At 42.6% G+C, this 144,179-nt stretch overlaps 1 protein-coding gene across 1 annotated transcript; it reads right to left on the reverse strand.

Moving 5' to 3' along the window:
• Positions 1-3,126: 3,126 nt before the first annotated feature.
• On the reverse strand, positions 3,127-109,106 carry LOC142099418 (extracellular serine/threonine protein kinase FAM20C-like). Its single transcript, XM_075182838.1, has 10 exons — positions 108,525-109,106; positions 77,127-77,299; positions 66,775-66,853; positions 52,574-52,666; positions 51,035-51,150; positions 47,627-47,807; positions 31,029-31,138; positions 23,370-23,451; positions 20,158-20,217; positions 3,127-3,565 (listed from the first exon to the last, which is right to left on the reverse strand). The coding sequence occupies exons 1-10, from the start codon at positions 108,953-108,955 to the stop codon at positions 3,319-3,321; spliced, it is 1,572 nt and encodes a 523-aa protein (XP_075038939.1). The 5' UTR covers positions 108,956-109,106; the 3' UTR covers positions 3,127-3,318.
• Positions 109,107-144,179: the final 35,073 nt, after the last annotated feature.

Genomic DNA, 144,179 nt, shown 5'->3' on the forward strand with positions numbered 1-144,179 from the left:
GACATTATCATTAATGAAGAGATCATTCATACATGATCTGACTGCCAAAATTCTTTCATGTATGGGTTCCTTAATTCAGCTCCCATAGATTAACTGTGAAAACAGTGCAATCCATGTGATGAAATAAATCTCTTTGATAGTTTATTGTTTCTGTGTTAATTTCTCTTTCCATGCTTACATTTACCCCCCAAGTCCACCTTTTATTTTTGTATCCCTCCCCACTATATTTCCCCATTTTCTCTTTTTTTTTTATCTAATACATAAATAATGGCCTTAACACACAACATGAAATTTATATTTTTTTATGGACAATCATTTTAAACTGCATGCTCTTTAAGCAATCCTCAGAGCTATGTGTGCTACAATTGAAGGTTAAGTTGCCCTTGTAGTTTGGAATTGGCTGCCTGCGATGAGAGGTGTGTTTTCCTCTATGTCACGGGCACTAGGAGTCTTGCCCAGGATTTCACCAGTTGACTTATGCTTACCAGAGAGGCGGAGTTTGCACAGCGGTCCTCTGGCAGCAGGGTGAATAGTGGAACGTATATAACAGCAGATGGAGAAAGGATGCCAATGGAATTGAGGATAGTCAGTGACTTGCAGCTATACTGGTAAATGAGTCAGCGACTTGCAACTATATTGGTAGATGAGTCAGCGACTTGCATCTATAGTGGAAAGGCAGTTTTGAACCACGGAGACCAGGGTGGACGTGAGCAGGTGAAGGAAGGTAACAGGAGAGTCAGTGGTCTGCGGATAGCAAGTTGTACCACTGCTGTGAAGGGAAGACTTGTCCAGGTGCAGGTAGGTAGCGGGGAAGTCAGTGGTCTGCGTACAGCAAGTTGTACCACTACTGTGGTGAGAAGACTTGTCCAGGTGCAGGTAGGTAGCAGGAAATTCAGTGGTCTGCGTATAGCAAGTTGTACCACTGCTGTGACGAGAAGACTTGTCCAGGTGCAGGTAGGTAGCAGGGAAGTCAGTGGTCTGCGTATAGCAAGTTGTACCACTGCTAGTAAGTGAGGAGTTGTTCAGGTGCGGATGAGTGGAGGCATGAAAAGAGTCAATAATTGAATGAAGACAATGAGAGCACAGAGGAACTTGTTCCAAACAGATATGCAGCGTTTACAGCTAATAGTCTATAACGGTATGTATACTGCTGCTGAGTAGAGAGGCTTGCACAAAGCGGATATGCGGGATAATAACTGATAGTCAATCACAAGTATGCATATCACTGCTGAGTAAAGAAGCTTGTTCCAAACAGATATGCAGCGTAACAACAAATAGTCTATAGCGGGTATAGATACCGCTGCTGAGTAGAGAAGCTTGTCCTGGGCGGATATGCAAAGTAACAGTTGAAAGTCAATAACAAGTAAGCATACCGCTAATGAGTAGAGAAGCTTGTCCACGAGGATATGCAGGTACAGCAGGAGCGCTGAACGGCTGTAGCGGGTATGGGAACCGCAGGTGAGCAGAGCAGGTAATCCAGCAGACAGCTGAGGACACGAGCAGGATACAGGAATCTGTAGTGGGTATGGGAACCACCGATGAGTAGAGCAGGTAATCAGCAGGAAGCTGAGGACACTAGCAGAACACAGGAGACACCTTCAGAGACTCACAGGGAATGAGACTCAAGATCAGGCAACGATGTAATGAGCACAGGTGCCTTAAATAGGGAGTGGTGCCTGATCCACCAATTAGGTTAAAAGCAAAGGTCATAAGTTCTTGGATGCTGCGCATGCGCAGTCCATCAAGATGGCGGACGGCCCCGGCTCAGGACAGACGCCGGCAGGAAGGATAGGGACCCACGCACCAGCGCAGAGGCACTCACGGTCCGGTGAGTGACACTCTAGTTATGTGGATGATGTTCCTCTGGGAGCCAATGTCTTTTGGATATTAGTCATGCCTCATGAATTTTACAGTAGTCATGAAATTCCTAAGTGCTATATAGTAGCTCACAGCAAATTAATAGGCTATTCTTTAAAGGGGGTGTGGACATACTTTCAAATATATCTGCCCACACATGTAATCCCCATCCCAGAGAAACCTCCTATTATCTGCAGCTATAGTTTTTGTTTTAAAAAAATCTACTTAATACCATATTGTTTTTGCTGCTAGACCCAGTGAGTTCAACTGTCATTGCTATTACCATATCTATTCTTGTTTGGTGAACTCCACTGCCTCCTTTGTGGCAGGAGCTGACATTGAACATGGGGAACACATGTCCTTACTCTGTTTCAAGCAGCAAGCTGAGGTTCCTTTAATATAAATAATGAATGATAGCTACCATTGATGTGGCTGACAGTTTTTGGATTTTTACAATGTTTTAGGTCTCCAATTCTCCTTGTCTATCCATATTCAAACTGTACCACACCACTGGTAACTGCACAGACATGCCAGTCACCCATGGTTGTTTAATTATTGTTGGCTGATAATATTGTGGCCTTACAATAGCCACACACACACTTTCCCCACCAATATCTACAATTGTTATAAAAGTGTCCCACACACCTCTTAGATTGTATGCTCATTTGAGCAAGACCATTTTTACTTTCTGATTCATGTCATTGTATGTAATTTGTTAGTGTCAAGACCCCTTCCATGTACAGCATTTTGTAATATATTTCAGCTCTTAAAAAATAAAAAATAATAATAATAATCTATTGCTCTTCAACAGACGTCTTACAGAGCTATGGACAGATTGAGTGCTTTAGCTCCATGAGCCATGGTGCAAAACGGCTTCTGTAAGTTTGAATTTAATTTGCTATATATGGTAGCGCTGCAATTTTATTAAAATATGTGGTTGTTGTTCTTGTGATGCCTGTCGTTGACTCATGTGAATTTTGCAGCACAAAACTCAGATATTTAACAGAGGATTATATATTTAGCAAACAAAATATACTGCATTACCCCTGAATACACACACACACACACACACACACACACACACACAAATATATGTGTAAAGTTACTTTGAGTTGCACTTTATTTTTGCAATAACTGTAATCTAAGCTGCTAGTTTATTAGTGCACATGTACCGTGCAACTTTAATTGATTAATGGTTAAACTATGTACAATTGTATTGATAACTCTTGCATTATTAGAAAATATTGCATTTTATTGAATTTGCTTTACAAGCATTGCAGTAAGTTATTGCATGGTTTTATAATACACAGTGGGTAAAAATGGCAATCTCTCATTCTTAAATTGAAGTTTGTGTATTAGAAAATATGTGCATTATATTCTGAAAGCAATCCTTCTTGAATGGATGAGTGGTGTTATTTCATGCTTCACATATATGTCATCAAAATTAGAGTATTTTGAATCCTATAATTTTCTTTTCTTGTATAGCTTGGTCAGGTCTTCATAGACCACTCGGTGCTGGCCCTCTTTTCTGAAACATTCCTTTACAGCACTGATGATGAGGCCCAGCCTGCGGTCAAGGGCAATAAGATGTGGCTCTGATAGGATGGGAGTGAGAGGGTCCATGGACAGAGACTCGCGCATGACATCGCTCAGGCGATATGGATCAGTAGCAAGGATTTCAAGCCTTTGCAGTGTAGACTTCTTAATTCTACACAGAAGAAAAAGAATTTTATGAAAATGATACTACTGTTAGAGAAAGCTATTTTTTTAATTAAAGCTCTTAGGGGCGTATTCAATTGTTCCAAAATCCCGCCGCGTAAAAGCTATTACCGTTATTACGGTAGTAGTTAGCTGGATTTCAGCTCTTGAGCTGCGAACTGAAATCAAGCGAGAAAATTACTGTAGTAACAGTTTTTCTGCACACTATTACCGTAATAACGGTAATAGTGCGCAGACCGCGGGATTTTCAGCGTTTCCCCCGACAATTGAATACACCCCTTAGTTTCATTTACTTTTGTACTACTTGAAGATTTTTATTTACTTACCTCAATAGAGGTCATTTACAAAAGAGCAAACAATTTTGCCCTGGGTGTGTCTTTTCTGAAATGTGCCTGACTATAAGCATGGAAATGGCAGCATCTGCAGAGTGTCCAAAATGAAGCACTGATAAGAGGAGTCAGGTGATTTGGCATGTTATTGTTAGCATATTACTGTACACCATTACTGCTGGAACTAATATTAGCATATTACTGGACATACAACTATTGGCATATTACTGGGTATTCCTACTATTTGTTTATTACTGGGCTTTACACGTGTTACTGGACATCATTACTACTGTTATATTACTGGGTATTATTATCTGCATAATACTGGACATTACTACAGCTGGCATATAGTCAGGCATTAATTCAAGTATATAACAGGACATTACTACCATTACTAAGCATTACTGTTGACATATTACTTAACGTCATTACTGCTGGCATATTGCCAGGAATTCATTTTTGTATATTATTGGATTATTGGGTATTACTGTTGGACTATTACATGGCATTACTACAGTTACTTACTGCTGGCATATTAATGAGAGAATTAATGTTAGCATATCATTTGGTATTAATTCTGGCATACTACTTGCTACTACTGTAGGCATACTCCTGGGCATTAAGAATAAGAAACATCTTTTGAGCTTCACATTAACATTTTTTTCTGGTGTATACATGGATCCCCTTTTTTACTTGTTTTATTTGGTAACTTGATTTGCAAGTACTTAAGCAAGTAAAACATTTATTTCAGCCTCAGTAATGTTAGGTCATTGTTAAACTTGTGATTGCACATCTATTTTAAGAAGTATTGATTATATTTCAGGCTAAGAACAACAGTTAATCCTTAATGTAGCACTCTTTGATTTCTGCATGTAAGTGAAAATCAAGGAGAATGCATCTCATGCAGGTGTGAAAATATGATCTTTTTATTGCATTTCATGAATGTATTCTTTAATGTCTTATACCATCCCCAGAAGAGGACCTAGACATTTAGAGCCTCATTAAGAGTTGGATGTAAGTCCATTTGGTCAAAGTAAAAAGGCTTTGTGCACAAATTTTGTTGAACTGCACATGCACAAAATTTTCATTTGTGTTTAGAGTTTAATGTATCTTGGACTTGGTATTCACATTCTAATAGAGTATAGCAAGGGCGTGCACATGCTATTTAAGCATGCCCCATAAAGAAGCATTATATTTAGAGTTAAACATATATTTTGATATGTTAGTTTTCAAATGTTAATTTTTCATTTAAGTATGGCAACTGATAATGATGACTGCCATAAACATAAATAAAAAAAAAACAAAAACAAAAAAATCAAGCTATACAGTTTAGGCTAGTTTCCATGTAAACAAGGGGAAAAATAATGTCCTTGAAAGCAGTCCAGAGAGCAAGCGGCCATCCTGCTGGCACAGGGACACATGTCCCCCCCCCAACCTGCCCTTCATGGCAACCTGTGAGTATGTGTATGGGGCAGGGAGCAAAGACTAACTGATGCCACATGCCATTTACTGTCTGTGTCATTTGTCTTCTGACGATTGGAGGATTACACTGCTGTATCCATTTACACCAGATGATCACCAACTCTATGGCTGTAGCAAGGGTAGGGCTATTACAGATACACTTGTTAATATGAAAACTGTTGTGCTGCTATTTTATAGCTCTGCCCAATCACTTGCTTTGGTTCCTTTTTGCAGGGCTGTGGAATTTATATACAAATACAGCAGGACATTTTATATAATATTTACTATATACTATGTATGTAGAAAATATAGTTTGTATATAAATAAAACATGACTATTTTGGTTAAAGGTAAATGTGTACTCCTCACTGTTAATGACCTGTGCTTGTTTTTGCAATAGAATAAGAGGTGATGGACTGAGGGATGTTTAGTACCGGTGACTGGCTCAAGCATAGGCATGGTCACTTGCTGTTTTAATGTTTAAATGCTGTTTTAATGTTTACTGTTTTTGCTCCAGGGGATGATATTTCACAGCAACATGCATAGAGAAATGATTGAAAATAGCATGTACTTCAAAAGATGTGAATTTAGGTGATGGGACATTTGATAGAACTGTGAATGTGCACTGTGTGGAGAGAAGTAGTCCAACCCCACCTCCCTGTCTGCCTTCAGGTCTGAGGGTGTGGGTGAAATGGAGGCCACCATGTGCAAGGGCTGCTGGTGAGACAGTGTCTGATTGTGTAAGCCAGGTTTCAGTAATTGCCCGAAGATTCAGATTGTTTTGAGAGGAACGGGTCATGTATGGAGGTAAGTTTGGTACAGATAGTGCGTGTGTGCCAAAGAGCACATTTAAAGCACTTTGGAAGAGACGCGAGACAGGTGATATGTTTGAGGTTTGCCAGATTTTGGTAGTGTTCTGATATACAATATTGTGCAAAAGTTTTAGGCAGGTGTGGAAAAAATGCTGCAAAGTAAGAATGCTTTATAAAACAGAAGTGTTAATAGTTTATTTTTATCAATTAACAAAATGCAAAGTGAATGAACAGAAGAGGAATCTAAATCAAATCAATATTTGGTGTGACCACCCTTTGCCTTCAAAACATCATCAATTCTTCTAAGTACACTTGCACAAGTCAGGGATTTTGTAGGGTTATAGTCAGGTGTATGATTAACCAGTCATACTAAACAGATGATAATGATCATTATTTTCATATGTAGTGTGACATAATCAGGGGAATAGGTAGCATCACCTGGGGTAGATGGCTTTGAACAGCAGCAATAAATCACGTAAATGCAGTATTTCTGGTACAATTGACCTCAGCAAGTTTTATAGAGCATGTGCAAATAAATATAACTTAACAAAAGCCTTGCCTCCCCGGCATTAACTAAACATTACTTAAAGGCCCTCTCTCAAGTCTGAGGCCTCGTGTCCCAGACTCAACTCCAAACATTAGGATATTTGCTCACCATAAGCAGGTTCTCACAGAAGGCATTCAACCTCCTTCCCCAACTCTGTGTGTCAGAATACTCAGAGCTGCAGCCTTTTACAAGCAGCACACAGATGCAACTCCTAATTACTCTGCTCTGAAATCTGCACTGGGAAGCTTTTCCCATACACCTTATCAACCTCTCTGGTGTTTTAAGATACAAATGTCAGAAATCTAGGACTTATATACCCGCCATCCACTTCTTTCCCAGTGTATCTTTCACATATCCTTCCCCCTTGTTTCGACCTACAGGTTGGAACACTTGTAGCCCCTAAACAATAAACTCGGGACAATGCATCTGCATTGGCCAGTTGGCTTCCTTGCCTATGCTCTACAGAGAATTTAAAATTTTGGAGAGCCAAAAACCACCTGGTTATTCTTCCATTGGTTTCTTTATTCTCAGACATCCATTTCAACGGAGAATGATCATCCTGAATTTCCGGCCCAAAAGATAGTATCTTAACATCTTTAACACCCATTCAATTGCTAGGGTTTCCTTTTCAATAGTGGCATAGTTTATTTCATGCGCATTCAACTTCCTGCTTAAGTAAATAATAGGATGTTCCTCACCATTTTTACTTTGGGACAATACTGCGCCTATCCCCACACTTGATGCATCTGTCTGTACCACAAATTATTGTTTAAAATCAGGTGTCATTAAAACTGGTTGAGTGCATAATGCCATCTTTAATGCCTAAAAAGCATTTTCTGCTTGCGGACTCCACTTAATTATCATTGACTTCCTACACTTAGTCAGATCAGTCAGTGGGACAGCAATGGTGGCAAATTTGGGAATAAACCTTCAATAATCCCAGTAATTCCCAAGAAAGCCATAACTTGTTTCTTGTTCAAAGGTCTTGGCCAGTTTTGTATTGTCTCAATTTTATTAATATGAGACTTTATCAGACCTCTGCCTATGGTGTATCCCAGATATTTCACCTCCTCCATTCCCAAACAACACTCTTTTGGGTTGACTGGTAAACCCACCTCCTGTATGGAGTCCAATATTGCTTGTACTCGGGGCAGGTGGGACTACCAAATTGAGTTATGGATGACTACATCATCAAGGTACGATGCAGAATAATGTCTATGGGGTTTTAATATCTTATCCATCATCCGTTGAAATGTAGCAGGTGCCCCATGTAACCCAAATGGTAACCTCTTATACTGGAAGAGACCCTTCGGGGTAAAAAAAGCTGTCTTCTCTTTGGCTCTATCTGTCAACGGTAACTGCCAGTGACCTTTGCTTAGGTCTAGAGTGGTTAAATACCGTGCTTTACCCAACTTTTCAATAAGCTCATCCACCCGAGGCATCGGGTATGGATCTAACTTAGACACCCTATTTTGTTTTCATTACAGAAGTGTAGACTTCCATCAGGCTTCGGAATGAGCACAATGGGGCTTGACCATTCACTATGTGACTCTTCAATTACATCTGATTCTAACATATTTTTAACTTCTTAAACACTAACTTCCGTTGAGCCTCCAGTATCCTATAGGGTTTTATATTAACCTTAACCCCTGGTTCAGTGACTATGTCATGTTTAATGATTGTTGTTTTACCAGGTACATCCACAAATAAGTCTCTGTTTCTTATGAGAAACTCTTTTGCTTCATGCTGTTGGGCAGTTGAGAGGGATTTAGTCACTGTTACTTCTGGAACTAGGGGTATGGCGGTTGCTGGGAAACCTACGGTAGCTGACAAAGCTACTCTGTCTTTCCAGGGTTTTATAAGGTTCACATGGTAAATCTGTTCTGGCTTTTTTTCACCAGCTGAAACACCTTGTAATTAACTTCCCCTACTTTCTCCATTATTTCAAAGGGTCCTTGCAATTTAGCCAGAAAATTACTTTCTACGGTAGGCACTAAAACAAGCACTCTGTCTCGGGAGCAAAAGTGCGTACTTGGGCATTATGGTTATACACCCTTTGTTGTGCCAGTTGGGTTTGTTCTAGGTGCTCTCTTACTATCGGCACTACTGCAGATATTCTTTCTTGTATCTGGAAAATCTGTTCAATCACAGTTTTATAGGGACTAGGTTGCCCCTCCTATGTTTCCTTGGCGATATCCAATAACCCCCAAGGCTGTCTCCCATATAACAAATCAAAAGGTGAGCACCCCGTGGAGGACTGGGGTAACTCTCTAATGGTCATTAACAAGTAGGGTAGCAAACAGTCCTAAGTTTTCCCATCTTTATCTACCACCTTCTTTAACATATGTTTTAAAGTTTTGTTAAACCTCTCTACTAAACCATCAGTCTGCAAATTATACACAGACGTCCTTAATTGAGTGACCTTAAACAGGCCGCACAGCTCTTTCATAATTCTAGACATAAAATGAGTACCCTGGTAAGTGAGGATTTCCTCAGGTATCCCAACTCTGCTAAAGACTTGTACGAGTTCTCTAGCAATAGCCTTTGTCGATGTATTGTGTAGCGGGATTGCTTCCGGGTACCTGGTAGCATAATCTTATATCACCAAAATATATTGATGCCCCCAGGCAGACTTGAATAAAGGACCCATTAAATCCATGGCTATCCTTTTGAATGGTACCTCAATAATGGGTAGTGGGACAAGTGGACTTTTAAAGTGTGGCCTACGAACATGTTATTGACACTCAGGACATGATGCGCAGTAGTCAGACACATCTTTATGGACCCCTGGCCAGAAAAACCACTGCACTATTCTTTCTGAAATTTATTCTATCCTTAAATGCTCTGCAGTTATGGGTGACCATGAGCCTATAATCATTCTAGCATCATTCTCCTATAAGGCTTAGGCACTATTAGCTGTTCCACTATGTCCGCAGCCTTTTCGGACATTTGAAACAAGAACCCCAGATTCATTACCATGTGAGGATATGACAACCTACTATCGAGCTCTAGGGGTTTTTCATCAACCACCTTTACATTTTTTCTAGCTTTTAACAGAGTGGGGTTGTCAAGGTCGTCTCTATTACCTGATTCGATTCGGGACCCTTGGGTCTAACTGAAGCAGGACTGAAACAGAACCTAGAGGCCTTGATGATCTCTCTGCTCATCTAGAGTCCTCAGAGTAGCACATGCAGTATTGGAGTCTTAGGGCTGGAGTCTGTACCTGAGCACAGAACTGGAATCCAGCGTAATAACTGACTGGAACTGTTCGTGGGAACTCAATCCCGGCTCCTGTAGCCAGGCACACAGTACTGGAGCCCACTAATAAGAACTCAGGGCCTGATTCATTAAGGATCTTAAATGAAGAAGTATCTTATTTCAGTCTCCTGGACAAAACCATGTTACAATGCAAGGGGTGCAAACTAGCACATAAATACTTGATAGCTTATTTATACACTGAAATTTAAAGTTGATATTTGTGTGCTACATGAAAAAACAGTCAGTATTTGACTTATGTGCAAAACAGAAATCTAGTTTGCACCCCTTGCATTGTAATATGGTTTTGTCCAGGAGACTGAAATAAGATACCTCTTCATTTAAGATCCTTAATGAATCAGGCCCTCAGTTAGGAAACACACGGAAACTCAGAACAGATTGAACTGGAACTGGAGACAGGGACTAGGAACTCAGAACCGTGACACGGAATGATGAACTCAGGACTGCGTAGCAGCCACAGACCTGGACCCACAGACAGATACACGGAACTGGAAATATGCCCTAGAGGCTTAGAACCAGCCGTAGCAACAGTACAGGTGATACCAGTAAAGCCACTGGTACTGCAGAATAGATACTGAATGGTGCAAAGTTCTTACTGAGGTGAGCACTCTTGCTGAATGCAGAATATTGCAGGAAGATGAGCAGCTTGGAAGTGCAAAATACTTGCAGGATGATGAACTCCGGGTGTCAGGATGAGAGCATAAATCTGATATGATTTAATAGAATATTAAATGTCGGGGCCCAAATAAAATATTGCATTGATACATAAATGAACTCATATAAATGTTTGACCAAATGTTTTTAAAAAGGAAACAATTAGCCCAGTAGGAGGTAATTAGGTTGGGTAAACCCTTTTGTGAGGCGACCTGCTTAAGATATGCAGATCACAGACATTCATTGTTTTTGATCATGTATTACACTTCCTAATTGAGTTCCTTTCAACAGGTAGTGTAAACACAAAGAACCACTTAATGGAAATGAGAGAGCCAGATACCTAAGGGAGAATCTTGGAACAAAGGCCACATTTGAAAGCCTATACACCTATATAGAAATATGGGCTACAAAGGAAAATGTCTTCATAGTTCATATTTTGGGAAATCAGGGTGCCATTCCACACCAAGGAGCAGAAATCACACCAGGGTTGTGAATGACAGGTACTGGCGGTATTCGGGAACAGCTATAATCACATATCTTTGGAAAAGGTATGTCACATTGTCATAATTACATTATGTTTTGTATTTAAATTGCGTGAGATTATGACCGGTTTGTCGAAGGGGGAGTTATGTCTCTGGGATATATCTGAGAGAAGTTACCAAATGTCTAATCTTTAGGTATCATTTTTAACAAAGCTTAGGTGACACCCAGGGGACATTCCCTCCCCCCACATTAACATCCACACTGCCCCTGTGAATGCCATCCCATTTCATTTGCTTAAACACCTGTGTAGTGAAAGGACAAGTTGTCAGACTTTTTGGGAAATCAGTTCACATTGATAAGCTGTCCATCTTCCAAGTCAATTTCCCTTGGCCAGAAAAGGCAATTCATGTAAGTGCTACTCTGAATGTAACCCCTTTTATTTTAAACTGCTTTGCTTGTGTGTGTCAATCTATTGTTTACTCATCATTTTTCTTTATATCTGAATGCTCTGTACTTTTGTATAGTAAATCTATAATTTAATATGTGGTGTCCTTGATACCCTAACAAATCCATTAGCATGTTAAGAAGAATATAGCTCGACCAAGTTAACCCTTTGAATGCCAGTGTGTGATTTGTTGATACATTTGATTAACAAGCTGTGTGTTCTTGTATTTACATTTGTGTAACAGTCTGGAGGTGTGAAGAGTTAACCCTTTGCTTGCTGGTGAGGGTCTTGCTAGTCTGTGAGTGCTAGAAGCCTTGTGTGCCAGTGTGGGACAGTTTGTTGGGGTCATATTGCTCGTATTCAATAGTTGGTGGAAAACCTGAAGTGTCTGGGGGTTTGAGAGAGCCGTGTTTAGGGGCGATTTAGTAAGTCTGCAGTCAGCTGCCGTAACTTTGGGGTGTTCACTGTATGAGGTTACTCAGGTTATAACCTGTGATAGGTAGAGAGAGACTGCAGGCTGAAATCGTGTGTAACCTCATACAGTGAACACCCGAAAGTCACGGCAGCTGGAAGCGTGTTCGTAACACTGGGTAATGCAGGATGCTTGGAAGAAGATATGCAGTTTAGAATGCAGGATACTTGCAAAGTGATATATAGGTGGTAATGCAGGATGTACACAGAAGCTGATCACTTTGCAAACACAAGGAGTCAGGAACAGTGCAGGAGCCTGGAGCCAAGAACTATCCTCAGGAGAGAAGTGTGTTGTTCTGGCAATGAACAGATCTCAGCAGCAGGTTTAAAAAGGGTGTTTCAAATAACTATTGGCTGCACAGTTCATATGATCACAGCTGCTAAATCTGGTTGATCTAGAATGATCACCTGACTGCTTCTAAGATTTCCACACCCATGCAGAACAAACAGGATGGACTGCCTTTGCCACCCTGTTTGTTGTTGTTGTTTGCTGGGCTTACTTTGCCATCATTCCCTTTCGTTATGCGCCCTCTAACCGCAGTAGGAGGAGCTCACCAATGCTGGAACCACTGGACTCCTTACCGGCATCCAGAACCAGGTTCCTTCTGGGTAACTGTCTCTGTTAGGGTACCCCCTTACGATACATCTGGGCTGGTTCCCCTGTCCTCTTACTATGGATCAGGGTTGCTGTGGATGGATCCCCCCTGGCCTATCACACAGGCCAGTGCTGCTGGGTAGCAGGCAGAGCAGTGGTGCTGGAAAGCTGTGTCCAAACCTCAGACAGCCAGGAACGGATTAGATTTTGGGTCTAATCTGTAGGTCACAGGATTTTCAGCATGGAGAAGTTCTCAAGCAGGTCTTTGAAGCAAGTGATGTTTATTTGCTTACACACTGGTTGAAGGTACCAGTGATCAGGTCAGATGAAACAAGAATGATACATTCAGTACAAACCAGTGCTGTTTTATACAGTTTAGTTGAGTTCTTTTTAGTAACAGGATGCAATATGTTTACCCAAACATGGATTTAAATGCAATTTATACTTAACAAAATGTATACTTTTCTGCGATATCCTGAATCCCATTGATCAGAGACTTCCTTTCACTTTAGCCAGGATACAGGCAACGGCTCCCTGACGTACATTCAAGTGTTAGTCACTCACATTGAATAGACTTATTTAGCAATTCCTGCTATATGCAAAACAAACTCCCTACTCACATATGCCTAATTGAAGATTTCCTCGTGCAGAGTTTCAAAACCCCAAACAAGACATTTCCTCTACCAAAATACACAAAAGAGTTCCTCAAAAAGTGCTTATTGCATCAGAAATTAATACCTCAGAAATGAATGCCATTCCTCTGCAAAGTGCCACACCACATAGTAAAATCAGTACATTGCAATGATATAAATAAGTATTTCCTTTAAATAAATTTATACCATAAGTTATTTAAAAGTGATCCAGTCACACTATGGGCTAGATTTACTAAGCTGCGGGTTTGAAAAAGTGGGGATGTTGCCTATAGCAACCAATCAGATTCTAGCTGTCATTTTGTAGAAAATACTAAATAAATGAAAGCTAGAATCTGATTGGTTGCTATAGGCAACATACCCACTTTTTCAAACCCGCAGCTTAGTAAATCTAGCCCTATGTGTTTGTTTACAAACAGAGATGTGATGGACCCAGGTAGCAGTGATATGACAGTGAGGGATGTGGTAAGGGCGGCTTAGACCCTGATGTGTGACAGGATCCTTTAACTGCTTTGTGGAAAACAGATCTTTTTTTAATTTGAGTTCAGGCACACAATCAATTGGTTTAACAACATTTCCTCCTTCAGTAGGATATACATTTTCCTGCGCCCCACTCCTGCCCTCATCATTCTTTGACTCCCCAAGCATATTTGAGAATGGGAACGTTTCTGATTTTGGCATCACTTCCACCATCACTGTATCTGTAACATTATCATCCAAGTCTGGGCTATTTGCTTGTCTAACCAAATTGGGTTTCCCAAAGTTTCCAGAAGTGGGAAAAATCTCATCCCAATATTGCATCAAACCCCAAACAAGGAACCAATCCCACAGTAAATACTGCGAAACCACATTGTGTTTCTAAGTTCAGTTCAGAGGTAGCATAATACTGAGTATCACCATGTATACAGGTTACCCCAACATTTTACCCCTCATGTTTTTTTTTTTTTTAAATTCTTTATTTTGGTTGGTCATATAAGCAAATACAGGGAATAAGAGTGTTATTATTGAACAGACGTACAAAAACAGTCAGAACAATTGAATCAACATGTACGTAGAAGCTTATAATGAGACAACCATTTTTACAATTTTATATGCGGTATCAAATTGTATATAACTGTAGTGAGAGTGTGAAATGTGGGAGTGGGGGGAAGGGAATCAGAAAGGAAGGGGGGGGGGGAAGACCAGAAAGCAGGTATATGAAAGAGCTCAGGGGGTGGAGAGTGTGTAGACGACTCAAGAAGATAAGGGGGCAAAGCGTATAAGGGAGCTGGACTTACCCCACATGGGTCCTTATCACGGGGCTAATTGTTAGGGGGACGCGAGCTTTCCACAAACTGCCAAGGAGCCCAAACCTGGTTAAAAACATGGCCTCTATCATGGAGGTAATAGGTAATCTGTTCCATGGCTGCGACATGCCAGATTTGTTTTTTGAGGGCTGTTAGAGAGGGGGGGGACGTTTTTTTCCAGTTTAGCGCGATAAGGGATTTAGCCGCTGTCAGTATATGTGAGGCTAGTTTTTTGGAAAATTTGTCAAGTTCTGGAGGAGGATAGCATAGTAGAAAGACCCAGGGGTCCTTTGCGACGGGAGCCTCAAATAGAGAGTTTAGAATGCCACAAACCACATCCCAGAAGGAGGAGATAGTTGGGCAGGTCCACCATATATGGAGCATAGTTCCCCTGTGGCCACAACCCCTCCAACAGTAAGGTGAAGAAGAGGGAAACATGCTGTGGAGTCGAGTAGGGGTATAATACCAACGGTAATAGATTTTATAAGAGGTTTCTTTAAGTTTGGTGGATATGGAGCTTTTGGCTATCTCCAGTCTCATGTCGTCCCATGCCTCATCGTCCGGAGGGGGGCCTAGATCCTTTTCCCAATCAGCCTCATGTGCCCTCGGAGTAGGAAGGACAGCAGCAATAAATATACCATAAAGTTGGGATATCAAGCCTCTGTCCCTAGGGTGATTTTTACAAAGATCTTCAAAGGGGGTTAAATCTCGCAAAACATAGGTAGGTGGGAGGGATACCCCTCATGTTTTAAGTGGCTTTCCAACTCAGTTTTTACAAGTGTCACAGTGCTACCAGAAACTAGTAGAGCCTTTACACATTTGCCTTCTATGATAATTATACACATTTGATTATTTGACTCAGTGTGTCGGTCTGCAGTGCAAGCCAGCTGGGTAAAGAAAGACACTCTGCGTCGTACATAAGCATTATCACATTGCATAGGTTCAGAGGTAAGTGAGCAATTAGCAGCAATATGGCCTACGACACCACATCTAAAACATATTATCACATTTATATCAAATCGTATATGAGGCTTGGACCTTCTTGGCATAACTGGCCAATCTCCAAGTTCCCAGCCTGCAGTCTCTGGATTTTTCAGTTCATTCCATGCCCACCACCCTTTTCCCTTGGAACAGTCTTACCAGAAGCCACTGGAGATCGACGTTGCAGAACTAGGGGCTGCCGGGGTATACTCATCAGATCCTCAGCTGCCAGATACCTCTTGACCATCTCCACAAGCTGGTCAGCTGTTTTGGAGTCCCCGTGGCTTACCCACGTGCGCAGGGCTGAAGGCAGGGACTGTAAATATCAAACATCACAATTCTTTCAACGATTTGGGGGCCTGTCAAAGTCTCAGGTTGTAACCACTTTTTGTGAGTTGAATTAGTTCATGCATCTGAGAGGTTTATCCACCTGGTGTCCCCAGCGATGTACTCTTTGCACCCAAACAGACATCGTGACACCCAAACGAGTCAGAATTCCTGCCTTCAACTTGTCATAGTCCTTGGCATCAGCAATGCTTAAATCAAAAAAATGTTTTTTGCGAAGTTTCAGCAGTTCTCTCAAAAGTTGTTAAATAAGCTTCTACATCATCTCTCTTGGTCATCTTTTGAAGGAAACGACTAGCCGGTATATAGCTGGAACTAGTTGTGATTGTTGCAAAAGACTGCACCAAGTCTTTTAGGTCTTGGTGATGTTGTCTTTGGAACTCCTCAATGGTTGCCTGTTGTTGCCTCTAGGACTTCTCAATGGCTGCCTGTTGTTGCCTCTGGGACTCCTCAATGGCTAGTAGTCTCACCTGGGTATCTTTCTGCTGAGTTGCAATAGCTGCCTGCTGTACCATGGTAGCTTCCTGCTGAATTGCAGACGTTTGTATCAACACTTTGACTATATCTTCCAAGTTATCTCCGGGTGCAGGAATTGGGCAGAAAGTAGTCTTTTTAATCAGCTGGTGATGTCCAGGATTAGGGTTCATATGTTTTTGTGATACACAGTGTTTTTCCAAAATTGGGTTTCTTTAAATTTTCCCAGTACACATACAGACCAGGTTCCTGCACGTGTCCAAAAACTGCTGCTGTTCTTAATATGCGCAGATCTTTGCAAGCTTTTTCTCTATCATATGTGACATAATCAGGGAAATAGGTTCCAACACCTGAGGTAGATGGCTTTGAACAGCAGCAATAAATCACGAAAATGCAGGATTTCTGGTACAACTGACCTCAGCCAGTTTTATTGAGCATGTGCAAATAAACAAAGCCTTGCCTGTCCAGTACTAACTAAACAATCCGTGGGCAGCACAGTGGCCTAGTGGTTAGCACTTCTGCCTCACAGCACTGGGGTCATGAGTTCGATTCCCGACCATGGCCTTATCTGTGTGGCGTTTGTATGTTCTCCCTGTGTTTGCGTGGGTTTCCTCCGGGTGCTGCGGTTTCCTCCCACACTCCAAAAACATACAGGTAGGTTAATTGGCTGCTATCAAAATTGACCCTAGTCTCTCCCTGTCTGTCTGTGTGTGAGTGTGTGTCTAAATTAGGGAATTTAGACTGTAAGCTCCAGTGGGGCAGGGACTGATGTGAATGAGTTCTCTGTACAGCGCTGCGGAATTAGTGGCGCTATATAAATAAATGATGATGATGATGATTCCTTTGAGGCCCTCTCAAGTCTGAGGCCTTGTGTCCCAGACTCAATTCCAAACAAAAGGTTATTTGCTCAGTATTCTCGCAGAAGGCATTCAACCTCGTTCCTCAGGTCTGTGTGTCAGATTACTCAGAGGTGCAACTCCTAATTACTTTGCTCTGAAACCTGCACTGCAAAGCTTTTCCCATACATCAACCTCTCTGGTGTTTTAAGACACAAATAACAGGAATCTAGGACTTATATACCTGCCATACACTTCTTTTCCAGTGTTTCTGTCACAGTAGGTTGAAATACAGTCATTAACTGAAACAGAAACAGTTGAGTAGGAGGCTTAAAAGTGGGTGAGGAACAGCCAAACTCTGCTGCAAAGGTGAGGTTGTGTAAGACAGTTTCATGTCACAGGTCATACACCATGGCAAGACTGTGCACAGAAACAAGACACAAGGTAGTTATACTGCATCAGCAAGGTTAATTAAGCGGTTATCTTGAACCATTCACCTATACATCCCGTTAGACATCCAGACGCATATGTGAAAATTGAGGAATCATAAAATTTGTTTCGTTATAAATATATGTGTATACAAGTTAACACGTGCATGATACTCATGCATTCTAGTCAAATCAAGCTACTTAAGGTGTTAAAAAGGTTCTTGTCATGCATTTGGGCCATAGCCCAGGCCTCAACCACCAACCACTCCCCACTGTCACCCCCGGCAACCACCAACCACTCCCAACTGTCACTTCTCCTTCAAGAAATATATATATATTTTTTTAAAATCTTTATAAACACTTTTAACAATTAACAAATTAAATTAACAAATTAAAAACATCTTAGTATACCAAATTTCAGCCCTTTCTGAATTTTTTTTTCCACACACACCAAGAATTTAGTAGGTCAGTGTATAACTCCGCGCTGCAGCTTGGTTTTATTTCTTACACACACACACACACACAGACAGACTGACTAACACACACCACTAAGCATTTATATATATATATATATATATATATATATATATATATATGAAAGCAACCTAGCCGAAACGATCGCTGGGCAGGGCATACTACTGTGATGTATCCTTCTATTTTCTTCTATTAAATTTTGTATTTCTCTTATTGCTTGCTGGTGCTAGTCTGTTTGTTTGTTGAACAACTATGGATTTTATATATATATATATATATATATATATATATATATATATATATATATATATATATATATATATATATATATGTGTGTATTTATTACATATTGGATGTTGGTTCTCAACTTTTGTATTTGTCTGCTGCTTGATAGGGAGCAAAGTGGGATTGAGTCCCTTTACATCAGAGAATTGTTTCTACATAGAGAGTGCTTCTATCAGTTGTTTTGGTTGGCCATGAATTGAGATTTTGTGAGATCTGTACTGCTTGTTTAGTTGTATCTTACATTAAAGAAAAACCTCTGGACAAATAAAATCTATTCTATGTCCAATAAGCAGATCCAGGAAGTAGGGATTTACAGGTATATCTAAGTAATAAGCAATCAAGGGCAGGGCACTCTCTATCCTATGTCTCATGTCTGTCTCGTATGAGCCTGACGTCATGTATTATGTTGAATCTTCTGCTGTTTATTCATTCAGATGCATGAAATTCATACTTGTATTCATACTTGCTCTTGATGCTAGCTCATGAATATCCATGTATGTGTTATTATGCTGGATTGTATTCATGTATCTGTTATGACGTTTATTGTATTTATTGCATTCATGTAGGTCATATCTGTAAGATTGTCCAGCGCTATGGAATCTGAGGCAACTTGTAAATAAATGATGACCTCTGAAGGTACCAATGTTATACTGACCACACATTGCTATATGTGAGGTGACACAATATTGCAGTGTGTGGTCCCAAAATGACCCCTATGTCCCACAATAATTCTATTTAATTTAATTGGATAATTGTCAGACATTGGTGAATGATCTCAGAAGGACAGCCTCTTTTTGGTCAGTCTTTTGGCTGTATTAACAATCCCCAGTGACCCAGAAGAGAGGCAGTTAATTGCTCTGAGAGCCAAACGACTGGATCTCATCTGATTTTGCCGTGTAATATATCGGTCCAAATAGGATTCTGTCTCAGGATTGTACAACGTGTAACCAGCATTACATACATATTGAGTTAGCAACTGCTATGTAACAAATGCAATATTGAAGAAAATAATATGAAATCTATAACATCTTAGGAATGGCAAATGTAGAAAGGCATAGTCACAATATAATAATATACTCAATGAATTACACATAGTCATTCGCTGTCTATTTGACCTATTCCCTCGCATTCTTTGAAATCCAGCACAGAAAAATGCAGCTAAATTAGTTTAAGGTGGAACACTAAAATTAATAATATAAGGAGCTGTGGTAAGAATAAGTATGCCAAAGATAGCATTAGATAATTAGAAGCAAGGAAGAACTGGAAACTCAGATGATATTATTGCTAAGACAATGAACCCTGACCAAAACCACAACTAGTTTTTAAATGTACTTTTCAAAAAAATGTCAAGAAATACGTGGGCACATTTTCACATAAAGTATATTGTAACAATGAGATTCTTTGACCCAGAGAACCCTCTTTTCAACTATAAGATTTGTCGTTTATATCATTTGTGTTTTGTTTATACAGCACCATATTTTTTAGAGGACAAGACTTTTACAATAGTCACAGAAAGTGATTGCTCCATTTTTTACTTTGCCATGAATTTTAATAAGTTTTCCCTCATATTGTACATCTTTAAATTCCATTACTGACTGTATCAATATTCATTGTTACCATGCATACCAATTAAAGAAGCACAATTTAGCATTAGCCTGTTGTCTTAGATTCCTGGCCACCAGGTATTGGTATCAGTCAGGTTAATAATGCACCTTTTTGACTAATTAAAACAATAATCAGTTTGACTAACCTGCAACATTGCTGAAGAGGGGCAATAATGGATAGGTCATCATATGTATGACGTCCAAACCTAAAGGGGAAAACAAACATTGATGGTCTCATAATCTCTTATCTATACTTACAGCCCTACCCATCTTTCTCTTTATTTTTCAATTTATATATCATTAGTATAAAGTAAGGACAACGAGTCATCGGAGTATGAGACAATACAACTCAATACAATAAATTACTAAACAAAACTTGCATTAAATTACCAATTTTTAATTATAGAAACAAGGGGGGTAGAGGTAATAGAAATAAGAGAGGGGGGGGGGGTAGAGACACAGTGAGTAGACTGTCTAAGAAAGAGGAAGGGGAAAAGAAAAACAAGTCAGTAGGACTAAGAAATGAAGAGAACCTTGAGTTCAGGCAGCGAGACTGATTTGGTAGACTTATTTATAATACTGACCATGAATTCCATTTGATGGGTGTGCCAGATCTTGGCTGGGTGGAAGGAGGGGCAGGTGTTTCCAGTTCGCAGCCAGCTGACAGGTGGCTGATGAGGTTATATGTCAAATAAGTTTATTGTGATGATAAGTAGCAGATGGGACTGCAGGGGGTAAGAGGAAAAATGTAGGTTCTAGAGGGATGAGGATTTGGAGAACTGCAAAAGTTAGATTCTTAGGGTCTGATTCATTAAAGAAAGTAAGGCAAAAAAATTAGTACGTTTTCTCCTGGACAAAACCATGTTACAATGCAAGGGGTGCAAATTTAGTATTTTATTTTGCACATAAGTTATTTAAATACTAGCTGTTTTTTCATGTAGCACACAAATATTTGATAGCTTACATATACACTGACAATAAAAGTTTATGTAGGACATGCCCTACCCCAACTATACATCTGTCCTCACATTTTAAATTTAGCTCCCCCTCCAATACAACATGGTTTTGCCAAGGTTTAGTTACTGATTTTTTTGCTTTCCTTTCCTTAATGAATCAGGCCCTTAATGTCTAACCAAATTTTAAATGTTTTCGGCAACATCGCCATATTTATGTAAATATGTTTAGGAACATCCACGCCAACATCAGTCTGGTGAGTCAGGGTATATCTTTTTCAACCTTGTCGATATGTAGTACCATCTATATAAAATTTTGTACGCATTTTCTTTTATTTTCACACAAATTGAACTAGAAACTATGTTCTCCTAGATCTCAGACCAGTCCTCTCCTAAATATCACTACCAGGCCAATTCATGTGGATCATGTGTTATAAATATTGGTATGTTTTTAGTGGGGATATTAGATTCAGTTTAGATATATAAGAGTAGGGGAAAAGTATTATCAAGGAACAAGTCATTCATGTATCTAATACCACTCGTCTGCCAGGAGCTAAACAAGGATGGAGCAAGGCCTGGGAGGAATTTGTGGTTGTTGTAGAGTTGAATCACTGGGGAGGAGCTAGGCCATACAATTAGCATAGTCCCAAACTGTCAGTGAGTTAGAAAAATTAGAGTGAGACAAGACTGTTTTGGAATGACGAGCCCGAGGGAGGCAGAAGAGAGCACTCCCAGACCTTCTGACTCAATTAGGGTCCAAACACTGAAGGAACTTGAGTTGCTCTATAAGATGCATTGACTGAGTTGATCAGCAAGGAAATATTATTTAATATTAGATACCCAGTCCATCGCCACAGAAAGAGCGCTGTAAAACCTGGAGAGGCACATGTGGAGGTTTGCCCCTATAAAGTATGTGACAAAATGTTGAAGGTTTTTGAAGACATCGGTGGGGTGGGGCGGTATGAATAGGGAGGGTTTGAAAGATTTAAAAGAGTCAGGGGAGGATGTTCATTTTAGAGGCTTTGATGCGGCCTGTCCAAGAGATAGGTTGGTGGGACCAGGAAACAAGGTCTGACTTGATATGAGAAAGTAAACAGAGAATGTTCACTTGGAAAAGCTGGAGGTAGCATTTAGTAATGAACAAATATTTGCGCTTCTGCAAGCACCAAGTAAATGAAAATGTTTGTTCTAAGGGCAAGTTTTCCTCCCCAAATATATAGAAGCATAAAACCTCTGTTTTCTCTGGGTTCATGTTATATTCTAAAAAACCGACTATAGGAGTCAAATTTGGCATTTAGGGGAGGGATAGAATGAGTAGGGTATGGTACTGTCAACAAAACATTGTCAGCATAGATAGTCAATTTATTCTCCGTGGTGCCCACCTGAACACCCATTATCTCTTTGTTAGGCCAAATCCTGGCTGCTAGTAGTTCAATAACCGGCGAGAAACTAAGCAGAGAGAGGCGACATCCTTGCCGATCCCAAATGCCGTTGAGAAGAGACCATTAGCGGACACAATGGAGGAGGGGAGTGTTATAGTGCCGATATCCCTTTTAAGTATTTCCCAGAAAAGTTCATCAAGCCAAACAATCCAAACACGAATGGTCAGGAAATGCGATTGAATGCTTTTTCGACATCTAACGCCAACACCAACGTAGGGGTTTTACCTGCATGAATGGAGTGGATCTGGTGTTGCCCGCACCTGTCTCCCTGGGATAAATCCAATGAGATCTGGATGTATCCTCTCTCTCTTTATTTTATACTTCAGGCAGAGCTGAACATTCTTGTTTCTTGCCTGTACCTGTAACTACTTTATCCTCCTCTCAATTGTTGTCACTAAATTTAACAGTAATATATGCTTTTTCAAAGACCTTGTGACCATTGTTCTTCACTTTTGCTCCTCTTGGCTCATAACAATTTTCATAACACCTATACTCTCAAAACGCTTTTATTTTCCTTTCCCTCTTGTACCCACCCAAACCTTACTTTCTGCTCTCCTTAGTTAAAGTCTTGCCCTGCTGTAGTCACCTACCCTTTCCCTTCTTACCCCTACCCTCCAAACCCTCTCAATCTATTTTTTAAGCCTTCCAATCCAAATATACTTGTTTACAAACTTTTCCATCCTTTTCCCACCTATTCCTTCCTTCCTGAACTCACACCCTACTTACTTCTCTTCTTCTCTAGCTATTTCCCTTTTCTTACAACTACAGAAGCACCAAGGCAGGCTGTTTAGCAGTAATTTAAGAATTTTTACTATAGAAAACAGGAGGTAAAAATATTTTTTTATGCCAAGTCACTAAGTCCCGAGAGGACAGGTCATGGAGATGTGAGGTAAGGAGATGTGAGGGGGGGCACAGTCAGATTTTGCATCAGGACACCACTGGTCTCAAGCCTGTTCCTCTTACCCTCTTCCATTGTCCAGATGCAGAAGGAAGGTCTGGTTTCCAAACTTCTCAAATGTCTCATAGTGGTGTCGATCTTGGTTTCCTTTTTGTAGAAGACACAATAACATGACAACATGTATTATATCAGTTCATTGGTATTAAAAAATATGTATGTATGTGTATATGTATAACATATACTTCATACAAAGCATTACAGGGATAATACCATATTTTTGTGAATTGTGCACAAGTCTCAGTTTAAACTTTTGCATTATCTGTAAAAATGTCCCTACATTGTAAAACTAGATCTGTGCTTTAAAAAAAACGTAGGCGTTAGCTGTTTTTAACAGATGCTGATAATGCTGTCTATAGTCCAGGTCAGGTAAAGTTAGTAAATATTCCATCAAGTGAGACCTGACATGTTAGCGAAGTTCCTATAAAAGCACTGTGGACCTGAAATGCACAGGATTTACGAATCTTTAATGTGTCAATCTGACTGCTGAAAATGCACATTTTTTGTTCTGTTGTTCTTGTTTTACTGGACACATGGATTAGTAAGGCAATATGGCATTGCAGAGATAATAAATATAAATATATATATAGATATAGATATATAATGTGTATGCACGATTCTCTAGTGCAGCCTTTCACTTTGCAAAGCTGTCAGGTTTGAACTAGACCCTGGAGATGGTAATTGGTCAAAAACAAATATGAATGAGTTGCCTTTCACTCCATTGAGGTGCAATTTATATGTCAAGTAGTTTGATATGTGCAAATAAACCAATGTAATAAAATATGTCTAAGATTTTGGCACTACAAGTATATATGTGTAATGCTTAATACCTATTACCTATAAACAGGCCACAATGGTATGTGGTGTTTCCAGGATATGAAAATGAGAAGTATCTCACTGTATACCTTTCTGGTAAATAATTTATCAATAAATATTTTGAAGCCACATAGTGTGAATCGAAAGTACTTTTAAGGGAGGAATAGCATTCTCTGCAAAGGCCATGGCAATTGACAAAGAAATGGAAACAATTAGAACTTTTTATTTGCTTATTTCATAGAGCATTGTGCAATAAGCAAAACGAAAACAGAGTTCTCCATAGCACCATTTGCCAGGAGAGAACATGTAATATTGCCTGGGGTGGATTGGTCATAGGCCTTACCTGGAATTTTCCTGGTAGGCTAGGGGCCTAATGAGGCCGACCATAGGCAGCTTGATGTGGGTTTTTGCCTTGTTTTTGTTTTTTTATCTTTGGGTGCAGGTCGACAATCAGGACCAGCCTAACATGGGGACGGATTGTGGGAGGAGGGGTGCCAGTGGGGGAGCATCGTTGTGGCTGGTCCTTGCTTCTTATGGCCGCAGAACTTATCTTAAACCCCGTCCCCCCATGCGTGGCCTCGGCCTCATCCTCATCCTATCCAATAATAAACAAAGATCACATGGGACGCGCACCACATGACAGGTGCCGTCCCATGTGTACAGTGCAGGAAGCGCGGCGGAATAAGGTAAGTGTAAGTGTGTGTGTGTGTTATGTCAATGTAGCGTGTGTCAGTGTTATGTCACTGTAATGGTGATGAGGACAGGGGACCTTATGTCAATGTAGTGTGTGTGTTATGGCAATGTAATGTGTGTGTAAGTAGTGGGGCTTATGTCAGTATAGTGTGTGTGGGCAGGGGGACTTATGTCAGTATAGTGTGTGTGGGAAGGGGGGCTTATGTCACTGTAATGGGAGTGAGGGCAGGGGGCTTATGTCACTGTAATGGGGTTGAGGGCAGGGGGGCTTATGGCGATGAAATGGGCGTGAGGACAGGGGGGCTTATGTCAATGAAATAGGGGTGAAGGAATAGGGGGCTTATGGCAACGAAATGGGGGTGAGTACAGCGGGGCTTATATCAATGAAAGGGAGTGAGGACAGGGCCAGAGTGACTAATGGGTATCACACGCTGGGTGTGCGGGCAGCACACCCGACACCCGGCAGACTTACCTGGCTCCGGCGCTCCGTCTTGGGCGCCGCCATCTTGGATTCGGGTCTGCGCATGCGCAGACCTGACAGCTTCTTTAAAACTTCTACTCTCCTCTCATTGGTGGATTCTAATGGCGCTTAGTTTAAAAGGCACTTACTCCTTACCTACAGTGCCTGTTCTTTGAGTCACCTCCTGGTGATAGAAGTGGCTTCCTGTTAGCTTCCAACTATTCTCTTCCATCCTAGTCTGCAGAGCTGACGCTTATCTCTGGACATCGTCTCTACATTTGACTACAGAGCTGACGCTCATTCTACTGGACTCTCCGCCACATAGTGGTCTGCAGAGCTGACGCTCATCTCCGGACATCGTCCCTATGTTATGTTATATTACTCCCTCCTTGATCCTCTCCAGTCTGGTTTCCGCCCCCTCCACTCCACTGAAACTGCCCTGGCTAAAGTCACCAATGACCTCCTCTCTGCAAAAGCCAGGGGCCACTTCTCCCTTCTCATCCTCCTTGACCTCTCTGCAGCCTTTGACACCGTTGACCACCCCCTCCTCCTTCACACCCTCCAGTCTTTCGGCCTCTCCGGCCCAGTCCTGTCCTGGTTCACCTCTTACCTTACTCACCGTTCCTTCTCTGTCACCACCTCTGGGTCTCTCTCCCCCCCATCCACCCTTCCAGTTGGGGTCCCTCAGGGCTCTGTTCTGGGACCCTTACTCTTCTCTCTATACACCTCCTCCCTGGGTGAACTCATCAGCTCCTTCGGCTTCAGCTACCACCTTTACGCTGACGACACTCAACTATACCTCTCCTCTCCTGATCTCTCTCCCTCCCTCCTCTCTAGGGTGTCCGCCTGCCTCTCTGCCATCTCCTCCTGGATGTCCTCTCGATTCCTCAAACTTAACCTTGCCAAAACTGAGCTCATAGTTTTTCCTCCCTCTCATACCCCATCCACTTCTGACCTCTCCATCACTGTCGACAATACCTCTATCTCGCCTGTCCCCCAACTTCGCTGCCTTGGTGTCATCCTCGACTCCTCTCTCTCCTTTGGCCCCCACATCCTCTCTCTTGCTAAATCCTGCCGCTTCCAGCTGCGCAACATCGCTCGCATCCGGCCCTTCCTCTCCCAAGATGCCACCAAATGCCTTATCCACTCTCTGATCATCTCCCGCCTGGACTACTGCAACCTCCTCCTCACTGGCCTCCCCCACTCTCATCTCGATCCCCTTCGATCCGTCCTTAACGCTGCAGCTAGGCTTATTTTCCTCTCTCGCTGCTCCTCTTTTGTCTCCCCCCTCTACCTAGCCCTTCACTGGCTCCCATTCCCCTTCAGAATCCTCTTTAAGCTCCTCACACTCACCTACAAGGCCCTCGCCAACTCCACTGCGCCCTACATTTCCACCCTCCTCTCTATTCATGCTCCATCCCGCCCTCTCCGTTCTGCCTCTGACCGTCGCCTCTCTTCCCCCCTTATAACCTCCTCCCACGCGCGTATCCAAGACTTCGCCCGCGCTGCCCCCCTCCACTGGAACAAGCTCCCTCCCTCCATCAGAACTTCCCCTAATCTGTCCAGCTTCAAACGGGCCCTAAAAACCCACCTTTTTCTTAAAGCCTTTCTGTCTCCCACTTAACTTCCTACCTTATCTTCTGCCTCTGTCCCCCTACTCTCCCTCTCTCCCCTGCGTCTCTCTGTCTGTCCACCCCTCCCCTTAGATTGTACGCTCCTCTGAGCAGGGCCATCTCTCCTCCTGTTTCCACCACTTCTAACTCTGCTCTCCAGCTACTTAGCCCTCCTCCTCAAAGGTCCTCCACCCCACGTCCACTTTCGCTCCCTCCTCCCCCCTGGGGGTCTCCCTGTCTTCCGCGCCCCCCTTCTTGGGCCCCGTCGTTTTCGGATCCTCCCTCCCCTTTCCCCGCCCTCTCTAGCTGTGCATTGAGCGTACTGAGTTGCTGTGTTTACTGTACTGTGCTGTCTCCCATTGTATTGTGATTTTGTTTGTCTCTGTACGGCGCTGCGGATGCCTTGTAGCGCCTTATAAATAAATATTAATAATAATAATAATAATATGTTTGTCTACAGAGCTGACGCTCATTCTACTGAACCTTTTACCACATAGTGGTCTGCAGAGCTAACGCTCATTCTACTGAACTTTTTACCACATAGTGGTCTGCAGAGCTAACAGCTCATTCTACTGGACTCTCCGCCACATAGTGGTCTGCAGAGCTGACACTCATCTCAGGACATCGTCCCTACATTTGTCTACAGAGCTAACGCTCATTCTACTGAACTTAACACCACATAGTGGTCTGCAGAGCTAACGCTCATTCTACTGAACTTTTAACCACATAGTGGTCTGCAGAGCTAACAGCTCATTCTACTGGACTCTCAGCCACATAGTGGTCTGCAGAGCTGACGCTCATCTCCGGACATCGTCCCTACGTTTGTCTACAGAGCTAACGCTCATTCTACTAAACCTTTTACCACATAGTGGTCTGCAGAGCTAACGCTCATTCTACTGGACTCTCCTCCACATAGTGGCCTGCAGAGCTGACGCTCATCTACGGACATTGTCCCTACGTTTGTCTACAGAGCTGACGCTCATTCTACTGAACTTAACACCACATAGTGGTCTGCAGAGTTACACCAAACTGCATCATCTTCTTTGCCTTTACTTATTATAATTACCACTCTTACTACGGTTCATCCGCCGAGTCTCTTCGTAAGAACCGTGACAATGGGTGATGGTGGGGCAATTTAGTTTAATACTGGAGCCTATTAATTTAAGATGAGGAGGCAGGACTTTTAATTTAATGCTGGTTTGGTGCCATTAATGGCAGGGATGGGTTTGGGAAAGGGTTACATTAATTAAACTTAAATGCTATTTATTGCTGGGCCTGTTTGGAGGTAGGGAAATAGGTTAATTTATTAAATGGGAATACTATTCATTTAATGTTGGGGTTGGTTGGAGGGAAAATCTCTACTTATCAAATGTGAATACTATTATTTTAATAGGGGTGGAGGGAGGCCTAATTATGAAATGAGTGTGCTATTGATTTAACGCCAGGGCTCGGAGTTTTCTTAATCTCATGTACCCATTTTTTTTCCAGATAGGACTTTCAACATTCTAGGATCCAGATAAGCAGTAACTGAGCTAAAGACACCAGCAGCCACAGGTAGGGAAGCAACAAGAACAGGACACACATACTCTGGTACATACAGTGGGCACACAGACACAGTGAGCGCACACACATACAGGGACAGACACAGTGGGTATACACACATACTGGGCCCTACCTACCATTTATTTGGCCCCGCCCACACAAAGCCACTTTCAGATTTTATTTCCAGAGCCTCTTTAAGTTCCCAATCCGCCCCTGAATATTGCAGCTGATAGACTGGAAACCTGAGTACAAGGCACTATGTAATAAGCAGATGAAAAGTCAGTGTAGAAACTTGTGACAGATTAACTTTAATAAAGGATACTAAGGTCTCTATGTATTCATGTATACAGAGTCCCAGGAACAGAGTGGTGCCATATTTAATATTAGGTTATTATATATATAATGCAGCTTTACTCAAATACTTGATAGCTTATTTGTACACTGAAATTTAAAGTTGATATTTGCGTGCTACATGAAAAAACAGTCAGTATTTAACTTATGTGCAAAACAGAATACTAATTTGCACCCCTTGCATTGTAACATGGTCCAGGAGTCTTAAATAAGAAGTTGCTCAAGTTAAGATCCTTAATGAATCAGGCCCATTATGAATGGAATCTACAGATACTATTTTAGTATACCTCAAAGGAGTATTCGTTATTGTGACTGGATCACTTATAAATAATTCATGGTATAAATTTATTTAAAGGAAATAGCAAAGGGTGCTTATTTTTATCATTGCAATGTACTGATTTTACTATATCGTGTGGCACTTTGTAGAGGAATAGCATCCATTTCTGAGGTATTAATTTCTGATGCAATAAGCATTTGTTGAGAAAGTCTTTTGTGTATTTTGGTAGAGGGAATGTCTTGTTTGGGGTTTTTGTAACTTTCCTAGAGGAAATCTCCAATTAGGCATATGTGAGGAGGGAGTCTGTTTTGCGTATAGCAGGAAATGCTAAATAAGTCTATTCAATGTGAGTGACCAACACTTGAATGCACGGCAGGGAGCCGTTGCCTGTATCCTGATTAAGGTGAAAGGAAATCTCGGATCAATGGGATTCAGGATATCGCAGAAAAGTGTAAATTGTGTTAAGTATAAATTGCATTTAAATCCATGCTTGGGTAAACATATTGCATCCTTATACAAAAAATAACTCAGACTTCAGTGGTCTAGCTTACCCTGTGAGGCTGTGTCCAAAACTGTATAAAACAGCACTGGATTGTACTGAATGTATCATTCTTGTTCCACCTGACCTGATCACTGGTACCTTCAACCAGTGTGCAAATATACATCACTTGCTTCAAAGACCTGCTTGAGAACTTCTCCATGCTGAAAATCCTGTGACCCACAGATTAGACCCAAAATCAAATCCGTTTCCGGCTGTCTGAGGTTTGGACCCAGCTTTCCAGCACCACTGCTCTGCCCGCTACCCAGCAGCTCTGTCCAGTTTGATAGGCCAGGGAAGATACATCCACAGCAACCCTGATCCATACTCAGGGGTACCAGCCCAGGTGTACCAGCAAGGGGGTACCCTAGCAGAGACAGTTACCCAGAAGGAACCTGATTCTGGATGCCGGTAAGGAGTCCAGTAGTGGTGGCAGCATTTGTAGGCCCCTCCTGCTGCGGTTAGAGGGCGCATTTGGAATAACGAAAGGGAAAAGTGGCAAAGTAAAACCAGCCGGTTCCCAGCAACAAAAGACAGGGTGGCATAGGCGGTGCATCCTGTCACAGGTATTGTACTTATGGCTAGTGTAGGTGCCCAGGGCACACTAGGCAAGTAATCTCCACCTTCTCAGGTACCCCAACCCAAATCCTCAGACTGGGAGGTTGGCACTGGACTGTGACATTGTAGCTCAGCACCACAGTCCTTGCCCAATGCCAACAAGGAGGAGCAGCACCCGGAAGCTTTACAGGTAATAAGCTGTTGGCTGCTGCTTTTCCATGTCAGTGGCTAGTGCGCAGTGCTGAGGCAGCACGGGGTAATGACATTATGCCACTCCTTCAGTGTTTTAGGTGCTCCTTAAAGCCTGACACCCTAGGCAGCCATCTAGGTTTGTTTTGTGGTAGTGCCGGCTCCCACTCCACCTTTAAGTACTAGAGAACTCATTCTATCAGCTCAACAAAGCTTGTCCATATAGCTCTACTAAAGCGCTATAGACGACGTGCAGTGTATCCTTTGCTGCAGGGAAATCAAGCACAAATAGCAGCAAGCCAACTCTCTGATTCAGCATAAAATATGGTCCTGGGGAAGCTTATGGAGCAGAATAAATTACAATAGGGTTGTCCGGAAGTGGCATAGACCTTTACATGCCATATTCCAACTACAAAATTATCAGTGGTTTATAAAGGTTATAAAAAGTAGAAAATGTATGGTTTACATGGATAGTTTGATATTCACCATAAAATTCCTAAAAGTCGTTTGTTAGTTAAACAGAACAGTAGATTAAGGCAGACATAAATACTATTAGTAGGGAGATGCACAATGTTGTCAGTAATACAGATGTCTCCTTTAATGATTTTTGTTTTGCCTTTATTACCATACCCATGAAAAAGTCCAATATAGAAAGATCTATTAGGTCCAAGAGTCGCGTTCCCTCACTGTAGGGTGGTGTCACTTTTACTGTTTCACAATACTTAGGATTCAGCTCCCAGCTAAACGAAAAACATAGAATACAATAATAAGTAACACAGTTGACAACTTTTTATTACCTGCTCTCTGGGGAATACATAATAAAACTTATTAAAAGAAGATGTGAATATGATGAAGCCATATATGCCATCAACTGAACAAGGATAATGTGCACATTGACATTAATTGCATCCTCACATTACTTAGCAGGGGCGCACGGAGGATTGTCGGGGGGGGCGGGGGTTTCCCCCCCGACGCAAAAAAAACCAACCCGCGCGAGAGCTGCTGCGCATGCGCCTGCGCCTGGGCATGCGCAGCAGCTCCGTTTAGGCAGCGCTGTCCTATACAGCAGCCGCGGCGCTGTCAAAGAAGCGTCCGGGGCAGTGCTGTATATACTACAACACCGCCGCGGACGCTTTGACAGCGCCGCGGCTGCTGTATAGGACAGTGCCACTATAGTGGCCATTTAATTAGCTCAGGGGGGGGTTTCTGGAGACTCAGAAACCCCCCCTGCGTGCGCCACTACTTGGTGTTCACTGAGGTGGCAATGGCTTGAAGGTGAAATATGCATAGTGTGGGATGATTGTCTGGTTTCCTTTGAGCCTGAGAGGTCTTCCATTAATTTAGGAGTCTCCCGGACATTTTGGGAGAGTAGGCAATTATGGTCAAAAAAGCAGTCCTTATCCAGTAAGGATAAGAAAAGAGTTTAGCTTATAACTTTTCTGTCCCTTTTCTGCTGAAACATTTCTGTCCCTGTCTCCTATCATACAGTACTGCATAGAGGATGTGTCCCTAGCTGTCTTAAACTGAATGCCATTACTATACTTTTCATAAGCTAGATCCTACTATTCATTTTACCTACCTTACACTGCCATACAATATTATTCAAATATGAGTAGCATACATTTGTTATATAAACAAAGAAATACCAAACAGACGTTTTATAAATCACGCATCAGACTAGAGCAGCACTTTCTACTAATAAATGAGAAAATTGATTTAATGCAGCTCCATGGTTAGGTGCAGCCAGGGATGGGGGACCGGGGGAGTCTTGCAACCCCCCCCCCCCGGGGTAAAATTTGACGGGCCTCTCCTGTCCATGGTGCTTGAGCAGGCAGGACCAAAACCAATTGTATAAGTGTAATCAGTGACGACTGAAGTGTTTTTCAAGCAGAATTCCGTTAAAGTGTTCCGCAAAGAATTCTCCCAATCATTTTTGTTCCACCGCATAATTCAAATCTCACCACAAAGCACAGTGAATTAATCATTGTTTTCCCACCTCCTATTATAGACTATGACTTCCATGAAATGCAAATTTACAAATACAGTGTGGAATGGCCATGGCAAAAGCAGAATTCAAACAGCACATTGCTGGAACTTTATAATTCTAAGACAGTACCTAGTTAACAGCAAGATTTACACCAAATTTTGCTGCAGATTCGTTTCTCTCTAGATCCTGAAGTAGTGATATTTTTGCATATTGCACAACATATGCATTGCTGCATCACAGTGCTTCCTCCCACAATCAAAAAACATACAAGTAAGTTAATGTTGGAATGTGTGTTTGATGGAGAATTTAGACAGCGCTGCAAATATTTTGGCTTTATATAAAGAAAGGTTAATAATAAATAGTAGACCTATTCATTGTTTCTTAAAATTGGACTGCTAAAAGTTAATGTTCTAGACAGCAGGTGGCAATAAAATTATGCTGTCATTGGGATTTATTTAAGCATATTAATACAATTGAAGTTAGTTACAAAAGTGCAAAAATTAGAGCCCGCCGCCAATTGTTTTGTGACATTATGCACCTATTTATTAGTGATTTGATCTATTTTAAAGGAAAAAGTCTAAATCTGTGGGCTAAGATGGTGGTGTTTGCTGTGTGACACAAATTGTTGCATCATCTGATGGAATGAGCTGGATGGATTTGTTACATGCTAAAAATTATTTAGAATTGAACACAAGGGCAGTTTTTAAGCGTAAAATATTCCTTCTTGTTTTATGCATGCGAATAAAAGAAAAGCGAGCCCTTGCCTTCATATTAAGCTATTTGCGTGTCCCTGACTTACGCCTCCTTACATGTGAATAGGGGAGAGAAGGGGCATTTCTACAGAGGCCAAATATAGAAAAGGCATGTTCACTTACTAGATGTATATTTGAAGATTGAGAAAACCACAGATTTGCCTGTCAGAGGCGTATGCTGCTGGTGCTCTATCCCTGCCTCAAGATGCTTGTTGATGAAATTCATCATCACATATCTTGCTAATGAAAATAAAAATGTTTAAATAAATAATGTTTAAAAATAAATAAATAAAAGCTCATAACCTGGACTGTTAGTGGAAATTTGAGTGGCAAAACCACCATACTGGTGATAGTGCACCTCTTCTCCAAGCAAGTCCACTTCACAGACTTGTAAAACCTGAGGTCACACTTCACCCGCCAGGGCTTCACCAAAGCGGTCCTCCACCGGCACAGAATTCCTTGGAGAACCTCTCCAACCAAGGGGTCGAGTTGGTGGCTAAGTTTTGAAGGGCCTTCTGCTAGGGGCTGGAAATTTTTCTCCATTTCTTGTCAAGGTACCAAACTTAATCAAACAGCCAGACAAAGCATTATAACCAATCCCTTGAGCAGTTTCTATGGAGCTTTGTCTCTAATGCCCAGGATGACTGGTCAAAATTGCTTGCTTGGTCAGACTTCTCATGAAACAACCTGGTAAAGGACTCCATGGGTGTGTAAAGGGCTCCTTCTGGACACCAGATGAATCAAAGAGTGTGCAAGAGATTTTCACCTATAGCAAGCTGCATTTACAGCATAGTCCATATATTCATAGGTGCTTGGATGCCCCCAGGATTTTAGCTCAGAGTAGCAGGGATTTGTCTTGAGTGCCAGATAACAAAGGGGTATAGAGACTGGAATTGCTGTCATGGGACTTCCTATGGATGTGGAAGAAGCATCCCGGGCTTCCATCTCGGATGGAAGTGTTTTTGTGAGCCGTCGCAAGTAGCAGATAGCTGGGGATACCCCCTGCAGATATCAGGGGGTATCCCCTTTATAATTTAACCATGGTTTTCACTCAGTGGTCACTCCATCTTCCCAAGCTACACCTGGGGTTCCTACTGCAGACAAGCATGTGTAGGATCTCCAGGGAGTGTGGAAGAGACAGCAGAAACAGCTGAAGATGGTGGTAGCTAACCAAAAAAAGGTTTGCAAACCACAGGAGACAAGACGAGCCAATGTTCTCAGTGGGCAATCCACCTCAATACCAGGTACAGACAAAAGGTGGCAATACACTGATAACTGCAACATTTGAGGATCTGCTGCAATATCAGTATAGATGACAGGTGGTAGCACACCACCAATACAGAAAACTGCACATCCTTTTTCACTTACTGCAATCAGCATTTTGCTAAAGAATAGGTAAATTAGGACTAAGAGACCACACCTGTAGGTAGAATTCATAATACCCTCACTCCTACCAATCCTTGCAGAAGAGTTTGCCCCTTAATCCTACCTTTAGCTTTGTCCCTCACTACCTGTCCTCTCTGGACTAAGTGGCTTAGCCAGTTGTGTTGTGTCTCTGAAATCTATCCCAGCCACTTGGTTCTCTCATGGAAGTAACCGTGGTACCTCATTGTAAGGGATCAGCTAGTTACTCCTTGCATCTTTGCTTTTAATTAAGGTTTGCTGCTGTGCAGGTATGTCTCCCTCTGAAGAACTATTTGCTGTATCCTTCTTTTTAACTAGTCTTGACCTGCAGTGCATGTTTGCCTTCCTCTGAATAGCTGATTAGTGAGCCACACTATCTAAGACCTTCCTGCATACATACATTTGTCATTGATAGTGTTAGAGATAGTGTTAGCTTCATGGTGCATGTACCTGTGTTGTATTTGTTCCTGACCTTGTATCTGTTTTTCCTGGCTATACATTCATTTGTCTCCTGATACCTTTATTGCATCATACAAGTCTGCTGTTTCTTGACTCTGCTTATATTTATCTCCTGGTTCCTGTTTACTGGTCTGCATATATTTGCTATTCATAAATAGCGTATCTCAGAATCCCCAGTCATGGACTGCAGTAACTATCTATTTGTCACGTTCATCTGTATTTCTTGATCTGAATTGGGACCCCTGGGTCTAGCTGGAGCAGGACTGAAACAGAACCTAGAGGCCTTGATGATCTCTCTGCTCATCTAGGGTCCTCAGAGTAGAGTAGCACAAGCAGTATTGGAGTCCTAGGACCGGAGTCTGTACCTGAGCACTGAACTGGAATCTGGTGAAATAACTGACTGGAACTGTTCTTGGGAACTCAATCCCAGCTCCTTTAGCCAGGCACATGGGACTGGAACCCACTAATAGGAACTCAGAGAGGAAACACACAGAAACTCAGAGCAGAGTGAACTGGAACTGGAGACAGGGACTAGGAACTCAGAACTGTGACATGGAATGGCGAACTCAGGACTGTGTGGCAGCCACAGACCTGGAACCACAGACAGATACACGGAACTGGAAATATGCCCTAGAGACGCAGAACCAGCTGTAGCAACAGTACAGGTGATACCGGTAAAGCCACTGGTACTGCAGAATAGATACTGGATGGTGCAAAGTTCTTACTGAGGTGAGCACTCTTGCTGAATGCAGAATATTAGAGGAAGATGAGCAGCTTGGAGGTGCAAAGTACTTGATGGATAATGAACTCCGGGTAATGCAGAATGCTTGGAAGAAGATATGCACTTCAGAATGCAGGATACTTGCAAAGTGATATATAGTTGGTAATGGAGGATGTTAGTAGTCGTGGCGGCCGCGGGCACCGCAGCGACTCTCTGAATCCTCTTCCGGGCGTCCTGGCCGTCACTATGATGACCGGGACATCACTTCCTGCTTCTTCGTCCCGGTTGCCTGGGCAACAACCGGGACGCTGGGGAGCTTCTGGCGCCGCGCCCGGCCAGCTGTCAAACAGCCGGGCGCGTGCGCATAGGGCAAGAAAGAGGCAGCTGTTCAATGCTGGGTTTGATCAGCCAATCAAGGCTGATTAAGAATTTAAGTTACCTCTGGAACTCTGCCTATCCCATTGGCTGCAGGCTCTGCATATTTTATCCTGCAGCTGAGGACACATTCTGGACTGTGTCCTGATTGGCCATCTGTACTATTTAGGGCAGTGAGGACTGGGCCTCACTGCCGGTTATAGCGTCCTGTTTCAGTACTGCTGCCTGCTACTCTGTTCCTGTGTTTGGTGTTTAACCTAAGATTGATTTCCCGTGTATGACCCTTGCCTGTTCCTGGACTTTGAACCTGTGCTTCTGACCCTGATCTTACGCCTGTCCCTGGATCCTGAACCTGTGCCTGTGACCCCTGACCTTGGTTTGTTCTCTGGATACGTTGTCTGCTGCCGGCACCGACCCCACGCTGTTGTCCGCCATAACACTCTATTCCTGGGTTCTCCTTAGCCGGTACACATCTCTTGACCCTCTGTTTGTCTGCAGCCAAGCCTGTCCCCACCACTAGGGGCAACAGTGAACACCAGACTTTAGAGCAGACTCCGGGTTTTGCTGTACTGGCTTGCGGGGTTCCTAACAGACAGAAGATGATCACTTTGAAAACACAGGGAATCAGGAACAGTGCGTGAACAACTGGAACCTGGAGCCAAGAACTATACTCAGAAGAGAAGTGTGCTGTTCTGGCAATGAACAGATCTCAGCAGCAGGTTAAAATAGGGTGTACCACACAACTATTGGCTGCACAGTTCATGTGATCACAGCTGCTGAATCTGGTTGGTCTGGAACGATCACCTGACTGCATCCAAGATGCCCATGCAGCAGTACAAACAGTAAATGGAGATATAATGGACAGGAATGGTGCAGGCATCCAGGAGGGATCCGATTAACCTAAATATGACAGCGACGGATGTGGAAAGTGGGGCTAAGGCCCCGATATATGACACTATTGCTCTCTTGTAGGGCTTCGCAGTGATTACTTAATTCTGTGTAAACTTGCACTTGTATTCATTCAGAGACATTGTTCATAACTTTAATACAAAAAAGAAAAAAGACCGCACTAGGTAGTCCACCAAACTTCCTATTCAGATAAATATGCCACTTCGGCTGGGATAATAATAATAACTATCCAATTCTGGGAAGGGTGCGCCCGATCATTAGTATTTGAAACCCAAGTAGAAAAGAAAAGAAAAGAAAAGAAATGATCCTAAGGGGCACTCAAATGGACAAAATTTGTCCTAAATTATCCTAAATACTGTTTAATACATCTTTATTAAGTAAAGTCATCATAAAATCATTTCTGATAGCGAAATAATAAAAAGTGTTTATGAATACCAATGAAATGCAACAATAAACTGATAAAATAGACAATATTACTTGTCAAACCACGTCACTGCTCAAATTGTGACCTGACATTATGCAAGCTTTCCCACCTGTGGGGTCCCTACTTTCCCTGGCATGCAACAACTGACCACCAATCCCCCCCTCTCCCCCCACCTCTTTTCCCCTTAACTTACATTGCTATAGCTTGATTTAGTTCCCTTATATTATTGTTTACATGTTTTACTATAAATAGCACTCTGTGAAATGTGACATTGGTTGTTCTCTTTGTTACCACTATTTCATTTCTGTTTGTTGTCAATTTTGTTTGTGTAATAAAATTTTGAAGATAAAAAAAAAAGCAAAAAAACAAACAAACATTGTTACGCATGATTCCTGCATTGTGCAATTACTCATCCCTGCATTGGAACTGGTGCCCCTGGAGCTCGTGGAGAAGGTGAAGAAAAGAACACTTACCCGACCAGCGCTGGTACGTTCCCTGTTTTCTTTCATTGTCCTCTGGTGCCGGTGACAGCGAATTATTTGCTGCCAGCCAATCTGTGGCCGGGACAGTTAGCCAATCAGGGCTCACCTCTGGCCATTTTAGTTTTTGTGCCGCCACTTCACCACTCAACATCCATCTGAGAGTGGAGATAGACTATGCAGCAGTTGTTTAGGCCGGCAGAGAAAGACCTGCGTAGAGCTCCAGAGAACAGTCAGCGTTGTGGTCAAGATAGAAACAGGTGGGATCAAGAAAAAAGAATACAGAGATAAAAAGAAGAGAGAGCAGCAAGAACAATAAAGAAGACAGCGGAAGAAACAGAAGAAGACGACGACAGACAGCACGGAGCTGGAGAGCTGCAGGATCTAGCAAGAAGTTTTCAGAAGACTCCATCTAGAAGAAATAGCAGGGGGAAGGCAAAAGAGCTATCATCGTTCTCCCCTGCTGCCAGTGGAAGCTGCCAGAGTAAGGTCCTTGAGTAGTCCTCTTCCAGACCCACACCTGTACCCTGTCTCTCTGTGCACTTTGGTCACAAGGCCCTTGGCATCTTTCGAGCACTAGGCCCAAGCAGCATTAGTGGGTATAAGACCTGGGGGATTTAGGTTTACAGTAGTTCTTCTTTGGGCGCATATCTTAAATACAGGATTAGTCTGTGACCAAGAAGCTTTCAGGATTAGCCTTTGAGCACAAATTCAGGCACTAAGCCTGTGTGGACATGATTGGCATTAGGCCTGACACAGGCGGTAGGACTATAGTCTGAGATGGTGCTCGGTCTGTCCAAATTTGTATACTCAGTCCAGATGACTGTATTGTGTGTATTTCTTTGAAAGTATTTTCCTTTATAGGGTCCAGAAGTTAGTCGTATCCCTGTTGTCAATATTCTGTGATTGATGTCTGTGAAATGTGGGAATGATTTAGGGCATTACACTACACCTAGTGCTAGGAGTTAAAAGTTGGGTGGCATCTGGTCATGTAGTGTGTTTGTTTGGACCAGGGTGCTTTTGTTCTGTTGTTGTTATAAGTAGCACTAGTATGGGAGGTACACATTTCCCCGGTAGTCAGCCTTGTGGGTGGGCTCTTTTGTGTTGCCTCTTTTTCCTAGGTACCAATCCTGGGAATGCAGACGACCATGAAGAGGAAGCGGCAGTGCCGTAACTAGACATTTTAGTGCCCTAGGCGAGACAGGGCACCGGCGCCCCCCAACTAAGTGGGAGTGTCAATAGTCGAGTGGGCGTGGCCAACCTACTGTGGGGGCGTGGCTAGCGTTTTACAAGTTTTAAACCGCACTGAAACCCCTCCCACCCCATTCTTCACGGTCTGGCTTTGTAAGGATCTTTATGTAATAAGCCTCCATAGAATCAAAGTACTTTAAATGCAGCTATCACATGCTAGCTGTATAAAAAATGAATTGTTTTTTTAAATAAAATTCACTGAAACAAATTAAAACATAATTGTAACGGTACCATCTGTATCACACTGCTACTTCATCCCACTGTGCCCTCCATCACAGTTTCTCCTTTATCACACCGTGCCATGGAGCCATCTTTATCACATTGTGCCCCCTTATCACCATCACACGAAATTATTATATATATATATATATATATATATATATATATATATATATATACACACACACACACACATACATACAATATAAAGAGCCTCCTAGTGTCCGCCATACAATACAGAGAGCATTCCTGTGACCTCCATACTATACAGAGAGCATTCCTGTGACCACCATACTATGTGGAGAGCATTCCTATGACTGCCATACTATACGGAGAGCATTCCTGTGACCTCCATACCATAAAGAGAGCATTCCTGTGACCTCCATACTATACAGAGAGCATTCCTGTAACCGCCATACTATACAGAGAGCATTCCTGTGACCGCCATACTATACAGAGAGCATTCCTGTGACCTCCATACTATACAGAGAGCATTCCTGTGACCGCCATACCATACAGAGAGCATTCCTGTGACCTCCATACCATACAGAGAGCATTCCTGTGACCTCAATACCATACAGAGAGCATTCCTGTGACCGCCATACCATACAGAGAGCAATCCTGTGACCACCATACTATACAGAGAGCATTCCTATGACCACCATACTATACAGAGAGCATTCCTATGACCACCATACTATACAGAGAGCATTCCTATGACCACCATACTATACAGAGAGCATTTCTATGACCACCATACTATACAGAGAGCATTCCTGTGACCTCCATACCATACAGAGAGCATTCCTGTGACCGCCATACCATACAGAGAGCATTCCTGTGACCGCCACACCATACAGAGAGCATTCCTGTGACCGCCATACTATACAGAGAGCATTCCTATGACCACCATACTATACAGAGAGCATTTCTATGACCACCATACTATACAGAGAGCATTCCTGTGACCTCCATACCATACAGAGAGCATTCCTGTGACCGCCATACCATACAGAGAGCATTCCTGTGACCGCCACACCATACAGAGAGCATTCCTGTGACCGCCATACCATACAGAGAGCATTCCTGTGACCTCCATACCATACAGAGAGCATTCCTGTGACCGCCATACTATACAGAGAGCATTCCTGTGATGGAGAGGGTGCAGAGGTTACAGCTGTATTTCGGGGGGTCCAGGAGTTAGAATTGACAGGTGTCAGGGATCAGAAGGAAGGGAAACATATCTGGATAGAAACAGAGAGAACTGATATGCAGGGCAAGGAAAGGTCAATGATGGGGGCTCTGTACTGTACCAAGAGTTGGGAGGGGCACTGGAGTCATAGTTATCAGGAGCAGAGGTGAGAGTGTTGGTGGAACGCAGGGCTGTCAGGAGGAGCTGGGGATGCTGGGAGGGACAGTCCTGGAAGCAGAGAGCTGCTAACACACAACATGTGATATAACAGACCAATGTTTAGGGAGAGAACAACTAATGGAGCTGACAGATCCCCCTCCCCCTCACTTACTTAAGGTCTGTTCTCAGCTCCCCGCAGTGTTGGCTCTTCTGCACTGACAGCATGGTGACATCATCAGTGATGCTGCAGTGACAGGGAGCCGGCGTTTTTTTTCCATAGTCCTTTCATAGACCAGCCACCACACTAGCCCCTCCCCCCTCCCCCGACTCGCGGGGGGGGGGGGGGGAACAATTTTTTTTTATTTACTTATTATTTTTTTTAGATTTTTTTTTTTTTTTTACTATGTAACACAGAGGGGAAGGTAGCGGGCGGCTGCTGCGCCCGGGGCGACGGCACCGCCCGCACCACCCTAGTTACGGCTCTGGGAAGCGGCAATTACCCGATGAGTATCTTCTTTCGGTGATGCATTTCTCTTGCTATGGCCTTCACCAGTTCATTGGTGAGTAGGACATCTGAGAGGGATACTTCTCTGTCCAGAATATTCATAGTCCCAGGCCCAAATCACAATGAGGTGTCTGCAATAGGAGTAGAGTGCAATGTCTCTACTTCTGGTCATCACCTTAGACACACCCTTCCTTCCACTCTGAATTACTGATCTTCAGTAATTTGTTGTGGTCTCTTTCCTAGACTAATGATGTGGGGGGAGATTTTCCCAGGTCATCAGTAGCTTTCCTATACTCTGACCAATCATATTGAAGGCATTCTGTATTATTTAGAAGCTAAGGCCATTTTGCGGCTCCTCAATGCTCAAGTAATGGTTGTCTATAGTTTTTTTTCTCCCCAATTGATTACAAGCAAACAGCATTCCTTGCTGCTTTTCTAGAGCTTACACCTAAAAATATGTGCCATGCCTTCCTAAAGATTACATTCTGGGCCAGTTGCACTGGCAGAATTAGCCAGTTCACACTATTAACAGGGAGATGTACAGTGTGTGGTCCTCCTGTCATAGTGGAAACCAGACCCAGCCTAGTCAGCACAGGACTGGAGCCTCTATGGTAGTGAGTACTGCAAAATATTATAGGTCACCCCAGACCAAATGTGCTGAACAGTACTGGGCCTCTAGCCCTGGGTTGTGGGTGGGAGGGTAAGGGTAATAAAATTGGACTATTTGAGTTCAAAACTGTTTGTGATTGGCTGAGCAGCTATTGACCGCCCTGGTCAATTCAGGACACAGTCATTCAGTGTTGGGTGCTCCTACATTTTTATTAAGTTTTTTAGAAGAACACATTACAGACAAAGCAGTGACCACAGTTTACACACATCAGATCGAATATATTGAACAATCAGCACTGCTTAGACAAACAATCAAGCAAGTAAATAAAAATGAGACGTAATATTGATACAATAAAACCCCAGCTTATAACACAAGGTACATATGCCAGAGACGGCAAGGGGACCAAACAGAAAGACAGATGGGTGGAGGATAGGGGTGGGGGGGCTAGACAAAACAAGAGACTATCCGGTTACAAGAACTGTACCTGTGGGTCTGACCCGAGTACACAGCTTAACTCAAGAACCACTCCACAGCACTCAAGGATCGGAGGTTGAGCTATGGTCCATAAAGTACTCATACCATATAAATCATTTAACCAACGGGGAGGAAGCCCCTGTAGACTGGTTAAAACCCATGGTTTCCATTTCGTAACTATGTTGGACTTTGGCAATAATTTTAGGGGGAGCTGGAATTAGAAGTCATTTCTAATTCTGAGCTATTGCAGCTCTTGCTGCAATAAGAATGTGTCCAGTAACATAGTGATTGTGCCGTTGGAGATGCTGAGGATACAGATGAAGTAATGCCATAGCTGGGGAAGAAAAATATTGTTTTTGGAAACCTGTGAGATTAAATGAAAGATTTCAATCCACAGTGGTTGAAGTTTTGAGCACGACCAAAAGATATGCATAAGCGTACCAATTTCACCACAATTTCTCCAACAATATTTGGAATCTGATGGCCAGATTTTATGCAGCTTATTTGGAGTAAGATATAACCTATGAACAGTTTTAATCAACATTTCCGAATGGTTAATACACTTTGACATCTTATACATGTTTAGAAAGACTTTCTCCCAGACTTTCTCTTACCTTGCCGACCGTTCCTTCTCTGTTTCCACCTCTGATTCTCTCTCCCCTTCTTCCTCCCTTCCAGTCGGGATCCCTCAGGGCTCTGTCCTTGGACCCTTACTATTCTCACTATACACCTCTTCTCTGGGTGCACTCATCAGCTCCTTTGGCCTCAAGTACCACCTTTATGCTGATGACACTCAACTCTACCTTTCCTCTCCTGATCTCTCTCCCTCCCTTCTTTCCAGGGTATCCGCATGCCTCTCTGGCATCTCCCCCTGGATGTCCTCTAGATTTCTTAAACTCAATCTTGCTAAAACTGAACTCATTGTCTTTCCTCCCTCTCGTACCTCCTTCCCCTCTGACCTCTCCATCACTGTTGACAACTCATCTATCTCCCCTGTTCCCCAACTCCGCTGCCTAGGTGTCATCCTCGACTCCTCTCTCTCCTTTGCCCCTCACATTCACTCTCTCGCCAAATCCTGCCGTTTCCAGCTTCGCAACATTGCCCGCATTCGGCCCTTCCTCTCCCAGGATGCCACCAAATCTCTCGTCCACTCTCTGATTATCTCCCGCTTGGACTACTGTAACCTTCTCCTTATCGGCCTCCCCCTCTCTCATCTCGCTCCCCTTAGATCTGTACTTAACGCCGCTGCTAGGCTTATTTTCCTCTCTCGCCGTTCCACCTCTGTATCCCCACTCTACCAAGCCCTTCACTGGCTCCCCTTCCCCTACAGAATCCTTTTCAAGCTCCTCACTCTGACTTAGAAGGCCCTGGCCAACTCCACTGCTCCCTACATCTCTAACCTTATCTCTATTCACACTCCCTCCCGCTCACTGCGATCATCCAACGATCGTCGCCTCTCTTCCCCTCTGATTACCTCCTCTCACGCACGTATCCAAGACTTCTCCCGCGCCGCTCCCCTCCATTGGAACAAGCTCCCCCGCTCCATCAGAACTTCCCCTAATCTGTCCTCTTTCAAACGAACATTAAAAACCCACCTTTTCCTTAAAGCCTTCCAGTCTCATGCCTAAACTCCCACCGGTCGGCTACCTCTCTTTCTCATCCCTTCTTCCCTTCTCCCCCTTCCTCGACTCCGTCTCCGTTTCTCCTGTCTCTCCATCTCATTCATGTGTCTGTCTGTCTTCCCCTCCCTTTAGATTGTTCGCTCCTTTGAGCAGGGCTCTCCTACCTTCTGTTTCCATCACTTTTAACTGCACTCTCCAGCTACTCAGCTCACCTCCTCTCAGTCCCTCTGCCCTGTGTCTCCTCTCGCTTCTCTCCACTCCCCTCAGTGACTCTCAACCTGTCATCCGTGCCCACCCTCTTGGGCCATAGTTACCTGCCTATACTCACTTTTCCCCTCCCTCTCTTTCATGCTGTGCCTGAGTCCCCAGAGTTATAGTGCTTACTGTTACTTGTACTGTGCTGTTTCACCTTGTACTGTGCCATTGTTTGTCCTTGTACGGCGCTACGGATACTTTGTGGCGCCCTATAAATAAAAATTAATAATAATAAGACCTCATTTGAAATAATATCTAGTTCAGATTCCCAGGTAGCTTGAATCAGTAGAACACGATTCTTGATAGGAGTTAAGAGTAGCCGGTACCATGAGGAAATACCGCCTGCATGGGATGTAGGAGAAAAGAACAGCTGAATGCCAGGGGGGGTGTCGGCCTCATAGCCTCTAAGTGCGAGGGGCATGTTTGTATCCAGTGCCTAACTTGGAGGTATTTGTAAAAATTGCGGACAAAAATATCATACTTCACTTGACTGCCCTCCTTCATTGAGAGAAGGAGGGAAGAGACCCTCCTTCCAGAAGATCCTGCACAAGCCTAGCTCCCTGCCTATGCCAAAAGTCAAGATGGAGGTCTGGAATTAGTTGTGACAGTGTTATAGTAGAGAGACTAGAGGAAGGGAGATGGTATTCTGGAAAAAGAGACATCATCTTGTCCTAGGTAGTGAGAGAATCTGATTTCAAAGAATTCAAAGCTTCCTGTGTGAGGGCCACCCCTAAAACCTCTGTTTTAACAGTGCTCAGCTTATAATAGGATACATCTGAATATTCTTGCAAGATTCTAGATACGGCAGGGATAGAAGACTCAGGATTTGTGATAAATAAGAGTACATCGTCAGCAAAGAGACAAATCTTATGGTGATAATTACTAATAACATTGCCCTCCAGTCAATCTGATCTTAGCAGCCAAGGGTTCTATAGCCAAAGCAAAGATCAGAGAGCAGAGGGGGCAGCCCTGTCTGGTACCGTTAGAGATCTGGATGGCTGAGGAAAGGAATCCATTGCTGAGAACCCCGGGGGTAGTGTACAAGGTAGCTATGGCTTAGAAGGAAAAAACCTCCAAAACCAAATTTAGAAAGGACAGCAACCATATATTATTATTATTATTATTATTTATTTATAAGGCGCCACAAGGTTTCCGCAGTTCCCAGTGGATTCTATTGAACGCCTTCTCTGCGCCCAAAGACACTAATAATAAGGGAACTGAGCTAGCTGAGTGAGTCTCTAAAATGTTCTAGACCCTCCTAGTATTATCTGGGGCCTGTCTTTCAGGCACAAAACCCACTTGATATAGATGGATTAGCTGCAATAGCATAGGATTTAACTGATTGGCAATCATCCTAGCAAATATTTTAAGATATAAGTTAAGCAGCGCTATAGGTAGATAATTGTGGCAGTGCGAGGGATCCCTTCCAGGCTTTGGGATGGTAACTATTTGGGCCTCAAGCTTTTCTGCTGGAAAGAACGTATCTTTAGTAGCAGAATTAAACAGATTAGGGAGAATCGGAATTAGCTCGGGCTGGGAGGAGGAATAGAAGTCCAGGGTAAAACCATACGGAACCTTCCCACGCTTCATATCTTTTATAGCGGACTTAACCTCTTCTTCCTTCCAGTCCAAACACAGAGTCTCAACATCTTCAGGAGATAAGGATGGAAGTGAGACAGAGGCGAGAAAATTATTAATTGACTCAATAGTGGGCTGGGCCAGAGTTACATCTATCTTTAGGTTATATAGATCCTCATAATGAAAGGCAAAACTGTTCGCTATAGAGAGGGGATTAGAAATATGTATGCCCTGTGGATTACGTATAGATTTGACCCTATTGATAGCATTCTTCCTGCGGAGTTCGCGGGCCAGGAGTTTGCTAGCTCTATTACCTAATGTGTAAAATCTCTGGTTTAGCTTGGCTATGGCTTTGTTTAATTATACTTATAGTAGGGAAATCTCATTAATTTTCCTACGTAGATTTGCTAAATCAGCTTTAACCTTAGTGTCTTGGGGATTACATTTATGTAGAGCCTCTAAGGATGTTAACTGTGACTCATAAGAGGTCAGTACCTCTGCCTGCGTTTTCATAATTGTCGCTGCAGCCTGGATTGCTGCCCCTCTCATGACGGCCTTAAGGGCACACCAGTGAGTACTTATAGTGAAATCTTCAGGTTTATTAGTCTCTAAGTAAGAGTCTAGAGTGCCTCTCATTATCCGAGAGCCCTACGTATTAACCAGTATATGTTCTGCCAATCTCCAGGGTCTAAACGGATGGTTCCCAGTAATGGATTCTAGATTCCACACCGTAGGGGCGTGATCTGACCACGTAATAGGAAGGATCGCAATTTTTTTAATACGTTGGAAGGACCATTTATCAGATAAGACCATATCAATTCTAGAGTATGAGTTATGCACATGTGAAAAATATGTATATTCTCTTTTGAATTGTTTTTTTTTTAAAATAAAGTGGTAATAGAGGGATTTTTGGGGGTCCTTTATTTAATTTAAATATATCTTTAAAAATGTGTATTATTTACTATTTCTTTATATATTTATTAATACTATACTACTATATTGGGGAGGGGACCACTGGGGCAGCAAAGTAGCCACTCCAGATTCCCATTTTTGTACCATTACCCCAATACTCACAGCCCAGGGGTACTGGGAAGAGCCCTTGTGCTTACAACATGAATGGTAGCCATTACTACCCCTGTGATCTGGCTATTGCTACAACTGTGAAACAACTACATTTGTGCTTCACATTAATGATTCCTATAATTTAATTTTTATTTCCGCTTATCTAGCCAGCTATTCCACGATTAATTGATACCTGAATGGATACCTGGTACACTGCTCTATGTGATATAGTAATCTAGCACCAGGATAGCTGCATGAAGCACAGGTCTGCAAAACAGTCAAATAATTTTCACATATGCTGCAAGCAGGCAGCTGAATGGTGTCCGGTGATGTCAGCTAGGTAGAGCAAATAAAAATAATTTTCCATAATCAATAATTTATTTTAACTGGGTCACTGTCTATGAGTGAGTTATACATTTATGATCAGACCAATTTTTACGTTTTTCAGATGAGTTTTACATAATCAACAGAACATACTGGTTTTCTTTTGGTACCATATTTGAATAAATATATGTAAATCATTAAAGAAAAAAAAACAGTAGGCTAAAATAAATTGTTCACATAGCTCAATGGTCAAAAAGGCATTCCCTAAGTGCATAAACCAAAAATTAAATTGCTAATTTTTCCAAATATAGGCATGTGCACTTAAAATTAAATGCAGTTACATACCTTTTTATATATTAGCTACGACATAGATGGACAAACTGGATGACAGAACATTAATTCACATAAAAAACAAAAACCATAAGCACTAAAAGGAATCACTACCACTTACAATATTTTATACTCACTCTGCCTTTTTACTTTTGTGATATGAACGTCTCCAAGGGCTGCGCCAGGATTTTCTTTTGGCCAGCTCAGTGTCTGGTAATAAGGCAGCCACTGACCCCTCTAGAAGGTCAGGCTTGCCACACAGGGCATGTTCCGTGGAACAGTAGTAGGAGCACTCGCCGTAAAAGCAAACGTTGTTAGCTGGAAAAAAATAGTAAGACGTGATTTATTATATATATTACATATATCTATTTCTCTTATCTGTACAGTTTTGAACACCAACAATAAACAGGCTGAAGTAAAGGTCACGGCAGACACCATAGATGTTCTCTGACAGTAAATAATAATCATACAGTTATAAGTGATTGCTTGTTATTATGTGAATCATTTGGAGGCTCATCTGGGTAGTAAACCTCTTGGCATTTCCAAACACTGAAGCAACAATGGAATATAGTATAATAGTATCCAACATAAAACACAGAAAGCCACCTTTGTGCTCTATTGCATGAAATATTTTCAATCTACATTTCAGTGAAAAGGCTGAGGGCTGTATCTCTAAAGTATCCATAGAAACAATCAGTCAGGTGGCTTCACAACAATATTTAATATAAGGAGGTGCAGTGGTGGCAGATACATAAAAGATTAATATGCATTGCCAGCTACTGAGTTTAGAAATGACAATGTGCTTGTGATAAATTGTTAATCTAAATAAAATTGCTTATTTCTGATGGAAAAAGTCTAAACTAGGTTAATCAATGTACAGTAACACAAGAGTCTCACATTTTTCAATATCACAAAAACAGACTCTGCATTGGGGTAACAGCATTTCTAGGTACTGACTAGCAAAGATTGTGACTGTGTAATTTCATTGGAATCTGAATGTTTCTGCCTGGATAAAATAGACAACAAAGTCTTACATCTTACATCAGACAGGAATCTATTATTAAATCATCAGAAATAATGTGGATTGAAGCTGGCTACTAAAGTTAACACTTGGCCCTTATATGTATGTGAAATCATTGGAAAAATGACAATGTACATAGGCAAACCGAAGGGGGGGTTTCTTAGTGCCTGGAAACTCCCCCGCAAGCCTGGGGCACTGTATAATTGAGGTGTCTGGATCCTGCCACCGCTTCACATGGCTCTGCTTGAAAAGAGAGAGCTGTGTGCACCTAACAGTAGTGCACACAGCATTGCCTGTGTATATTATGGGGATAGGAAAAGTTAGAGAGCAGCCAAGCACTCTCTAAAATTATAACCACGCCCACATGCATGCTGGTCACGCCCACTGGTGGCGTGGTGTGGAAACCCCCCTCTACAAGTCCTGCGTTTGCCCCTGTTGTAGCACTCGAAAATCACAAAATAATTTACCAAATGTCCATATTGTGGACTATTGCGCATTTAGGATACATACTGTATGTATGTATGTATGTATGCATTGATACCAACTTGGCCCTGGTAACTGAATATGCTAGTGGACCAGTCTACACTGCCCTGAAGGTGTAATTCTATGTGCCTCATTTTATGCACCTCATTTATGTAGCACAAAATAACTAGGGCTCTGTGCAAAATCATCTTTTGTGATGTCATGTGCCTTTATTTGTGCTGGGCATTCCACAAATATGCATTGTTGAGTGATGAGATTTTTGCGTAGTGAGATTATTGAAATGAAAGAAAGGCTGGCGATTTTGTTAATTTTTAGGCGAACACCAAGCAATATAATAAAAAGCTTCAAACATACATACATCTTATACGACAGTCCTGGGGGTAAGTTTATCAAGCTGCGGGTTTGAAAAAGTGGAGATGTTGCCTATAGCAATCAGATTCTAGCTGTCATTTATTTAGTAAATTCTACAAAATGACAGCTACAATCTGATTGGTTGCTATAGGCAACATCTCCACTTTTTCAAACCCGCAGCTTGAAAAATTTACCCCCTGATATCTTCTCACTCTGATAAGTTTATTAAATGAGGCCAAACCAAGTAGTATTTTAGGACAAAAACTGAAAAGTTTAATTTAGTGAATGGGGTGGTTTTAAAGTAGTAGGACTTTGATGTAACATTTACACTTTTGCACAATGGCCTCTTCAGGGTTTTCTACCTATATTCACCGAGGTGCCCATGTCATGAGAGCAGAAAGTGGTCAAGTGCCTTCATATGCATGGAGTAGCCACCAAGGTGTTTTGCGGTCCACATCAAATATATTTCATAAACAAAAGCCCAGGCTTTACAGATAAATAACTGTGGAAATACGTATCTCTGGAAAAATTACTGCCATGCATTTAAAGATCTCCACCAAAAAATCATTCCCCCTAATGGATAAAGATATAATTTGCTATTAATTGTATTGTTTGTTTCTGCTCTATGGTTAAAAAAATGTTTATTAGCTTTTCTGCAACGCTAAGGGGCGAATTCAATTGTCGGCGGAAACGCTGAAAATCCCGTGGTCCGCGCACGATTACCGTTATTATGGTAATCGTGTGCGGAAAGACAGTTAATACGGTAATTTACTTGCTGGATTTCAGCTCGCAGCTCCCTGAGCCGCGAGCTGAAATCCAGCTACAAATTACCGTATTACCTGTACTAGTTTTAACGCTGCGGGACTTTCGGACAATTGAATATGCCCCAATGAGTCAAATTAGATGAGCCATATGTGACTTATCATCATCAGCTATTTATTTAGCGCCACTAATTCCGCAGCGCTGTACAGAGAACTCATTCACTTCAGTCCCTGCCCCATTGGAGCTTACAATCGAAATTCCCTAACAGCCAATTAACCTACCAGTATGTTTTTGGAGTGTGGGAGGAAACTGGAGCACCCAGAGGAAACCCATGCAAACACAGGGAGAACATACAAACTCCACAGATAAGGCCATGGTTGGGAATTGAACTCATGACCCCAGTGCTGTGAGGCAGATGTGCTTACCACTAGGCCACTGTGCTACCCAATAACAGCAATTTAAATCACTGCACAAAATGCTGAGGTTTGCACACAAGTAATCTACATAAATAAGTACTGTAAAGACACACAGATGAAAGTTCCTACTTTGTATATTCTTGTGAAAAGCTATGTAATGTAATTCATGAAAAATATCAGGGTTAAATCTCATGGATATCTTGTAGGATTAGACCATAGTTGCCTACTCTCCCGGAATGTCCGGGAGACTCCTGAATTTTTGGGAGTTCTCCCGGACTCCCGAGAGAGTAGGCAAAAATCCCGGAACCAGCATCTCCCCGTTGTTGTAAATGGTGGGGGCGGGGCTGCCCGCGGCATCGTGGCCCCACCCCCTGCTACGATTGGCCAGAAATGCCTAAGATTGACAGGGGGCGGTGTCTAACGGCGGATCGCGTGTGGCCACGCCCCCTCAGCGGACTTCCTCCCGGACAGCTGGTGTCAAAAGTAGGTAAGTATGGATTAGACTGTCTTACCTGGTGAGATATAAAACGTTTTGAATAACTTTTTGTCTGTGGTGATATCTCTGACCTCTTTGGTAATATTCACAAGACGTCCAACCACAGGAGGAATCCTTCGGAAATCCAAGATCCTTTAATGCAAAAAGAAAGAACTAATTTTACAGTTGAACATATATGTGAAAGACTGGGTCTGCACAACAAAAGCTGTTTCTTATTTTTTTGTAATATTATGCATCTATTTTTGCACAAATGCTCTTGAAAAGGCCTATGGCTAAGAGTGTCAAGGTGACAGCTAATAGAGTGGTGCACAATTTTGCTCATTGTGATGGGGAAATCTGGCCAGATCAAGAGATCTTCAATGTACTTGTTATCACAGTTACTTTCAAAACCATTTTTTTTTGTTGTGGGATAAGATACTTAAGGGCACTTGACAGCAGGGGAACTGTGCATTTAAGAAAGTGCAGGACTACAGGGGGTGTAGCGGCTCCAGGGTCCACAGGGGAGGGGAGCCTGGCAATGTAAGGTCCCCACTCCCCATGAGGTCCCCCGAGTGAAAGCCTCTTCTGAGCCGGTGGATATTCACTGGGCACATGCGCATGTTCAGAAGATGCACGCACCAGATAGGTGCTTTGGGGCCCTGCTAAGCCCTATTCTGCTCCTGATTTAAGGGAGTGCTCCTGATTTTCCAGGTGACTCCAGAGACTTTTAGTTCTACAAAAGAACTGAATTTTTACATGTTTCTGAAATGTTCGGTGATTGGGCTTTGGCCATTATTTGTAGGGTGGTGGGCAACTTCTGCACCATTTATGCCATTTTTATACAGGAAAGTCTATTTATATGCAAAAAAGCAATGTGCTTTAAATGCACAAATGGTATGCATAAAATCTATATATAACCCTGATGTTCCTTTACTCCTCTGACTTATTTAAGACACAAATAAGGCTTAAATAAGCAGTATTTTAAGACAAAAAAGGAAAAGCTCTAACTAAGTAAATAGTGATAGTAGATACAACTCTGCAGGGACAGTTCTACTTTTGTTGGCATGTGCATTTCTATCATGGACTACAAAAAGTATTTGCACAAATGTACTTCACAATTGCATCAGGGCTTTCTAGGGCACCTTCTATGCAAACCTACAACTCAGAAGTGGTTGTGCGTAACTTGCTTCTCAGAAAAATTGGTTATGTCTTCAATTGCATAACGTATTTGGAAATCAATGAACAAGTAGTCATGCCACCTCCAGTAGAATGCCCAAATCTGCTGACATTTAAACTTTAATCTTCTTATAATTCCTTGTTTCATGTTATAGAAACTATCCCTGTGATTAACAAGCACATTAATAGCTTTAATCAATGTTACACCAATACTAAACTGTGTGTGTGCTACACAAACTGGCAATATAAATTCCGAACCATTTGGCTCATTTTGTGTATACACTAGTGCCCTATCAGTCCAAGAGAAAAAGGTGGTAGCTCAATAGTATGTGTCCCCATGTGGGTGTGATTCTACTGCATGTGTGTAGTTAATACATTTGAGCAAATGTCTTGTGTATACCTGTCCAGGTGAAACGCTGCTATCTCTGCATTGTGCCTCTCAAAATCTGAGAAATAAAAGAAATCTGGGGGTGTTTCCTGATTGCGGTCTTGTCTGCGGAGAATAAAAAACCTTTTTGTCAATTAAAAATAATCATTGCATCACACATTACATATTATATAACGCTTTACACAGAATGTTTACACATTCATATCAGTGACGGACTACTAGCGGCTATAGCAACTGCAATCCCATATCAACATTAACTTAACATGTTAATACTGCAGCATTGATTTATGTAACATGGATTTCAGGAGACGTTGCCCTGATAGGAGAACTTTATTATAGAGACTATTCAATACTAAGGGGTCTATTTACTAATACAGTCTAGGAACAGTCAGTATGCATTTCTGCAAATCGCATAACAAAATACTGTTGTAATATACCATGCCTGGGTTGTTCTTTGAGCCCCGGCGAAGACCCCCCTCCTCCACAAAGATGTTTTGATAACTGTGCCAGCAAAAGGAGGAAGTGTTATGCACATGCAAGGATATGGATCCAGCAAAGTCAGAGAGGCATCCGCTGGAAACCATGATAAAAGATAGGTAATGCCATCCTGAGATGGTGTTACGTTTTTCGCAACTTAATAAACAGCGGTAAACTCCAGAAGTGAGGTTTCTCTGGTGTTAACCCTTTCTTAAATGGCAAAAGCGTTTTCTCCCTTCACCGCTTGTTAAATAGACCCCCTAAGAGATAATAAGCACAACCATTATTCATATATGCAGACTCTTTAAGTACTGTTTTATTTAGAGATGGGCGGGCTCGGTGACCCGAGATCCGAATTTAGCCTATCCGAGTACCGAGCCGAGCACACTCGGTACTCTCCCGCCCATTCGGATTAGAAATCGAGGCAAAACGTCATCGTGATGTATTCGTATTTCTGAGCTCGGGTCTCGCGAGATTTGAAAAGCATAAATACCAGCCTCCACAGCAATCCATCGCCATTTGACAGAGAGAGAAAGCAGGGTTAGGTCACACTGTTATCAGCGCAGGGACAGAGCAATAATTGGACACATTATTGTTTCTATGCAATACCATTGTAATCTTAATACCAGTTGTTACAGCAGTAAGAGGAGGATAGAGTAGGATTTTTTTAGAGATGAGCGGGCTCGGATATCTGAAATCCGAGCCCACCCGAACGTTGCCGATCCGAGCCGGTATCTGAGACAGATCCGGGTATTCCCGCCAATTGCAAAACTGAAACCGAAGCTCTGAGTCATAATCCAGCTGTCGGATCTCGCGATACTCGGATCCTATAAATTCCCCGCTAGTCGCCGCCATCTTCACTCGGGCATTGATCAGGGTAGAGGGAGGTTGTGTTAGGTGGTCCTCTGTCCTGCTATATCTCGTGCTGTGCTGTGCTGTGCTGTTCAGTTCTATGCTGTGCTGTGTCCTGTTCAGTCCAATGGTGCTGTGTCCTGTGCTCTGTCCTTCTGAGTTCAGTGGTGCTGCTGGGTCCTGTGCTGTGTCCTGTTCAGTCCAGTGGTGCTGTGTCCTGTGCTCTGTCCTTCTAAGGGCATTGTTATTTCCCCATTATTCCCAAATTATTAAAAATGTCAAAAAAAGTTATAAAAAAAAGTACAAAAAAAGTAATTATGAAAAAAAAAAAAAATATACCAAAACAATCCTGCAGTATAAGTCCATTGGTACTGCTGTATTACAAAGTTCACTGATTCAGCAGTATAAGTCCAGTGGTACTGCTATATTACAAAGTTCACTGATTCTGCAGTATAAGTCCAGTGGTACTGCTATTACAAAGTTCACTGATTCTGCAGTATAAGTCCAGTGGGACTGCTATATTACAAAGTTCACTGATTCAGCAGTATAAGTCAAGTGGTACTGATATATTACAAAGTTCACTGATTCAGCAGTATAAGTCAAGTGGTACTGCTATATTACAAAGTTCACTGATTCTGCAGTATAAGTCCAGAGGTACTGCTATTACAAAGTTCACTGATTCAGCAGTATAAGTCAAGTGGTACTGCTATATTACAAAGTTCACTGATTCTGCAGTATAAGTCAAGTGGTACTGATATATTACAAAGTTCACTGATTCTGCAGTATAAGTCAAGTGGTACTGATATATTACAAAGTTCACTGATTCTGCAGTATAAGTCCAGTGGTACTGCTATTACAAAGTTCACTGATTCTGCAGTATAAGTCCAGTGGTACTGCTATTACAAAGTTCACTGATTCAGCAGTATAAGTCAAGTGGTACTGCTATATTACAAAACAAAGTTCACTGATTCAGCAGTATAAGTCCAGTGGGACTGCTATATTACAAAGTTCACTGATTCAGCAGTATAAGTCCAGTGGTACTGCTATTACAAAGTTCACTGATTCTGCAGTATAAGTCCAGTGGTACTGATATATTACAAAGTTCACTGATTCTGCAGTATAAGTCCAGTGGGACTGCTATATTACAAAGTTCACTGATTCAGCAGTATAAGTCAAGTGGTACTGATATATTACAAAGTTCACTGATTCTGCAGTATAAGTCCAGTGGTACTCTCCTGTGCCGCATATCATTTTTAAAGGCTTTGCCGAGTGTGTGTGGCTTAGGGGTACGCTCTCTTGTGCTACATATAATGGAAAACAAAAATTTGGAGGATAAAGTAGGGAAAGATCAAGACCCACTTCCTCCTAATGCTGAAGCTGCTGCCACTAGTCATGACATAGACGATGAAATGCCATCAACGTCGTCTGGCAAGCCCGATGCCCAATCTCCTAGTACAGGGCATGTAAAATCCAAAAAGCCCAAGTTCTCAAAAAGTAGCAAAAAGAGAAACTTTAAATCATCTGAGGAGAAACGTAAAGTTGGCAATATTCCATTTACGACACGTAGTGGCAAGGAACGGCTTAGGCCCTGGCCTGTGTTCATGACTAGTGGTCCAGCTTCACCCAAGGATCTAAGCCCTCCTCCTCCCCCCCCTACAAAAAAATTAAGAGAGTTATGCTGTCAGCAACAACAACAAAACAGCAAAGAACTTTGCCTTCTAAACAGATGACATCACAAATCCCCAAGGCGAGTCCAAGGGTGTTGGTGGTTGTGAAGCCTGACCTTCCCATCACTGTACGGGAAGAGGTGACTCCATACAGCATTTGCAGCACACCCTCTGCATATGTTGGAAGGATCACCCACAGTGTAGATCCAGATTAGGATAATCAAGTTGTCAATGTTGTACACCGGGAGGAGGCTATTGATGTAGCTGGCGCTGTGGAGGAACTTGATGATGAGGATGGTGATGTGGTTATTGTAAATGAGGCACCAAGGGGGAAAACAGCTGATGTCCATGGGATGAGAAAGCCCATCGTCATGCCTGGTCAGAAGACCAAAAAATGCACCTCTTCGGTCTGGAGTTATTTTTATCCAAATCCGTACAACCAATGTATGGCCATATGTAGCTTATGTAAAGCTCAAATAAGCAGGGGTAAGGATCTTGCCCACCTAGGGACATCCTCCCTTATACGTCACCTGAATAACCTTCATAGTTCAGTGGTTAGTTCAGGAACTGGGCCTAGGACCGTCATCAGTACAGGGACACCTAAATCCCTTGGTCCTGTTGGATACACACCACCAACACCCTCCTCGTCAACTTCCTCCACGATCTCCATCAGATTTAGAACTGCAGGCCATGTCACCAGCCAGACTGAGTCTTCTTCTATACGGGATTCATCCGAGGAATCCTGCAGCGGTACGCCTACTACTGCCACTGCTGCTGTTGCTGCTGTTAGTCGGTCATCTTCCCAGAGGGGAAGTCGTAAGACCGCTACGTCTTTCAAAAAACAATTGACCGTCCAACAGTCATTTGCCATGACCACAAAATACGATAGTAGTCACCCTATTGCAAAGCGTATAACTGCGGCTGTAACTGCTATGTTGGTGTTAGACGTGCGCCTGGTGTCCGCCATCAGTGGAGTGGGATTTAGAGGGTTGATGGAGGTATTGTGTCCCCGGTACCAAATCCCGTCGAGATTCCACTTCACTAGGCAGGCGAAACCAAAGATGTACAGAGAAGTACGAGCAAGTGTCCTCAGTGCTCTTAAAAATACAGTTGTACCCACTATCCACTTAACCACGGACATGTGGACAAGTGGTTCTGGGCAAACGAAGGACTATATGACTGTGACAGCCCACTGCATCAGTAGCAGCATCTACACAACGTCTGCTCGTGCCAAGGCAGGCAACATTGTGTATTACAGGCTTTAATAAGAGGCACAACGCTGACAACCTATTAGAGAAAATGAGGGAAATTATTTTGCAGTGGCTTACCCCACTTAGACTGTCCTGGGGATTTGTGGTGTCAGACAACGCCAGTAACATTGTGCGGGCATTGCATATGGGCAATTTCCAGCACGTCCCATGTTTTGCCCACACCGTTAATTTGGTGGTGCAGCATTACCTCAAGAGTGACAGGGGTGTGCAGAAGATGCTTGCGGTGGCCCGCAAAATTGCTGGACACTTTCAGCATTCTGCCAGTGCCTACCGCAGGCTCGAGGCACATCAAAAAAGCATGAACCTGCCCTGCCATCACCTCAAACAAGAGGTTGTGACGCGCTGGAACTCCACCCTATATATGCTGCAGAGGATGGAGGAGCAGCAAAAGGCCATTCAGGCCTACACCGCCACCTATGACATAGGCAAAGGAGTGGGGATGCGCCTGAGTCAAGCGAAGTGGAGACTGATTTCCATGTTGTGCAAGGTTCTCCAGCCGTTTGAACTTGCCACACGAGAAGTCAGTTCCGACACTGCCAGCTTGAGTCAAGTGATTCCCCTGATCAGGCTGTTGCAGAAGCAGCTGGAGAAAGTAAGGGAGGAGCTTGTAAACCATTGCGATTCAACCAAGCATGTAGCTCTTGTGGATGAAGCCCTTCGTACGCTTTGCCAGGATCCGAGGGTGGTCACTATTTTAAAGGCAGAGGAATACATTCTGGCCACCGTTCTCGATCCTCGGTTTAAAGCGTATGTTTTGTCTCTGTTTCCGGCGGACACAAGTCTGCAGCGGTTCAAAGACCTGCTGGTCAGGAGATTGTCCTCTGAAGAGGACCGTGACATGCCAACAGCTCCACCCTCATTTTCTTCCACATCTGTGGCTGCGAGGAAAAAGCTCAGTTTTCCTAAAAGAGCTGCTGGCGGGAATGCTGATAACATCTGGGCCGGACTGAAGGACCTGCCAACCATTGCAGACATGTCTACTGTTGCTGCATTGGATGCTGTCACAATAGAAAAAATGGTGGAGGATTATTTTGCTGACACCATCCAAATAGACATGTCAGACAGTCCATATTGTTACTGGCAGGAAAAAAGGGCAGTTTGGAAGCCCCTGTACAAACTGGCTCTATTTTACCTGAGTTGTCCCCCCTCCAGTGTGTACTCGGAAAGAGTTTTTAGTGCAGCGGGGAACCTGGTCAGTGAGCGGCGAAGGAGGTTGCTTCCTCATAACGTTGAAAAAATGATGTTCATAAAAATGAATTATCAATTCCTCAATCAAGTACAGCACTGCCCTCCAGATAGTACAGAGGGACATGTGGTTGTGGAGTCCAGCAGGGACGAATTGATAATGTGTGAGGAGGAGGAAGTACACACTGTAGGGGGAGAGGAATCAGAGGTTGAGGATGAGGACGACATCTTGCCTCAGTAGAGCCTGTTTATTTTGTGCAGGGAGAGATGAATAGCTTTTTTGGTGTGGGGGCCCAAACAAACCAATAATTTCAGCCACAGTTGTTTGGTAGGCCCTGTCGCTGAAATGATTGGTTTGTTAAAGTGTGCATGTCCTATTTCAACAACATAAGGGTGGGTGGGAGGGCCCAAGGACAATTACATCTTGCAACTCTTTTATTGCCATTATGTGACCATTCAACAGTCGTTTGCCATGAGCACAAAGTAAAACAAAATTAAAACAAATTCAACAAATTAAACCAAAAGTAAAATGCCCTGTCATAATCAAAAACAAGAGGTATTGACGTGCTTGAACTACTGTAGTGTTTATAAGTTAGAAACACTACACTTGAAAGCTTGAGCCTTTAATAGAAAAAGTCACTCTTCATTGCATGAATATTTGCAACAGCGACGATTTTTGGGTTAACAAAGTCAACAAATAACACTTCGACCCTGTCTGTCTTTCACATACTTGATGGGATCTCAATGATGAATGCTCTGTACCATGGTCGTCTAAAACAAGAGGTATTGACGTGCTTGAACTACTGTGGTGTTTATAAGTTAGAAACACTATACTTGTAAGCTTGAGCCTTTAATAGAAAAAGTCACTCTTCATTGCACGAATATTTGCAACAGCGACAATTTTTGGGTTAACAAAGTCAACAAATAACACTTTGACCCTGTCTGTCTTTCACATACTTGATGGGATCTCAATGATGAATGCTCTGTACCATGGTCGTCTAAAACAAGAGTTATTGACGTGCTATAACTACTGTAGTTTTTATAAATTATAAACACTACACTTGAAAGTTGGAGGAGGTATTGTGGCCCCGGTACCAAATTGGGTACCGGGGCCACTCCACTATGCAGTCCAGATAGAGGCGTATCAGATATTAAACAACGTTGACTGTTGCTGCCAAATCATAAATTAATGAAAATGACCTGTCATCGTCAAAAACAAGAGGTATTGACACGCTCGAACTACACCCTGTATATGCTGCAGAGGATGTAGGAGCAGCTGTGCAGTGGAATTCAGACCATTTGAAGGCGGAGGTATAGTGGCCCTGGTACCAAATTGTGTACCGGGACCACTGCACTATGCAGTCCAGAAAGCTACCTCAGTGAAACGTTTTGGACTAAAAACAATATTGTGAGGTGTGAGGTGTTTAGAATAGACTGGGAATTAGTGGAAATGATTGTTATTGAATGTTATTGAGGTTAATAATAGCGTAGGAGTGAAAATAAACCCAAAAACTTGTTTTTAACACTTTTTTTTTTTTTTTTTCAAAAAAAATCCGAATCCAAAACCTTAAATCCGAACCAAAACCATCTCGTCAAGTGTTTTGCGAAACAAATCCGAGCCCAAAACCTCAAGCAAATCCGAATCCAAAACACAAAACACGAGACACCAAAAGTGGCCAGTGCACATCCCTAGTTTTTTTGTGCAGTTTCTGGCACTCCAAGTACTTTTGGGGTGTCCCCCATTCTTTTGCATTAATATTTCTGGCTGTCAAAAGTCCTGTTTGTCAGCAGTCTAAAAAAATATTATTTAGCACTCCAAGTGCTTTTGGGGTGTCCCCCATTCTTTTGCATTAATATTTCTGGCTGTCAAAAGTTCTGTTTGTCAGCAGTCTAAAAAAATAAAATTTAGCAATCCAAGTGCTTTTGGGGTGTCCCCCATTCTTTGGCATTAATATTTCTGGTTGTCAAAACTAAAGTCCTATTTGACAGCAGTGTAAAAAAAATATATTTAGCACTCCCAAGTGCTTTTGGGGTGTCCCCCATTCTTTTGCATTAATATTTCTGGCTGTTAAAAGTCCTGTTTGTCAGCAGTCTAAAAAAATAATATTTAGCACTCCAAGTGCTTTTGGGGTGTCCCCCATTCTTTTGCATTAATATTTCTGGCTGTCAAAAGTTCTGTTTGTCAGCAGTCTAAAAAAATAATATTTAGCAATCCAAGTGCTTTTGGGGTGTCCCCTATTCTTTTGCATTAATATTTCTGGCTGTGAAAAGTCCTGTTTGTCAGCAGTCTAAAAAAATAATATTTAGCACTCCAAGTGCTTTTGGGGTGTCCCCCATTCTTTGGCATTAATATTTCTGGTTGTCAAAACTAAAGTCCTATTTGACAGCAGTGTAAAAAAAATATATTTAGCACTCCCAAGTGCTTTTGGGGTGTCCCCCATTCTTTTGCATTAATATTTCTGGCTGTTAAAAGTCCTGTTTGTCAGCAGTCTAAAAAAATAATATTTAGCACTCCAAGTGCTTTTGGGGTGTCCCCCATTCTTTTGCATTCATTTTTCTGTATGTCAAAAGTCATATTTGTCAGCAGTATCTAAAACAATTTGTAGCACTACAAGTGCTTTGGGCTCATAATGGATTCAAAGCAGTCCACATATGAGCAGAATCAGCAACCAGGTTCTGTCACCAGTCCTGATGGTAGTGTTCCCAGTACGTCATCTGGGAAAGGCGATGTCAAACTACTCAGTCTTTTGAAATCAGTCAAAAAACACACACAATTTTTTTTTTACTGTGTTGAAGCGAAGAAGAAGTGTAACTAAGGAAAGTTAAGTGCCAATAAAAAAAAAATGGCTAACATGCCATTCTACACACGCAGTGGCAAAGAGAGAATGAGGCCTTCACCTTTGTCTATTAGTGGCAGATCAAAAATGTTACCGAGCCTACAAGTGGTGCACAACTACTGTTATGCGTTAAAGCCGAGCTGCAAGATAACAGTAAGGCATTAGAGGATAATGTTTGCTCTGAATCACAAATGACACCAATCCCTGTGGAGAGTCCATCCAGCAGTGGGATGTCTAATTGTGAGCATCCCATAAAGTGTCCCATAAAGAGGGACCCTTTCAGCAGTTCTGCTGATGTGTGCCTCAAAAGCCCGAGTGTAGCCGGTGATACACAAATTGAGGATGCTACTTTGGAAATAGAAGAGGATGAGGGGGAGATTTGTGTAGGCAACGAGGGTGCTAATGAGGATGTTGATGAGGATGAGGTTGTTTGTGTCAGTCCTGCACCAGTGGCAGCAGTTCTGGCGCGTGACAAGAAAAAGGCCATTGTCATGCCTGGGCATAGAACAAAAAAATCCACTTCTTATGTGTGGAATTATTTCTACCCCAATCCAGACAACAACTGTCTAGCCATTTGTAGTGTATGTCAAGCCACAGTCAGTCGAGGAAGGGACCATCTAGGAACCTTGTCTATGTTACGCCATTTGACGAGAGTTCATGGCAAAGTGTTGGGAAAAGCTGAAAGTTCTTCCAAAAAAATTACAAGCACTCAATTATCAGCTAGGACCCTCCACTCACCGACATCCCGACGGCTACAAAATACACCCACTACACCATCCTCATCAATATCCTCAGTAGCGCTCGGAGTTAGCTCTGCATCCCACTTATTAAGGCTGGATGACTCCTGCACTATTATTGATTCCTCTGAAGAAAGCGTTAGTCCTACTGCTGCTGCTGTTGCTGCTGCTGGGGGTGAATCGTCAGCCCAGAGGAAGGCCAAGAAAAAGAGCAGTCCTACATTTCAACAAATAACTGTGAAACAATCATTTGCTAGGGGAAGCAAATATGACAGCAGTCACCCAGTCGCCAAACGAATCACAGACGGCTGCAATGTTAGTGTTAGATCTGCGTCCAATATCCACAATAAACGCAGCTGGTTTTTCACAGTTAATTGAGGTTTTGTGTCCGCATTACAGAATTCCATCGTGACACCATTTTTCCCCTAAAGCTATTTCACAACTATACCAAAAAGTGTGTACAAATGTAGAGATTGCGCTGAAAAATGCCATTCTGCCTACTGTCCACTTAACCACAGATATGTGGACAAGTGGTAGCGGTCAAACCAAAGACTATATGACTGTGACAGCCCACTGGGTTGGTCATTCACCTTCACCAGCAGGAACAGCAGCAGCATGTACACCACTACGTAACATTTGTTACAGGCAGGCCACTTTTTGTATCACCGGCTTCACTAACAGGCATACAGCTGACAATTTGTTACGCAAACTAAGAGATGTGATTGATACATGGCTTATACCACTTAGACTATCCCCAGGATATGTAATTTCTGATAACACCAACAATATAGTGCGAGCATTACAGCTGGGTGATTTCCAGCACATTCCCTGTTTTGCTCACACCATCAACTTGGTGGTGCAGAGCTTCCTATGAAATAACCGTGAGGTGCAGGAGATGCTTTTGGTGGCCCGTTAGATTTCAGGCCATTTCAGGCATGCGGCCACAGCATGTAGGAGATTGCAGCATCTCCAAGAGCAGTTTAACTTGCCCTGCCACCAACTTAAGCAGGAGGTGATAACTAGGTGGAATTCCACCCTGTACATGCTGCAGAGGATGAAGAAACAGCGCAAAGCCATCCAAGCGTATTGCACAAGCCATGACATTGGGAAAGGAGGGGGCATGTATTTCACTCTTGCACAGTGGGGAATCCTTTCAGTGCTGTGTAAAGTGCTGAAACCATTTGAAGTTGTGACGTGTGAAGTGAGTGCAGATTCTGCTAGTTTGAGCCAAGTCATTCCTTTAATTAGACTATTGGAAAAGCAGCTTGAGAAACTGAAGGAGGAGATGAAAGCAAGCAATTCCGCGAAGTATGTTGGCCTTGTCGATCAAGTACTTAATTCGCTTCACAATGATCCTCGAGTTATTAAGATCTTGAGCTCGGATCAGTACGTTTTGGCCACTGTGCTTGATCCAAGGTTTAAGACCTACATTGAGTCTTTGTTTCAAAATGAACGAGATATGAACTTTTGCAAGGAGCTATTGCTCAGCAAGTTGTCCGCTGAACTGGGCCTTGGCTTGACGACGTGTCCTCCTTCAGTTTCTCAAGCAGCTGCTGCTTGTAAAAAATTTAATTTTCAAAAAATAAACAGGGATGATGCAGAGGGCAGACGAGAACAGTTTAACATCTGAGCTGGTTTGAAGGATTTTTCAAATAAATCTGTGACCTTGCCCATAACTCCATCCAATATGAATATTAACATGCAAAGGATGGTGGAGGATTATTTTCAAGAGGTAATTGATATGGAAATGTCAGACAGTCCATTTCCTTACTGGGAAGAAAAGCAGGCCATTTGGAAACCCATGTACAAACTTGCTTTGCAATACTTAAGCTGCCCACCCTCCAGTGTGTACTCTGAACGAGTGTTCAGCACAGCAGGGAACTTAGTCAGTGATCGCCGTAGAAGGTTACTTCCCAAAAATGTGGAGAAAATGATGTTTATAAAAATGAACTACATCTTCCACGAGGAAGGCCTTCACCATCCAAGACATCCAAGCACTGACTGTTCTCTAATGGCGGATTCAAGCGGCGATGAATTGATAGTCTGTGATGATGACGTACACACTGATGAGGGTGAGGATGAAGCTGAAGATGATGACGATAACATCTTTTTAAAACTTTCTATGTAAGTGTAGGGTGCAATCTACCTCAAAAGAGGAAAGGGACTTGGGGCATTTCCATGTCACGTACCGTCTTGAAAGGCTGCTGTTTGGGCAATTTATCCTTAAGGGTAGTGTTTCATACACAGAGTGACCCCAAACTGGCTTTGTCCATTTCTCTTAATATTGTACAGTCTATAACGGCTGAATTTTTTGGTATTTTATACAAGTGGAGGGGGCCTATAGAGACAGAAACCAAACTGGCTTTCTCCATTTCAATTAATATTGTACAGTCTATAACGGATTAATTTTTTGGTATTTTATACAACTGGAGGGGGGCCTATAGAGACAGAAACCAAACTGCCTTTGTCCATTTCTATTAATATTGTACAGTCTATAACGGCTGAATTTTTTTGTATTTTCTACAGCTGGAGGGAGGCCTAGAGAGACAGAAACCAAACTGCCTTTGTCCAGTACTATTAATATTGTACAGTATATATAACGGCTGAAATTTTTGGTATTTTCTACAACTGGAGGGGGGCCTAGAGAGACAGAAACGAAACTGCCTTTGTCCATTTCTTTACATATTTAAGTATAAGTGTAGGGTGTAATATACATCCAAAGACGATGGCTGCATTGCCAATATTCATCGATGGAGAGGAAAACAATCTGGTTTGTGTGTAGAATTAATGAAGGCCTACCAGGAATTAAACTTTTTTTGGATAATTTATTAGCTTCACAATTACATTACTTATCCAAGAAACAGGTGGAGCACAAAATTTGGTTATTTTAGGCCCAAAAACATTGATTTTTAAACAAAATAGCAAATCAAAACCAAAACCAAAACACGCAATGACGGCTTGGCAAAACCAAAACCAAAACACGACGGTAATCCAGATCCAAAACCAAAACCAAAACACGGGGGTCAGTGAGCATCTCTAGTTTTATTTTAAAAAAATACCCTTTGATAATTTAAATACTAATTGCCTCCAATTGGAAGAAATACATTTTATTTACAATGAATTAATTCATTAGTTTATCTATGTGAATTAGCTAGACTCTTGTTGTTCAATAATTGACTTGATCCTGTCTAGATGTACATGGTGAAGTGGGCTCTGAAATGCAATGAGATACAATTACCTTGAAATTCTGTACACATCCTTTTGAAATATATTACATCAAAACAATGCTTTATCAAATAATTTTTTTTTTTAACTCATAACAATATACAGTCAAGTCCATAAATATTGGGACATCAACACAATTCCCATATTTTAGGCTCTATACACCACCATAATGGATTTGAAATGAAACTAACAAGATGTGCTTTAACTGCAGACTTTCGGCTTTAATTTGAGGGTATTTACATCCAAATCAGGTGAACGGTGTAGGAATTACAACGGTTGCTATATGTGCCTCCCACTTATTAAGGGACCAAAAGTAATGGGACAATCGACTCAAAAGCTATTTCATGGACATGTGTGGGCTATTCCCTCAGTATTTCATCATCAATTAAGCAGGTAAAAGGTCTGGAGTTGATTCTAGGTGTGACATTTGCAGTTGGAATCTGTTGCTGTCGACTTTCAATATGAGATCCAAAGAGCTGTCACTATCAGTGAAGCAAGCCATCATTAGGCTGAAAAATCAAAACAAACCCATCAGAGAGATAGCAAAAACATTAAGTGTGGCCAAATCAACTGTTTGGAACATTCTTAAAAAGAAAAAACGTACCGGAGAGCTATGCAACACCAAAAGACCCGGAAGACCACGGAAAACAACTGTGGTGGATTGCAGAAGAATTTATTCCCTGGTGAAGAAAAACCCCTTCACAAGAGGTAGGTGTATATGTGTCAAAGTCAACAATCAAGAGAAGACTTCACAAGATTGTATATAGAGGGTTCACCACAAGATGTAAACCATTTGTGAGCCCCAAAAACAGGAAGACCAGATTAGAGTTTGCCAAACAACATCTAAAAAAGCCATTACAGTTCTGGAACAAAATCCTATGGACAGATGAGAGAAAGATCAACTTGTACCAGAGTGATGGGAAGAGAAGAGTATGGAGAAGGAAAGGAACTGCTCATGATCCAAAACAACCACCTCATCAGTGAAGCATGGTGGTGGTATTGTCATGGCGTGGGCATGTTTGGCTGCCAATGGAACTGGTTCCCTTGTATTTATTTACTGCTGACAAAAGCAGCAGGATGAATTCTGAAGTGTTTCAGGCAATATTATCTGCTCATATTCAGTCAAATGCTTTAGAAGTCATTGGACGGCGCTTCAAAGTGCAGATGGACAATGACCCGAAGCATACTGCAAAAGCAACCAAAGAATTTTTTAAGGCTAACAATGGCCAAGTCAATCACCTGACTTGAATCTGATTAAGCATGCATTTCAATTGATGAAGACAAAACTGAAGGGAAAATGCCCCAAGAATAAGCAGGAACTGAAGACATTTGCAGTAGAGGCCTGGCAGAGCATCACCAGGGATGAAACCCAGCGTCTGGTGATGTCTATGCGTTCCAGACTTCAGGCTGTAATTGACTGTAAAGGATTTGCAACAAAGTATTAAAAAGTCAAAGTTTGATGTAGGATTGTTTAGTTTGTTGCATTACTTTTGGTCCCTTAAAAAGTGGGAGGCACATATAGAAACCGTTGTAATTCCTACACCGTTCACCTGATTTGGATGTAAATTCCCCTTAAATTAAAGCTGAAAGTCTGCAGTTGAAGCACATCTTGTTAGTTTCATTTCAAATCCATTGTGGTGGTGTATAGAGCCCAAAACATGAGAATTGTGTCGATGTCCTAATATTTATGGACTTGACTGTATATGGGAGAATTTCTTTCTCCAACACTTATACTATAGAATATTTTTATTTAATTTTGCAGATTGATTACTTTTATATGCCAACAAGACACTGGTATCTAAAATAAATTTATCATTGCCACCCTCACCAACATTGGCATGGACATTATAACGCTCTTTCATTTTCTAATCTTTATTATGACTGGGAGAGACATAGATCTACCAGATAGTTCAACTCTCCTCATATTTTGTTTACTGTGCTACCTCCCAGTTCAATACTCACTTCATGGGTTTGAAGAGAGCCTGTCCATAGTTTGGAAATGTCATAAGCAGTTTAAGCTGTGTCCCACCGGGTTTCTGAACTACAAGAAACATTGGGAGAATAATCAGTTGAACCAAGAAAATAATCTCTATAACATTTCTTGTGCTTTCAATTTTTAACTGGTTTAAAACATACAAAGGAGAATGACTAGAAGTGCTGGACTAATAAAAATAATGTGATTATGTAATAATAAATAACTGATGTGTACAATCACACTGGAAAACTGCAGTACTTTTTGTAGGAATAAAAGACTAAGATCACGGATAACCGTTAATGTACAGTATATTTTCTGCTGCTTTCCAATAATGGATATTTTATTGTCTAACTAAGTACATTCAACAATATCAAATTAAAACAAAAATGTTATTGAATGCCTTAATATAATAATATGAATAGATGTATTGATCTTTGGAGTGTGGACAGCTTGTAGCAAACTTTATATATATTGTTGTTAATATTTTACTCCAATGTTGTTGATATATAAAGACTACCAGAAAACAGCTTCAGATTACCATGTCCATCCCCAGCTGACTGCTATCTCCTTCAATTCTGACAAACAAAACAGCTAGATCAGGTCAGTCAATGAAAAAATACAGGTCAAGGGTTACATAGATTATAGCAACAGGGAGTTAAAGATGTCACATTTTCTCAGGTCTTCTGTTAGGTTGTTTCCTGAGCCACTTGTTACTATGGGAAGGTTAAGGTTGGAGACAAGTAGGTAGCAGTAGGGGGTAAAATCTGTAAAGTGGAACTGAGAGCTGAATGATTCTTAACTATTATTGCAGTCTAGTGAGAAGTAGGCTACTTCATTTTATTACTCCTGTGAACATTGTTTTTTCCCTCTATCTTGTACCACTGCACAAGTGCAAGAGTCAGAATGTTAGTCTAAAAATGTGTCCCCAGTGATGAATTTAATGTTCATTTTTATCCTTCTCTTTTACTCTAATCCTTTCAGTCTTAGATGTTGTTTTTTTAGAAAATTAATAAAAATTTTAGCAACACATCCTGGAGGGAAACACTGCATAGCTGGGTCCCATTGAAAATATGGAGGGGTGCTTGTTGATGCGGCTCCAACCTCCCTGAACCCTACTCTGATCTCAGAGGAGCAGAGCGGAGGCACAGGCAGAGAAAGCCTTTTGCATGCTGACAAATGTCCAACAACCGCTCTTTTGAGAGCAGAGCGGGGGCCTCAGGAGGGTGATCTGACATTATCGGGCCCACTCCCCTCAGGGCCCTGTAGTAGCTGCACTTCTTGCAGTAGCAGTAGTTCTGCCATTCAACTCTGCAGTCATGGAAAAGGGTTATTTTATTTTATCGAAAATAAATACTTTCCATAAGAGCTTACTGTTCAAAACAATAGAGGGCGTATCACTTTTTGAATCTGTGACGTATTTGAGGTTGGAAACACATAACCTTATGAATAAAGAGATTTTTTAATGAAATATTTGTTATATTGTCCCATTACAAGTCTTCCAATGTTTCAAGTGACCAATGCTAAACTTTGAATTGCTAGACACGCACATAATTCAAACAAGCAGCTCTGTGCATTTTCTTGGTAGGGAATACTATCATTAACAGCAGCTCATTCTCATTTTAGCTTCTTGTAGTTATTAATTCTAATGGTTAACTGAATGTTTTTGGATCAGTTGGATTGATTTCATTCCATGCATGCTGTGTTTAAGCAAACAGAAAGCTCTTTAGAACTTCCTGTTTGACAGACAATTATGTTAACCCATTAGGTGTCTGAAAAAGTAAGGTAATCTGATAAAGTGTAAAGATTTACTAATTGCGCTTGGCTGGTAGGGTGTAAGTGTAAGTGTGGATGCACTACAGAACACTGGTTCCTCCACCTAGTAATCCTAGAAAAAATAATACTTATCTGTTCTCAGCCTTGAAGCGCAGACTGCAGTTGGTTGGTAGTTAAGGTTTCCTTGGTTGTTGCTGTCCATGGGGTATAGTTGTGATGATTTGGTCCTGGTCTGTGGTGCCCAATGTGTCGAGTTCGGGTAAGGATAGTGGAGTTAGTATTAATACACAAGGCGTAAGTAGGTAGGGTGTGTCTGGGCAGGGGGGGGATGGGTACAGGTGGGAGAGGGGGGAGGTAGTAAAGGTGGCTGTTGGTGTATAGAGTAGGAAGAATGTGTAGGTGCAGATAGGAGGCGTATAAAAAAAGAGAGAAGGAAATGTATAGTCAGAAGCAGAGGGGTGTGGTGGTGTAGGGAAAGTTAGGCTGAGTTCCAAAATAGGCAGGGTAAGAGGTATATGAAAGTGATGAGAGTGTGAAAATGTGAACAAATCTGGGAATAGTGGTGACTGGTGTTAGAGGATTTGGACATATGGGTACAAGTGCAGAGAAGGGAGTTATGTGTTCTGGAAGTAGAGTAAAGCAGGTATATGGTGTTTGAGAGGGGTGAGTGATCCCCCTTGACTACACCTTTACAATCACCCCTCTCAAACACCATATATCTGCTTTACTTCCCACTCTCATCACTTTCATATTCAATCTATCTCCTATCTTGCCACCTACCTCTTACCCTGCCCATTTTTAAACTCAGCCTAACTTTCCCTACACCACTACACCCCTCTGCATCCACCTATACATTTCCTTCTTCCTTTTTCCCATACGCCTCCTATCTGAACCTACACGTTCTTCCTACTCCATATACCAACAGCAACCTTTACTACCTCCCCTCTCTCCCCCCTGAACTCACTCCCCCCTTCTCCATATACAGTCTACCCATTACCTCATTGTGTATTAATACTAACTCCACAATCCTTACCCGAGCTCAACGTATTAGGAACCACAGACCAGGACCAAATCTTCACAACTATACGCCACGGACATCAACCAAGGAAACCCTTATTACCAACCAACAACAGTCTGCGCTCCATGGCTGAGAACAGATAAGGTAATCTTATATGTCTGTGTGACAACAGCCTAAGGTAGAAAATAGAGACTTATTATATATCTGCCCAAATAGCTCATAAAGTCCTGCACAGGCTGGAATCTTTATACCTGCATACGAGTTCTTGCCCACTTGGGATGCTGCAGCTAGAGGTCCAGATCTGGAGAGAGGACTGCAATGCCAGGTTGCCCAACCCCCCTATCCAAAGCCATAGTTATGCTCTTTGAAGAGCCTCTTCACTGGCGCATGCACGATGGGTGCATGCATCAGAGCGCAAATGCTCAGAAGAGGCCCCTGATTAGTTCTAAGAGCAGAGCAGAGGGGCCTGGAAGTCTAGAGTGGCACCACTGGGCCCCTACAAAAAAATTGGTATGGGGCCCGGCTATACACTGTTCCATCCCTGTCCACTTGTACCCATATTCTGACCTGATTATACTTTACCTGTAACTTGCTGTGCATTTTTAACAAGCCAGAGTTTTATCTTGCATAGATTATAGAAGGCTAGAACCCAAATTTCTTATACTAGTATAACCCTGAGACCCAGCTCATGTTCCAGGAATTAAGTCACAGATGAAAGATGAGAAGATGAGCGACCTGCATCAGACACTCCAATGCTGCTAAGGTATGGTACTCTACATTTCCCAGCATGCCTAAGGAGCAGACTAGGAACAAATTACATCAGAGCCCTCCAAACGCAAGGAGATTCACAACAAAGCAGAGGAAGAAGGAGTAGAAGTCTGGGGGCGCAAGCAGAAACGAAATAGGTGCAGCCATTGCTGGGACTACCACTTCATCAAGCAATGCCGATAGCAGAAGGAGAGCACTAAGTCTGTCAGAGTGAATAAAGGTCACTGGGAGAGTGGGTGCTGTGGAAATATGTGCCGCAACGAAAGGCTTATACAGAAAGGGCCCTTATAGTGAGACTAGAAATGAGGAGAAAAACTACCACTCCCTTAGATGGAGCTGCAAGTCTTACAGAGACTTGCCTCACAATCTGCAACAATGTAAAATGCTTTCAGTCCTATTGAGAGAAAGGCGCCAAATAAATTAAGAATTAGTATTATATTAATTATAATACTCTCTGACAGTCTGTGTGTGTGTATATATGAGAGGATTTAGATCATAAGTTCCAATGGGGCATGGATTGATGTGAATGAGTTCGCTGTACAGTGCTATATAAATAAATAGATGATGATGATATTATTATCCCAGTCGGACGTCTGCCACTGACAGAGACTAAGCTGTCAGAGGTCAAGTACAAGCTGCTAAAGATAAGTAGAAGTGCGGGACCAGTCCCAAGGAAGTTCAAGTCCAGTTCAGAGGGAGTTCTGAAATATTACTTTTGCTTGCAGAGTATACTGTTCAGTTCCAGTTCCCTTCTAATACTACTACTTCTACATTACAGCCTACAGAGGAGAGTCATTGGAGATCCATCCAGGCCTTTGATCCAAAGGGCATTCTTGGTTTTCAGAACAGGTCAACATCCACAGCAAGTGTGAGTAACTAACTACATACAGCATAACACCAGTACTGCAGATAGTTTGAGCTAGAGATCTGGCCTTGAACATGCCTACACTGCCACCACTACTCCTCCCCTCATCTTTTACACACATCTGGGCCTGATTCATCAAGGCACGTATCTGCTGATGTGTATCACATGCAAATTCACTCCGCGAATACCCAGAACCAGATCATACGCAACTAAACGCAGCAACATTCACTAAAGGACACTTACTACAGCCTATGATTTCTGGGAGTGAATGGGGCAAGGACGGGGCGAAAAAACTCAAGCACACGCAGCTACATCCAAATCAAGCTTTGGGCATCTCAAAGTCACTTGTTTTCTGCCATATCTCTTGCTCCAGCTACATGGCTAGTCAAAGTCCTGAGTACTAGTCATGTTGACAGTCTCGTATGCATATTGCAACATGTGTTATAGCATGTGCAGTCAGGAGCAACTATAAACATTTATTTTAATTTTAGTAGACATTAAGATCATCCTATAAATGTAATGTGTTTATATATATATATATATATATATATATATATATATATATATATATATATATATATATATTTGAAATGCGATGAGATGCGCAGGCACATCCGAGTCGACTCTGTACTTTCGCGTGCCCTCGGAATTGAAAATGAGGCAAAAACGTCATCATTACGTCATCGGATTTCACAAGCTTTGGATTCTATAAGTACCGCCCTCCACAGTGATCCAGCGCCATTTCACAGAGGGACACTGAAGGGGTAGCACAGTTCTTGTCAATCTCTAGTGCAGTTGGGCAGCGTCATAGGTAGAATAGAAAAAGGAGAGGTAGCAGTGTTCTTCAAGGTCTCCAGTGACATTCAGGAAAGCTCCATTGCTCCATTGCTAATTGTCATTGCTGAAATACAAATAATAGGTCCAGCAGGCTTGTTCTTCAATATATGCAGTCACATTGTACTGTTGTCACACTTTTACACAGAGAATATCACTGACTGGTATTAGCGCTACTAACCTGAGAGGCGCGGAGTCTAACACACCACCGGTGTTCACCAGGGACCCCCGCAAGGAGGTTTGGGCTTTGCTGCGTGCGATGTGCAGGTCGCGGTTCTCCCAGGAAGTCACCAGTGCAGCGAATAGAGGGTAGTCAGACAGGCCGAGTCGAAACCAAGGAAGCGAGGTACCACGGAGAGTAGGCAAGAGTAGTCAGGGACGGTCCAAAGGTCAATACCAGTGCGGGCAGTGAAGTACAAAGGAAATCCGGAAGAGAGGTCAAACAAGCCAAGGAGTCTTTACACAGGAGGTCAGGAACAGGAATGCAACTAAATGCTGGGGCAGGGTAGAACCAATACTCTGGCACTAGACCTGTGTCAGAGGCTGCCTTATATACCCTAATGTGCCTCCTGATTGGGTTAGGGAGATTAGGCGGTTTAGACATGCTGGCTGCAGACAGGTGAGTAGAGATAGAGTTCTGCTGCTAGGCAACAGGACGTGGATTACGGAGAGAAGGTGTCCGTCTATGGCGCCTGTGGAGAGCGCGGAGACGGCACCTGACATCTGTATTATATAGGTAAAACACAAAGAGGAGAGCTCCATTGCTAATTGCACCACCTTTCTTTAGTGACGCTACTGTGTGGAAATGTTTCCTAGATGTGCTAGGAACTGCTGTGTGTTTGAGTTATTGTTCTGTAACTTACCATCCAGCCAGGTCACTACAGTCTTTGTTTGAAAGTGTATGAAAATAATATTGTGACCTGTGAGGTGGTCAAAGTTGACTGCAAATGACTTGAAATTAGTTTTATTTAGGTTTATAATAATGAAGGGGGAAAAAAGAAAGAAAATTGTGACTTTAGCAAAATAAAATAGGGATTTTAGACCAGATCTGTGAACATCTCCAATATATATATATATATATATATATATATATATATACACGTATATATGTATATATATATAAATTTAGATTTGTAACTGTTTTGTCATTAATGCTTATATTATTAACAGCTGACACTAATTCAAATTTTTTTTTCTTTACGTTATTTTGCAACTGTATATTCCACATAGACATTGACGTTTCCTGCAGTGTCTGTAGTCGAGCAGAGCAGACCTACACCCGAATTCAACAGCCCACGTATCTTCAGATCTGTTCCCTGTTGAATTCTGGAGTACGCAGAGCCGACTTGCGTGTGTTTTCAAACAATCACATGTTGCGCTCAGTATAAGTGCCTTCATGAATCAGACCCATCTGTGTTTGTTCTTGTTCAAGGGATTACTAACCATCATTATCTTCTTACCAGATATTATATATCCTGGGGCTTCTACCCATATCATTGACTTCATCCTCGTAAATATTATTGTTGTAGATACAACCGAAAGTTATGTTCTTCATTGTCTTCTTTACGAAGGACCCATTCTTTAGTATTATACTCTTCATCAATGTTGTTACAGATTTTTTATATTACATTCTACTGCTAAATTATATCATTGGTTGTCTTTATTTAATGCTATAACTGAATGTTATTTTTACTGTGATTTTGTTCAGCTAATCTTTGATTTAAAATATATTATTGTTAATACACGTTATTTACATTACATGATTACATTGCTCTCAGCCATTTTTTTCCTGTCAGAGACAGAATATTTTACCCTGACTCCTTATCTATCAAGGAGCCTTTAAGTTACATGGCCATCTAATAAACATTTCAAGTGGCTTTCCTCCCTTTCCTGGTGTGTCTGTATGTGTGTGTCACCAGTCATTAAAAGGGAGTCATTTATTTGTCATCACTAGTACTCAGGACTTAGACTAGCCTTGTAGCTGGAGCAAGAGATACAGCTGAAAAACAAGTATGAAATGTCAGATGTGCTGGTGTGTACTTGAATTTAGCACACCCTTAGTATAAATTTAGAGTGTAAGCTCCAATAGGGCAGAGACGACGTGAATGACAAATATTGTAAAACTGCCAATAACCATTACATAGTCATCAAAAACCAGTATAATTCCTCAATGACTACTTCACTACCAAAATGTACGATACTCATTTCATACTGCTCATGTGCACCAAAAAAGTGTATGCATTCGTCGGTATAGTTTTTTTGTGTATTGTTGATTTGCATCTCCAACATGGGTAGTTAGGGGTGGACAAGTGTAGGCCGCGTAGAGACATAAATATGACACAAGGAGACATGGACGTATCTGCAATTCTGCATATTCAACAACATACAATGATGATAAAAACTGCTAGCAGCACTATCTAGTTGAATCTGATCTTAGATTGACCTCTCCAGCTTGTAGTACTTAATTCATTACCATTTCGGCTATATTATTTCATTGACATTTCCACTTGGACTACTGCAGGGAAGAAGATTCACATTTGATTCTTAAAAGGGAAGACAACAGATATTTTTAATTTGATATGTATTTCTTTTCCCTTTTGTCCCTATAACATTTTGTTATATTATTAAATTGTGTACAAGATCCGACAAGAGTTTTCACTATTTTTAATATAATATTTTGGCTTATAAATAACTTATGGTATAAATTTATTTAAAGGAAATAGCACAGGGCGTTTATTTATTTAATTGCAAATGTATTTATTTTTGATATTGTGTGTATTTTAGTATAGAAAATGTTTTGTTTGGGGTTTTGTAACTTTGCTAGAGGAAATCTCCAATTAGGTAAATGTGGGGAGGGAGTCTGTTTTGCTAATAGCAGGAAATGCTAAGTAAGTCTAGTCAATGTGAGTGACCAACAATTGAATACATGTTTGGGGAAATATTTTGTATCCTGATACTAAAAATAACTCAGACATCAGGGGTGGCTTTTCAAACCATCGCAAGTTGTGAGGCTGTGTCCAAAACTGTATAAAACAACACTGGTTTGTACTGAAATGTATCATTCTTGTTTCTTCCTCTTGATCACTGGTACTTTAAACCAGTGTGAACTGTCCTTATCAGGGCACTTGAGCAAATATCACTTGCTTCAAAGACCTTCTTGACAACTTCTTCCATGCTGAAATTCCTGTGACCTACAGATTAGACCCAACTTTAATCCGTTCTCGGCTATTCTGAGGTTTGGGCTCAGCTTTCCAGTAACACCACTCTGACCCTCTGACCGCTACCCAGCAACTCTGGCCAGTGTGATAGGCAAGGGGGGATCCATCCACAGCAATCCTGATCTATAAGAAGAGGCCAGAAGTACCAGCAAGTGGGAATCCTCGCAGCGACAGTTACCCAGAAGGAACGTGGTCCTGGATGCCGTGAAAGAGTCCAGTGGTGGCAGCAGCTTAAGCCCCTCTTACTGCGGTTAGAGGGCGCATTTGGGATAAAGAAAGGGAATGGTGGAAAAGTAAGCCCAGACGTTTCCCAGCAACAACAGACTGGGTGGCATAGGCGGACCATCCTGTCACAAGTATAATGTATTTTATTAAATCAATCCATTTATCTCTTATTTTTCTCAAGCGTAGTTGGTTTAACTTTAGCATTTTCCACTTCAGTCCCTTGGTACCTAAGACAGCAAATTGAGGCAGATGACAACCTACAGTACTACCTTATTCAAAAGCCATTCTATGAACGGTCACAGAGATGCATGCCACGTGATGTGATGCAAGAGCAGCTGCATCAAATACCTGTTAAATACACTTAAGCTGTCATGTTCTCCTTGTTGTTGCCACAGAAACTGAGGACATATGGTAACAAGCAATGGCAAATATAATGCCAGATCAGTCCATGCTGGCTGATGAAGCTCTAGTCTTCTGAGCATGTGCAGAGTAGAGATGCTCAGTCTCGGTTCTCTGAAAACTGGGCCCACCTGAACTTAGGGGATCCGAGTAGGCTTGAGAGCCGTCTCTTTACTTTCACGCACCCTTGGATCTGAATCGAGGCAAAACATCATCGTTGCGTTGTCGGATCTCGCAGGTTTTAGATTCCATAAGTAACTTAATCCCCAGGAGATCCAGCGCCATTGCTCACAGAGAAACATGGGTAGAAGTGTTCTTGTCACTCTCCAGTCTCCAGTGACATTGCTCAGTGGCATTGCTCACACAGAAACAGGGGTAGCAGTGTTCTTGTCACTCTCCAGTCTCCAGTGCCATTGCTCAGTGCCATTGCTCATACAGAAACAGGAGGGGTAGCAGTGTTCTTGTCACTTGACAAAAATTGACTGGAAATGACTAGAAATTAATGTTAATGAGGTTAATAATAATGTAGGGATAAAAAAAGAGCAAAATCTTGTGATTTTAGCAAAAAAAAATAGGGATTTTAGAAAAATATCGGGATCCAAAACCAAAACATGAAGTTGATCCAGATCCAGATCCAAAACCAAAACCAAAACAAGGGGGTCAGTGAACATCTCTAGTGCAAAGGCTGGTGCATGCAGTGTTGAGCAGGGGCGGACCTAAACTTTATTTTTTTTTGGGTGGGGATGATTTATCATAGTCACGCCCCCTTCATTCTAATTGGCTGGTCCAGGTTAGTCCCTCGCCCTTTGATGGGCATCTTGGCAATTTAAAATGTATGCTTCCGCTGCTAGGGCGGAGTGATTGCCCCGATCGCCCTCCTGGCTTTGCCAATGCTGTGAAGCCATGTAACTAAGTGTTGCACCCTGGTAAAAAGCCAAACCCACTCCATACACATATTCTGACACTTCAGCAGTGCAAATACTGCCCTCTGTATCTGATATGCCAATGTAATACACTGCTGAAAGTTACATGTGAGAATTCTGTCCAAAGTTTCCTGTGAGAGAAGGCAGGAGAAGGCAACATTTAGTGCTTTTAACTGATGACAGTGCCGTATCCTACCTATTAGTTGATCATGTACAGGAGAAATGTAGTGCCAGATGTAGGGCTCACTAAAATCTATTTAATAGCACACAAATATTCTAGTACAAAAGATGGAAAGATCTGTGGATAGATTGTTACCGGAGTTAAGAATGCTTTGTGTAGACATTTCTTTAAGCAGGATGGGAATGAGGGGGTCTTGTCTTGGATATAATGCATAGCTGTTGATTCCTATGTGAAATTTCAGCCATGTGGGGTAAGTGTCAACAGCTGTTTCACCTGTGGGAAGCACAAATTTCATTCCAGCACTGACCCTACAGATGAGTATGAGATAGAGAAACAGTTACAGTTTTGTCAACAAAATTATATAGATTAATTTCAATACTTTATAGCATAGCATGCACAATTCATTTCATGACCTCATAAATACATAATGTTGCAAACTTTGTACTAACTGATGACATACATTTTCACAGAATATATTGTATGTAAAATTGATATTAATATATTACTGTATAAACTAAACACATTAAAAGGTTTGATATTATAAATAATAACCAATGAGTTCTGTGGGCATATTTACTAAACTGCGAGTTTGGAGATGGTGCCTATAGCAACCAATCAGATTTTAGCTGTCATTTTGTTGAAAGTACTAAATAAATGAGAACTAGGGGCCCGATTCATCAAGGTACGCAAACGCATCCGTATTTGCGTTGCATACTTTGAGTGAGACAGACACTTACGCGAGAGAAATAAAAATCGCAAACTCAAAAAACACACCCACCTGCGGATCTTTAAACAAGGTACAAGCACAAGCGACGGATCACAAGCAATTGACGTCAAGCTAAGCAATGTATACGTGACACCCAATGTGGGAGGTCCGAACAGTTTGTTTACACATAACACAACACAATGCCTGTGGCTTATTTTCACGGGATAGCTCTGTACTGATTAATCATTGGCAAATAACAATGATGTGGAACACTGTGAACGATGTTTTTCGTTTGCTATTAATTAGCGTAATACACACTATTACCTAAAACACACATTGCTGAAGGCCTTTCTGTTTTTTGGATTTCAAGTCGCCGTATAGTACGCAAAATGCATGGACATGGTTACATTAAAAGTACATGAATAATGAATCTATAAAAAATGTATGTTGTACTAGAAATCCATCTGGGTTTTCAGGAAAATGCATAGCATACTCTTCTATAAAGGAAACACACACACACACACACACACACAAGAGCGTATACAACCCCCACTCAGATAAAGGGTTTGTGTCTGGATTAGAATGCATGACTGCCTTTATGGAAAGTGAGAGTGCTACCCACTAGCACAACCTGAGATTTGAAATAACCAGGAAGAACACCAACAATACAGCATGCGTGCTACACAGGCAACTGACACTTAATAGTACTCTTCATTATTCACACAAATTACTGACAAAATAGGGATCTCACAGGTAGCTCAGTGGTTAGCACTTTGAACTCACAACACAGCAGGCATGAGTTCAAATACCAAGCATACTCATAACAATTGTGTGAACTGTAATCATTATGCTAAAAAGAAACGCAGGAACTTGACACAATGGTTTTATTTTTTAATTTTGATTTGTTCTACATGCTCAACCACATTGTAAAATATGCCCTCCTAATTGTCCTGTATTGTAAAAAACTCATTTTTTGGGGGGAACTTTCGAAAAGCCTCAGGGCCCACAGTTCACATGCACATTATTATGTGACTGCTGACATTTATTACTACGAATGGACTAAGGGGGGGGGGGGGGGGTTTGTAGGGGACAGCTTCCTTGGAGTTAAATGCAACATTGCCTGCAAACCGACTTTCATCTGGATCCACGATATACAGGTTATGTGATGTACTCAGCTTTATCCAAACAGGACGCTCACCACACTCCAGTACCATGGAGCTTTGCATCACTTGCACTTCTGCCTTACACCACTTACGCCACTTCTGGGTACAGTTTCGAAGTTCTCTTCAACGTGTGACTGGCTCTGCTCTGACACTTGAACGTAACCTTGGACTATCACTACAATGACACATGATTTGGGGAAATTGTTAACTAGCTAGGGTGTTTGACCTTTTGGACTTTATCTTGCACACAGGGCCTACAGATGCCATACCTCTTAGAGGGGTGGCTTGTTGGTGGAGGGCACATGTTCCTTTTTGATGACATGCGAAGAGCAAATCAAAACTTTTTCTGCTATCGAAATGATGATGGAGTTCTAAACAAACCATCTTCTTTAAATGTTACTCTTTTGGGATTATCTCTTTTGTCCTTACTGCCACATGTTGGGTAATTAGATGAATAAAGACACACACCAATGAATCTTTTTTTATAACTTATATAATTAGAAAAATATTCAAAAATACAAACATATTTACATTATGGAATTAAACTATTTACATGAAAATAACATAAGGAAATCAAAAAAATTATTCAGACAATGTAGACCAGTAGTTCATTTTTTTTTTTAAATTGTCAATATATGTGTCCTGTTCTTTTTGCAGGTTTTTTATTTTTAATATAAATGCAGACATTTCTGCCCTCATTTCAGTCAATGTTGATGAGGGGGGGGGGAGGCCAACTGTCAGCTTCCTCCATGTGTGCTGAAAGAAACCAAAAAAAAAAAAAAAAAAAAGATACATGTAAACCTATTTTGTCAAACAAACAGGAATTACTAGAGATGTGTACTGTTACATTACTTTAAACTGTTCGGCCTCTGGCTCCAAAAGCATTTGGCCGCACATTAAACGTTGATAAGGCTTTGGTGTAGCATTTTTATAGATGTACTACATTCTGGTGTGCCCCAGGGAGAGGGGCATGGACAGGGTGGTCTTAACAGCATTATAGGCCCCAGGGCAAAGCACTACAGTGGGGCTCTACCTACACAACCACTCACAGGAATTCAAATTAAATTGGTTTAGATTTGAATTAACAAACAATAGAATTATATACTGACAAATTGAAAAGCCTATCGGGCCCATCTGTTCGTGTGCGTGCCCATGTGTTAAGATGGCTCTGGCTGTGGTTTTCTGGTTTTCTCAAAATCACATTTGTGGGGCCATTATGATTGAAACCAATGACATTGATGTCACCTTGTAATCTACATGTTTGAAAGTAGTTTGAAAGTAGGGATTATTTACATTGCAATGGTAGTCCAATCTGAAAAGTCCTGTAAATACGTACTCTCTCCTAATGCCTCATCCACTTGATCCCCCAGCTGCCCTTTGTCCTCCAGGGCCGGATTGGCCACGGGTTCAGGCGCCGCCTCCAACTCTGACTCAGCATCACCAGAGGCGGAGGTGGAGGACTGGGGCTCAGCCGCAAAAATCTCGACCCACTCCTCATCTCCCTGGCCCTGCCCCTCCACCTCCGTCTCTGAGTCTGCTTCGCCAATGCCATACCCCGCAGCCTGGACTGGCTGTTGCTGTGTTGGTGTTAGTGGCTGCTCCAGCTGTGGCTTCTCCTCTTCCTCCTCCTCCACCACCGCCCGGCGGCGTTGCTGGAGTCAAGAGTTGGAGAGTTTGAAATAAAAACCTGGATTCATTTTCTGAACTTTCACATTAAATCATGTTTGAAAATAAATGTCCAGCAGCCACATTTAGGAGACAGGAGCCAAAGCAGGTTGAGTGCATTGGAAGGGGAATGACCTTTCCAGTGTGGAGAAAGATTGATATGTCGTGTAGTGGTAGGCCATGTCAGGTGAACATATTTGGATACATATACCAAAAATAAATGTTTACACACTTTTCCTGCGATTAATAGAGAACTCACTTCTTATAATTTCCTCCCGGAGCAGCTGGGGTTGACGCCAACGGAGGTCGCTCCAGCGGCGCTGGAGCTGGACGATCCTCCGATTTTTGTTTAGCCGCAGGCGGAGGTATCTGCAGACCCTTTGATAGGCCCGCAGTTTTATCTCGTTGGATACATATCTTCCAGAGGGCACATTATCCATGCCCTCTGTGAGCACTGTTAACTCGCGGCAGCTGAATATTGTAGCCCTCATTTTGTACTCCTCTATCTCACAAAATGGAGGACTCTGTTCTCCGATTGGTTCTCTGGGTCATGTATGGGCGCGATCACGTCTCACGCGGATCTTTCAGACACCTGTGTGTGTAATGGTTTCATCTCCCTCCAAAACCATGGCGCCCGTCGCAGGTGAGTCGAGTACTCTGTGCTCTGCAATTAGGAAGAGAGTGTACACCTGGTTTATTAATCAAATCATGCTTTTAAACTCTACCTGGACTTAGCTTACATTCCTGTTCAATTGCTATTTTGCAGGCCAGGCCAAGTAACGTTTACAATTGTCAGTTTTGGGTGCTTTTTTTCTAATCAAAAAACAGTAAGTACAATTTGATGTGATCTAATTGTAGTGTGATAAAATGTTTGTCTCACGTTATGGAGGCAGGTTTTTAGGATGAAATATTTGTTACTTTGCTTGCAAAAAAATAAATGAGTGGCCTTGCCCTCAAAATGTACATGGAAAGTATACAATTTAATGCTACACTCTGCTAATGGGCTTCCCCCTAACAAACACACTAATAAGTTGAATATAGCATTGATGGTCCGATTACTGCAAATGTATCTATGCACTTATTTGGATGAATCCAAAAATAAAAAAATCCTGGTGGTGACTGTATTTTACAATCACCTTACATTTCCAATCACATTCTTGTGTTCCTGCTCAGGATTTTGAATGGGAGATAGGTGAGTTAACTGTGTTGGGAACGTGATAAACAATGTAATAAAATATAAAGTGGAGAGTGGTAGTATTAGTAGAATGTTGAATTAGTTATTTTAGCCAAATAATTTTAAAATACAGTTGCCTAAGTGACTGTTGGTTATATATAGAAACAACAATGTTTTTTAGATTAAGGGGCATGTGCTTGATACATAGGTTGGAGGCTGGCAAATGCAATCTGTAAGGGGGTGGGTTGGCCTACAATGTTTCATTGAATCTGACTGTTTGCTTTGCCAATAAACATACTCCTTTTCTTTTCTAGAGCAATATGTCTGATGCAGGTCCCAGCTCTGAGAGGACTCCAGGGCTGCCAAGCCGCCGGAGGCCAAATTTCACAGACGCGGAGCTGGAAGTACTAGTGGAGCAAGTCATCTTGCTTTTCCACACTGATAATCGCCCAATAACAGGCCATGAAGGCGCTCAAAAATGGGCAGAAATCACCACAAAATAAATCAAATATTTACCGTCGACCGTACAACGCAAGAAGCTCAGAAACGGTACAAATCAAATGTTTGTTCTAAAGCCCAATTTAGGTTGGATGACTGTAACCATAGTACTAGTTAGACAACTGTGACCTTAACCCACCTTGTGTCTGTAAGTCATTTCTCTATCAGAGCCTTAGTTCTAATACAAAATCACCATGGGACTTTATCACATTAACATGTTCAGTTTTCTACATTATCCACGCTGGAAAAGCCCACACATTTTACACTGTATTTGTTTCGTTATTTTGTGTGATTAGCAAAAGTACACAATGAAGTTGCTTTTCGGTTTGTAAACTGCTATTTCACGGCATAATCTTTGTCATTTGCACAGATGGGCAGACTATAAAGGGCGCCTGAAAGCGAAAATGGTGTGGGCGCACAAACATGCCCAAGGAACTTGTGGGGGTCCTCCCCTGGATACACATTTAACACCCCTAGAGGAGCGTGCAAGTGCAGCAATTGCTCTTGCTGAAATCGTTGGGGTGGGCGACATAGACACTGGCTCTAGCCCATCCTGAACAGGAGAGCACTCTCCCCTAGATACATGATGAGTTTCATTATTTAATGTCTGTTAATGTTTGTGTCTGTATCTGCACATGTGTCAACTCTCAGGATGTGTCTTCTGTAAAACTTTAATGGCACAATGTGTTTGCCTATCACATAGTAGAAAATTAAATGTACACACTGAAGACAAAATATCTCAATATTGTCGAAGTCAGCAAATTGGATAAAGTCATTTCAATTAAAATCGAGCAAACTTGGTTGTCTTTGTTTGAAAAGATGCGTACCTTACGCTACGGCGTGAAAGGGCACGCTACGGCGTGAAACAGCTGCAACACGTGGCAACAACAGTATTTAGTCTTTCGCATACATTTGCACAAACACGCACACTTGTAAAATAGTACACATTAATGGTAGTTGCAACACATAGTCATTTCTCTTGAAATATAGTAGTATTTATGTGTAATATTATGAGTTATATGCATATCAGTAAAACATATGGTACACATTGAAGGAATCAAGTCATGTGTGGTATCATACTTATCCCCTTCGTATTTCCCACTTTCCGGTTCACTTTGCGAAGGGATCGCAGGGTGCATACGCAAGTTATTAGTGTTATGGCATTATGGACTATTATGATGAGAACTCTTGGCGGGAAGATCAGAGCCCATCCCATGGAGAGATGACCCCCTCCTTTGGATTCCTGAGCTTAAACTAGTCTATGATCTACAACCCCCTGGACCCTCCTGAAACCTGGACCAATAGAAGCAAGCCACACCCTTTGCATTGTTTTACTGTATCACTGTTTGCATATAAGCAGCAGCTCCTCATCTAGTGTTCAGACATCTTGTCCCCAGACTTCAGGATTGAATGACTGTACACTGGATCCAGAGCGCCTGTGATAAGTAACGGCTGTACTTATTATTATTTCGCTAAGATATATCTACTGCTACTTTGAGAGAATAAATCTTTGTGCGTTGGAAACACAAATCGAGATTCGACAATCGTTATTGGATAGCGACAAAACGCTCATAACAATATGTTTGGCTTTTAGAAAAAGGTAGCACCATATGTGCCTATGTCTGCTTTTGTGGACTGCCAAAGCCTGTTTTCAAATTCCATGGAAGCTTACACTTTACCAATGCTACATCACGCGTCGCTAATTTTTTTTTACTAAAAAACTCTTTAGCGTTACTGTTTGGATTTAATATCGTCTTGTTTATTTTTCTCTATCTACAGATTGTGAACACCAGGCTGCTCTAGAGTTGCAGGAGCAAGTTGCCCGTGATGTGGAGGAGCCTCAGACGGATCTGGCTGAATTTGCAAGGGTGCAGGCACTCTCACTCGCATCCCAAAGATTTGAAGACGCCACTCTATCACAGAACACTCACCTTGCACAAATAGCGAGCACTGTACCCCGCATGGAGCAACAACTCGCCACTCTCAATAGCACACTCACCACTTTCATGAGCACACACACCACCCAAATGGATACTTTAAACACCACAATGTCAACTATAGCAACACTCCTGGGTGATCTCTTGCATGCCAACGCACCTCCGGCACATTACATTCACCCATTTCAGATTATTCATTCACCAGTCCCCAACACCAGTTGTTTGTTTATTCCTCCCTCCCTGGTTCGTCTGTTGCCTCCCCATCCCTGATCCGTCTGTTGCCTCCTCCCTCCCTGATCTGTCTGTTGCCTGCCCATCCCTGATCCGTCTGTTGGCTCCTCCCTCCCTGGTCCGTCTGTTGCCTCCTCCCTCCCTGGTCTGTCTGTTGCCTCCTCCCTCCTTGGTCCGTCTGTTGCCTCCTCCCTCCCTGGTCCGTCTGTTGCCTCCTCCATCCCTGGTCCATCTGTTGCCTCCTCCCTCCCTGGTCCGTCTGTTGCCTCCCCCCTCCTTGACCCGACCCTATCCCATCTTTATTGTATGTCCTTTGCACATGCTTTTGCCACCCCCCCCCCCCCCCCCCCCTTGGTCTGCCCACTGCCACCCCCCTTGGCCTGCCCCCTGCAGCCTTTCCCTGGCCATGACCCTGCACCTTCACAGCGTCGGACATAATCTGTCCCCCTTGTGAGTTTGGATGCTTCCTCTGACTCCTCCACATCACGGGTAACCAGAAGTCACACCCGTCTGTGTGAACAAATTCCATCGAAAAAGCGAAAAAAAATAAAAATGAATTTTGTTTGTTTTTACTTTGTTTTTTTTGTTTAATTCTTTTTTAAGGTGTCCAAAAAACCCATACCAAAACTATGTGGCTGTAATTTTGTTATAGCATATTTTAGGATGGTTTTTAAAAGTCTATACTTTTTAATAAGTCTAATGACATTGTTATCTCAGAAAACTGAGTCTACATTCCTTAATTAAATTTTTGCAACATGTCTGACAAGACATTTATGTGTCAAACGGTAAGTTTATATCTAGTCTAAGGACCTGATTCATTAAGCATCTTAACTTGAGAAACTTCGTATTTCAGTCTTCTGGACAAAACCATGTTACAATGCAAGGGGTGCAAATCAGATTTCTGTTTTGCACATAAGTTAAATACTGTCTGTTTTTTCATGTAGCACACAAATACTTGATAGCTTACACTGAAATTTAAAGTTGATATTTGTGTGCTACAAGAAAAAACAGTCAGTATTTAACTTGTGTGCCAAACCGAACACTATTTTGCTGCACTTGCATTGTAACATGGTTTTGTCCAGGAGACTTTATTAAGATACTTCTCAATTTAATATCCTTAATGAATCAGGGCCCTTATGTCTATCTCTAAATTTCAGTATTTGACCACTAAATATTTAGTGATGTCGTACATGACAACGCACCCATACATGACATTAATTTCTCCATAGTCAACACATTGCTAAATATTTAATGTAAACATGGCTTGGATCAGCAGATTCAAGCTCTAAATGTCAGCACACATGTACATCAATAATCAGGTTTGGAAATCTCTAACATTTAAACTAGCGTCATGTGAATGCCAGCCATAATAGGTGCGTTTTTAAGATATAACTACAGTGTTCCTTGCTAGGTAGCAAAATTCCTCCAGCCAAGGATATTTGCCTATTTTAATATGTTACCTGTCAATAATGTGACACAATTCACAGGTTAAAATGCAACTAATGAACTAGTTTAAATCATACTAGGTATGCATCAAGGTCATGAATGTTAACTAAAAATATGTACCGGTATAATTATGGGCACATTTACAATATATACGAAGCCATTAGCCTTTCAAGATAGTGCTAATGCACAGTGGCTGGCACACCACCAGGGCTTCACCAAACCACTTAGATCAATAGTCATTCCTGTCCTTATTGCAATAGGCACATATTTGGGAAAACAACCTAAGGCTGTAGTGTTGTGTGAGCTGTTTGCTGTGTGTCTGGATAATAATGTTTTGTAAAATAATGCACAGGGAGGATTGCGAAATATTACCTCTGCCAAAGAACCACACCCTTTTATCCTAGTAAGTAGACAACACATTATCTACATCGACTAGTGATGGATGTCCAAGAGCTCATTTGTCTCAAAAACTGAACTATCCAGTAGTGATATAATAAATCACAATGGTCTGAGCCGGCCCAACCAGACCAAATATATACAAGATGTGAGTCTGTATGGCTTTTTGTCCGAATCTGGCCATTGTGTTTGCTTCTGAACACTTGCATGCATACACTTTTATAGAGGCCAGGTCAGTAGGTTGAAGCTCCCCTACAGTAGTTGCTTTAATTAAAGCAAGGTCATGGTAATTGAAATTGGGCCCAACCTCATCAAAAATTTTTTTAGGCATGTTTGGATTGTTTTATAATACACAGATAGTTACCCATTTAGCAAAAGCCTAAACTATGAAACTATCAACTATGAAGCCTCACAATACCATTAATACATTATCTACAATATCACCCAGACATTAAACAGTCAAATGACTAATATGTGCTAGGGCAGACACTCTTGGATAAGATGGGGACCCTAAAGAAAATTTAACATGGGCCCTTAATCTTAAAGCCACTAGAATTAAAACATTTATAAAATAAGTTTCCTCGTCCAAACCATGTCAAAATGCAAGAGGTGCAAATGAGTAATCGGTTTGGCACATAAATTATATACTAACTGTTTTAGCATGTAGCACACAAATAGAATCTTTTCTTTGCATTGTACAAATATCAAGTATTTGTGTGCCTCGTGAAATACGAGTCAGTATGTAACTTATGTAAGAATAATGTGATGTCTAACACTTTGAAAGTACTGGTGATTTCCTTATATTTGCTATCATGTTGAAACAGCCATAGTTGTTACTATTCCACAAAGTATCCCTAAAGATTCTTTACACACACACACACACACACACACACACACACACACACACACACACACACACACACACACACTGACAGATCTGACTTGAAGAGAAACCCATCCTGAATGTGGCTTAATTTGGAGGCTTGCCCCTTTCAGAGGCCATTAGCAATGTAAATTGTATTGACAAGCAATGACACATTTTTACACCACGATCCAATCTCAAATTTGTACACAAACTATTTGGAGCATATATTGTGAAGGGCACTAAACATGTTCAGTGTGGGCTGGCTAACAATGTGTGTATTCAGACACATTTTAGTTGCGCAAAAAAGGAGTATCTGTGTGGGCCGGACCAATGATCAATATAGGTGATGTATAAAATATCACAAATAGCTTACAATGTAAATAAACACTGAAAAGGGTGTATAGTGGTTTATCTGCTGTCCCAAAGTTGGTTTACACGTAATGTGGATACGGCCTTCCAAAAATGCTCCACTAGCGTCTAACACAAACGCGTTTACATTGATTGTTTGTGTGGGTTTTGTGGTTGCCATTTGGGTGTGGGCACACTTGTAAACAAAGTGGAAATTGGGCCAGAAGTCTATTTTGGCCCTGTTTGCAAAAGGTCCAAAGCTTGGTAGTGTTTGAGGTAACTCTTCTAACATTTAAGGGACATTTTTTTGCATAGTATATTTCAAAATTAAGAGGTTTGTGTACACATACCATGTTGACATTCAAGCTCAGAAAATACTACAAATTGGCTAGTAAACAAGCAACCACACATACAAACCTCCTAATTAACCATAATGGCTATTAGTTTAAATTAGAGATGGTCACTGACCCCCGTGTTTTGGTTTTGTATTCGGTTTTGGATCTGGATTACCGTCGTGTTTTGGTTTTGCAAAACCGCCATTGCGTGTTTTGGTTTTGGTTTTGTTTGGTTTTGTTTTGCTATTTTGTTGGAAAATCAATGTTTTTGGGCCTAAAATAACCAAATTTAGTGCTCCACCTGTTTCTTGGATAAGTAATGTAATTGTAAAGCTAATAAATTATCAAAAAAACAGTTTAATTCCTGGTAGGTAGGCCTTCATTAATTCTACACAGAGACCAGATTGTCTTCCTCTCCATCTATGCATATTGGCAATGCAGCCATCGTCTTTGGGTGTATATTACACCCTACACTTATAGTTAAATATGTAAAGAAATGGACAAAGGCAGTTTGGTTTCTGTCTCTATAGGCCCCCCTCGAGTTGTAGAAAACACAAAAAAATCAGCTGTTATAGACTGTACAATATTATTTGAAATGGACAAAGGCAGTTTGGGGTCAGTCTGTGTATGACACCCTACCCATAATGAGAAATTGCCAAAACAGCAATCTTTCAAGATGGTACGTGATATGGAAATGCCCCAAGTCCCATTCCTCTTTGGGGGTAGATTGAACCCTAGACTTAAATAGAAAGTTTTAAAAAGATGTTATCGTCATCATCTGGATCTTCATCCTCACCCTCATCAGTGTGTACGTCATCATCACAGACTATCAATTCATCACCGCTTGAATCCGCCATTAGAAAACAGTCAGTGCTTGGATGTCTTTGATGGTGAAGGCCTTCCTTGTGGAAGATGTAGTTCATTTTTATAAACATCATTTTCTCCACATTTTTTGGAAGTAACCTTCTACGGCGATCACTAACTAAGTTCCCGGCTGTACTGAACACTCGTTCAGAGTACACACTGGAGGGTGGGCAGCTTAGGTATTGCAAAGCAAGTTTGTACATGGGTTTCCAAATGGCCTGCTTTTCCTCCCAGTAAGGAAAGGGACTGTCTGACATTTCCATATCAATTACCTCTTGAAAATAATCCTCCACCATCCTTTGCATGTTTATACTCGTATTGGATGGAGTTATGGGCACGGTGACACATTTTTTAGAAAAATCCTTCAAACCAGCCCAGATGTTAAACTGTTCTGGTCTGCCCCCTGCGTCTTCCCTGCTTCTTTTTTGGAAATTTAATTTTTTACGAGCAGCAGCTGCTTGAAAAAGTGAAAGAGGACACGTAGTCAAGCCGAGGCCCGGTTCAGCGGCCAACTTGCTGAGCAATAGATCCTTGCAACAGTTCACATATCGCTCATTTACAAGTAAAGACTCAATGTAGGTCTTAAACCTTGGATCAAGCACAGTGGCCGAAATGTACTGATCCGAGTTCAAGATCTTAATAACTCGAGGATCAGTGTGAAGCGAATGAAGTACTTGATCGACAAGGCCAACATACTTTGCTGAATTGCTTGCTTTCAGATCCGCCTTCAGTTTTTCAAGCTGCTTTTCAATAGTCTAATTAAAGGAATGATTTGGCTCAAACTAGCAGAGTCTGCATTCACTTCACACGTCACAACTTCAAATGGTTTCAGAACCTTGCACAGCACTGAAAGGATTCCCCACTGTGCAAGACTGAAATACATCCCCCCTCCTTTCCCAATGTCATGGCTTGTGCAATATGCTTGGATGCATTGCACTGTTCCTCCATCCTCTGAAGCATATACAGGGTGGAATTCCACCTAGTTACTACCTCTTGCTTAAGTTGGTGGCAGGGCAAGTTAAACTGCTCTTGGAGCTGCTGTAATCTCCTACATGCTGTGGCTGAATGCCTGAAATGGCCTGAAATTTTACGGGCCACCAAAAGCATCTCCTGCACCTCATGGTTATTTCGTAGGAAGCTCTGCACCACCAAGCTGATGGTGTGAGCAAAACAGGGAATGTGCTGGAAATCACCCAGCTGTAATGCTCGCACTATATTGTTGGCGTTATCAGAAATGACATATCCTGGGGAGAGTCCAAGTGGTATAAACCATGTATAAATCACATCTCTTAGTTTGCGTAACAAATTGTTAGCTGTATGCCTGTTAGTGAAGCCGGTGATACAAAGAGGGGCCTGCCTGTGACAAATGTTACGTAGTGGTGTACAAGCTGCTGCTGTTCCTGCTGGTGAAGGTGAATGACCAACCCAGTGGGCTGTCACAGTCATATAGTCTTTGGTTTGACCACTTCCACTTGTCCACATATCTGTGGTTAAGTGGACAGTGGGCAGAATGGCATTTTTCAGCGCAATCTCTACATTTCTACACACTTTTTGGTATAGTTGTGGAATAGCTTTAGGGGAAAAATGGTGTCGCGATGGAATTCTGTAACGCGGACACAAAACCTCAATTAACTGTGAAAAACCAGCTGCGTTTATTGTGGAGATTGGACTCAGATCTAACACTAACATTGCAGCCAAGGCGTCTGTGATTCGCTTAGCGACTGGGTGACTGCTGTCATATTTGCTTCCCCTAGCAAATGATTGTTTCACAGTTAATTGCTGAAATGTAGGACTGCTCATTTTCTTGACCTGCCTCTGGGCTGACGATTCACCCCCAGCAGCAGCAACAGCAGCAGCAGTGGGACTAACGCTTTCTTCAGAGGAATCAATTAGAGTGCAGGAGTCATCCAGCCTTAATAAGTGGGTTGCAGGGCTAGCTCCAAGCGCTACTGAGGATATTGATGAGGATGGTGTGGTGGGTGTATTTTGTAGCCGTCGGGATGCCGGTGACTGGAGGGTTTTAGCTGATCATGGAGTGCTGGTTTTATTTTTGGAAGAACTTTCAGCTTTTCCCAACACTTTGCCATGAACTCTAGTTAAATGTCGTAACATAGAGGAGGTTCCAAGATGGTTAAGGTCCCTCCCTCGACTGACTGTGGCTTGACATACACTACAAATGGCTTTACAATTGTTGTCTGGATTGGGGTAGAAATAATTCCACACATAAGAGGTGGATTGTTTTGTTTTATGGCCAGGCATGACAATGGTCTTTTTCTTGTCACGTGCCAAAACTGCTGCCACTGGTGCAGGACTTACACAAACAACCTCATCCTCATCAACATCCTCATTAGCGCACTCGTCGCCTACACAAATCTCTCCCTCATCCTCTTCTAATTCCAAAGTGGCATTCCCAATTTGTGTATCACCGGCTACACTCGGGCTATTAAGGTACACATCAGCAGAATGCTCACAATTAGACATCCCACTGTTGGATGGACTCTCCACAGGGATTGGTGTCATTTGTGAATCAGAGCAAACATTATCCTCTAATGCCTTACTGTTATCTTGCAGCTCGTAGCAGTAGTTGTGCACCAATTGTAGGCTCGGTAACTTTTTGGGATCTGCCACTAATAGCCAAAGGTGAAGGCCTCATTCTCTCTTTGCCACTGCGTGTGTAGAATGGCATGTTGGCAATTTTTTTTTATCGGCACTTAACTTTTGCTCAGTAACACTTCTTTTTCGCTTCAACACAGTAAAAAAAAAAAATGATTTTGTTTTTTGGACTGATTTCGAAACACTGTGTAGTTTGACATCGCCTTGCCCAGATGACGTACTGGGAACACTAACATCAGGACTGGTGACAGAACCTGGTTGCTCATTCTGCTCATATGTGGACTACTTTGAATCCATTCTCAGCCCAAAGCACTTGTAGTGCTAAAAGTTATTTGGTAGATACTGCTGACAGATAGTAATTTTGACAGCCAGAAATATTTATGCACAATTATGGGGGACACCCCAAAAGCACTGGGGAGTGCTAAATATTATTTGGTAGATACTGCTGACAGATAGAAATTTTGACAGCCAGAAATATTTAGGCAAAATAATGGAGGACACCCAAAAAGCACTTTGAGTGCCAAATATAGAAGAAAAAAAAGGCCTCTATACTTCTCTCTTCTCTAGCGATTTTTGTTAGCACAATTGGAATCAGAATATTGTATTCTCTGTCCCTGCTTTAATCAGCCTGTGACTACACCCTGCTCTCTCCCTCTGTCAAATGGCGATGGATTACTGTGGAGGCATGTATTTATAATCTTCAAGTATCGCGAGAACCGAGCCCCGAGATCCAACGATGTCACGATGACGTTCAGCCTCGATTTGGATTCCGAGCGGGCGGGAGAGTACCGAGCCTACTCGGCTCACTACTCGGATACCCAAAGTTCGGGTGTTTTCGGTTCTCGGGGAACCGAGCCCGCCCATCTCTAGTTTAAATCCACTCCAGAGAGTGGGTTTGTAGGCTAAGGTGTGTCTGTGACAAAGGACAAAAGAACCACACATTGATTCAATATATTGTACAAGTAGACATGTTCCACAATGGTAACAAAAGCACTACGTATGGATTGTTGTGTATGCAAAGAGGAAGCACTGCAATATAGTAATCTGCAAATACTTCCTGGGTACAGATTGGTGAAACATTTGCAGGCTAAGATTTATTTATTACATAGATGATTCAAAACTTGCAACCAAACGCATAGCAAAGAAGTCAGTGGTCTGAGTGTTCCTTGGATGAAGAGCTGACAAGCTGGCCAAAGTGAAGAAATACATAAGTAGACTTGGAGCAATAGAGAAATACTTCAACATGTAGGGAAACACGAAATGCACAACTCCAAACTCCACGCCAATGTGCCCTGTTGACTGTGAAACAAACATTTACTAAGCCAATAGTAGCTCACAAATAACTTGCATTTATGTACCTAGTTGATGCCTTGGTGAACTAGAAGGTGGCCACTGTATTGACATGTTCAAAAGGTCTTGTAAGGTTCTACACAGTATTCTCTAAAACTGGCTTGTGTGTTTGAGCTATATCTTAGTTTCAGAGTGTTCTATTTGACAGGAAAGTAACCCCAAACCCATAAGTAACATACATAACACATGGCCATACATTGACTTAGCAGACCCACACATTTGATGCTTACAAACGTCATTATTGTATGCAGCACACACACTTGACAGTTACATTTTAGTGCTGAAAACACTATAGATACTTACATTTGTCAACAGCCTTCACCATGGCAACATGCACCAACTCCAATGGAAAGTGCTATGGCACTGAGGCCAGCACAATCGGCCTGATGGTAGAAACAGCCTGTATATATAAAAACACAAACAAAGTATCTCAATGTGGACTTCTCAACACTGTATGTGCTGCACAATAACATATAAACCTCACATGCCTGACTGACCAGTGTTAGGCTACAATTTCAATACAAATAATTGGCATTAACAGTTTGACACTAGGGGACATTTACATACTAGACCATTCTGCCCTTTAGTTAAATAGCTAATCCAAGCAGCAAATGTGCAATGTTTTTTACTGTACAAACTGTACTCTACATTTCAACGCAAGGACGTTGATGTAGGCACATTAGCCAGTAGTTGAAATCATACACATTAAGGTGCATTTCACAAAAAACACTGACGTTAAACTTTGAGGCATTTAACGAGACATCCAACACACAATTGAAAACTTACAGGTTGTCATTGATTTAACTATTAGGACACATGTAACACATTTCACTACCACACCAGCCCTTGTATATTTCTATCCACATTTGGACTCGCCATACATTAGTGATTCATATTTTGAGTAAGCTTGGTCATTATTACAGCAGAGAGCATTGTTGTTTAAAATTAAACAGTTCCAAAAACTCATTTACCTCAAAAGTATCTCTCCACCACATACTGCCTGAAGTTGGAGCAACGCCCTGCCTCACGAGGGGGGTTCTCACGGTCTTCCTCCTCTTCCACCTCCTCCTCCTCCTCCTCTGCCTCATTCACCCCAGCAAACTCGTCCATGGCCCCTGGAGCCCCACTCCGGATGGCAATATTATGGAACACCACACAGAGAGCGATGATCTTACAGGCTTTCCTCATCTCATACATGAGGACACCACCAGACCGGTCAAGGCATCGAAATCGCACCATAAGAACTCCAAACGCCCTATTAATGACCAATCTGGTGGCCATATGAGCCGAGTTATAGGCCTCCTCCTTCTCTGTGTGTGGGTTCAAGATGGGAGTAAAGAGCTAAGGGCATGAGGGATACGCATTGTCTCCTATGTAAGATGAGAGGAAAGACATAAGAAACAACAAAAATACTATTTAAGAGTAATAATAGACCTGCATCAATATCCAAACATACTAAAATATGAGTCATAGTTTTAGTCTATGCTAAATAGTAAGGTTAATGAGTCATAATACTGTATAATTACCATCCTATGAAAACTAACAATGTCTAATAATGGCGTCAAACCAAAGTGCACTCCAGATTTTCAGTATTACGCTTTACACAAAACTAATACTTACACACCTGCCAGTGTACACTTTTCCCAGGACACATAACTTGTTAGGTCTGTTTGAGTAATTGACCTACATTACCATTAAATCTCCAAAATGTGGTCTAATTTCTATAAGTACTGTATAGTTGGGCCAACTATAAATACAAGGCACATGCACTATATAACACATTGTGTAACAGTAACATCTCATGAACAATATTATATTTACAAAAACTATCTTTGAAATACATTTTTACTAACAAATTCAACTTGACAGATCCAATATATTCTAATAATTACCAAGAAGCCATGCATCTCCATGTGGCCTGATACTCCCTTGCCTCTGTTGCAATCTTTGCCACAACTCTGAATTACGAAATGCATAGGAGTCATTGATACTCCACCCCTTTTCGCAACCAGGTTACGAATCTGGAGAGACGAGTCACATACGGCCTGGACATTAATTGAGTGGAAATGCTTGCGGTTCATCAAAGCCGAAGCATTTCCACTCACCGGGACCAGCGCCACATGCGTCCCATCTACTGCCCCTATGACGTGCAGAAAGCCAGCTATGGTGGCAAACTGCTGCTTAATCCGCACAAGAGACACCTCGTCAAGTGGCAGATGGATAAACTGGCGGAGCCACGACAGGAATGCCCTTAGCACAACCTCCAGCACGCGGCTGAAGGTGGTCTGGGACATACCTGCCGCGACCCCCACTGTCGTCTGGAACGAACCAGAGGCACAGAAGGGCAGTACCGCCACAAGTTTGGTTAAAGGCGGTACTGCTGTTGGGATGTTGCGCATTAGCTCAAGGTCACGCTGCACAATGTGCAGGGTATCCAAGATCACATGTGGAGGAAGCCGATAGCGACGGACAACCTCTGCATCAGACATTCCAAAGAGGCTGACACGTGGCCTGAAGAAACGCTCCCTCGGACGGCGATGTTGTCGTAGTTGCTGGTTTGGATGTGGCGGAGGAGCAGGCCCCCCGTGAAACAGATTGTGGTCCAACTCCAGGAGCCCCTGTATGTGTTGCAAAAGCCAGAGTTAACAAACCAAAAAGTAAGTGACACATTTCCACCTTGCTTTTTCTAACTTTGCCACAAATGATGCAACCAATACATACAATATAGTGGAAATTCATCCTCAAGCTTTTTGTGGCAAAGAACAGTCCATAATTATGGATTTTTACATAAGGAAAAAAAATAAAAAATTGGCATTTTTAAATAAAAACAGCCCTATTGAATGAACAAACAGCACCTTACCATATAGGAACACACCAAAGTGCATGCAAACGTGATAGTTACCATAGGCAAATCACCTTGTGCAAATCACATTAGTTACATAAAAATTGATAAGGTGTAATCAGTTATGGATTGTGCAACACAACACAAAATACAGAGTGTTAAGCATATAGTGTAGAATAGATTTATGGGAAAAAAAATAAAAAAATAAACACCATTGAAAACGCACTAAAACACCACTAAAAATACAGCATGCCCCTTATTAGTGCCAAACCCAATACATTTTTATATGTTATTAAATGTTGCCATTCTATACTTACCACACACACACACACACACACAGACGCAACGTTTGACAGAAATCTCAGCTAAATCAGATCAAATACACAGTTGACCTCAAAAATCTGTTGGGGGGAGTCAGCAGGTAACAAATCAAGTCAGAAAGAGGGATCAAAATTAGTCTATTCACTACATTAAAGAGGTCTGTATGCAGTCCCTCATCAAAGTAAACACAGTGCCGGAAAGATTCTAACTCCAAAGGTTAACAAGCACTTTACATCTAACATCCAAAAGTAATCCTCTAACATAGTTTGTTAACCCCTTTCAGTAGCAAGTGAAGTTACATAAAACATATAGTATGAATGAGAAATAGAATACAGCGCTTACACACACCTTGAGAAAGTCACCTAGGTGACGAAAGGCGTTGGCAACCAATCAGGCACCACTTCCAGTACCGGACTTCCGGTTTACACGTGTGCGTTCCAGAACGCACGCCAAATCACTGACGTATACTCTCATTACAGCTCCGTGAACATCACGGAAAACGGACTATTGGTCCACTCCAATCAGAACTATCTCAGAGGTCTGCCACATCTGAATATCCATCATCTTTTTCATACAGATGGGAATCTATCCTGGACTTTCAAAATCGCAAGTATAGACATTGGTCTTACGTATTCAACAGAACTTTGCCTCTGTATATTGTGTCAGTATATGTGATACATGCATTGGACATTTGTTCTCAATCGGTGTGATAATCTCACTCTATCAACCATTGTGTGCTTATTTGTATTCTGCATAATATTTTTATTTGTGTGATAAACTTGATGTTTTAATACCCTGTATTATTCATTACACTCATATAGGTTAAAGCACTGTATTCTATTTGTCATTGGTAACATATACAGGTTGGACTTTCCTGTCAATATCAGCTGCTAAACCTATTAACATTTCCCGTTAGTGCGCTCCTCTCTCTGCCACTATGTAGTATGAATGGCCTTTCTAGCTCTCCAACACATAGCAATGCTTTGATAAGTAATTAAACATTCTGAAGGTTGACACAGGTACAGCAGTAAACGGCTTGAAATTTGTCAATTTGCAGTCTACTCACCTAGACCACTGAAACTCCCAACAGCACTGAATTTCGACAAAGGCGTTTTTAACTACCACTGTGATTAGAGAATGATATGCCGGTGAGTACGCCGGACGTCATTACGAGCACACAGGTGCGTTCCGAGTGACTGAGTGTGTTTGGTTAGAAAAGCTATCTGGCATGTTTGCAAAGTGTATTCATTGTATGGTAAGTGTATTTTGTAACGATTATTCACATATTTGACAAATGAGCTTAGCTGTTTGTGTTGTTCAAAGATCATGATTTAATCAGTGTACATTTGAAAGGTATGTTAGAGAACATATTTGCCATTTGGTGTAGACGATAATGTGGTTGTTAGGTATTCCAACCATCAATGCTAAGGTCTGAAGTTCGAGCCCACAAGTCAACCTTTAGTACAAAGTGGTAATAAGAGCCTTCTGTAAGTGTCCAGGTTTGCATTTGCGATCATTCATTGTTTCTCTTTTAGTATTTACAGCTCTGCAGGTTTTGAAAAACAGTCTTTTGTGTGTGTGTGTGTGTGTGTGTGTAGGGTGATCTACTTGATTGCATGTTATCCCTCATGTTGATAATAATAAATGCCAAATCAAACAGTAAACAGGAACAAGACAGACAAGCAGCTGAACCTAATAAGTTGATTGCAAACACTTTTAGGATTCATCCACTAATGAGAGTGGTGTAATTTCCAAAATGTCCCCCAAACCCTTTGACCCGAAAGTGTCCTAAATGGTCAATGAAATGTTTTACCCACACTTAAAATACTGGTGTGATTTTATTTTTTCAACGTTACACAGTGCATATCCCAAGGAGTGCCATCTCTAATCATTTATCGTGAAATGATTGTCATTATCCCTACCTATAAATCCCAAAACTTGGCCCTAGCTAAGGTTGCTGGTCTGTATTTCATTCTATGCTATTGACATCATTTTGAGATCACTTGCTAATTGGTGTAGGGGTTAGAGAATGCACCTTTGCAAACTCAAAACCTGCAAAGTTCAATTCCTCCCCAACACTCTTGTGCATGTGTGTCACGTTTTGCACTCTGCAGCTGCTGTCTGCAGTGACTCTATTGGATTTGGTATGCTTTCCACTTGTAGTACCACTGCCCACCAAAGGGGCCACTGTGCTACTTGATTATTCTCCTTGATCACTGGGAGTGGTTTCAGCTGCATGAGGCCTATTTATACCTGCCTGCTTCAAACAGTCTGGGCCAGATCATCAGGTCATTCTGAGGAGCATTCCCTGTGCTCAGCTTCTATCTGCTATCTGGACTCCTGCATATTTCTTCGTTGAAATCCACTATTTGCTGTTACCTGTGTCCTGGACTCCTGCATCTTCAACCATTATACCTGGTACTTGTAGTTCTACGCTGCCTGTTGAAATCCACTATTTGCTGTTACCTGTGTCCTGGACTCCTGCATCTTCAACCATTATACCTGGTACTTGTAGTTCTACGCTGCCTGTTGAAATCCACTATTTGCTGTTACCTGTGTCCTGGACTCCTGCATCTTTAACCATTATACCTGGTACTTGTAGTTCTATGCTGCCTGTTGAAATCTACTATTGCAGTTACCTGTTTCTCATCTGCATTTTGAACTGTCTCATGAGTTACCTTGTCATCTCTGTTTATTAATAAACTCATTAAAACCACTTATCTCCTCTCCGTGGTCATACCTGGGAAATCCTGACAGTATGATCTGGCCCTAAAACCAAGCCTGCTGCACGGCTTTCATCTCTTTTGGAAAGGATTTCCAGGGAAGTGACCTACTCCGTTTTCAACATTAAGACTATGGCTGCTATTTCCTCAGAAAATTCCCTGTTCCAGTTGCTCCAAGTGGACATTCTTCAACTTCGCACTCAAATAGCTCAAGTATCTTCCTTGCTGAACCAAGTGCTTAAGCAACTTCCAGTTTCCACCCCTAATACATCCTGCTGTAAGGAGTCTAACTATGCTGCTAACATTTCATTACCAAATTTGTCTGCCTTTGACTCTCTGCAAGCAGTACCTCCCAATATTCCTGTAACAAATTCCAGGTTTTCAGGTGCTCCACGCCCTCACCTGACCGAAGAGGAGCGATGGCGCAGGATGACCCACAAACTGTGTCTTTACTGTGCCAGTGATGTACATTTTTTACAGGATTGCCCGCTCCGTAGACTCCGACCATCTTCAACCTCTATCTCCAGCTCTAAATTACAAGCTTCTGTCTTCATTCCAGACATGTTATCTGCTCCCATGAGAACCCAGGTTCCCCAGTTCAACCCAGAGGGGGCGCTGCCCTTAAAGTCTGCTCCAGGGGGGGCGCTGCCCTTAAAGTCTGCTCCAGAGGGGGCGCTGCCCTTAAAGTCTGCTCCAGAGGGGGCGCTGCCCTTAAAGACTTCTCCAGAGGGGGCGCTGCCCTTAAAGACTTCTCCAGAGGGGGCGCTGCCCTTAAAGTCTGCTCCAGGGGGGGCGCTGCCCTTAAAGTCTGCTCCAGAGGGGGCGCTGCCCTTAAAGTCTGCTCCAGAGGGGACGCTGCCCTTAAAGACTTCTCCAGAGGGGGCGCTGCCCCTCCAGTCTGCTCCAGAGGGGGCGCTGCCCTTCCCGTCTGCTCCAGAGGGGGCGCTGCCCTTCCCGTCTGCTCCAGAGGGGGCGCTGCCCTTCCCGTCTGCTCCAGAGGGGGCGCTGCCCTTCCCGTCTGCTCCAGAGGGGGCGCTGCGCATCCCGTCTGCTCCAGAGGGGGCGCTGCGCATCCCGTCTGCTCCAGAGGGGGCGCTGCCCTTCCCGTCTGCTCCAGAGGGGGCGCTGCCCTTCCCGTCTGCTCCAGAAGAGTTGCCAGTCCATGCGGTCCAGCCCGAGTTGCCAGTCCATGCGGTCCAGCCCGAGTTGCCACTTGGTGCTGTCTGCCCTCAGGCTTCTCAAAGTGCTGTCTGCCCTCAGGCTTCTCAAAGTGCTGTCTGCCCTCAGGCTTCTCAAAGTGCTGTCTGCCCTCAGGCTTCTCAAAGTGCTGTCTGCCCTCAGGCTTCTCAAAGTGCTGTCTGCCCTCAGGCTTCTCAAAGTGCTGTCCCTGCCAGGCCTGCCGCCCAGTCTGGGCCTGCTCCCAAGTCTGTGGCCCAGTCCGGGCCTGCTCCCAAGTCTGCCGCCCAATCCGGGTGCCCTGCCAAGTCATCTGCCCAGTATGGATTGTCTTCTGCCAAGGGGGTCCTACCCAAGTCCCAAGGGATGTATGTTCAACCCGAGCTGGCCGAGTCTCATGCTAATTCGAATTCACCTTCTGTTCAAGTCTTCCAACCACCTACTTTCAATGGGGATATTCAGCAATTTCGTGCTCTTATTAAATTCTGTATATCCTATTTTCCCTCTGTATCCAACCTCCTTGATACTCAACGAAAGCAAGTGTTTTACATGTTGGCCAACTTTACAGGGGAAGCTCTGGAATGGGCAGAGCCCTTAATTGAAACCCAAGATCCCATTCTGTCTGATTTACAGCTTTTTACTGAGGCCGTGATCAAAGAATTTACACCAGCACCTGCTATTCTCACTCCCAGTGCTTCATCTATGCCACATGTTCTATCTCCAGCTACTCCCACTTTGAGATTATCGTTTTCTTCACTCCATTTCCAGCAACCCTCTAAAAACCATAAAAAGAAAGTGAAGAGGAAGAAGAAGAAGAAAGATTCTCCTGGATCTCAACTCCCCTGTGGTGTGGTTTCTATACCCTTCCCGTCCTTGCATGAAGACTTCTCAAATACATGCCCAATTCTGGACTATGACTCTGACTTTTCTGACCATTTCTAGTATTTGGGCGTCTGGAATCCGCCCTTTAAGGAGGGGGTACTGTCACGATTTGCACTCTGCAGCTGCTGTCTGCAGTGACTCTATTGGATTTGGTATGCTTTCCACTTGTAGTACCACTGCCCACCAAAGGGGCCACTGTGCTACTTGATTATTCTCCTTGATCACTGGGAGTGGTTTCAGCTGCATGAGGCCTATTTATACCTGCCTGCTTCAAACAGTCTGGGCCAGATCATCAGGTCATTCTGAGGAGCATTCCCTGTGCTCAGCTTCTATCTGCTATCTGGACTCCTGCATATTTCTTCGTTGAAATCCACTATTTGCTGTTACCTGTGTCCTGGACTCCTGCATCTTCAACCATTATACCTGGTACTTGTAGTTCTACGCTGCCTGTTGAAATCTACTATTGCAGTTACCTGTTTCTCATCTGCACTTTGAACTGTCTCATGAGTTACCTTGTCATCTCTGTTTATTAATAAACTCATTATAATCACTTATCTCCTCTCCGTGGTCATACCTGGGAAATCCTGACAATGTGTAATCACTAATTTTCTACTTCGTATCTATGTATTAAGATCTAAAGTGTCTCTATTGTAAAAGTTAGCTATCTCTATTTTCTACCACTTCTGCCGATCAAAGTGACAATGTAGCAGTAGAAATCTGAGTATCGTTTCTTAGCAATTTGGTTTACATACAATAGGAAAGATGTGTAGATACAAGACCCGTTTTACATTGAATATAAATGACAGATTTTGTGGTTTAGCCAAAAGTTTCCAATACATATATTATGCTTTAACTCAATGTAAAAGTGAGAAAGGCCTTACTCAGGATACGAGAATGTTTTTGTGCATACCTTTTTCGTCCATTACGGCAGCCGGAATGGATGGGGAATGCACTCAGCACTCCATGCCGGGAGTGAAGTGCCCTCAGCACTCCATTCCGGCAGCCGGAATGGCTAGGGAATGATAGTAGAGAAGATATCTGCGTAGCATACGAAAATGCAGTGTACAGGCCTATAAAAGCCAGGCATCTTTACTGAAGACCCAGGAAGCAGCAGAGTGCGCTTTATTAAGCTACCTAATTCCGCAGTTCCGGCATTCCGGCAGTTCCGGATTGAACCCAAAGGGCCAAAATATCATCAAACATCTTACACTTGACAGTGGCATTTCTTAGAAAGGTGTCTGAAAGGAAAAGAGGCTTCGTTTACACAAACGTACTAATGGAACATTTGTAATTTATATATATATAATATATATATACAAATAAATGTAAACATTTTTTAAAAAATTAAAATTCCTAAAAATGTCTGTATTGATATGTATATATGTTGTGCATAATTCTTTGTGCATTTTAAATGCGCAGGATACATTTATAGTAGTTTAATAGTTGTTTTAGCTAACTGTTTTGGACTTTAACATGACCCTGAGCTTCCTTAACTTTTAGCAAGGATTTGAGCCATGAGTGACGTCAGTTTCCCGTAAACACACAGAGGGAACAACTACTGTTCTTAAGTTAAAATCCATAACGCCTACTTTACTCAAGTGATCTCTCATCTCCGCCCAGTCTGCGCCCACTCTCCTCCCATTCCCACCCCTTTCTTCTCAAGTGGTCAGCCACCATTGCAACACCATCGCAAATGTATTTGCGATGGAGTTTGAGTTTGAGTTGCCTTTGAGTGCCGCATCTGCTCTGTTTACGCAGCGTATCTGGTATTTTACGCTGCTCAACTCTCGTTTTCGTGCATGCACAGAGACGATTACCGGATTATACACATACGTATGCGTTTGCGTACCTTGATGAATTGGGCCCTAGAATCTAATTGGTTGCTACAGGCAACATCTTCACATTTTCAAACCTGCATTGTAGTAAATATACCCACTGATGTTATTTGTTTGGCATACATTAAAAATTGTATACATTTCATACATGTCACATTTTCCCAAACTTACACTTTATGAAACTTACTCATCATTTTTGCATGTTTTCATGTCTTCCATTTCAAAGTTAATAACACTTTGAAAACTCAAGCAAATATGTTTTATTTTGGTACCATAACTATACGTGTGTGTGTGTGTGTGTGTGTGTGTATATATATATATGTGTATATATGTGTATATATATATGTGTATATATATATATATATGTATAAACTACTTTCAGATAATTAACTAAACCCAAACATTATGCAGCTTAATTTATTTTGTGATGTGTAATGTATAAATAGATAAGAAATATGTGCACTTAATACTGTAATAGTTTATATGTAATAATATATATGTAATGTTTTGGATTTAGTTGAGCATTTTTTTATTTTTTAAAATAAAGTTTTAAATGTTTCTATTTTTAAGTCTTTGGTTTGGTAAAGCATGGGTTAACATGCAATTCCAAAGACTTGGGGCTAGATTTATTAAAAGTAATTTTGGAGAAACCACTTTCGCCTATTCAGTGACAAATGGCAGGGGAGAGGATGCTGGGTCCCAGGCACTGCCGAATTAGAAAGAAGAAAAGACAGAAGAAATAGAAGAAAGAAAGTCAAGTATGGTAAGTAAAGAAACGGAGGGGAATAGTGATAAACAGCAATGGAGAGGCAAAAGAGAAGGAGGGGGCAGGGTGAAGATGCAGAGGGGGTAGAGTGAGGATGCAGAGGGGGCACAGAGAGTGTAGATGCAGAGGAAGTGCAGAGAGTGTGGATGCAGAGGGGGCACTGAGAGTGTGGATGCAGAGAGGGCACTGAGAGTGTGGATGCAGAGGGGCACTGAGAGTGTGGATGCAGAGGGGGCACCACAGAGAGTGAACAGTGGCAGCTTACGGGGACTCGTCCCGCAGGTGAGTCCCCCAATGGGACGAGTCCCCGTAGGCTGCCGCTGTCCTCGTATTGGCAGCATTTTTTTTGTTCGGTCGGAGCGGTGAGCCAATCAGGGCTCACCTCCCGGCCATTTGAATCCTTGGCGCAAGCCAATCCTGACTCGTTGTGTCGACGCAGCGTGATGTTGACGGCGCACTGCCGTATATTTAAGCTGGCGCGCACCGCCATCTGGACTCCACCAGCGGAGAGAGAAGAAGAAGGACGTGGACTGGAGAGCGGCGTGATGAAGCACAGAAGAAGATGGCGGAAAGCACCAGCGGCAGCTGAGAGCCCTTATCAGAGCTGAGAGCGACTCTGCCATCTGAGATCTGCAAGATCAAGCCCTGAAGACTGCGGCAGAGCCTGGAAGCAGCGGCAGTTGGGGAAGCTCCAGGAGAAGATCCCCGAAGACCAGGGAAGCAGGTAGGGCCCTTCTGGACACCACCTCTACCGGGCCCCCGCCCGCAAACCACCCTACTGCATAAGGGTACAAGGCACTGGGCATGGTCGGGCACTAGGCCTGTGGCAGCAAATAAAGGGCACAAGGCCCTAGTCGGTGGGCATAAGGCCCTGCAGTTTGTGGGGCAGAAAGCCCTTAGGCAGAGGGGATTAAAGTCCAGTAAAGGGCATAAGGTCTAGTAGGCCTCCAGACACCAGGCTCTTACAGGTGAGAGCCCTGAGTAGAAAGGACACAGGCCCATAGGGGAGTGTTTTCCATTTACAGCCTTCCAGATACTGTAACAAAGTGTAGTAATTGAGCCTGTGTGGTGAAGTACAGTATTGTGCATTGTGTTTGGTGATGCTGTGTGCATTTATTTACAGGTGCAAGACGTCAGGCTCCCATTAAAGGTAGGTGCTTGTTTCCTTACTGTTTTCCTGTGCTTTTCTGTGTCTGTGGGGACAAGGGGTAGTTAGAGCATACACCCAGCTAATTAGAACACACAGTAGTTTACCCCGTCCCGTAGCTCCCCGGGTTACAAAGGAATTCCTGAGGCAGTGATTGGACACCTCACTGGCAGTGCAGCACAGCCCTTTTGAGTTCCGGCAGGGTCCCTGGTGGTTCCAGATTGGGCAGTGTTCCACTTGGGTGAAAGCGACCGTCTCGAGTTCTGGTGGTGGCCACTGGCGGTTCCAAGCGGAAGCTGCTACTCTGGTGGCGCGTTGCTCCAGTGAGCCCCGGTCGTGCAGGTGGCGACTGGTTCTTGGGATTCTGTGAGTGACCCCATAGTGAGAAGATAGTCTTCTCTGTATGACCTGGGCGAGGGACAGGGTCAGTCCCGGAGTAGAAGGTTGACACGGGCTGGTGTTCTCTGTAGGTAGAGGGAAATGGTTTAGGGAGAACACTACATCCAGTTTCTGGCTAATTTGCATACCAGACCATTAGTTGTTTGTTGTAGGGTCAGGGCGCCTGTTGTTAGCTAGTGCCAGTTGTGTGGGTGGTACATTTTAGCCTCACTTGTAGAGTAGAGGGAGGCTGTGTTGTTTTCTGTCTTCCACAGGTGATGGAGAGAAGTAGGAGAGCAGGGACCGGGAGTTGGAGTGCCCGGGTGAGTATAACGCTCTAATATTTCTTCTGGTTAGGCCCTCACAGACAGGTGAGTGGAGTATTTGGGGCGGGACTGTTCCTGGTCCCAAATACTTGTAGCCCAGCGCCCTTGGCAAGAGCAAAGCGAGGTGTTGGCAAACGGGGCTGAGTGAAGGTCTCTTCTCCTTGCCGTAGCCTCGGACAGTCCTTTTCTGGTAGGCACGGGTCTAAATCTCTGTTTCCTCCCTAGGGCCAAGGCTGGTGAGCTGACAGAGGTCCCACCGCTGGGAAAGGAAGCAGCAAGGCGCTTCATAGTCATCCACGTGAATTGGGTAAGTTCCTGAAGCATTAGAAAGGGGTTTGTCGCCTATGTGGCACTCTCCCCCGCAGGGTTCTTACAGATGCAGAGGGGCACAGAGACTGTGGATGCAGAGGGGCACAGAGAGTGTGGATGCAGAGGGGTACAGAGAGTGTAAAAGAGAGACGAAACAAAGGATCTCACACTATCAGACTATTCAACAACCATGAGGTGTGAATGCTGTATAAAACTAAGTCACAAACTTAACAATCCCAAAACGAATTGAGAGCAGAGCATTGAGACCACTTGATCTCATACACCACAACGTGTGTAGCCCAATGAAAGTGCCACCAGGAGGAACAGATAGATTGTGACTTTCACTGATGACTACTTTAGGCATACAGTCACTTACCAGATACAAAGCAAAGATTAAGCACCGGAGAATGTAACAATAACTAGAAATACATTTCAAAGCAATTCACTTGTATTTTATAGCGACAATGGAGATGAATTCACAGGACATAAAATAAAACATTCAACATATCTGAAAAATATTGAGGCAGTCGCAATGACAGCCACTTATTTACAAATCAGACTACTCTCCTGAACAGTATTGAAAACTCTGTTTGAACTATGACATGGCAAGAAACCTAATATAAAACATATTAGCATTTTTGGGTGTACAGCATTTTTCCACAGAATGATACTGTAAACTGCAGAACTGGGCAGTGGAAAGGATTCTTGTTGGGTAAACAAATGTTCCAAAGAATATGAATCTTAAATCCAAAAATAGAAAAAGTAGCAACTGTGTGACATTTCTTGAGGAACTGAGAAATGAAGTGATGATCCCTGCAGATCTAGATAAAGCAGAGCAAGGTAATTCCAAACACACAAACAATACAGCCACTGAACAAGAGATCAGTGGGAAACCAGGTACCAAAGATGAAGACATGCAGGAGTGCACGGCAGATGAAGTAATGTGCTCAAGCAGAGAAAAGAAAGGCAAAACACCTGTGCACCTCTCGTATAAAGCTAACGCAGTCAATATACATGAACCCACGTCCTGGGAAGAAAAGGATAGAAGTGGCATAAGAAGAAATGAACTCCATGTATGACATTCAGACATGGACATTGAACTGTCAGCAGGAATACGAACCATAGGCTGCAAAAGGACATTCAAAGTCAAATAAAAACAAATGTAAATATTGAATGATATAATACCAGATTAGTAGCAAAATGGTATTCTCAAAAATATGGAGAGGACTATGATGAAACATTTGCTCCAGTAGTAAAACATACTACAATTAGAACTCTACTTACAGTAGCAGCCAAAAAAGGTATGCGAGTAAGACACTTTGATGTCATGACTGTTTTCTTGCATGGTGAGCTAAAGTAGGGGCGGACCTATATTTTTTCTTAGGGGCGGTGAGGAAGATTTAGCATAACCACGCCCTCATAGACTCTGGTTGGCCCCGCCCCCTTCATCACTTTCATTAGCTCTTTTGGCCGCCATTTAAAGGTATGTGAAGTGCTACAAGGGCGGGGGGATTGCCCCGATCGCCCCCCTCTGGATCCGGCACTGTGCTAAAGGAGGACAGTTACTTGGAACAGCAGCCAGGATTTAAAGATCTTCAGAGACTAGACCTAGTATGGAAACTCCAGAAAAGGATATATGGTCTGATGCAGGCAGCAAGGACCTGGAACACAACCTGGAACGCAAAAATAAAAAATGTGCTTGTACAGAAAGACTTTGTAAAAAGCAGAGCAGACCCTTGCTTATACACAAAAAGAATAACTACAGGTGCATTTATCTACTCATTTACGTGGATGATTTTATAATATATTTTGAGCAATAGTTTGATTATTTACAGATTCTGAACAAGGGTTTTGAAAAAACACACTACTTAGGCATCCAAATAGCGAGGGAAGAGTGTTGCAATTTCCTCCAAAATCAGAACCAAAAGATACAGGAAACCATTGCATTTAGGATGCAAGATGCAAAACCAGCAAGCACACCCATGGAAACACACTATGTAAAATAAATGAGCAACCAAGAAATCTGGTAATGACCAGACAATCACAAGTACAGAAAAGCAATAGGAAAAATATTTTATATTGCCACCGTTACCAGACCTAACATTAATACAGCAGTAGGAATTTGGAGTAGAATAATCTCCAAACCAAATCAGATGGCCTGGAAAACACATTAAAAGAGCCATATGTTACTTAAAGGGAATTATTAACCTATGACTTAAGCCAGGATGAACAGGTTCCTGCTGTGGAAGCACCGAACATGGATGAGGAACACTGTGTGAAACTGGGACCTGCTGTGATGGAGCAGGGGAAGGCTGGCACAGTATAGGTGGAAAGGTCTGTAGCTGACCTGAAAAAAAAAAGCTGACTAAAACTGTTGAGGCCAGTTGGTCGTGGGCATGGGGGTTTGGTGGAATGGACCAGAAAACTGGTGAAAATGTGACACAGAAGAGGAGAAAAACAATTGGCTCAAACGAGGAAAATATTGGGAATTATGCAAGCGCTCCAAGGTGGGCACCGTACTGTGGAGAAAAGCCGAGGGGGGAGCGAAAAGGGAATTGGCGAGCAGAGGAAGAAGGGGCAGGGACTGGGCAAACAGTGCATGGAGGGTAGCAGGTTGGCAATTAGGAAACTCAAGGTGATGGAAGAGGCGTTGGGAAGAAGGGGGAGTAGGGAAGCCACTTTGCTCCTTCCTGTTGTAATTCAGCAGAAACGTGTATTTTTTGGAGCACTTTGCAAAATCTAATAATAATAGTAATAAAAATGTAATCACTATCTACAATCTTTAATATACATAGCATTACTGGAAGAAAACACAAGGTGATTATTTTAGCATTAATCAGTAAATAGTACAGTATTAAGAATGCATTTTTCTAAGTGACTGCGAAAAGGATTAAATTGAACAAAATAAATTTGACTACTTTTCTTCTAGTTTTCTTCTTTGAGTGCATAGTGGGAATGCAACTTGAAGTGTGCCTGGTGGACCATCAAAATGCATTCATGCTAATTTAGCGCATTGTACAATGTAAATACAGTGCATTTTGGAAATAAGGTCCACTGCTAGCCAAAGATAGATATGTAAGAATAGAGTAGTCATAAACTGTAAAGTTCTGTATAGCTTGTTTATGCCCTGTAAAAGTTAAGCATGCAAGATACATATATTGCCAATATATGCTATACATTATATAACATTTCTGTAATATCAGGCTTAAGAGAGTTTATATTGAAAATGTTGCTCACCATTCATCACTCCCGCTCCCTTTCAATGTAAACCGTTCCTCTGCATTAACTCTAAAAAGTTTATCTTCATCCTTGACAACTGGCATTGGGGCATTATACAGAGGGTGCTGGAAAAGAGAGGCAAGCTTTGATCCTTGATATCTTGTCAATTCTTTAGGATTCACTTCAGAAGCCTTCACCTTTGGACTGGCATACAATGAAGATCCATTACTAGAACTAAAATCTTGCAAAGTTCTCACAACTGTTGACTTCCTAACCATGTGTGTTTTGGCTCTAGGGTGGTTTGCAAATGGACATGGACATAAAACTGTACTGGAAAAAGAGAAAACATCCAGAATAAAATGCATCATGAAGGTAAGGAAGAGAAGTGACAGGACCATCATCTTGAACCTCCTTTGGACTGAAAAATGTAGACACCGAATCATTTTCATCTTGCAATCTCACAGCAAGTCAAAAGAAACCTTTAATAATAAATCTTTTTAAGGGAGAATAAATAAATATAAGCTGGAGAAAGCAGCAGCTATTTGGGTTTCTCTCAACCTGCCATTACTAAGGATCCATAACTTGCAAAGTGGTGATGACTCCTGATGTAGACAGAAAGAGGATAACTTTTCATTGCAGAATTATTTGAGAGCTGTTTCAATAGAGAGATGGGTCACATTGAGAGAGAGAGCAAGGGTCAATCAATAAACGTAACTCCAGCCAATATTTCAATTGCAAGAATTTTGGCAGCATTACTTGCAAAGTAATATGGTAAAAGCAATGTCCATATAACTAAAATACTCAATAACCATTGTATAGACACACAGCTTTAGTTAATGTAATACAATTACACAAGTACAGATGTCTTACATTATGGGCCTCATTTAGAGCACAACAATTTTGTTGCACAAACGTAAATGTAAAAATTTGACTACAAAATTTTTGCTGCATTTTTATCTGTGTAATTGCACACATTTTCAGACACATACCGTTAAAAATACAGTGTAAACTGCCTTTTAAAAAAAGAGCATGAAACTTGTGCATAGTTCCAACCATATTCAAATGCAAGTGTTTGAACCTGGGTGTAAGTATGCTCTGGCTCTACGGTACTTGCCACATGTAGACACACACAACAGTCTGCAGTATACGCGCATGTGTATGTACAATATAAGGTCACATCAGAATGCATAAAAAAGTAACATAAAAGAAGACACCAACTCTTAACAGTATAATCAATATAGAAATATTTGTGTATATGTATATATATATATATATATGTGTGTGTGTGTGTGTGTGTGTGTGTGTATATATATATATATATATATATATATATATACTGCAATAATTGCGTAGGTTGTAGATATAACCAGAAAGCTACAACCATACCTATTACTAAAATCATATCCAGGAAAAACAAAGTAACATTCAGAATAAAAGACCAACTTAATTGTAATACTGAAGGCATTGTCTACATGCTTGAATGTCCTTGTGAACAATATGTAGGCTATACAAAAAGGAAACTTAAAATTAAAATTAGAATCACCAAAATAATCCAAAAGGTCTTGTGCTTACGGGCATTCAACATGTAACTAAAGACTGGAGAGGAGGGAAACATAATTCAAGATTTGAAACTAAATGGATATAAACATTATCACCAGTGAGACTTTGAAATGATAGCCATCAATGCATTAGATACAGAAAAAAGGGGCTCCTTGGTGAAGAGTATGGGTCAAAGACATTAGAGCTAAGTGAAGTTGCGGTGGATTTTCTTGAAAATCAAACTTTGTTTTGCCAAAGAGAACAAAATCTGAGTTCATTTTTACTTTGCCATTTCAGTTTATAAATAGAGATTGGTTTGTTTGAATCCATGACATAGTGTAAATTGATAATTATACAGGGACTTCTACATAAAACACTGTTCCAAACAAATTGCACTACATTCTTTGCACAAATGTGGAATCAGGCGGCTACTCAATGACACAGTTTTGAAAATTTCTCTGTATATATTTGTATAGATTATGTCATATTTGAACCACACAAACCAGAAACAGTTGTTGTGGATAATGCTTCTTTTGATGCACAGTGGTGAGAACAGGCACCAGCAGCTGCAGCAGGACTGTATGGGTTGAATCATTTTGTGTTGTTCTCTTTTACTATCAGTCCATGTTCTCTTGAATCAACTATAGGTTACTGCTACCCCAGGGGGGTTCTTCAGGCTGTACGGATTAAGCCCATATTCTGAGACAGGGGAGGGTGTGAAGTGTAAGGCAAGACAGGTGATACATCAGGCAGACATGCAAACTGTTTTCCACTAGCCAGAGTTGCCAAGAGGAATTCAGGGCCCCGGTACAACAAATTCATGGGGCCCCCTCATCATCATCATCATTTATTTATATAGCGCCACTAATTCCGCAGCGCTGTACAGAGAACTCACTCACATCAGTCCCTGCCCCATTGGGGCTTACAGTCTAAATTCCCTAACACACACACACACACACACACACACACACACACACACACACACACACACACACACACACACACACACACACACACAGAGACAGACAGAGAGGGAGAGACTAGGGTCAATTTAGATAGCAACCAATTAACCTACCAGTATGTTTTTGGAGTGTGGGAGGAAACTGGAGCACCCGGAGGAAACCCATGCAAACACAGGGAGAACATACAAACTCCACACAGATAAGGCCATGATTGGGAATCTAACTCATGACCCCAGTGCTGTGAGGCAGAAGTGCTAACCACTAGGCCACTGTGCATAGTCGAGTAAGCTTAAAAAAAATTTGGGGGTTTGGTCATACAATTGAGGGTGTGTCAATGCGCCATTGGGGCGTGGCAAGTACATCAAAATCACTAGGTCCTGAATTCACCAGAGCGTGACATATGTCCAAGCACTCCTGACTTTCAGGACATCTAGCACCACTGTGTAGTATAGAAAGAATGCAGTGTGTACAGAAAGAGTTCTGTCTTGGCCTGCACCTTACATTGGGCACAACACTCACCAACAATTGCCATTGTCCCTACTAGAATCACAACATTTCACACACTCTGCTGCTCTCTCCTACCTGTTCTTCTCACTTTCACCACCTGTGGCTACTGGTTTCTTTAGTTGCGGCTTGTCTGGATCCTGGAATGTTGAAGGACCTATTTGGAAAAAAAAAATGGCTACATTTAGAAAATTACAGCCAGACCCAACGTTAAATCAATAGCACCCACGATTAATAATTAGGCATTCCTCCAGCCCCAACGTTAAAATAATAGTATTCACATTTAATAAATAAATCTATTTCCCTTCTGGCAAACAGCCTAGGAATACCTATTTCCCACAACCATCACTGCCATTAAATAATTCATAGTCACATTTAATAAATAGACCTCATTCTCCCCAAACTCACCCCATCTTAAATAGTCCCCACTATTAAATTGCCTCACCATCACCCTACAAACAAAATAGCACCCGTTAATTAGCCACCACCTACCTTACACACTATATTGCAACAAGCCCCCTGTGCCATCACACACACACACACTACCACAAGCCCCCTGTGCCATTGCACACACATTACTGTGCCCCTTCAACACAACTACACTGTGCCCCCTTATGCTCACACTGCGCCCTCCATGCTGCTCTCCCCCCTTCTTTTTCACTCTGTGCCTCTCTCCCTCTTTTTTTCACTCTGTGCCTCTCTCCCCTTTTTGCACTCTTTGCCTCTCTCCCCCTTTGTTTTCACTCTGTGCCTCTCTTTCTCCTTCTTTTTCACTCTGTTCCTCTCTCCCCCTTCTTTTTTTAATCTGTGCCTCTCTCCCCCTTCTTTTTTTAATCTGTGCCTCTCATCCCCCTTCTTTTTTTAATCTGTGCCTCTCTCCCCCTTCTTTTTTTAATCTGTGCCTCTCATCCCCCTTCTTTTTTTAATCTGTGCCTCTCTCCCCCTTCTTTTTTAATCTGTGCCTCTCTCCCCCTTCTTTTTTTAATCTGTGCCTCTCTCCCCACTTCTTTATAGCACTGTCCCTTTCCTCCCCTTGCCTCTCTGTTTCTTTACTTACCATTTGTTAGCTTCTTTCTTTTCTTTTCTTCTCTTCTGTCTTCTTTTCTTGCTTGGTCCTGTGACTGTCTGCGGCGCTCCTCACTGACTGACTGTCGGGCATGACTTGATGACGTCACGCCCGACAGTCAGTGTGAATGGAGAAGACAGGAGAGGAGGGACGTGGCGCGGCGATCACGTGGTGAGTATGTATTTTCTTTTTTTTTTTTCAGCTCCCCCCACCAACGAACGAAACGGATCACCCCCCCCCCGCAGAAAAAAAATAAAAATAAAAATAGAAAAAAATAAAGATCACAAGAAAAACATGTTAACATGCCCTGCCACTAGCATAGCCTTGGAAGAGCAGTCATATGGACTAACTATCTCTTGATGTACCACTGTCACACACCATACATCCTTTCTCAGTGCTGTGCAATATTTTGGCTGTAATGGAGGGATGGATACCTCTCTGTCCTGACAGGAAAGTCAAGATGACATTGGGAAAAGGTGAGATTGTTCCAGTAGCCTTATATATTATTGCCTTACTTTTGCTGTTGATACCGTAACCACATTAGACAGCAGACAGTGGGGTCAGGGAACACACTGATGTGAACTCCAGGACAAATTAAGATGCTAAACTAGGTATATTATGGATTGGAACAATGTCCCCAGTCTAATATTCCCATATATATTCATGATAGAGCTGTGAATAAACAACCTTTCCCTAAAGACTAATCAATGATTGATTCTAGACATTTTCTTATCAGTGGCCAGCATGACCTGCCCAGCATGGCTTAACCTCTTGGATTGGTTGTTTGAAAGTGATGCATTGTTCATCATCATCACCATTTATTTATATAGCACCACTGATTCCACAGCGCTGTACAGAGAACTCATTCACATCAGTCCCTGCCCCATTGGAGCTTACAGTCTAAATTCCCTAACACACACACACACACACACACACACACACACACACACACACACTAGGGTCAATTTTGATAGCAGCCAATTAACCTACTAGTATGTTTTTTTGGAGTGTGGGAGGAAACCGGAGCACCCGGAGGAAACCCACGCAAACACTGGGAGAACATACAAACTCCACACAGATAAGGCCATGGTCAGGAATTGAACTCATGACCCCAGCGCTGTGAGGCAGAATTGCTAACCACTTAGTCACCGTGCTGCCATATATACATTGTTGCAATGAAGTGAAAATATTACAGACAATTTACATACAATGCAAATGAAGGAATGTACACACCAAATATATACTTCTTATATTTAGTTGTCACCTTTCAAGAAGTAGATGCTACCCTTCTTAAAGCCTACTAAAACTGATGCAACCACCCATAGTGCTTATATGCAATAGGACGACCAGTGTGAATTGAAAACATGTTGCAACTCATCACCTTCCAATCATAGGTAACTTACTAGTGCCACACTTCCAGATAAGAAAAGAATAACAACTGTTAAAACTACATCATAAAATCATATTACTTAATAATAGTAATAATAATTGTTTTATACAAGTGTTATGTGGCAGGAATGAGCCTGGCTTCTGCATTTTTCTACCAGCTGCAAGTGGTGCAATTCTTTCTCTGGGGAACTTAGGTAGAGTTCATAACAGTCTAAAGTCTAAAGCTGGGTACAGACTACAGGTTTTTCAACCAATTATCATGCCAATCACACAATAAACAACTGCCATTAGTATGTACGCTCCCACAATCATATTTTATCATACCAAAGCACATCGTACCATTTGATTTGATATTATAAACTGACTTAAAATCTCTATCAACAATGGACCAATGTCAGACAAATGTGGAAGTGTGTATGCACTCACTACCAGCACTGTAGGCAGATCTCTATACAGCGTGCAGTCACAATGTTTTCAGCAGATGGTTATGAAAGAGATGAAGAGCACAGATCTGAAGGTGAATCATTTAGACATGTACACATAAGTCTGCATGCTTATTGTAACATCAGTCATTCTTAAAAAAATTGTTACAAAAATCGCATCTGCAGTAATTTTCTGTAGTGTGTACCCAGCTTAAGAGCGAAGACACAAATACATGTATAAGTTTAGGAAGATCTTTTGAGGCAATCTAATGGTTGATTCTGGCAATGTTCCTCGAGATGAAAGTTTGAAGAATTGATAACGACTGACGTCTGATGTTTAAGTGTTAAGCCGCAATCAAGGACATGTTATGCACGTCTAGTTGCTATACAATAACGATTGTCGATTGCCGTAATGTGGTTCCAAGCACAATGTGATTTAATAGCCAAAAGTAGCAGAATAACAAATCAGAATAAAATAAGTACAGCCGTTACTTATCGCAGGCGCCCTGGCTCCAGTGTACAGTCATTCAGGTCTGAAGGCTGTGGTCAAGTACACTGTCCACTAGGTCCAGAGCCCCTGCTTATATACAGTCAGTCAATACAGTAAAACAATGCAGATGATGTGGCTTGCTTTTATAGGCCTAGGCTTCAGGAGGGTCCAGTGTAATGCAGGTCATTGGCCAGTTCAAACTAAAATATCCAGGGGATGCACTCTGATTTTTCTGCCAAGAATCCAGTTTAAACTAGTCTATTAACATTACACAGACAGTATTATTTTAAACATTTATTCCCTATCATCGCTAGCTAGAGTATGCAATGTGGGATCCCTTCGGCGAATTAACCGGACAACTGCGGAAAAATAGGGGATTAAAATTATACTAAACATGACATATTTCCTGTAACCTGAACCTTTGATTTCACTAACATATATATAACTTATAATATTAACCTTAAACATTGCTACATTTTGACATAAATAACTATGTGTTGCAACTACAATTAGTATGTACTATTTACAAATGTGTATGTTCGTGTGAATGCGTGCCATGTGTTGCGGCTGTATACGCTTCTCCACGCCGTAGCGTGCTCTACGCATAATTTTCAGACAAAGACGATCAAGTTTGCTAGATATTAATTGAAATGACTTTATCCAATTATCTGACTTCGACAGCTCCACCCTTTGATAGTATAAGAAACTATCACCCAATCATATTCTTAATATCAGGATTGTAATGTATTTCTTCACAGACCATAATTTCCATATCCCTCACCACCATTTCAGGCTAATTTTTAGTGTTTACCTCAGTAGACTGCTTTCCATACTTCCACACAGTAGGAACACATCTGACACATAAGCCAATTACTAAGATGACACCAAGTATGAGGAGAAGAAGCTTATCTATGCTAGCAACCATTTTCTGCACCCACTCTCCTAGACCAGAGAACCATTTTACAGGATTCAACCATGAGAACCATCCTGCCACCTTTTCTCCTATCTCATACAATGAAGAATTATGGTTCCTTCGAAATCCCCATTTCAGTTGCAGAATCTCATCCATCTTCCGGTCTATGACTTCCTTTGGGTCATCAGTATTATTGGTGGTGTATGTGCAACATTTGACACCAAACTGGGTGGCCAATGTCACACAATATCCACCAGTAATAGATGTTAGATAATTCAATACCACTCTATGTTGCACCAACTCCTTTTTATAAGCTTGTAGCTCTCTTCCCATATACCTGAAAGTGTCAACATACATCTCGGTGATATTATCTATCAATTTAGCTAGATCTTGAATATACTTAAAATTTAAAGTTCCCCGAGCGATTTTGGTGGGATCTAGAGCAACCATAACCTGAAAACCAGTGGTTTCACTAATCAATTTTGTAGCTGTGGGTTCTTCACCAGGAATCATGTTTCATTTGCCACAATGTTCATACTGTGTGTGTATGTATGGTGGTGAGGTAGTCCTATGGATACTGACCATTTCTTCATGTGTAATAGTCATGACCTCAGGAACCAAGAAACACAAACTCTTGGAACTCGGAGTTAACCAGGAAAAAGCTTTTCTCCCACAACCATAGTATACGTAATCTGGGAGGACATAAGGTACAGTATGATCATTGATAATATCACACAAAGTTTTGTCAAAACTACCCATGCCTAGTGTCTCCATTTGTTCAAGACACATGTCAGCATGGAAAACATCTTTACAATTACCTATAGGGACTTTCCCAATGGATACTTTCTTATGTCGGTTTACACGTCCTATTTTATGATGTCCTTCAACATTCCTGCTTATTGGTGACCTTGAGAGTCTCCCCTCAATACTAGTGTGGCGAGTAATTGTCTGATCAGGTAGGTCAGCTTCCCAATTCTCCAGTCTTTTTACCTGTGATATATCCAGACACAATAACGACCGATCTAGTGAGTATTGGCAAAGCTTCAGACTAGGGGACCTAGTGATATTGTATCTCCTGCCTATGGACCTCCCTCCCCGTAATTCAAGGACCTCAGAGATATTTAGTGGGAACGGCACTAGTCCTATGTTATGCTGTCCCTGAGGCACATGAGAGCACACCCAGCACTCGGTTTGGTTTAAGACCTTACCCACCAAGGAGTGATAATCCTCCAGGGGATGCCCGCCTATGTCCAGATTACTGTTAGACTGGCATCGCTGAATGCACTTTTCTTCAACTAAGGAGTCGCAGTACTTACAAATACAATATTCATCAGACAATAGTCCCTCACACTGCCTCAGAGTTCCAAAGCTAGCAGACCTTTTCATAACCCCCGGACCAAGCTGGATAATGGGCTGCACTGTGGGTTCGATCAACCTTTCTTCCAACTCCATATCAGTATCTCTACCAGATCCTGCCTCTATCATCCATCCTCCTTCACAAAAATAGGGTGTCCTATAAAAAATGAAAACAAGAAAAATCCTGGAACAGAAGAAAAACAAAAATTGCCACTCCATTGCTGGGATGATAGTCTGGGCAACGTCCTAGGCTCAGGTGTCTTGACTGTAGGCTTTAGGTCTCCCGGAACAGGTTTACGAGTGACAGATCAGTGTCGTCGGTCTCAGCTTTATCTCGTACTTTCTCCGGGTTACTGCCTTTCCTGCAGTGGGTGGAATGGACCCAAGTGCCTCTTTCTGCGACCTTCAGAGATGTGGTACTGGCCAGCAACACTTGGTTCGGGCCTTCCCAGCAGTCTGTTAAACAACCTGAGTGTAAGAAATTGCGGATCATAACATATTCCCCAGGTTCAACATCATGACAGTTCATTTATGGCATACCAGGTGACAGCATTTTTAGTTTTTGTTGCTGTTTTTTTAACTGTCTGCTCATTTTTATGAGATATTGCACAGTCACTTCATTGTTACACTTTAAGTCGTCTTGTGGACTTACAATCAAATAAGGTTGTCGGCCAAAAAGTATCTCAAAGGGGGACAGATTAAGAGGAGGTCTGGGAGTGGTTCGGATGCTATGGAGGACTAGTGGCAAAGCTTCTGGCCACGCCAACCCAGTTTCAGCCATTATCTTACCAAGCTTGTTCTTAATAGTACCATTTACTCTTTCCACCTTACCACTGGCTTGTGGTTGGTAAGGGTTGTGAAGCCTGCTACTGATTCCCATGAGCTTACACATGCACTTTCTATGATTCTAGGGATACCATATCTACACACAAATTCCTGAACAATTTTCTTTGCAGTGAACACAGTAGTATTAGTGGCTGCTGGATATGCTTCTACCCAACTAACACATATTTGAAATTCCTGCAAGGTGGTAATTGGATATAGTCAATTTGTATTACCTGAAAAGGTCCGTCTGTAGGAGGGATATGGGATGGCTCAGTTGGTATAGTTTTCCCGACATTTTTCCTCAAACAAGTAAGACATTGCCTTCTTACAGGCCTGAGAGGAAAAGCCAGGTGCACACCAGTATGCTCGCACTAGTTTGCACATACCTTCTTTACCCAGATGAGTCAGACCATGTGCTGCCTCAGCCAGGCCTGGGTAATATGCTCAGGGAGCCACGGGCCTACCTTGTCCATCTCTCCAGAGTCCCGAGGACTCTTGACAACATCCCTTCGCCTTCCAGACCGCCTTTTCCTGTAGGGAACACAAATCTTGCATTTCAATCAATCTCTGAGTGTCTATTGTCTGAAAAACCATTATTGTCTCTGTTGATACAGTTATAGGTTGCCCTGCTGTACATTTAGCAGCTTCGTACACCCTGTTATTGCCCACTGACACTGGGTCTTCTTCAGAGGTGTGGGCTTTACACTTATGATGGCTACTCTCTTGGGTAACTGTATTGCTGTCAAAAGTCCTTTTATGTGTTGTGAGTGTGCTACTGGTGTGCCTGCTGCTGTCGTAAACTTTCTAAGACGCCAAAGGGCCCCGAAATCATGCACTACCCCGAAGGCGTACCTAGAGTCAGTATATATATTAGCTGACTTACCCTTTGCCAACTCACACGCTCTCCTTAATGCCACTAGTACGGCCACTTGGGCCAAGTGAGGTGGGCCAAGGGGTCCAGCTTCTATAACATCCTGATCGTCTACAACAGCATAACCAGTGCATAGGTCTCCCGTCTCTGTCTGTCTATGACAACTCCCATCTGTATAAAACGTAAAATCAACATTTTCTAAGGGGGTGTCACGTATGTCGGACCTTGCAGTAAAGGTCTGGTTCAGATATTTCATACAATCATGCGTATCAGTATGCCTGCAAAACTCATCCCCAACCAGGGTCTCCTCACCTCCCACCCTTTGTGCATCTCGAGGAACATATGGAAGGTATGTAGCTGGATTTAAAGTGCTACATCATTTGATGGTGATATTTGAGGGTGCCATCAGAGCTAGTTCCCATTTTGTGAACCTAGCTGAAGAGACATGTCTGGTTTGAGCTGAATTCAACAGAGCTGATACCGCATGAGGTGAATAGACAATTGAATCATGTTCTTATACTACGTCCTCGCTCTTACTTACCAGAAGAGCAGTTGCTGCTACACTTCTTAAACATGTTGGGAGTGATCTTGCCACAATGTCCAATTGTGCACTGTAGTATGCTACCGGTCTGTTAGCATCACCATGTTTCTGAGTGAGGACACCTGCTGCACAACCATCAGCTTCCGTACAGTATAGCTCCAAGGGCTTTTCGTAATCAGGTATTCCCAATGCAGGTGCTCTAGTCAGGCTATCTTTAAGATTAAAGAATGCTTGTTCTGACTCCTCTGTGTGTATGACACGTTCGGGTTTTGAGGAAGAGACTAACTCATGCAATGGTAACGCCAGAATAGAAAAACCTGGGATCCAGGATCTACAGTATCCACACATCCCCAAGAAGGTACGGATTTTCTTCTGGTTCTGCGGCAGAGTCATGTGTTGTATTGCCTCGATTCTGTCTGTTGTCAAATGTCTTAATGCGTGGGTGAGACAGTGTCCCAAGTATTTAATCCTAGTCTGACATGGCTGTAACTTGTCCTTTGCAACCTTGTGTCCTGTTTGCGAGAGATGACGTAACGACAATTTAGTATCATGTAAATATGACATAAACGAATCAAAGCACAACAACAAATCGTCCACACATTGAATTAGAACAGTCCCATTGCTTGGTTGGAAGGATTGTAAACAGTCATGTAAGGCTTGGGAGTGTTAAGAACCTCAACAGCCAGCAAAAAAAACCCGGAGTCTACTCAGAAGTCTGGTTTTCGCTGGAACCCCTAGTGGTGGGGACAGACTTGGCCGCAGACAGCTGAGGGTCGTGAGTTGTGCACTGACTGGGGAGAACCCAGCGATAGCGTAAAGGAGTAAATAGCAGAGTGAAATCCAGGCAAGGGTCGAGGGCCGGCAGCAGACAGAATATCCAGTAAACAAAACCGAGGTCAGAGGTCACAGGCAAATCAGCAGCATCAGGGTACAGGCAATAAGTCAAGGGGCACAGGCAGGCAAACGTAGTCAAATATTCAGGCAAGGGTCGGCAACGGTAACAGCATCCAGGATAAAGAGGAACAGAGAGAGGGAGCAGGTCTACAGCACTGTAGCAGGAACTATAACCGGCAGGGAGGGCTTGTCCCTTCCTTCCTTATAAACCGTTGAAACACAATCAGAATCTGTCCTGCACAGCAGGTATTATTTAGCCCAGCTGGGCTATAATTATTTATGATGTGCGCACGCGCCCGGCTGCCCTAGATGCTGGGACGCGGCGCTGGAGGCAAAGAGCATCCCGACCGTTGCCTAGGCAACGCCCGGGACAGGAGGAAATGACGTCCCGGTCATCATGACAACGGCCAGGACGCCGAGCTGAACCCGGAAGTGAGTGGCGGCGGTGACCTAAGCCGCCGCGGCTCATAACAGGGAGAAAATACTATGGCTGTCAATGAACCCCTGGGGAAGTCTGGTCCATGTGTATTGCACCCCCCTATAGAAGAATGCAAAAAGGTATTGGCAGTCAGGGTGAAGAGGGACTGAGAAGAAGGCAGAACAGAGGTCAATGACTGTAAAGTGACTAGCAGATGGTGGAATCTGCATGAGGATGACCGCTGGATTGGGCACCACTGGGAATTGGTTCCCAACAACTTTATTAATTCCCCTTAAGTCCTGGACTAATCTATAGCCCCTCCCCCCACTCTTCTTCACAGGGAAAATGGGACTGTGCTGGATGTACGAATTAAAATACCTTGTTGCAACAGCATCTCAATGACAGGATACACCTCTAATTCCACCTCCTGTTTTAATGGATACTGTGGGATTTTTGGAGCCATCCTACCATATTTTAGATTTACCATCACAGGAGCTACATTTGCCATCAATCCAGTGTCCTGTCCATCTTTGGTCCATAGGGAACCCAGTATTTCCAGCAACATTCCCTTTACCTGAGATGGACTTTGTTCTGTAATGGTAGAGTGTAACATTAACTTTTGTGGGGTGTTCAATATATCCTGTACCTCATGTGCAACCTTCTTTGGTATGTCTAGGAATACACCATCAGGGGTACAGTATATGACACATCCCATTTTGCACAACAAATCCCTTCCCAGCAAGTTAGTATAAGCTGTTGCAGCCAAGAGAAATGAATGCTTGGTATGCAGAGGCCCGATAGCCTCTGCAGGTTTAGTCAAAGGGTAATGTAACACTCATCATCATCATCATCAACATTTATTTATATAGCGCCAGCAAATTTCGTAGCGCTTTAGAATTGGGAACAAACATTGATAAGACAATACTGGGTAATACAGACAGAGAAGTAAGGGAACCCTGCTCGCAAGCTTACAATCTATAGACACTCTCCCCGTTACCCTCATAGCTGGAACAGTTTTGCTAGTTACCTGTAGATTAAAAGGAGAGGTTATCACTGATCTGGCCGCCCCTGTATCTACAAGAAAAGTTTGTTTCCTACCAGCTATGTCAACTATCATGGTAGGTTCTTCCCTCAGACTCTCAGTTAACCTCACTGGCTGTAGACTACAGGTATGACCTGACCCCTAGCGCTGACTATCACTTTCCAGCACAGTATTTGCTGCTATAACATGTGCGGGTAGCTGTGAGCTCTCTAGCCTATGTGTGTTTCTCCTTTGTGGGTATCTATGTGATCCCCCTCTAGGTGTCTCCTATCTTCTTTCTATACAAAATCTCCTTATGTGTCCCCTTTATGACAGTTAAAACACGTCACTATCCCATTTCCTGTATTGTGTGTGTGGTATGTTTGTGGTGGTGTGTGCAGTACCTCTAAATCCTGAACACTTACCGTCATCAACCTATCACTCTTTTCTTATTTATAAAAATGTTCTTATCATGCTCCACGCCAATCTCTCTAAGAGAATCTACCGTGATGCCCCTCCAACTAGGTGTTGAGGTTTATACTCTTCTCTTTAGATTTTCCCTGAGACCATCCATTAGTACCGTTACAGCCACTTCCCTATGATGTGAATCCTCTCTTATATCTGATATCCCAGTAAACTGTGTCATCGATGCTAGAGCTCTAGAAAAATAATCAGCTGCCATTTCACTCTCCTTTTTTCTAATGGTGAAAATCTTGCTCCAAATCACTACTACTGGAAAATAGATGGCCAAATGTGAGAGAATTTTCTGAATATTCTCTTGATTATCCTCATCTGTTAAGGTGTTGTCTTCCTCCAGCAAACAATCTTTAATAAATTTTTGTATGTTAGTATTGGGAGGAATACATGCCCTCAACACCACTCGCCAATCCTTATTGGTTGGTTCGTGTACATTTCCTAAGTCTTTGACAAACTTCTAACATTTGGACAACTATTTTCTAGGATCTGGGAACTCACTCATAATTTAACATAGTTCCGATCTAGTCCAAGGACAATGCAATTAAACATTTTTTACAGGAACTATACCATCCTTGTCTGCTTTTCCATTAGGAACTGCTATTGTGCGGACAGGATAAGCACCAACCGGTTCACTACATTCAGGATTAATCACAGGAATTGCTGTTTCGGTACCATGGATGTTCCCCCTCCTAGTGGTTACCCCACTACTCTCACTTATCTCAGCCGCTGTCTCTGCTGGTGGGACCGCTCCCTTTCCATACTTGCGTTGTACCTCAAACATGTTAATAGCATGGGCAATGGCTGAAATCACGGTGGGTTCATCCTCTTCCTCAGAAACACTTGTTTTAAATTGACTCAAAACAGGATATAACTTGCTAATTTAATTTTGATAATTTTTGGTAATGGCTGTACTGACTCCCCTTACCGCATACGGTGGCGGGGGCGCGCTTGCGCTCAGTTCTCCACACTTCTCAATGGCTGCTTCCGCTGTGCGCGCGCTTTTCGTCACACCTACTTCCGCTGTGCACGCGCTGCCTTGCCACATGTTCCCCTCTAGTTGCCACAACAGTCATCATGTTCAATTCTTACTTTTGTTGATTTAATCAACCGCACTTTATTTCTTAAATTATTCAGTACCTCTGAATCGAAAATACCGATCTTTGGGAAAGGTTTCACACAATCCTTGGTCATCTTGACCCATTTGTCGCAATACACTGTTGCGTATGCACCATACTTTTTAAACATAAGGAACCTCGCCAACCAATCGGTCCTTCCTTAGGCAGCACACCATCAACCATCTCTAGCATTTGCTTAGCACCCATTGTGAAAACAACCTATTTCTCAACGCTAAGCAACACAGGCCTCTTTAACTGTTCTCCTTTCAAACAGAGCCTACTGGAGACTTTACTCATGGACGATTTCACAGGCTACGTCCACTCACCTCCTAACACAGAAATATCAACGTGCCTTGCCAGCGTAATTCCTCCCGCAGCTCCACCCAAGTCACAATCACGGTTACACAATAAACCATGCGCACGCTTAGAGATACTAGCTATCGCTAAGCTTTGCGATTACTATTTGGGAGTGCGTCTTAAAAGCCTCTTTAACTGTTCTCCTTTCAAAAAGAGCTTTTGCTGCCAGTATACCTGTTGTGTATACCTATCCTCGGCCGTCCAGCCCGCCTCGTCAGGCAGCAACCGATATCCCTGTCTTTTTTAACAGTAAATCAACTTTCACTTCAAAATCCTACAATTCACAAACACATACACCTTAGTTTTCTGCGCAGAAAATACATTTCCCAAACAATAGTAATATCTTTTCAGAGGCTTTACCAAGTGATTATACTATGCATATATAACAGACTATGAACACGACTGTTTAAACACGTGGCAACAATACCAGAAGCACACATATGCAATGCAGGAAGTACACATACGCTATGCAATGCAATATTTTAAAAACGTAAAACGACAATAAAAAGAAACAGTTTTCTCTCCTGTCCCTAGATTCAAGTTAGCGCTCCTTAGATAATGCAAAAACGGACATTTGGTTTCACAACACAGAATGATAAACAGGTTTTGAACACATTGCGTTCTTACCCGTATATGACGCGTCTCCACCCTTTGTTGAGGAAACGAAATCCGTAGGCCTTGCGTATTGTACGGTAGCGTAACCTCCACCGCGAGCCCCCAAATTGTTATGCACGTCTAGTTGCTATCCAATAACGATTGTCGATTGCCGTAATGTGGTTCCAAAGCACAATGTGATTTAATAGCCCAAAGTAGCAGAATAACAAATCAGAATAAAATAAGTGCAGCCGTTACTTATCGCAGGCGCCCTGGATCCAGTGTACAGTCATTCAGGTCTGAAGGCTGTGGTCAATTAGACTGTCTACTAGGTCCAGAGCCCCTGCTTATATACAGTCAGTGAATACAGTTGAAACGAAAATATCCAGTTTAAACTAGTCTATTTACATTACACAGACAGTATAATTTTAAACATTTATTCCCTATCATCGCTAACTAGAGTATGCAATGTGCGATCCCTTCAGCAAATGAACCGGACAACTGAGGATAAATAGGGGATTAAAATTATACTAAACATATTTCCTGTAACCTGAACCTTTGATTTCACTAACATATATATAACTTATAATATTAACCTTAAACATTGGTACATTTTGACATAAATAACTATGTGTTGCAACTACAATTAGTGTGTACTTTTTACAAATGTGTATGTTCATGTGAATGCATGTAAATGTGTAAACCCTGTTGGTGCCACGTGTTGCGGCTGTATACGGTTCTCCACGCTGTAGCGTGCTCTACGCATAATTTTCAGACAAAGACAATCAAGTTTGCTAGATATTAATTGAAATGACTTTATCCAATTATCTGACTTTGACAGACAACACCAAGATTCCACACATGATCATAGTTTAGCAACTCAGAAACTCTAAGTTTAAACCTAGTTGCTTGACTCAGCTGCAGTCTTGTCATTTCATGGTAAGCTCCCATTATAAGAATCTGGAGCCCAGTCCCAGCTACGCAGGCATTGTGGATTGGTGTTGATAAGTTACAATGAATTAATCTATCGCTGAAAAATATAAATATTCATATATCAAATTTTAGAACTACAAAACAATAGCTGAGACTGCAACCATATATACATATATGTATTTTTTTTTAAAAAAAAAATGTTAATTATGTATATATAACAAGCAATACAACAGTCCAGGTGCATGAAACATTTTGTAGAAATATGAGATAATGATTGTTTAGATTTTTCTTAGCCCATTGTTTTACCTGAATGGCGTGTTAACATTACTAAAGGTAGCCTACATTCCCAATACTTTACTGAAGGAAACAGAAGAATCTTTTATAATGCAGATGATATATTCCATACCATGGGCCTCATTCAGCGGTGGATATGCGTCTTCTTTTTTACTGGGCAAGTGTGCCAAAAATACACAATCTTACAAATATAAACTTGGCAAACCATTGATTAGAGGGCTGGTTCAACAATGTGCAACAATACACAATCATAATGATGGCTATCAGCAGACAGCGCTATCTAGCCGCTTCTGAATGGCTGATTTCGTATTGACTCCTCCAGCTGATAGTACACAAATTGTTAGCATTGTGGATATATCAAGTATATCAAGTCATGTTTGTCTATTACCATTACTTCATTGACACTTCCATTTGAATTACTGCAAGAAGGAAAACTCCCATTTTATTTTTAAAGGGGAAAACAACAGATGCAGAGGTGCTTCTATTTAATTACATTTTATACTGAAAATGTGATTTTTGCATTATAGATAGCTTTCAAAACAAGATTTTCTTGTGTATTTAACACTTACATATTTCATAATTGTGTAAAAATAGGGTAATATTACTTTAACATTTACTACTGACACTCTCCATACTAGTCTTGATTTTATTCCATATTTATAGTACTTTGTTACTATATAATGGTTTCGGCAGAAATCAGATTGAAGTGAACTAATGAAGCTTGTAGTTTGTAGAAGTTATTGAACTTGGTATGAACACATTTTTTGCTGACTTTTGATAAACAGTTAGTGAAGACATAGCTCTGTAGTTTGAGATAGCACTTTTGCAACCACTTTTAAGGATAGAGGTGACTCTACGCTTCAAATAGCTCTACAGCCCAATACAGTTGGTCTAATTCATTAAGGGACATATTCTGAGCGCAACCTGCATTTTTTAGTGTACGAACATATTTAGGCTTTATGTACTGAATTCATCAAGACACGGATCTCAAGATACGTGTGCTTTTGAAATAGGGGGCAGGTCTACTGTGCGCTACTACGCAAGACACTGCAGAATATGTTCAATACCTGTGTGGATTTTAAATTCGCAAAAGAACACACAGGGAATTTTTTTTTCAATTAATGTCACCTGGCATTAATTAATGTCACTTTAGGCATTAACGATAAAACATTTTAGAAAAGTGTTCCCCCCATTACATTTATTAGGATGATTTTAATGTTTACTGAGCATAAAATACATTTTTACAGTTGCAAATGATTACAAACACATGTTATACCCTGCATACGAGACTGCTACTATTGATCAGGACTTAGACTAACCCTTTAGCTGGAGCAAGATATAAGAGAAACACAAGTAATTTTCAGACAATCAGAGCTTGATTCAGATGTGGCTGTGTGCGCTTGAGTTGGCACGCCCCTACTCTAAATTCACTATAGCAAAACGCCCATTCCCCACCCAGTTCACTCCCCAAAAGCATAGGCTATAATAAGTGTCCTTTGCGTACGAAGACGCAGCGGACAAGGCTGCATTCACGGACATATCTCCCAGTTCTGGGCATGCGCAGAGTGATTTTGTGAACGATATGCACAAAATTGGCAGATACGTACCTTGATGAATCAGGCCCAGTGTGCGTACCTACTGCAATGTAACTTCTGTTGTTTTATAATTTTATTTAATTTTTAATACATCAATCAATTTATCCATTTGCATATGTTATATTTTTTCCTATATATTATATTTTCACTATATTATATCCTATTTTATTTCATGTAACATGTATTATTAAAATAATAATTATTACATTTATATACAGTATTTTAAATATTATTATATTACTTTATTTTGTTGTATTTCATTTTATTACATTCCTTTATTTTTTATACATTCATTATAACAACATTATTCCTTAATATTAATCCAAATACTACATAACCCCCCCTAATTTACTTACACCTATTCCACCTATCCACTAATCTACTCTCACACGCATTTATTCTTCCCTCTACACACACCTGCGTCACCTGATTCCATTCCACACATCTCATTGTCCCTTATGAGCCTTCCACCTCTACACTCCTCACACTCCATAACTCCACTGTCCTAAACTCATACATCCCCCCTCCCTTGCATCACACCTTTACAGATGTCATGGGATATGGCTTAACCTTCCAATCATCATCTTCATCATTTATTTATATAGCGCCAATAATTCCGCGGTGCTGTACAGAGAACTCACATCAGTCCCTGCCCCATTGGGGATTACAGTCTAAATTCCCTAACACACACACACACACACATACACACACACAGAGACTAGGGTCAATTTGTTAGCAGCCAATTAACTTACCAGTATGTTTTTGGAGTGTGGGAGGAAACTGGAGCAACCGGAGGAAATCCACACAAACATGAGGAGAACATACAAACTCCTTACAGATAAGGCCAATTCCACAAACTATAAATTTTCTTTACAGAAATATATTAATTTCATTAAACTATTTTAACTGTATCTTTTGCAATATTTTTCGAACCGTTCACCCACTACGACCATCACCCAAGACTGCATTGCTTATGACATTCTACAGAACCTGAACTTGAGAAACAAGACACAATACTTCCAACTTAAGGGTAACACCATGTGAATCCAATACCCCTCTTCTCAGTGCTCCACAGCATCCCCAGGCTAAGTATCACCTTTCACTAATTTTACTATTATGTATTTGTAACGCCTGCGGGGAACAGGACAGAAGCACACAGATAAACTTACCTTACAAACGATGGTCACCTCCTGACCGCTACCGAGACACCCCAGCCACTCTCCTCTCCCAGCAGACCAGCAATGGAACCTCTGTCACCTCACTCTACTTCCCTCTACGGAAGAAACAGAAATTAAGGCCGTGTCTACCAGGGGAGGACTGTCCGAGACCACGGCAATGAGCAGAGACACTCAAGTCAATCTCGCTTGCCGCCACCTCGTTTTACTCTTGCCAAGGGTGCGGGACTACAAGTACTTGAGACCAGGAACAGTCCCGCCTCAAGTACCCCAGTCACCTCTCTGTGAGGGCCTAACCAGAAGAAGAAATAGAGCGATATACTCACCGGGCACTCCAACTTCCGGTCCCTGCTCTCCTGCTCCTCTCCGTTACCTGTGGTCGACAGACACAACACAGCCTCCCTCTACTCTACAAGTGAGGCTAGTATGTATACCCACATAACTGCACTAACTAACAACAGGCGACCCGACCCTAACAACTAACTAATGGCCAGGAATGCAACTTGACTATAAACTGGATGTAGTGTACTGCCTAAACCTCCTCCCTCTACTTTACGGGGAACACCAGCCGGTGTTCACTGTCTACTCCGGAGGGCTGTTCCTAAACCCTCACCCAGGTTGTACAGAGAAGACTGTCTTCTCCTATGGGGTCACTCACGGAATCCTAAGGACTAGTTACACGGGGCATGAAAGTGGCTCACTGGAGCAGCGCACCACCGACGTGTCAACTGCCGCACGGAACCGACAGTCGTCACTACCGAAACTCGAAACGGCTGCCTTCACTCAAGCGGAACACCTGTTCCAGTCCGGTACCACCATAGAACCTGCCGGAACTGAGGACTGGCTGTCACGATCTGCCTGCTACATCTCCCTTTTGTATGCTGCTTTGCATGGCAGCTCCTGCCTTTTTGTCTTTATCACTGTATTTGTATTGGCAGTACCTCCATTCACCAGAGGTGCTGCTTTTGTGCCTTATTGTGTGCATTAAGGGTTAACCTTCATGTTCCAATTATCCCATGCACCTGGGTGTGGTTTTCCCTTTATATACCCTGTCACTCCCAGCACACATGGCTGGTTATTGTTGTCCCATCCTGTGATGTCCTTTCCTGTTGTCCAATCCTGATGTAATTTCCTGTTGTCCTTAACTGATTGTTTCTGGACATTCATGCTACTTTCTGCATCAGCTGGAACCTGGTATTTTTCACTGCTCCTTATTACCTGTTGTTAATACCTACCCTCTGCTACCCTGCATTACCGTTTACCTGGTTGTTTCTGGACATTCATGCTACTTTCTGCATCAACTGGAACCTGGTATTTATCACTGCTCCTTATTACCTTTTGTTAATACCTCTCTGCAAATAAACACAGTGTTTTCACCAAATTCGTGACTCCTAGCTGTACTTCTGTTTGAGATCCGTGACAGTATAACCAGCCCAAAAAACAGCTTTGGAGTCAGATGAAAGTTTTGTTTTATTCTGGGACTTTTTTGCTGCAATCAAGTTTTCATTTGTCTTTTGCAACATGTCTGTTTTACCAATCATGGAATTACCACTGCTACAAACCTTACAAATGGACATTATATTGCTACGCTCCCAGCTGGCTAAATTTTCCACTTTGCTTTTGGACCCACTTAGGAGACTATCAGAGACTGTTTCACTGAAATCTAATACTGTTGATTTGACCCAGCCAACTCTGTCTGCTGCTGAATCCGTGCCGCCAACACCTTGCAATAATACCATGTAAAATTTGCATTTAACTAACAACTGCAGTTTAACTAATGCCCGGTTCACAAGTGGGCCACGCCCCCATCTGACCGAAGTGGAGCGACAGCGCAGAATAACCAACAAACTGTGTCTCTACTGTGCCAGCAATGCACATTTCTTGCAGGATTGTCCTGTCCGTAGACCAAGTCAGTTTACTGAACCATCTCCTGTTGTTTCCTCTCGGCACTCCAAATCTGTTTATGCTCCAGCATTCCTGTTCTCTGCAAAGAGACCCAATCTGCCAGCTCCAGCCGCCTGTCCTGAGGCACCCACTCCCTCTGTCTCCTGTGCCGAGGTGCCAGCCTCTGTCTCCTGTGCCGAGGTGCCAGCCTCTGTCTCCTGTGCCGAGGTGCCAGCCTCTGTCTCCTGTGCCGAGGTGCCAGCCTCTGCCTCCAGCTCTGAGGTCACATCATCTGCCTCCAGCTCTGAGGTCACATCATCTGCCTCCAGCTTGGAGCCTGCTGCCACTGTGTCCGGTCCTGAGCCTGCTGCCACTGTGTCCGGTCCTGAGCCTGCTGCCACTGTGTCCGGTCCTGAGCCTGCTGCCACTGTGTCCGGTCCTGAGCCTGCTGCCACTGTGTCCGGTCCTGAGCCTGCTGCCACTGTGTCCGGTCCTGAGCCTGCTGCCACTGTGTCCAGTTCCGAGTCTCCTGCCACTGTGTCCAGTTCCGAGTCTCCTGCCACTGTGTCCAGTTCCGAGTCTACTGCCACTGTGTCCAGTTCCGAGTCTCCTGCCACTGTGTCCAGTTCCGAGTCTCCTGCCACTGTGTCCAGTTCCGAGTCTCCTGCCACTGTGTCCAGTTCCGAGTCTCCTGCCACTGTGTCCAGTTCCGAGTCTCCTGCCACTGTCTCCAGTTCAGAGTCTCCTGCCACTGTCTCCAGTTCAGAGTCTTCAGCCGCTTTCTCTGTTCCTGAGCTCCAGTCTACTCCAGAGGGGGCGCTGCCCTTCCAGTTTGCTCCTGAGGGGGCGCTGCCCTTCCAGTCTGCTCCTGAGGGGGCGCTGCCCTTCCAGTCTGCTCCAGAGGGGGCGCTGCCCTTCCAGTCTTCTCCAGAGGGGGCGCTGCCCTTCTAGTCTTCTCCAGAGGGGGCGCTGCCCTTCCAGTTTGCTCCAGAGGGGGCGTTGCCCTTCCAGTTTGCTCCAGAGGGGGCGCTGCCCTTCCAGTCTGCTCCTGAGGGGGCGCTGCCCTTCCAGTCTGCTCCTGAGGGGGCGCTGCCCTTCCAGTCTTCTCCAGAGGGGGCGCTGCCCTTCCCGTCTGCTCCAGAGGGGGCGCTGCCCTTCCCGTCTGCTCCAGAGGGGGCGCTGCCCTTCCCGTCTGCTCCAGAGGGGGCGCTGCCCTTCCAGTCTGCTCCAGAGGGGGCGCTGCCCTTACCGTCTGCTCCAGAGGGGGCGCTGCCCTTACCGTCTGCTCCAGAGGGGGCGCTGCCCTTACCGTCTGCTCCAGAGGGGGCGCAGCCCTTAAAGACTTCTCCAGAGGGGGTCCTGTCCCTCCAGTGTGCTCCAGAAGAGTTGCCAGTCCGTGCGGTCCAGACCGAGTTGCCAGTCCATGCGGTCCAGCCCGAGTTGCCAGTCCATGCGGTCCAGCCCGAGTTGCCAGTCCATGCGGTCCAGCCCGAGTTGCCAGTCCATGCGGTTCAGCCCGAGTTGCCAGTCCATGCGGTTCAGCCCGAGTTGCCAGTCCATGCGGTTCAGCCCGAGTTACCACTTGGTGCTGTCTGCCCTCAGGCTTCTCAAAGTGCTCTCTGCCCTCAGGCTTCTCAAAGTGCTGTCTGCCCTCAGGCTTCTCAAAGTGCTGTCTGCCCTCAGGCTTCTCAAAGTGCTGTCTGCCCTCAGGCTTCTCAAAGTGCTGTCTGCCCTCAGGCTTCTCAAAGTGCTGGCAAGCCTGCCGCCCAGTCCGGGCCTGCTCCCAAGTCTGCCGCCCAGTCCGGGTCTGCTCCCAAGTCTGCCGCCCAGTCCGGGCCTGCTCCCAAGTCTGCCGCCCAGTCCGGGCCTGCTCCCAAGTCTGCCGCCCAGTCCGGGCCTGCTCCCAAGTCTGCCGCCCAGTCCGGGCCTGCTCCCAAGTCTGCCGTCCAGTTCGGGTCCCCTGTCAGGTCTGTTGCCAAGTCCGAGTCATCCTGTGCTGAGGGTGACGAGGCTGAGCCGTTGCCTTTCTTTGAGGGGCACATTTCCCAACTTTGTGCTCTTCTGAAATTTGCTGCCTCTTATATGCCCTCCATACCAGAGCTTGTTAACAACCCTAAGGGACGTGTACTGTTATATCTAGGACCCTGAGAAGTTAGGCACCAGCAGTAATTATTTTAATTTTTCACAGTACATTACTCCTGTGATTTAACCTGCCCTGCATTTCTAAGAACACATTACACAGCAATATTTTTGTGCTATCATAATGGTTCAAATACTAAACTCTACAGCAGAAACTAGCATAGTGCAGCATTGGTTATGTATGAGAGTACTGTATACAGCGACTGTCATAACTAGCATCATTTGATACAGGTTTCAGGAAACTGTTTCCAAAAACATTCTCAATCATTTCCACACAGGTTTATCTGTAAATCTCTAGTTCTAGTTTACAAGAACATTCGATGATTCCATGATTTAATGAAATGCAATAAATGATTAAAATACAAAGTCTCTTTAAGGGGTAGGTATGTGAAGTGTATGTGCTGTATGCAGATCAGGCTGCATATACACAGACATATCGCTACATTGTAAACATAATATAAATACATGGTTGCCAACCCACCAGGTTTATGGCAATCAGATAAAAAAAAGGAAGTGATCAGTAAACAATATTACAGTAATAAAATACATATAGTAAAACAGAGATCTGGATCTGGTTTGTGAGCTCACTATTTCCAGTTATCTGAGCCTCCAGGTCCGCTAGATTGCGCATACATTAATGTACAGGTACACTTTATTATTACATAATGAGTCAGAAAATAATAATAAGCCTATAATTACTAAATATTCTCAAGAGCTGACAACACTACACCTATATAGTGAGCCGAGCAACAAGTGCAGACATAAGTCACATTCACCCTGTAGCAACCTGCGTGCAGTATCAGCTCCTCACACCTCCAGCATCTACACACAGCTCTCCCGCAGCTCCATCCCTATTTTTCCCCACAGTGGGACAGTTCAGAGGCTGTTGGTGTGAAGATCAGTCACCGAGGTCTGACATACATTCAGTGCACAGCAGCGGCTACGCATGAGGAGGCGGGGGAGGAGGTGCTGCTGGTCCCAGGGTGGGGACTAATATGAATCTCGCGAGATCCGATGCCGGGATTATGACGTTAAGCCTTGTTTTCAGTTTTGCGATCGGCGGGAATACCCGAACAGTGCTCGGATTAGGCTCGGATCGGCACTGTTCGGGGGTGTTCGGATTGAGAGAATCCGAGCCCGCTCATCCCTAGTCAGAATAGCAATCAGACAGATCCTGAACCAGGAGCTGAAGCATGTTGAAGGACCATTTTATTTTTGTTACAGTGTTGACTGAAGTTCTCCTTTAATTAGCACAAGCTACACCAATGTGAGTTCCACAAGTCTGAATATACATGGAATGTTGTCATTTTTTCAAGTATTTCCATTTACTTGATCTACTACCAGTAACTTTTTTTTTCATCCTCAACATGTAGAAGTGTATATGTCTATATTGTTTAATAAGAATGAAAATATATAACAGTTTATGTACGTGGTTCTATATGATGTGTTAAGTAGCTCTTATTTTTTACACTGCATAATTGTTCTATAACAGGAAGAAAAAAATAAAGTATTTTTTAGTTCAGTTGATGATCAGTTTTATTGACTAACAACATAAAACAATTACAAACCTGGATATGTTAGGGGATAGAAATGGTTAAGAAATGGCATCTACAAAACTCGCTCAGGTCACGCTGACATCAGCACTCTATTCAAACAAGTACAACAAGATAAAGGGTTCCAGGTACACAGTACTGGTCAGTTTGACCAAACTAGAATATTTTCCAACAAAGACTGAAATTCATTGTGGCCTAAAAATCGTGTTTGTTTCCTCAGGAAAACATCATCATTATCACCTTCATCATCTATTTATATAGTGCCAGCAAATTCTGTAGCACTTTTCAATTGGGGACAAACACAGTAATAAATAATACTGGATATTACAGACAAAGAGGTAAAAAAATTATTTTTAAAGCAAAATTATATATAAAACATTAATTCTATAATAATCACCACTAACACCTACATATATACAGGGCCGCTATCAGAAATCGTTTGTCCTGTTGTCCAATCCTGATGTAATTTCCTGTTGTCCTTACCTGATTGTTTCTGGACATTCATGCTACTTTCTGCATCAGCTGGAACCTGGTATTTTTCACTCCTCCTTATTACCTGTTGTTAATACCTCTCTGCAAATAAACACAGAGTGTTTTCACCAAATTCGTGACTCCTAGCTGTACTTCTGTTTGAGATCCGTGACACTGGCACACCCAAATGGAACCACGGGACGCCCCTGGCACTCAAATGGGCTGTGCGGCACTGCCAGTGAGGTACTCAATCACCGCCTCTGGAAACCAGCGTAACCCCAGGGACCTACGGGACAGGAAGACTAGCTATGTGTGTGTGCTTAACTACACCTTTTCCCCACAGACACAGGTTATTGCAGGAAAACAGTAAGGAACAAGAGCCTACCTGACGTCTTGCACCTGTAAAGAAACACACACCGCACACCAAAATACAAAGCACAATGCAGTATTCGCCGCACAGGCGGAATAAGACCCTGCTTCTGTACCTGGAAGGCTGTCACGTAATACACACACCTGCTATCTAACCAGACGGGTTAGCATAGCACTAACAGGAGCCTTCTGCTCTACTGTTACCTCGGCCTATCACCTAGCGTACTCAACACACACGGGACCGCACCCTACTCTGTCATGGCTCTCACACCGCTGCCTACAGGGCCTTATACCCTACACCATGGGCCTTTTGCCCTACACCATGGGCCTCTCTGCCCAGCTAATTACAGGGCCTTTTTCCCTGACTATGGGCCTTTTGCCCCCTCTCTGCCTTGGGCTCTGAGCCCACTAACTAGGGCCTTGTTCCCTTCTACCTATGGGCTTATTGCCCCTACCTAGGGCTTTGTGCCCTGTCAAACTATGGGCACTAGGCCTTGCAGCCTACCTCACTATGGCCTCTAGGCCACTAACTAGGGCCTTGTGCCCCTTATACACTATGGGCTTTGAGCCCTCTAACTACCTCTATATGGGCTTTGTGCCCAATTAGCCCTGGGCCTTGTGCCCCTACCTGTTGCCACGGTCCTTGTGCCCAACCTAATTGCTAAGTATACTTACCTGCTCTGCGCAGGATACTCAGCTTGACTAGCAGTCTTCTTTTCCGGGTCTTCCAGACCCTCCAGCTGGCGGCGCCTCTTCTTCTCTTCGACGCGGCGTTTCCAGCAATCTTCCAGGCGGGGGCGCTCTTAGCCCTTACAAGGGCTGCCCGCCGGCGTCTCCGCCATTGTCTTCCGGTGGCAGGGTAACTCTTAGCCCTTACAAGGGCTCCCTGCCACTTCCGCCGGCATCTTCTGTGCTGTCTTCTGGTGGCAGGGTAGCTCTCTGCCCTGACAAGGGCACCCTGCCACCTCCGCAGATGTTTTTTTACTTCCTTTCTCTCTTCTCTTCGCCGGTAAACTTCTGAAGGAATGGCGCCGCCCGGCGGCTTATATAACCGCCGGCGCAACATCATCAATGGGCGCTGCGCGCGCTCATTGGCTCGCCGCGGCGCCAATCCTTTGAACGGCCGGAGGTGAGCCAGTATTGGCTCACTCATCCGGCCACTGATTGGCCAGCAGGGGAAGGTGAGCCCTGATTGGCTCATCCTCCCTCTGCCGACAGGACCTGCGAAAAAGAAGAAATACTCACCGCTGGAACGCCTGATCGGTGAGTAGCTTTCCCCTTCTTTCTTTGCCCTCTTCACGGGCACAGCATCCGGATCCACGGGGCTCATCTCTACATATTATAAAATGGCTCAATTTTAATTGGTATGTATTAAATTATACCTACGGTCAAAATCAAAAACTATATACTAAGTTTTATAATATCCCCTGAAAACAGCTGCAGAAGATTTGTCCCTGGAATAGATATATATTGGTAGTGTTTTTAGAGCATAGATTACCTCTCTAGGCTGTAGGTTTTTTTTGTTTTTGTTTTTAAAGATACAACATTCAGAGGTTGCAAACACCAGGCTGAATACAGTAGGCAGCAGAACAGCACCAAGTGATAAAAAAGGCTACATAATCATATTCAGGCACAGGCGAGTAGTCAGGCAGACAGACATATATTTGGAATCTGGATACAAGTAAAAGGTTGACAGAGATGGTCTGGAAACAAGTCAGGGCAGTAATAACACAACTGTGGTGATCCTGAAATAAGCAAGATCATTATCAGTTAGTCAGAATTAGGGATGTGCACCGGCCACTTTTCGGGTTTGGGTTTTGGGTTCTGATTACCTTCAGGTTTTGGGTTCTAATGGGTTTTGCCAAAACACCCCCCTCAAGGTTTTGGGTTTTGGGTTTTGGGTTCTGATTTTTTTTTTAAAAAGCATATAAACTGCTAAAATCCAGATTTTTGGTTTTTTTTCACTCCTACGCTATTATTAACCTCAATAACATTCATTTCCACTCATTTCCAGTCTATTCTGAACACCTCACACCTCACAATATTGTTTTTAGGCCAAAAGGTTGCACCGAGGTAGCTGGATGACTAAGCTAAGCGTCACAAGTGGGCAGCACAAACACGTGGCCCATCTAGGAGTGGCACTGCAGTGGCAGACAGGATGGCAGTTTCAAAAGCTAGGCCCCAAAGAGCACATAATGCCAAAAAAAGAGGTGCAAGATGGAATTGTCCTTGGGCCCTCCCACCCACCCTTATGTTGGTGAAATAGGACATGCGCACTTTAACAAACCAATCTATAAACACATCTACTTCTCTCTTTAAAATCTAATAGAAATTATGAATTTACACAGCTCCATTGATCCAGTGGTAGACGAAATGAATGTAGAATTTGGGAGCCAGTTATATCTAGGACCCTGAGAAGTTAGGCACCAGCAGTAATTATTTTAATTTTTCACAGTACATTACTCCTGTGATTTAACCTGCCCTGCATTTCTAAGAACACATTACACAGCAATATTTTTGTGCTATCATAATGGTTCAAATACTAAACTCTACAGCAGAAACTAGCATAGTGCAGCATTGGTTATGTATGAGAGTACTGTATACAGCGACTGTCATAACTAGCATCATTTGATACAGGTTTCAGGAAACTGTTTCCAAAAACATTCTCAATCATTTCCACACAGGTTTATCTGTAAATCTCTAGTTCTAGTTTACAAGAACATTCGATGATTCCATGATTTAATGAAATGCAATAAATGATTAAAATACAAAGTCTCTTTAAGGGGTAGGTATGTGAAGTGTATGTGCTGTATGCAGATCAGGCTGCATATACACAGACATATCGCTACATTGTAAACATAATATAAATACATGGTTGCCAACCCACCAGGTTTATGGCAATCAGATAAAAAAAAGGAAGTGATCAGTAAACAATATTACAGTAATAAAATACATATAGTAAAACAGAGATCTGGATCTGGTTTGTGAGCTCACTATTTCCAGTTATCTGAGCCTCCAGGTCCGCTAGATTGCGCATACATTAATGTACAGGTACACTTTATTATTACATAATGAGTCAGAAAAAATTAATAAGCCTATAATTACTAAATATTCTCAAGAGCTGACAACACTACACCTATATAGTGAGCCGAGCAACAAGTGCAGACATAAGTCACATTCACCCTGTAGCAACCTGCGTGCAGTATCAGCTCCTCACACCTCCAGCATCTACACACAGCTCTCCCGCAGCTCCATCCCTATTTTTCCCCACAGTGGGACAGTTCAGAGGCTGTTGGTGTAAAGATCAGTCACCGAGGTCTGACATACATTCAGTGCACAGCAGCGGCTACGCATGAGGAGGCGGGGGAGGAGGTGCTGCTGGTCCCAGGGTGGGGACTAATATGAATCCGGATCTCGCGAGATCCGACGCCGGGATTATGATGTTAAGCCTCGTTTTCAGTTTTGCGATCGGCGGGAATACCCGAACAGTGCTCGGATTAGGCTCGGATCGGCACTGTTCGGGGGTGTTCGGATTGAGAGAATCCGAGCCCGCTCATCCCTAGTCAGAATAGCAATCAGACAGATCCTGAACCAGGAGCTGAAGCATGTTGAAGGACCATTTTATTTTTGTTACAGTGTTGACTGAAGTTCTCCTTTAATTAGCACAAGCTACACCAATGTGAGTTCCACAAGTCTGAATATACATGGAATGTTGTCATTTTTTCAAGTATTTCCATTTACTTGATCTACTACCAGTAACTTTTTTTTTCATCCTCAACATGTAGAAGTGTATATGTCTATATTGTTTAATAAGAATGAAAATATATAACAGTTTATGTACGTGGTTCTATATGATGTGTTAAGTAGCTCTTATTTTTTACACTGCATAATTGTTCTATAACAGGAAGAAAAAAAATAAAGTATTTTTTAGTTCAGTTGATGATCAGTTTTATTGACTAACAACATAAAACAATTACAAACCTGGATATGTTAGGGGATAGAAATGGTTAAGAAATGGCATCTACAAAACTCGCTCAGGTCACGCTGACATCAGCACTCTATTCAAACAAGTACAACAAGATAAAGGGTTTCAGGTACACAGTACTGGTCAGTTTGACCAAACTAGAATATTTTCCAACAAAGACTGAAATTCATTGTGGCCTAAAAATCGTGTTTGCTTCCTCAGGAAAACATCATCATTATCACCTTCATCATCTATTTATATAGTGCCAGCAAATTCTGTAGCACTTTTCAATTGGGGACAAACACAGTAATAAATAATACTGGATATTACAGACAAAGAGGTAAAAAATTTATTTTTAAAGCAAAATTATATATAAAACATTAATTCTATAATAATCACCACTAACACCTACATATATACAGGGCCGCTATCAGAAATCGTGGGGCCCAGTACAAATGAAGCAGGCAGTGTTCCCGATGACCCCCCACCCCCATTAACCACCCCCACCAACTCCAGTAGCATTGAAAATGTTTTTTAATAATTAGCTGAAATTAACAGAAAAATAAGAAAAAAAAGGTGATAATAACATTTCTTTAAAATATACTTACCAAGATGTTGCAGCTGCTGCTCCTTCTTCAGCGGCGCCGGGAACATCTGTGTGACGTCAGGTCACACCACACCATCACTCACCGACAGGGGAAGGGAGGATCACATGATGGCAGGGACGTAGCAATGATTCCCCTGCGATCACGATTGACAGCTGCCTGGCTGTCACAGGAAGATCCCATGATCGCAGGGGAATGATTGCTCCGCCCCTGCGATCGCAGTCTGCATTCTTCCTTACCAGGGGGCCCGCTCTCCTACAGTCCCGGCATCTCCACTGCTGTCTTCAGCCTGACTTTCACGGTGACAACCAGGCTGAAAACAGCAGCAGAGATGCTGGGACTGGAGGACAGCGGGCCCCCTGTTAAGTGTGTGCTGCCGGGCCCCCTGGTGAGCCCAGGCCCGGTACAAGAGTACCCCCCTGATGGTGGCCCTGCATATATAGGTATTGTATGTATTTATAGTTCTGCTTAGAGCAATGTAACCTAGGGTGAAAATGAAGTATGTTACAGTTAAGCAAAAACTCAGTAATGTATTTTAGAGGGAATATTAGGGACATCAAGCATATTGAAAGCAGGGGGTTGCTCACAGATGGGGTTCTTTGAATTAATTAAGAAATTAACATGCGAACCGGTGGTAGTGGTAGTAAAATAATACTAATATGACATAAATGACAGGCGGGTCCGACCATCGCCACTTTAAGCCAAGTCGCGGTTGGTGATGACGTCATTTTCTCCAGCTGGCAACACAGCGAGTCGTGATCCGAAGCAATCTGCATTCCGGTAATTAGTTTTCTTTGCAGGTTGGTGTACTATTCAGTCGGAATCCTCATGTCATTGTCTGCTCTGCCAGGGTCGTCAGTACCATTAATAGGTACTACACCCATGCCAACATGGTCAGGTTGATACATACAACTTATGTACTGCCATGGTTGCCTATAATTATGGCTTGCATTGTTGCAAGAGGAGACCTCAGTGACTTTTTAAAGTGCTTTCATTGTTGGGATGTATTTGGCAGGACCTTCAGTGAACAAACTTTACTTGCTAATATTTCTTGAGTAACAGTATCTGAGGGGATGTTGGTATGAGGGAAAATAATCTTCAGCAAAGGGCAACAGGGGGCAGAAGTCCATACTCCAGGATATTGATATCCATGCAATAATTCCAAGTGTAGCGCAGATAAATTGGCTGAAAATTTCAACCAGTTTAACCAACAATTGTCAGAAGAGAATGCCAGAGTGCAGAATATCATTGCAATGTATCAGCTGCTCACACTTCGCAATGCACATTTCTAATAGAGTGGTGTGAAGGCAATGAACAACCAAGCAGTGGAGGAAAGTATTATGATCAAACAAATCATTCTTCATCTTGTTCTCGATAAAGGGACGAGTGCCTGTGTGGTGTCAACCTAAAGAACTTCAGCCTCAGCAGGGCCGCCATCAGGGGTTACAGCTGGTACAGCTGTGAGGGGCCTGGACAGACTAGGGGGCCTGGATAGACCTCTCCGTTTGTCTGTGCTCCCTGGACTGTCCTGGCCCCATAGTCTGACCGACTGGCCACCTTTTGTTTCCACGATGCGGCGGCCCCAATGCACTGATAGACTGGGAGCGCACGGTGCGGTGACGTCATTACTGCACGCTGCATGCCCAGTCTATTAGTGACTGGGAGCTGCCGCATCACGGAGGCAGAAGACAGTCAGCCGGGCAACAAGGTAAGTGAAGTAGAGCATTTATATGGGGAGAGGGGTGAGCATATACCAGTATAGGGGGGGCGAACCATATAATATAATAGGGTAGGGGGCTGAAGCATTGCATTTTATTGCATTGCATTTCTGGATAAATTCATGACATTGGCATTGCTGGGTGTAGAGTTATGTAAATGGGCATTGCTGGAAAAATTCCTGAATTCGGCATTGCTGGGTAAAGTCATATATATGGGCACTGCTGATATGACCATACTGGGATACAGTTCTCATACTTATAGAGGGGCACTGCTCCCATACTTATATAGGGGCACTGCTGGTATGATCATGTATGGGTACTGCTTGTAACATCATATATGGGCACTACTGATATAATGTGGCACTGTTGATAAAATTGTAAGGTTTAGTTCATAAAAAGACTTGGTGATCAGAAGAGAGGATTCCCAAACTGCTATCCCACCAAGGGACCCATTTGGTTTTTCTTGTGCTCTGAGCCTTTTGGGGAGCCGGGGTATTCTCCGGTTGGCCACGACGCCTGACGGCTCCTCTCTTTATTAGTGGGGGGAGTGGGTACTTTAAAAAATAAAATAAAAAATACTCACATGATTGCGGCGACGGCACCTCTCCTCCCACCTCTCTGCTCCGTTTGCACTTCATGTCGGGTGTGACATCATCACGTCATGCCCGACATTCAGTGAGGAGCGACGCAAAGAGGAGCAAGCAAGACAAGACAAGAAGAAAAGAGAAGAGAAAAGAAGAAAGAAGCCAATATGAAGGTAAGAAAAGGAACAGAGGCATGAGGAGGAAAGCAGGATGGGGCATAGTGATGATGGGGGGGCAGGCTGGCACATAGTGATGAAGGTAGGGGGGGAAGCAGCATGGTACATAGTGATGAAGGGGGGGAAGCAGCATGGCACAGATGAAAGTGGGGGGCCAGGAGAGGGCTGGCAAATTTTGGCCCGGGGGCCAAGCACATAGCACTGGCCCATAAGTAGCGTGCCATATATATTGTGGTAAGAGCCCGCTACTGCAGAAGCACACGCGTAGAACTTCTTCTTTTTTATGGTTCTTTATTGTCAGGATGGTAATAATGTTTTGACACCGTATACTTGCACAGCAATTATGGAGACCCTCAACTCTTACTATACATAGTCCAGCTCTCTGTCCAGATCAGCCAGCTAACCCAGCGTTGATCTCCCTGAACAATGAAACAAGCAGGGTTTTATACCTGACACTCCTCCCACAGGCCTAGCTTGATGGACAGGTGACCCACCCACCTTCTCTTTAAAAGGAAACGCCCATCCCTGGCTCTGTTTAGACTATCAGACCCACCCTTTCTGTTTGCTGAGAGGAAGCAGCTTTTAAATCATGTAAGAAAACCAATTTTAAACTACACATATGTTAATCTCCACCTAGGTACATAACTGTGCCAATGTTTTACTCTACTTCCCTGCTTTCTCTGCCTATTGCCAGCTAAATGCCTCCTTTTGTTACATATCCCTCCCCCTAGCGTCTCTAAGTAGGGGGACGCGGACTTCGCATTTTTGTGTAGAATCCCAGGCCTATGTTCTACTGAGAACTTGAAAGGTTGTAGTGCCAAGAACCAGCGGGTTACCTTGGTATTTACCTCCCGGTTGTTCTGCATCCATCTTAATGGTGCATGGTCTGTTATTAGGGTGAACTCTCTGCCTAGGAGATAATAGCGCAGAGCTTCTGTAGCCCATTTTATGGTGAGACATTCTTTTTCCACAGTGGCATATTTTTGTTCCCTTGGAAGCAACTTACCACTTAGGTACAGGACAGGATTTTCTAGTCCATTCTTCTCCTGTGACAAGACTGCACCTAAGCCAACACCAGAAGTATCAGTTTGGAGGAAGAACCTCCGGGTAAAATCTGGTGCTTGTAGAACTGGAGAGGAACAAAGAGTAAACCGAAGATCAGACCAGGCGGTTTCTGCAGAGTAAGACCAGGTTAATCTATCTGGACAACTTTTTTTTAACATGTCCGTAAGTGGAGCAGCTCTAGTGGCGAAGTGGCTTACAAACCGCCTGTAGTAACCTACTAAGCCTAAAAAGGTTCTTAACTGTGACTTTTTCTCTGGTCTTGTCCAATTTTTGACTGCCTCCACTTTGTCTAGCTGGGGTTTTACATGCCCTCGACCAACAATGTACCCCAAATATTTGGCTTCTCTCATGGCTATGGCACATTTCTCTGGGTTAGCTGTTAACCCTGCGGACCGTAATGAAGCTAAGACCGCCTCAACTTTGGCTAAATGTGATCCCCAGTCTGGGGTATAAATCACTATATCGTCCAAGTAAGCAGCTGCATAAGCTGTGTGAGGTCGTAGCAATTTATTCATAGCCCTTTGGAAGGTGGCAGGTGCCCCATGCAACCCAAAGGGTAGGACTTTATATTGATAGAGACCATCAGGGGCGGAAAATGCAGTCTTTGGCTTGGCCGTAGAAGTCAGGGGAACTTGCCAATAACCCTTTGTTAGATCAAGGGTTGTTAAATAATTGCTACCAGCAAGATTTCTCTTTCCTGCCATTGGGGGACACTGCGAGACATAGGGATGTAGTAGTGGGCTCAGGAGTCTTGTCACTTTAACTTGTTAAGTCTTTGCACTCCTCCTCTACTTAACCCCTCCTCTCCCGGGAGATCCTCATTTTTTTTTAAGTGACTTGGAGCTAAGGTCACTGGAGTATAGGCTCCTACCTATACTCTATTAGTCTTTATAGATATACATGTTTTTATTTTCCTTTCCCTTAGGTGCAGCGCGGGACTCCAGCCTAAGACCCAGGAGAGTGAGTAGGACGCAGCTCTGCTCCCTCTGAGTCCCAGCGCAGGTAAGAGAAGCCCTGGGCTCACTTACCTTCACCTTCTGCCGGTATTTCCCCTTAGAAAAGCCACAGTCACCAGGATAGCGGACAGGGGAGTGAGTTTGTAGTCAGCTTCTCCTCCCATGCCGCTTCAGATGCCGGCAGGTCCCCGCTCACCCCTATGGCAATAAGCAGCTAAGAAAAGAGGGGACAGGCGGCGCTCACACTCATTTAGAGGAGAGTTGGTCCGTTTCTCAGAACTCGCGCTCCTGGGCATTTAATTTTGATACAGCGCGAGTCCAGCGCTTCATGGTGGCCATTTTTGCAAAATCTGGAGGGCGCCTGAAGGCGGAGGCAAGCAGGGCGGGCAGAAGCAGCAGGAAGGGGAGGAGAAGTAATGACAACTTCCTCCTCCCAGG

The sequence above is a fragment of the Mixophyes fleayi genome, chromosome 8, assembly GCF_038048845.1.
Source record: "Mixophyes fleayi isolate aMixFle1 chromosome 8, aMixFle1.hap1, whole genome shotgun sequence".
NCBI classification, from domain to species: Eukaryota; Metazoa; Chordata; class Amphibia; order Anura; family Limnodynastidae; genus Mixophyes; species Mixophyes fleayi.

Excerpts from the sequence above, each read along its gene's own strand:
- LOC142099418 (XM_075182838.1), bottom strand. The coding sequence starts at position 108,955 with ATGAAAATGATTCGGTGTCTACATTTTTCAGTCCAAAGGAGGTTCAAG. Across the intron at positions 52,667-66,774 it reads GCTCTCTTCAAACCCATGAA|ACAAGACCGCAATCAGGAAA; the intron begins GTGAGTATTGAA and ends TATTCTCCGCAG. Across the intron at positions 3,566-20,157 it reads CCTCTTCAGCAATGTTGCAG|AATTAAGAAGTCTACACTGC; the intron begins GTTAGTCAAACT and ends TCTTCTGTGTAG.